At 42.9% G+C, this 144,179-nt stretch overlaps 1 protein-coding gene across 6 annotated transcripts; it reads left to right on the forward strand.

Moving 5' to 3' along the window:
* Positions 1-35,615: 35,615 nt before the first annotated feature.
* Positions 35,616-116,592, forward strand: CD47 (CD47 molecule). 6 transcript variants are annotated; one of them, XM_075542565.1, is made up of 11 exons: positions 35,619-35,847; positions 52,381-52,731; positions 79,409-79,498; positions 95,889-95,996; positions 99,229-99,321; positions 100,480-100,572; positions 105,227-105,319; positions 111,051-111,082; positions 112,781-112,805; positions 113,400-113,432; positions 115,443-116,592. In XM_075542565.1, exons 1-11 carry the CDS (start codon positions 35,799-35,801, stop codon positions 115,445-115,447), a joined length of 972 nt encoding a protein of 323 aa, XP_075398680.1. In that variant the 5' UTR covers positions 35,619-35,798; the 3' UTR covers positions 115,448-116,592. The 6 variants fall into 6 exon arrangements, with proteins under 6 accessions (XP_075398684.1, XP_075398683.1, XP_075398680.1 ...); XM_075542564.1 differs by having other exon boundaries at positions 35,621-35,847; positions 99,226-99,321; XM_075542569.1 differs by lacking the exon at positions 79,409-79,498 and having other exon boundaries at positions 35,616-35,847.
* The last annotated feature ends 27,587 nt before the right edge of the window (positions 116,593-144,179 follow it).

The raw sequence follows: 144,179 nt of genomic DNA on the forward strand, positions 1-144,179 counted from the left end.
AATAGGTAATGCAAAGTAATCATCTTTGCTTTTTCTCTAAGTGGAAAACATTAAGGGCATAATGTAATTGAATTACAAGAAAGTGCTTGGAATAGCCTCTCATATTACTTTGTGGCCAAAATGGAGAAAGAGACGAAGGTGTATTAGCTGATTGTGGAGGGGCAATCCTCCTAGCCTTCATTCTTTTGTTCACTCACTCATTCACTTAGTATCGGTCAGCTCTCTGGCGCAGTACCACGCGAGCATGAGACTCTTACAATGAACACGTCAGTGTCAACTGAGACTTCAAAAATTCCTTAAAATAGTCCTAAGACCTAAGATCTAAACCCATCAAAACCCTATGTGTTGCTTGTCAGAATGCATGTTCCTGGAAACCCATCTCACACTTACTAACTTGAAATGCCTGGAAATGGGAATTGGGAATCTGCTCTCTTCTGTGCCTTGATGTCTTACATATTTTAGTCAGTGAGTTAGATGAATTTCGGTATAAATTTTGCCTATCAAATTTATTGATGGCCATATGTTGGAAGGTGAAGATAAACCATATTAAAAACTCAAACTTGGAAAAGACCTTGACAAAGTAAAAGGGTGGAATGAAATTAGTAATAGTCCACTTTAATAGGGCTAAATGTTAAGTTTTGCATCTCAGTTCAAAGAACCAACTACTTAAATATAAGGTAGAAAAGCTCTGGACTGACAGCAGGTCATTTGAAAAAGATTTAAAGTTCACTGAGAGTCAACAATATGATATGACTTCCACAAGGCTAATACAATATTAGACTGCATAAATAGAAGCTAACTGCCTAAGACATCCAGGGGCGGGGTGAGAAGGCACCCACCATGTTCTGCATCGGCAAAACACATCTACACTATTAAGTTTAATTATACCCATTTAAAAAAAGACATGGCCAAACTGAAGTGTGTCCAAGGAAGACTAAGGTGTGAAGTGTCGTACACCTACATCCTAGGGAAAATTAAGGCAGAGGTGAAATGCCTTTTACCCAGGAACAGGAAGGCTTAGGTATGGAACGATCGCTTGCTTTATGAGTTTGAAAGACTATAGTGTTTCCGATGAACCTGGTTGAACCTAAGAAAAAGTTAACTAGGTATGGCTGTGAATCTCAGTTGAGTCAATAGCAACTTCTAGCGACCCTCTGCACCCAACACTGCCCAGTCTTGTGAGACCCTCACAGCAGTGGGGTGCCAGGATCACAGGCACTGGGTCAATCGAGCGCCTTGAATGTCTTCCTCTATTTTTGCGGATCCTCTGTTTGACCAAAGATGATGTTCTTCTCCAGGGACTGGTCTTCCCAACAACAAAGCACTCGAGACTTTGACAGCCTTGCCTCTGAGATACAAAGCCCAAGTGGTAGTGCTTAGGGGTTGGGGTGTAACCCCAAGGTCAGCAGCTTGGAATCACAGCTGCTCCAGGGGAGCGAATCGGGATTTTTCCACTCCTGCAACAAGCTTCAGAAAGCCATTGGAGCAGTTCCACCCTGTCTGATAAAGCCACGGTGAGTAAGCATCTTACTCGATCACAGTGAGTTTGGGGTTTTGTTTTTGTTTGTTTGTTTTGGTTTTACCTCCAAGAAGTGTTCTGACTGGGCCTCTTCCAAAACAGATTAGTTAGCTCTTCTGGAAGACCATACTCTGGTATATTCAATAAAAATAATTCAATGGCACAGAGTATTATTCTTACGTTTCTTTCCTCATTTCTTCCTATTTATGGAACAAGGAGTCCCAGTGGTAATGCGGTTCAGTGCTTGGCTGCTAACCAAAAGGTCAGCAGTTTGAAACCACCATTGGCTCTGTAGGAGAAAAATATGGTAGACGGTGGGGCAATTCTACTCTGTCCTGTGAGGTTGCTCTGAGTCAGAATCTTCTCAGAACTAGTGGGTATTTATGGAATTTGCTGGTCTCTTATAGTGAGTTCCAAAAGTATGTAGATAGAATCACCTATCAGAGAAGTTGTGGAGAGGATTTCAATTAAACAATGATTCAAGCAAACAAGATCCTTGCAAGGGACAAACATAACGGGGAAAGGGTGAGGTGTGCCAGGAATTAAGGAATATGTAAATATAACAAAACTTTTTTTAAAAAAAAAAAGAAAGACACATACAAAAAGATGCCTACGTTTACAGGAAATCCCTTGAAACAAGGATTCTATTGTTTGCATTTCGCTTTCATTTTACCCAAACTGTTCGTTTCACGGGAAAGCTTTTGGATCCTTGCCTGGTTATAGCAGTTGTTTGTCCTTCCAAAGAAATTAGCATGTGACATCTATGTTTGAGAGGGCTGTTTTGAAGAAAAGAGTCAAAATGTCACCGACATTTTGCCCCCGCTGTTCCCTGCAGAGAAAACCTGATCACAGTGAGCCCTGGAGCTAACAGGATCTTAACCTTTGAACTCTTGCACCCTGGGTAGTGTTTGGTTCTGTTGTGCATAAAGTTGTGATAGATTGGAACCAACTCAATGGAACCTAACAACAATTGAGGACCCTGGGGACACAGGTAGAAGCAGCCTGCCCTTAGTACAAATGGAAGTCGGACACCTTAATGTAAAGTCTGCCTCATGGGCTATGAGGTGGTTTGGTACAGAATCCATTTCAAAGGAATGAACTCAAACTCCCTGCCATTGACTCATTCTGACTCTTAGCAACCCTAAGGGACCCAGCAGAACTGCCTTGGTGGGTTTCTGAGACTGTAAATCTGTGAGGGCAGAAAGCAGCATCTTTCTCCCATGGAGCAGTGGGTGGGTTTGAACTACCAACTTCAGATAAAGTATTTGGCTGGTATGTGGGAGAGCTGCTAAAGCAGGCAGCTAGACACTTGCCTGTGTCGTGTGAAAGGCAAGCAGTGAAGCCCTGTACTGCTGAAATGATGTCCAGGTCACTCAGTGACTGGCTATGAAGCCCTTTATTGCTGAAATGATGTCCAGGTCACTCAGTGGCTAGAGCCCTTTGTGATTTTAAACTTTCTCTGTTCTTTGAAAGGCAGTCCCATCTCCAACACCAGACTCTGTGCTACCTGCTGCTGTTGCCCTTCGTCAAGGCCATTTCCATTTCCACTTAGCAAACAAATGAAAGGCATCAGTCTGCATGTGTGTCTCCAGGAGGCTGGGACATATCGCAAACAGCTTCTCACCAGCTCAGCATTTCTTCGCAGTCTCGCGTGGTTTTTATCTTTAAAACTTTGTGAGAAATTTTCATTCTCCTCGGGAAGAGATCCATAACCGATTTTCTATGAAAAATATTTTATCCGTTGATTAAAATTAGCAATGCAGGACGATGTATCCCTGTTTTTTTCTTCCATTATCTTTGCAAAATGATTGCCCAGACTGCCGAGCAATCAGCTCAGGTCTGGCAACTTCCATTTCAGAAAAAATGCCACACAATCACAAATGCCCATTGTTTGAAGGGAGGTGAGTGACCTCACTCTGAAGACCCTAATCGAATGGTTTTAGGGAGAGGTGTGTGTTTGTGTGGGTGTGGTGTGTGTGTATCCTATTCCAGAATCTCTTCTGAATCTCACTAGCCCGAACAATATTCCAGATGTTTTCAATATTTGTTCATTGATAATAAAAAAATGCTAAAGATAATATATTTTCATGATCAGGAATAATTATACTTATTTGTAGAAATGTTAATAGATCAGTGTTATAGGTTATTTCCTGTTTTGTTAAGTCAGTGTGAACTTAGACTTGAAGAATATTTATCTTTCCCATAAGCCTAACTTTAAAAAATGCGGAGAGAAACATTAGCAACGACAACCAGAAAACTAAAACTTGGTCAAGGTATAGAGTTCCTTATAAAGTAAGACTTTCCATTTCATTTTATTTAAAAATTAATTATGCTAGAAATGGAATGTTTTTATATTCTGAAGTCTTGGTGGTTATTAAATGTTATTATTTATTAAAATCCTGATAAGAATTTGATTTTTAAATTAAATATTGACTCCTGATAAATTAAATTTAAATAATTAAGCCTAATATTAATGGTGAGGGGTTTCAGGAGAGGAGAGAATCCATCATAAGACCTAATTTTTATTTAAAACATTTATACATGCATATTTGTTCAAAGCGGGTGATTTTCCAAGCTGCCTTTTTGCCTACTGCTAGAGTCTACTTGCTTTATAAACTGGTTTATGCTTCTTCTTAGGCACTATCATCCAGCTACTATTGTAAGCTGTCAAATAGACTGACGACCCTCTAATAAGCCCCTTATTGTACAGGGCTGATGTACACCACCCAGGAGTCCCCACATGGAGCCAACAGTTAATGTTTTCAGCTACTCACCATAAAGGCTGGCGAGTTTCCCAAGAGGCACCTCAGAAGAAGGTCCTGAACATAGTCGTCCCCACAGAGCAGTCACTGAAAACCCATGGGGTCATGATGAGTCTGGGCTGCCAAGAGTCAGGGTTGCCAATTCAGCTTCAAGTTGTATGGCTAGGTGGAAGATTGATGGAAGATGACTAAATCACGGGTCCTGCCTTCCCAGAGCTCTTAGCCAGGAGAGAGAGAGAGGCACTTGTAAACACATCACTGCAGTGGGGCATGATTCATGCAAAAGGAAAATAGGCCTAAGGCATTATCGAGTCAGGAGGTTCAGAAGTGTCCTTATAGATAAGGTGATCTGTGGGTACAACTTAAGGGACTAAGAAATAATTAAATCTCAGAAAGGAAGATTAGACCCAGAAGAGGCATTCGTTGTGTGTAGGGACAGGAAGCAGCATGGTGTGTTGCAGGGACAGGAAGCAGCATGGTGTGTTGCAGGGACAGCCATCAGTGTCCTTGGACTGGGTGAAGGTGAAGGGAATAAACAGTAGTATGAGTAAGAAAAGAAAGTGACTCGAGGCTAGATTAGTTAGAATTGACTCAGTGACAAGTGAGTTGGTTTGGTTTGGTGAGGATTAAGCAGATTACAAGATCTCCATATGCTTCTTCGATCATTTACAGTTTCCTTCTAGAGTTCCATGAAAATCAAATGAGTTGAAGTCATCTTAAAGTGTGGGTAAGGGTCTGCCCAAGAGCACTCATTGAAGGCCAGCTACTGATGGTGTTTGCAGAGCTTAGCCTCTAAGTACAGTAATGGGGACGCCAGGCTCATGATCTCTGGGAACCACTTTTACTGTACAACCATGCACAGGTGTATTAACTTTTGTACACCGCAGATAAAAGTCTGCTGAATATGTGTGAGAGCTTGTGTGTGTGTGTGTGTGAGAGAGAGAGAGAGAGAGAGAGAGAGAGAGAGAGAGAGAGAGAGAGAGAGAGAGAGAGAGAGAGAGGTTGATCCTTAGAAACAGAGACTTCATTCTGCCGATGACTTCTACTTTCTGACACTTGAGAACACAGATACATTAGGGCTGTCCATTTTCTTTTCCATACTAAACACCCGGGCAGGACAACCCTGGATTTTCTGCTTGGATTGTCCACACCCCTTCTTCCCTTGCTCTGAAACCCACTGGGCACAGCAGTGAAAACATAGCTGCTATACTTGAGAGATGCCTGCGACAGGGCAGATCAGACAGTCTCTAGAGACATCTTCACAGGACAGTACAATTGTATAGCTTTCTGACTTTTTGATGTGACAGACAGCTCTCAAATTCATCTATCTGAAACGACACCAAATTTTGTCCACCACCCCCACCCCTGTGCCACAAACACACACGCACACACAGGATAGGTAAAAAATTATTGACGCAAAATCATAGAAACCTTTATTAAACAAAAATACCAGCAAGTGATGTTATTGTTTCTCAATATTCAGTTCTGCAGGTGGTTTCCATCCCTCTAACCCCTCCCTGAAGAATGCAGCCATACTTCAATTCACACCACATCAAAACAGCATTTGGGCGTCCTAAAGAGATGTAAATTATATTGCTTCACAATGTTCTTTGAGTTTAGGCAATAAAAAGAACTCTCAAGGAGGCAAGCTCAAGGCTGTCGGAAGGACAAGATAAGGGTTCCCAACAAAATTCTCATAAGATGGTCCTTCCTGCGCTTGAAGAAGGATCCAGTGCATTGTTATGACAGAAAGCAATTCCCTGGTGCAACTTTTCTGACATTTTTTTAATCATCAGTGCAGTTTTCAATTTTCTTAAGACTCCTTCATCATAAGGCCCCCTAATCCCTCTGTATCATTTGAAAAACCTATCAAGATTACTCTTTGAATTCCCAAAAGGGTTGCCATAGCTGTCTGAGCTGATGTTTCATCTTGAGTTAATTGGTCCAGCAGATGCCCTTGAAAGTCACTGTTTTGATTAGACATTTTCTGGATCATTTTATTGAGGACTCTTACAACTCATATTACAATCCATATATCAATTGTATCAGGCATATTTGTACATATGCTTCCATCATTCTTTTCTAGACAATTACTTTCTATTGAGCCCTTGCTATCAGCTCCTCTTTTTTTCCCTTCCTCCCTCCCCCACCTCATGACCCCTTAATAGCTTATAAATTATTATTATTTTCATATCTCACACCACCGCTGTTTTCCATCCTCCATGGTTTCTGTTATTCTAGCCCCTGGGGTGTGTGTGTGATTGTGTGTTGATCATTATGATCGGTTCCCCCCACCCACTTCTCCCTACTCTTCTGGTATTGCTAGTCCCATTCCAGCTCCTGAGTGTGTCCTGAACACTTGTCTCTTATCTACACCTGTGTACATGCTCCGATGTAGTCCGAGGTGGGAGGCATCACTGGGGTCATGGTAGTGGGGGATGAGGAAGCTCAAGGAGCCAGAGGAATATGGTGTGTTTCATGAGTGCTTTACTGCACCCTGGTTGACCCATCCCTTCCCTTCCCTTTGACCCCTCAGTGGGGGATGTTTCATTGTCTACAGATGGGCTTTGGGTCTCTGCTCCTACCCACTTCATTCTCAACCATATGGGTTTTTTTTGTTTGTTTGTTTGTTTGTTTTGTTAAGGGTCTTCTGATGCCTGTTACCTGGTCCCAATGGCACCTCATGATCACACAGGCTGGTGTGTTTCTTCCATGTGCGCTTGTTGTTTCTCTGCTGGATGGTTGCTTGTTTCATTTCAAGCCTTTAAGACTCCAGACACTATATCTTTTAATAGCCAGGCACCATCCACCTTCTTCACCGCATTTGCTTATGCACCCATTTTGTCTTCAGTGATTGGACCAGGAGGGTTAGCATCTCAGATTGCCAATTTGTTAGAACAAAGTGTTTTTTTAAAAAAAATAATTTTATTGGGGACTCATACAATTCTTATCAAAACCCATCCATTGTGTCATACATCATCCATTGTGTCAAGCACACTTGTACATTTGTTGCCATCATCATTCTCAAAACATTTGCTTTATACTTGAGCCCTTAATATCAGCTCCCCATTTTCCACCCTCTCTCCACACTCCCCCCAACAAAGCGTTCTTGTATTGAGGGAGGGTATGAGCAGAGACCCAAAGTCCATCCACCACCTCTGTGTATTGCCATATAAATATATGCACATAGGTCAATACCTCTATTCTTATGGATTAATGTATTTACATATGGACACAGCTGTGTTTATACCTCTATCCATAGCTTTGCTTCCTAGATCATTCCTGTTTCCTTTTACCTTCCTTCTGCCCCACCATCATGCTCGCTCTACTTCTGCCTCATAATACATCCTCTTAGCTAGATTGCTGTTGTGACAGCACCCCCCAGGATCTCTACATCTTCCTCATTATTGATTTTAATTCCCTAGTTATTCCCCTGTCCACGGCATTGTTTGCCCACCGCATTCTTCCCCCACTCCTTTCCCCCCACCAAGTCCCTCTGGGACCCTTTGTCCCATTGTTTTCCCCTCAAGCTTGCTTCCCATGCCTGTCTTACAAGAGTAGGCAAGCCGCCAATGGCATAGACCAAACAAATGATAGAAAAAAATAAAAGGAAAAAAAACATACATAATTCCAGGTCTGACTGCTGACTTTTATGACTATCTCCCTTCTGGTCCTGGGGGAATTCTGGGAAATGCCTGTCCTAGCCTGAAGTCTGTTTTGGGGGGCTCTTTAGGGGTTTTGTGGCTTGGCTTTGCTCCCATTGCTGGTCTGTTATGTTCCTTTCTTGGTTTCCCCACTTCGGGGGGTTCAGACTGTACTACCTCCCTGCCATGTGCCCCCAATATTGTTCTCTGTCACAGTATGCTCCAGTAAGGGGACAGCATGTCATGAGCTGTTGTCAGCCCTACAGCCCTTTCTGTGCCTTAGCAGCTCCATACAGGGATGTCGTCCTACAGGCTTGGTGTGCCGATATGGGGTATAGACCGACCATCCCTTTCTCTTTTTCCTTCTTGGTTTCCTTCCGTGTGAGCGTGATATGCTAGCCCCTCACCCCAACCTGTAGGTCTAGTGTTGTTCTGTCTCGAGTGCTTCTAGAGAGGGGGTCGGTTTGGCTCTGGTTGGGGCAGGCCCTGTAACCCAATCTTTTCATGAATTTCTCTTCATGGTTACATTGTGCTCATGGTTTGGTGCACCATGGTGGGGTCCATATGCACCATGGTGGGGTCCGTATGCACACTCCCGATTCTGTGGAGACATAACCAATACTCTACCCCTGGGTGGGTTAGTGCCCTGCTCCATCCAAGCCATCATCTGACTCTCAGTCACTCCCCCTCTTTTCTTCCTGTCCCTTCCCCCCTTACCCCTTCATTGTGTTGGATCAACATGTACCTCCTTGGGTATGATCTTACCTTCACCAGACTGCCCGTACCTCAATGCATATAGTGTGAGATAAGTGGTTTTTCTTCTACACCTACTGTGCTGGTTATACTTACCTCAGGGGGCTCATGTTGTACTTGGCCTTTTGTGATTGGCTGACTTCACTTAGCATAATTGCCTCCAACTCTTCCCATGAAACGACGTGTTTCATGTGAGCATTAGTGCTTTTTAGTGATGCATAGTACTCCATTGTGTGTATGTGCCAGAGTTTACTAATCCACTCATCTGTTGATGGAAATTTAGGTGGTCACCAGCTCTTTGCAATTGTGAACTGTGCCCCAATAAACACTGGAGTGCCAGTGACTGGTTGTGATCTATTTCTTATCTCTTCTGGGTCATAAAGTAGATCAATTTCCATTTGCCAGATCGCTTTCCACAGAGGCTGTACACATCTACACGACCACCAGCAGTGAAGGAGAGTTCCTGTCTTGCAACATCCCCTCCAACATTTGTTGCTCTCTGATGTTCTGATTTGGGCTAACCTCAAGGGTGTTAGATGGTAGCTCATGGTTGTTTAAATATCTCTGATAGATAATGATCGGGAGCATTTTCTCATATGTTTATTGGCCATATGGGTCTCCTCCCTAGTGAAGCTTCATTTCAGTTCTTTTGCCCACTTCCTCAGGGGGTTAATTGTTTCCTCTTTTTGCAGACCGTGAGGGTATTGGAGATTTTAGTAATCAGCCCTTTGTCTGTTGTGTCATTGATAAAAATTCTCTCCCAGTCTGTGGGTTGCCTTGTTACCCTCTTGGTGAGATCTTTTGATGCACACAGGTGTATTATCTTTTGTAGATCCCACTTGTCAATTTCAGGTTCACCTGTGTGTGTACCTTTCCCTATTGCAGTTAGTCTATGTATTCCCTGAGTCAAGGTTCTTAGATTTGTCCCAATTCCTTCATTGATTGGCCTGATAGTTTAAAGTTTTACTTCTAGGACTGTGATCTACTTAAGTTTGTTCTGGTGCACGGTGTGAGGTAAACATCTTGTTTCTTTTTCTACATGTGGATTTCCATTGTTTCCAACACCACTTGTTAAATAGGGCATCCACCTTCCACTTGATGCTTGTGGGGCCCTTGTAAAAGATCAGTTGTCTATCTGCTGATGGTTTTCTGTTCTTTTCCATTGGTTTGAGTTTCTGTCGTTATGCCAGTACCATGCTGTTTTGACTACTGTGGCTGTGTAGTAGGTGTTAAAGTTGGGTAAGGTGACCCCTCCAACTTTGTCCTTCTTCTTGAGGATTTCTCTGCTAATTCTGGGATTCTTCTCTCTCCATATGAAATTGCTGATGAGTTTTCCAATTCTTTGAAGAATGTTGTTAGTATTTGAATCAGGATAGTGTTAAACTTATAAAGTGCCATCTTTCCTATGTTGAGTCTTCCAATTCACGAGCATGGGATATTCTTCCATTTGTGGAGGTTACTTTTGGTTTCCTGTAGTAGGGTCACAATATTAGGGGTGGAGGAGGAAGCATTAAAGACCTAAAGGACAGTTGTATTTTTTTTTTCAGTGCTATACTGCACCCTGACTGGCTCGACTTCTCCCCACAACCTTTCTGTAAGGGGATGTCCAATCTTCTACAGAAGGGCTTTGGGTCTCCACTCTGCACTCCCTCTCATGAGATTTTTGTTCTGGGTCTTTGATGCCTAATACCTGATCCTATAGACACCTCATAATCACACAGGCTGGTGTGCTTCTTCCATGTGGACTTCATTGCTTCTCAGCTAGATGGCTGCTTGTTTATCTTCAAGCCTTTAAGACCCCAGATGCTATATCTTTTCATAGCCAGGCACCAACAACTTTTGCACAAAATTTGCTTATGCACCCACTTTGTCTTCAGCGATTGTGTCAGGAAGGTGAGAATCATGGAATGCTAGGTTATCAGAACAAAGTGTTCTTTCATTGAGGGTGTACTTGAGTATAGGCTCGATGTCTATCTGCTACCTTAATTCTAAACCTATAAATATATGCACATTGATCTATTCCCCCATTGTCATATATAAATATCTTTACATATGTACATTTCTGTATTTAGACTTCTATAAATGCACTTTGCCTCCTAGTTCTTTCCTCTATTTCCTTTTACTTTCCTCTTGTCCCACTGTCATTTTCAGCCTTCATTTGGGTTTCAGTAATTCCTCTTGGTTACATTGCCCTTGATCAAAACCTAACAGGCATCCTATAGCCTTGCCATTGATTTTAGATCACCAATATTCCCTTGACCCTGGGCTTGTTAACACCCACTTCCTTTCCCCCACTTCCCCCTCTTCCATGTCCCCCTGGAACCCTCAGTTCCATTGTTTTCTCCTCTGGTTTGTTTATTCTGCCTAGCTTATCTAGATAGACATGCAGAGACAATAGTAAGCACACACAAATAGAGCAAAACAAAGCAATAAAACAACAACAAGCCAAAAAAAAGCCTATAAATATTTCTAGGTATGTTTGTTGACCTTTAGGAGTGTTTTCTGATAGAGCGTGATGGGGTGCCATGGCCTGGCCCAAAAATCTATTTTTAGTATTCCCTGGGGACTTCATTGCTTTGCTCCCCTTGCTGCTCTGTTGCATGCCCTTAGTGTTTCGCCCCTGTGTGGTAGGGTCAGATCGGGCACAATTCCTGCACTGTGTCTCCGGTGTTGTCTCCAGAGCACAATGAGTCAGTGAGGGACGTCATATCTTGTGGTGAGGCCAGTCCTATGGTCCTCTCTGTGCATTAGCTGCTCTGAGCAGGAATATTGTCCTCAGGGCTTGGTGGGCCAAGATGTGCTCCATTCTCTCTCCCTCCCACTTCATTTGCTCCCATGTGCTCTGATCAGACATGTCCCTCTCCCTGAGCTGGAGCTTCAGTGCTGTCCTTTGAAGTGAATTCTTCTCTGGGGAGCAGGGACTGGATTGGGCATTTTTTTAAGGAGCCCTGGTGGCCTAGTGGTTTATGCACTGGACTGCTAACTGCAAGGTCAGCATTTTGAAAATACCACCTGATTGCTCCCTGGGAGAAAGATGAAACTTTCTACTCCTGTAAAGGGTTACAGTCTTGGAAACCCACGGGCGCAGATCCATCCTGCTCTATAGGGTCACTATGATTCAACATAGACTCAATTGCCATGAGAAACTGATGCAAGTCCATTGCTGAGAAAACCTGTCAGTGGAGATCCACAGCCTGCAGAGATGTGTTTAAACATATTTTGTGTGGAATCCTAGTCACAATGCTTTTTTACTTATATGTAATATCGTGTCATGTAATGTTGCATGTGTGTGTGTGTGTGTGTTCATGTTATATTGGTGTTTTGTGTGCCTTTGAATCGATTCCAATGCACAGCGACCCTTTCTGAGAGAGCAAAGCTGCCCTACCGGGTTTCCTAGGCTGTGATCTTTATGGGGGATGATTACCACAAAGTGACCGGTGGGCTTGGACAACTGACCTTTCAGTTGGTAGCCAAGGACTTACGCATTGTGCAATTGAGGCTTCTTGTCTATTATATATGTAAGGAACAGATACCTATATATGTATGTGTAAGGAACGGATACCTATATATGTATGTGTAAGGAAGAGATACCTATATATGTATGTGTAAGGAATAGGTACCTATATATGTATGTGTAAGGAACGGATACCTATATATGTATGTGTAAGGAATAGGTACCTATATATGTATGTGTAAGGAATATGTATATTCCTTATGTGTGTCCTTTTCCTCATTTTACAGCTAAACCTTATTGTTTTCTAAAAGTTATGAGTGTATATGCTCATATTATCTATGAAATTGATTCTAAGATAGCAAAGTCATATATAAACATATATCATATACATATGTACATTATACACATGTATCATATTTTATATAGTGTTATATATGCATATATATGTAAAGAATGTTTGTATACATATAGTCATTATATGTACATGTATACATATATACACATATACTCCTTACCTGTCTACACACATATAACGTGTATATAAATTTATAAAATATACACATATAATACCTGTATATATATGACTTTGCTGTCTTGAAATAGATTTCGTAGATAATATGAGCTGTCGACACTCCTAATTTTTAAAAAGCACTATAAGTTTAACTACAATATGAGCAAAAAGGCAAGCAATATGGCATGAAACATGTCTTTCTGTACATAAATGCTTGAGCCCAACCGCATTCCCTGACCTAATGAAGTAACAGGATGTTTGCTTCGAATCACTGAGGACTGACGGATACAAATGAAGACTGATTGAAGTGTGCTGTGCGGGTAACACAAACGCCGAAGCAAAGAGACAGTCAGTGATGAGATTTTCTGAACTGGTGAACGACTCTTGGCAAAGTTCCCAAAAGAGCAAAACACAATTTCCCTTTGACTTAAAAGAGAGTTACATTTCTGGGAAATGTAGCTTTCATTAAAATTGTGTAAGACACACGTCGTGTTTATATGTGCAATGGTTTATGTCTGAGACTCATGTCATTACTCTCATTTAAACTTCCTCCTGCAGATTTAGCATCTGTGTCCCTGATCCACTCAATGCAACAGTGATTCCCAGTAATACCACCAGAAAGGCCCATAAATGTCTAAGACCCTTGCGAGAAGGCAGCGCCTCTTCTGCTAAGCACTGCTGCTCTGCCTGATATACTCTGGATCTTCCACCAGCCCTCAGTGTACACAGTCACTTTCTCCATCCCTGGAGTCCCAGGGCGATGCAAATGGTTAATGTGCTCGGAAACTAACCAACGGCTAGTGCAGGGGTCCTAAAACTGCGGCCCGCCGAGGACATGTATCCGGCCCACCAGGTGTTTTTGCCCCGTTTTGTTTTTTTACTTCAAAATAAGATATGTGCAGTGTGCATAGGAATTTGCTCATAGGTTGTTTTGTTTTTTTTTAAACCAACGATAGTCGGCCCTCCAACGGTCTGAGGGACCGTGAACTGGCCCTCTGTTTTAAGTTTGAGGACCCCTGGGCTAGGGGTTTGAATCTACCCAGAGCTTCCTCAGAAGAACAGTCTACTGATCGACTTTCAAAAATATCCACTGCTGAAAACCCAGTGAGGACCGTTCTACGCTGACACACATGCAGTTGCCCTGAGTCAGAATTAATGCGACCAAATACCATTTGGGTTTGATTTTAATTTTCTTCCTCCTGGTGCTCTTTCGGCACCTCCAAATGTAGGGCTAGCCCAGCCCTTTGTAGTAGGTTCTTTCACAGCAAGGCTGTCTCTCAATTACCTCTATAACCCCAGGCTTGTTAAATTAATGACCTTCGTGAGAAAAGAAGCAAAGGTAGGAGCATGTAGATTAGAAGTAGTGTCATCTCTGGAGGCACAGGGAGTCCAGGGCGGATGATCCCTTCAGGACCAGGGGTGTGAGTGGCGATACTGGGAGGGTAGAGGGAGAGTGGGTTGGAAAGGGGGAACCGATTACAAGAATCTACATGTGACCTCCTCCCTGGGGGATGGACAACAGAAAAGCGGGTGAAGGAAGCCATCGGACAGGGCAAAATATGACAAAATAATAATTTATAAATTATCAAGGGCTCATGAGGGAGGGGGCAGCAGGGAGGGAGGGGAAAAAAGAGGACTTGATGCTAAGGGCTTAAGTGGAGAGCAAATGCTTTGAAAATGATTAGGGCAATGAATGTACGGATGTGCTTTATACAATTGATGTATGTATATGTATGGATTGTGATAAGAGTTGTATGAGCCCCTAATAAAATGTAAAAAAAAAAGAAAATGATGAGGGCAATGAATGTACAGATGTGCTTTTCACAATTGATGTATGTATGGATTGTGATAAGAGTTGTATGAGCCCCTAATAAAACATTAAAAAAAGAAATAGTGTCATCCACAAAATGGAAAATTCCTAATACTGCTACTTTACCAGAGAGACAATAAGACCAAAATGCACACTTAGTAATCTTTCTCCCACACATCCCCTTTTTATATTCTCATGTATTTCTGCCCAGATTTCTTTCTTTTATCCAATGCATTCAGTGTCAATTCCTACAAGGAATTCATCATGCAAGAGGAACAGCTAAGTGAAATCATGGGAGGAAAAAAAATTAATCCTGACCAGGAGATTTCAGAAGAACTTTTCAGAGGATAGGCTCGGTACATAATAGTGCAAAGGTTTTATCTTGAGTTTTTAATTTTTTAAAAAATGCAATACCAAGAAATGCATGGTTAGATTCAGTGGTGACACTTTTCAAAATGTCTCCAAATTATCTTAAAGTCATCATTTCTCCCAAGGTTCGTTATTATGGGTATAACTGATAAGCCTTTTGGATGACTGGGGACCTTTCCATAGGCCAGAAGATCAGAGGCTAAATATCAACCTCTCCAAGTAGGATCACACTATCCCAGCACTCTTCTCAGCGAGCTCACTGGAAACAAATTTTGCCATGCATTCCCTCTCACACACTGAATTTGTTAGTGGTGCCCTGAGGAAATTTGTCACTAAAAAATATACTTTATCTCAAGTGATAAATTCAATCATAGGTTTTGAATAAGTTGTGCTTTTAAGAGTTTATTGTGAAAACGGTAGTAAAAGTTAAAACAGATATTTGGCGAATCTCGCGTTTACAAATGACAACAGCTGCCTGCTTCCTTGCTGTGCCTCCAGAGAGCCCCCCAGATCTTGGCGTGTTGGGGCATGTAACTGTAACACCCATCTGTGGCAGGAATTCATGCCCGCGCACATCAATGTCTGTCTTTCCATTTGTTCTGGGCTTCCGAATTTTTACTGACATTACCAAGGAAAATGGAAGTCAAATGCGAAGGAAAACACCTCCGAAGGGAATTTCTTCCCACCAGCCAGCCAATGCCGTCTTTGAAGTACAGAGGGCTTATGGTCAGGGAACGTTGTGACCTCCTGGATCCAACACAAAGGCTAGCTTTTTCTTCTTTCCCCCCTCCTTCTCTTTTTCTTCTTTCCCCCTCGTTCTCTTTCTCTGCCGCTGCCTGCAGAGCCTGCATGCTGCGCCCTCCACACTGAAGGGAGGCAGTGCCTGCCTGTCCTCCCTTCTGGGTGTGCCAATCTGCTGCCGCTGATAGCTGCTCACATTCTAAATATATTACTATCAGCTCACTCCCAACGTGGTATGCCGGTTCTCCATAGAGCAAACCACTCCCCTGGCACAGAGCCACTTTGGGGTGGTGAAGAGAATTTGGGCAGAGAGAAGGCATCTGTATCACCAGGGAGGGGAGAGGAGAGGGAGAACATGCATGCAGAAGCTAAGGGCCAAGACCGCTGCTGCCTGTGTGCCTCTGTCTCCAGAGGGGAGCGGGTCTAAAGCGCGGCCACCGTGAAGTTCAAGAAGTTGCTTTGCTGTTTCCCTGGAAAGGAGTTCCATATTCCCAGTCAGGTTGACTGAGGACCCTCCAGGAGGAGGAACCCTCAGGGAATGACGATGCCCAGAAACTTGCCTCCAGCTTGCAGAGCCTCCTTGGGCGCATCCACCGTGGATGCTACACGTCCAGGTCCCCCCCCACCCCACCCCACCCCGGCTCCTTTCAGCTGCCAGCTGCCTCCCTTCCTGGGTCAGCGGCTCGCCATCAATGGCATGCGAGGAAGATGGAGCAACGCGGCGTGGAGGGTCTCACTGCAGACCAAGATCGCAGCAGACAGATGCCCTGTGGGGAGGTGTTGATTCTTTCACAGTGGTGGAATCAGGATACTGGACGTGGCTGTTGAGTCTTGTTAGGTTTGGGTTGTTGAGTCCCTTCTGACTCCAAGTAGGGCCAACGGCTCCATCGAGTTTTCAAGGCCGTGACCTTTGGGAAGCAGATCACCAGCTGTGACTTCTGTGGTGCTGCAGGGCACGTTTGAACCCGCATCCTTTCAGCACAACTGTGTCTGCCACTAGCAAAGTAAATCTGAACCCCACGTCCGTCGAGGCCAGGACAACCCGGTAAGGCAGGGTAGAACTAACTACTTGAGGGTTTCTGAAACGGTTTACAGAGTAGAAAGTCTTTTCTTCCGCCTGCAGAGCATCTGTTGGTTTTGAACCGCTGACCCGGTGCTTGGCAACCCAATGTATCAACCACTAGTCTACCATGGCTCCCACTTGTGCCACAATGGAGTGAAAAACCAACCAACCAAGTCCTTTGGCAGTGAGTTGATCCCGACGCGGATGCGTGACCGAGGAGAGCTACAGAGGGTTATCTTCATTCTACTGTCTAAAGGAACCAATCCACTGTCAGACTTTTCGCCACCGTGCTGCTGGATAGTTCAAACCACCAACCTTAAGTAAGTAGTTGAGTGCAAACCTTTTGTCCCACAATGGGACAACATGGGACAGTAGATTTAGGGGGACATCTAATCGAATGCGTTTATCCTAAAGGCATCATTCAACTTACATGTCCCAAACATCCCTCCCAGCCCCTCAAACCTCCCTCTCAATCTACCCCATGTCATTTGATGGAGAGTCCATTTCCCCAGTCATTCAGGCTCCATATGCTAAAAGCCGTTCTGAGCCAGTCATTTATCTCTTATCCCACACCTGGCTCGACAGCAAGTCCTGTTGGCTCAAAACACAGTCAAGATCTGACCCTTCGATACGTCCACTGTTACCGCCCTGCTTGAAGCCACTTTCAGCTCGCCTCTGAAGTGCTGTGGTGGCCCGAGCCATGGCCCTTGGATGGGATCTGGCCAGCAGCCCCTTTCTGCACACAAAGTTTTATTGGCACGCTGCCTCTACTTGTCTGTGGCTGCTTTTACACCACCACAACAGAGTCAAGTACTTGCAACCAAGACCATATGGCCTACAAAATCTAAAATATTTATTACCTCTGGCTCCTTACAGACGACATTTGCTGACCTCTACAATAGCCTATTGAAATGCAAGTTGGATAATCTCTGCCCTGGTGCAAACCCACTCATTCAAAGTGAGAGCTAAAGGTCTGCAAGGCCCTGTGTGACCTGAGCCTCTCTGACTTCACCCTCTACTGTTTATTCTCTCTCTTGTGCATGCACTCTGCTCTACCTACACTGACTCTATTTCCCAACACCCTCTCCCTCTCCCGACATCCTCCTGCACCATGCTCCTCCTCAACCAAGACAAGCACGCTCCGGACCAAAGACCCAACACCTGTTGCCGCTGCCTCAGATCCTCTTCACATGGACACCTGCCTGCAGAGCTTAATGTCCCTTTATTTACACGAACACACCTTCTCAGGAACCTTCTCTGACCTCCTTATTTAAGATTGTACCCCCTCCCACTTTCTACCTTCTTTGCTGGTTTATCGTCATTTAGCACATCATATTCCCCCTTTTTATTGTGTCTTTTGTCTCATCCAAGGAAGACCCTGCTGGTGTAGTGGTTACGTGTTGGGCTGCAAGCTGCATGGTTAGTAGTTTGATACCACCAGCAGCTCCTCAGGACAAATAGTAGGCTTCCTTCTCCCATTAAAATTACAGTCTCGGCAGCCCACAGGGGGTCACTATGAGTCAGTGTGTTGTTACATAATCTGTTGTCAATTTGAGACTCAAGAGTGAAGGGGTAGAGTTTAGCCTATCAATCAGATCACAGCTTAATGACCTCATTTGGAGGTGCTAAGCAAATAAATAGCTTGTTGGAGGGGGGGGGGAAACACATGCTCACTCCCTGGGAGACATTCCTGTGGAGAAGACACATGGAGTTACCCCAGAGCCCTGGAGCTGAACGAGCCACGAAGAGACCTCTGCCAGTGCTGAGATGCTTCCACTGCCACTGGATCCACAAGGCTGTGACCCACTGGCCTGTGATCTTCCTACATTCAGCATCATTACGTGTATTTTGTGAGTCTGAAGAGGAATTTATAGATTGGTATTAGACATAGGGGCTAATATTGGACTTATGGGCTTGATCTAGACTGGGCTGGGATGTTTTCTCAATATACAATTACACTTGTATATACAGCTCTTACTTAAACATATATGAGTGTCCATGAATTTTTTTCTCTTGTCTACCCAGACTAACACAGTCAGCACTGACTCAATGGCAGTGAGTTTGGTGATTTTGGTTTGTCCTGCTCAACCTCCCCACTCTATTTATGAAGGCAGAGGTTTCTCTCCATTTTGTTTTCCAGCTATAGCCACGTGCCGAGGCACGTCCTGGGTGTGTATTCGCCGTGTTTTAATCCAGCCATCCTTGGAAATGATAGCTCAGTGAATGAGAAATAGCCCAGTGTCTCAGCAGAGTTTATCCAATCCATTTTGTACAAACAATCCTCCCTGGGAAAGAATTACTAAGAGGTGGGGGCAGGAATGTCCTGTGGACTAGCACACCCCAACCCCAGTGCCACCGAGTGGATTCTCACTTATAGCAATGCATTGGGTCTGAGTAGAGCTGCCCCATTGGATTTCCAAGGCTGGGGTGTTCAGGGTACCAAGTTATAGTTAGCAGCCGAGCTAACTAAAACCACTGAAACTCGGGGCTCCTTGTAGACCACTGGTGGTACTATATTTTCCACTTATCCTTCTCTATCTTATTGATCTGGGTCGCCAGGATCTTCATACTGTTTCTTGAGTCACTGTGAGCAGAATCAACTTGTTGGCAGTGGATTTGGTTTGGTTTATGGGTATAGCTTATGGGTATAATACTTCAGATATTAAACTTTCTCTTCCATCAATCATTATAACAACAGATTTCTCTGGCTTCTATTACCAAAAGACTCCAGCCTGTTCTCTTCCAAGCTGACAAACTCATTACAGCCCCAATATTAATGAATAATAATGTCACTCCTAGAAAATAATTTGCATTTAAACAACTTTCAGTGCCAGAATCTAAAGAAGTAAGTGATGTGGGAATTTCCAGCACCCTAGGCTTGGATCCAGGGTGGGCAGTTAGGGTGAGCTTCCTACGGAGAAATTAAATCACCCTCCTTGGGCAGCTGTCCACTCTGTCTTTGCAGAATGAGTTCACCCATCAGTATTCCCAACGGAGTGCACTTGTATACAAGCTACACCTCTGTCCCCACCCTGGGGTCCATTAAAGGCACTGAGAGCCCCGTAACTTGCATGGAAACGAGCCTGTCCCTTGTGATGTATGTATATACCCCGTGTATTATTATTGATTTCTTCCTTTAGTGTTTTTCATCCAGCTCACAGCCCCACTGGCATGAAGCCACTTCTGGGAGAGTCGAAGGACACTACACAGGCAGAGGACAGGGCTCAGCTGGAAAGACAGTGGGAAAGAGCGAGGAGGAAAGCGGTGATTGTTGGGGCACAAAGCACAACAAGCCTGTGCCACTGGCCTCCTGGCACCATACATACAACACCCCAAACACAACCAGGGCTCTGAGGGTGGCCATGAGACAAGGTTGTGGCGGGCAAGCACCTTTATTTTTCAACACCCCCCCCCAAATGAACCAAAATATAGATCAATAAATTCCCGGCTCATGAGGTTTTGTGCGATGCAAGGGAACCAGCTGGTTTCCTTAAGAAATCCAGTGTGGTCGGGTGAAAGAAAGAGAATCGCCTGCACAATTGAGGAAGAGTTGATGGGCCATCCAGCAGCCCCTCTTTCAACCCCAGCAGAAGAGTCTCTCATAAATACCCCACGGACAGGAGTGATGCTTAGATGTCCAGGAAAAAGCAGATGAGGGTGAGTCACAGGCAGTCTCGGGTCCTGTTATTGCCATACCCACACAAGTCACTTTTCTTACAAACTGGGATCCACCACCTCCTGTTACCTCGGCCCCTCTACATGTTCCACCTGGTAGAATATAAATCGATCCCTAATTGATCCAGGGGATGGCCAGGCTTCATTCCCCTCACTGCCTTGACCAAGAGGAGCCAATGTGTCACCATACGGGAGAGTCACACAATTTGCATCAAAACGAGATCCTGGAAGTGAAGAGGGATTAGGACAGATTTCAGATCCTAATTAATGCAAAATGCACCGGGTAAGGTACAGGGAAGCCACTTTCTAGGACGACTCCTTCACACACGAAGGCGCGAACATCTAACATACGGATAGTAGCTATTAGCTGATAGCACAGAGAGATTCAAGTTCGCCCCAGAAACGCCATAGAAGAAAGACAGACTTGATGATTTGCTTTCCAAACAGCAGCCACTGACAACCTATGGGACACAGTCCTGATGCTCAGGGACCACCCAGAGTTGGAGTCAACTCCACAGTAACTGTTTGGGTTTGTTCTTTTGTTTCTTTTACCCTAGTGATGATAGAACTAGATACTCAAGCCATTTCCCCCACCCCACCTCCACCAGTTTGATTGGCACATTGTTTGCATACCATACCACTGAATAGTTCAATTGTTCAATCATATCAAGGTACAATCCCCACCACATCAATCTTAGAGCATTGCCCACCCCACCCCACTCCATGGTTAAGGAGATGTCCTTTAAAATGAGTTATACAATCGCAATCGGTTCTAGTGCTCCCTCCCCCCTCCTGCTTTCTTTATTCCCTCCCAACATCCCCTTTCCTCCCTATCAGGCCATCCCTTCCGGCCATGCGACATTCCCTCTTATCCCTTGTATCCATTATGTTCATTACCCTTCCACTCCTCCGGTGCTTCACAGCTGGGAGACCCAACAGAAAACACTAAAAAGCAAATCGCACTAAGATGGCAAGGATACGATCATATAAGTGGAAGGATAAAAGGCAACAAGGACTTCTATCATAATAGAAATGGAATTCATGCTCCTCAAACATGGCGTGGTGCTTAGCTGACATGCTTGTTCTCCTAGGCCCTGCTACAGCTTCACTCGCACTTGTGATGCGCAACTGATGCAAAATGTCCCGTGTTCCCAGAGACACCGGAGCTACCAAGTGATTCTTCACTGAACTACAGCAGATCATCAGACAAGTTGGCTTATATGAAGAAGAATATGAACAATAGCAAAGAGAGAGGACAGAGAAATTAATGGTATTTTTACAAGAATGATTAACTCATAAGCCACTTGCCTTCTGAGGTCAGTCCCTGCGCTGTTGAGCTGATCAACTCGGAGCAACCCTGGAAGACAGACAGAACTCCCCACATAGGCAGACTGTCAGACTGTCTCTTCTTCCCCAGGAAAGCAGCTGATGGGTCCAAGCTGCTGACGTTTCATTTACCAATCAGCCACTGTGCCATGAAGGCTTTTTAGATTTGGGGTAGGGACCTAGAGTTTTTAACAAATTCCCATGTGCTGCTGCCGGTTCTAGTATCATACTTTGAGGGTTAGCACAGGAAGACGCTAATGTTTATATGACTTTGTTTTTTCCTCCGCCTGTGGTTGGTGGGGGAGGGGTTGCAGCAGGGGGCACCAGCAGCCAGCATATACCAGCCACAGCCCAGGTGGTTTTACCAGAATTGCAGATAAGTGGCAGTAAAGTGAAACAGAATCAGATAACCTTTGTAATCAGAATTTACAAAGCAACAATTCAAAGCTTCCTTGTTCCTTGGTGGGGCTTATTCAGTGATCAAAGGGGAGGTCATACCTAGACAACTCAGGTGAGTGTAGACAACAGAGTTTTCTCAGCACATAGTCTCTCCTGAGACTGGAAGCTAGACTTTTAGATGGACAGTTCTCCTCTCCAAGAACACCCAGACATTTTATCCTTCTTGTTTCATTTTTTCCTAGAAAGATTGCTCTTCCAATGCATACAAAAAGGAATTATTTCTAATCCATGCCTTTGTCTGTGGTGGGTTTACGGAGTACTGATGTTGTTGTTGTTAGGTGCCCTTGAGTGTCCAATGTGCCATAGAACAAAACACCTCTTGGTCCAGCACCATCCTCACAGGGTTCCCCAGAGTTGAGGTCATGGTTGCTGCCACTGTGTCAATCCATCGCCTTGAGTGCCTTCCTCTTTTTCACTGCCCCCACCCCCACCCCCAATCTGCCAAGCATGAGGTTCTTCTCAGAGACTGGTCTCTCCTGATAACAATTCAGAAGTTCAGGAGAGGAAGTCTAGCCATGCTGACCTCGAAGGAGCATTGTGGCTGCACTACCAGGACAGACCAGTTTGTTCTTTTGGCAGTCCACGGAACTTTCAATATTCTTCACAGTTAACATACATCAGCATTTCTTTAGTCTTTCTTTAAAAAAATTATTTTATTGGGGGTTCTTACAGGTCTTTCATATTCAATATCCAACTTTCATATGCAAATGGGGCCATGAAACAGACCAGGGCTCAGGTCAGGCACACCTCAGCCATCAAAGCAGCATCCTTGATTTTCCAACAGTTTGTACAAAAGATCTGTGTAACAGATTTCCTCCTATGGTGGAATGGTGCCTATGTCTTCCTTCCTTCTTCCTAGTTTAAAAAAAATACTTTTCTCCATTTATTGTAGATTACCTATTGGTCTACTTGTGAGGATTGGGGCTTTCTTAACCTTGAGTTGTAATCCATGCTGCAGGCTGCAGTCCTTGAACTTCATCAGCAAGTCCTTCATCATTTCAAGTCCTGGTCACTTATGAGAAGCAAGATTATATCTACTACATATTGAAGGTTCTTAATAAGCCTTCGTCTAGTCCTGATGCCAGACAATTCTTCTTTGTGTTCTTCTATTGTTCATATTCTTCTTCATATCAGCCAACTTGTCTGATGAGTTGCTGAGCACACAGATCGAATAAGTATAGCGAGAGACTGCAACCACGAAGCGCGCGTTTTCTGACTTTAAACGATGCACTATTCCTTGTTCTGTTCGAACAACTGCCCCTTGGTCCATACGCAGGCTCCCCAAGAGCACAATGAAGTGTTTTGAACTCCCCCTTCATAGTTTGTTGTGATCCACACAGCTGAATGCCTTTACATAGGAAATGAAACATAAGTAAACACCTGGTATTCTTTCCTCTCAGCCAACATCCACGATGTCAGTGATGTTATCTCATGTTCCACATCCTTTTCTGAATCTACCCTGAACCTCTGACAGCTCTCTGTCAATGTACTGCTGCAACCATTGTTGGATAATCTTCAGCAAAAATGTACTGGCATGTGATAGCCATGATGTTGTTCTATAATTCGAGCATCCTCTTGGGGCTCCTTTCTTTGGACTGGGTACAAATATGGATCTCTTCAAGTCAGTTGGCCAAGTAACTGTTTTCCAAATTTCTTGGCACACGTGAGTGCTTCTAGTGCTTTGTCAGCTTGCTGACACATTTCAAATGGTATGCCATCAATGCGGGAGCCTTGATTTTGGCTAATGCTTTCAGTGCTAACTCCTCAAATGACTGAATGTCAACTAGTTCTTTTAGGGACCGTGACTGTATTCTCCCCATCTTCTTTCGGTCCTTCCTGAATCACTCAATATTTTGCTCATAGAATCTTTCAATACTGCCACCAGCGGCTTGGATTTTTTCTTGCGTTCTTTCGATTTAAGATAGGCTGAGAATTTTCTTCCTTTTTGGTTTTCTAAATTGAGGCCCTTGTGCATCTCATGATAATATTTTACTTTGTCTTCTCAAGCTGCACTTTGAACTTTCCTGTTCAGCTCTTTGATTTCATCCTTTCCTCCATTTGCCTTAGCTCCGCTACCATGAAGGGCAGGTTCCACAGTCTTCTCTTTTCTTTTTAGTTTACACTTAACTTATATGTTTTCTTTTCTAATTATAATAGTTTTAGCGACATCTCTTACATAATCCAATATACCTGTTCACATACGATTCTATTGCTCAGTCCCATTGAGTGGAGTTATACAATCATCCTTTGAGCCGATCTTTCCTTTGAAAGTACATTTTGCTTTCTTTACGTATGATGCTCTTGATGTCATCCTGCAGCTCATCAGATCTTCTGTCATTAGCGTTCATGCAAACTTTTCTTGAGTTGCTCTCAAAATTTGAGTGAGGTAGGCTCAAAGTTGCATTTTAACTCTCGTGGACTTATTTTAATTTCCTTCCACTTCAACGTGAACTTACAAATGAGCCTCCTCCACAGTCAGCCCCTGGCCTTGTTTCAACTGCTGATATTGACCTTCTCCATCATCTCTTCCCACAGGTGCAGTCAATTTTATTTCTGTGTATTCTGTCTGAATAAGTTTATGTGTACAGTTGCCATTTGTGTTAAAATTATTTACTATGAACACGTCATTAATCTGGTAAGATTCAATTACACAATCATTTCATTATGCAGTCTCCAGCTTCATCTCTATCACTAAGTCCCTGTTTTCTAACTACTATTCCTTCTTTATGCTTCCAACCTTTGCATTCCAATCACCAATAATTATCAATGCATGTTGACTGCATGTTTGAACCATTTCCAACTGAAGATGTTGGTGGAATTTTTCACTTCTGCACCATTCGCTTTAGGAGTTGATGCATACATTTGAATAATGGTTGTATGGATTCGATTTTCTTTTATACACGTAGACATTTTCCTATCACAGACAGCATTGTGCTTCAAGACAGATCTTGAAGAGCCCTTCTTGATGATGAACACAAGGGAATGCCTCGTGAGGGTGTCATTCTCAGCATAGTAAGCCACATGATTTTCTGATTTAATATGCCCAAACCAGTCTGTTTCAGCTCACTAACACCTAGAATATCAATCTTTATGGGTTTCATTTTCATTTTTAACAACTTTCAATTTCCCTGAATTCATACTTTGTTCAGTCTAATTCCAATGATTATTTTAAAAAATAATTTTATTTGGGGCTCATACAGCTCTTATCACAATCCATCCACCCATCCATGGTGTCAAGCCTATTTGTACATTTGTTGCCATCATCATTCTCAAAACACCTTCTGTCTACTTGAGCCCTTGATGCTTGTGGCTGACTCATCTTCTGGCACTATCTCTGACCATGTTCTGTATCTGTTCATTTAATTTTCAGTAACTGACAATGTTTCACTACTCCCCATAGGGCTTTCAGTGGCTAGTTCCTTTGAGGTGGACAGTACTATTCCTTCTGCATAGTTTGTTCTGAGTCTGGAAGCTCTGCTGGAACCTCTTCACACTTTGAAAATACCGGTCTTTGAAATACCAGTGACCTCGCTTTCAGTATCAGAGCGACACACAATAGGTCAGTAAAATATTGCCACTGGCCCTGAGACTAATATGGTCTGGGAACCTTCGGACACGCTCTTGGTTAATACCAGCATTACAGGGTGTTTTTATGTGAGAGGAAGGAAGGAAGTGGACACTGAATATCTCTAAAGTGTTTAACTGTGGTCTTTAAATTCTGTATATGGATCCTGTCAGGGTAAGTGACACATCTATTCCTCATTCGGGTTATATTTCCTTCCGGGGGCTAGCGGAGGCTCTGCAGTGCTGTCTCCTCGCTCCAGGACTCCATCTGCAGCAGCTCCCAATCCACTCTGGAGTGGTGAGGATAGTTATGGCAGAAGGAAGTCCAGGGCAGCCAACTGCATGCAAAATCAGAGGCTTTCATGGCTGGAATGGGTTCATGGTGTCTCCCGAAAACCTAGAGGATCCAAATGCAACTTATTTGACAATACGGTCTAGGTAGCTGGGACGATTGAAGGCTCTGGAGATGTGGTTACATGAGCTATAGTGCGGACTCTGAACGAACATCGGTGTCCCTATAAAAAACAAGAGAGGACCCCATGACACACAGAGAAGTGGCCTATGGGACGCTGAAGGCAGAGACTGAAGGGATGCAACATCGAGCCAAGAAGCTCCGATGTTTGCTGAGAGGCGACGCTATCTAGGAAGAAGAAAGGATCCTTCCCTAGAGCCCTGAGGAGCAGGGTGGACCGGCGGACACCTTGATTTCCATTTCCTAGACTCTTGGACAGTGAGAGAATAAAGTGTTCTTGCTTCAAGTCTGTGATGATTTCCTACAGTGACCCTGTCTTACCCAAATTCCAGTTGGTAGGAAAGGTGATTCCCCCAAACCTACCCTATACCCTCTGTAGTCTGCTGTGAGCTGGAGAACTTAACCACCAAGAAGAGGTTCTACTTGAGACAGAGGGTGGGAGGAGAGTAGAGTCAAAAGATATACTTTGCCACCTTCCCTCCAGTCAGGATTTTAGTGGCTGTGTTCCTGGACTGAAGGCCCCATATTCTTGTGTCAGTTCCTTCATCAAACGTTTCTGAGCATCTTTACTTGAGTGTCCTATTTGCTTTCTGTTTGGGGCCCAATGGATACACACATCCTGTACTTGGGAGGAGAGCTGAACACTCTGGGGGACATAGTTGTGGCTGTGTATCTAAATTGAGAAGCAACACATAATGGAAATCACAGTAGGAAATGCAGGGAGAGTAAGCATTCTCACACCACCTCTTTGTCTTTACCATGCCCTCTCTCAGGAGCATGAGCTCTGAAGCAAGCTTCAAAGCCCACCTCCATCATGTATTAGCTGTGATAATAACCCTATGAATCTTAATTGTTGTTGTTGTTTTAATTTTTATTTACGGGTAAATTAAAAATGCTTCCCTTACTAGGTTGTTATGAGGACTACCCAGACCAGAACTACTCCCATCAAGTCAATTCCAACTCACAGTGACTCAATAGGACGGAGTACATTGCTCCTTCTGTAAATCTTCCTTCTTCAGAGCTGCTCGTGGGTTTGAACCACCGACCTTGTGGTTAGCAATTCAATGCTTAACCCACAGTGCTACCAGGACTCCTTAGGGAAATAAATCTGTAAGTAACCAAGTAGTGGTGGAGAGAATCATGACCCCTTTAAAGATATCTATGTCCTAGTCATCTGGAACCTGTGAATGTATTATTCATGATTGGTTGCCAGTCAGACCAACGTGGCCAATAGAGTTTTCTATGGGCTGGTTTTCACAAGTAGCTTGCCAGAGCTTTCATCCTAGTCTGTCCCTGACTCCACTGGAACCTGCTCGTCATCACAGCAATGATCAAGCCCCTACTGACAGATACGTGGTGACTTTCCACAAGGCTCACTGGCTGGGAGTCAAACGTAGGTCTCCAGTCCTGAAATGCCAACTCCTCTTTGTGATTAAGGTCATTGGCCTTAAGACAGGGTAATTACCTTGTATTTTCTGAGAGGGGTCCATCTAATTGCTTGCACCCTTCAAAGTAAAATATCAAAAAACAAAACAAAAAAAACCTCATTGCCATCAAGTTGATTCCCAACTCTTAGTGATCCTATAGGATAGGGTAGAACTGTCCTTGTAGGTTTCTGAGACTATACCTCTTTATGGGAGTAGAAAGCCACGTCTTTCTCCCGAGGTGCAGTTGGTGGTTTCAAACTGCTGGCCTCAAGGTTAGCAGCCCAACATGTAACCCATTATGTCATCAGTGAGAGAGGTGCCAGGACAAGGCAGAAGAGGCAGCACGAGTGGACTGATGGGACCATTGCTAGTCTTGGAAGGAGGGGACTACACGTTGATCCAAAAAGAGGCCTCCAGGAGCTAACAGCAGCCCCCAGATGGAGGCCAGCAGACAAATGTGAACCCAGACCCGCAGACACTAAAGTCTGCCACCCACTGGGATGAACCTGGCAATGAATTGTCCCCTGGGGCCTTCAGACTAAAAAGCAACCTGGCCAACACCTTGGTTTCAACTTTGTGAGCCTCAAAGCAAAGGGATAGAATCAATCTAGCCCACTAACCTACAAAACAATACTATATGGGCAATATTTTAAGCTGCTTGACCTGTGGTGGTTTATTAGGGAAGGGATAGAAAATGAATATACTTAAGAACTAGAGGAAAATTGTCTGTTTCATCGTTGCTACACTGCACCCTGACTGGCTCATCTCCTCCCCCTGACTCTTCTGTAAGGGGATGTCCAGTTGCCTTCAGATGGGCTTTGGATCCCCACTCTGTACTCCCCCACATTCACAATAAGGTTTTTTGTTCTTTGTTGCCTGATACCTGATCCCTTTGACACCTTGTGATCACCCAGGCAGGTGCACTTCTTCCATGTGGGCTTTGTTGCTTCTCAGCTAGATGGCTGTTTGTTTACCTTCAAGCCTTTAAGAACCCAGATGCTATATCTTTTGATAGCCAGGCACCATCAACTTTCTTCACCACATTTGCTTATTCATCCACTTTGTCTTCAGCGATCATGTTGGGAAGATGAGCATCATGGAATACCAGTTTAATAGAACAAAATGTTCTTGAATTGAGGGAGTACTTGAGTAGAGACCCAATGTCCATCTGCTACCTTAATATTAAACCTTTAAATATGTGCACATAGATCTATTTCCCTGTCATCATGATCCCAATGCTACCTTACAAATGCAGCTAGACCCCAGGATGTACACTGGTACAGATAGGAATTGGAAACACAGGGCATCCAGAACAAATGAACCCCTCAGGGCCAGTGGTGAGAGTGGCAATAATGGGAGGGTAGAGGGAAGGTGTGGTAGAAAGGGGAAACCGATTACTAGGATCTACATATAACCCTCTCCCTGGGGGGATGAACAACAGAAAAGTGGGGAAAGGGAGACGTCATACAGTGTAAGATATGACAAAATAATAATAATTTATAAATTATCAAGGGTTCATGAGGAGAGGGCAGAGAGGGAGGGGGAAAATGATACCAAGGGCTCAAGTAGAAGGCAAATGTTTTGAGGATGATGATGGCAACAAATGTACAAATGTGCTTCACACAATGGATGTGTGCATGGATTGTGATAAGAGCTGTATGAGCCCCCCATAAAATGATTTTAAAATAAAAAGAATGCAAAATATGTTCTAAAAGAAAAAATAATGAAAAAACGATAATGGCAACATATGAATGTGCTTGACACAATGGACGTGCGTATGAATTGTGATGAGGTGTACGAGGCCCCAGTAAAATGATAAAAAATAAAAATAAACAAAAGAAATGAAAATGAATATATTTTCTCAGTGAGGTCTTGGTACATAAGTATATACTCACACCACGTAAGTTGTCTGCTCCCAAAGAGAAGAGTTAGGCAAGATACAAAGGGGCCTTCCCAGAAGTCTGCTGTGATTTTACAAACTAACCCAAATGCTGGTGGTTAAAAAGCCCTTTCAAGGGGTCACAGTATGGACCCCCTATGGAAACAGCAGCTGCAGTGGGGAGGGTCAGGGAGGTTTGGGAATGCTGCCCTTCTCCCTGAGGAGCAGAGCACCCTGTGTGACTTCCAGAGGGAAATTTATCTCTGGCTAGGACACCCCAGATCTAAAGCTCTCAGTCCTCCCACCCTCCCACCTTGAGGCACTTTCAAGGTCGTTTTTCTTGCTGCTGTAGCCTCCCTTGTCTTCCCCGAAGGCAAATCCCTCTCTCCAGCTACACATCAATATCTTCCAGCTGCCTAACCATCCAGAGCTGGTCCTCCCCAGACAGCCCAGCTCCTCACTGCTACCCTGCTTCCTTTGGTGACTTTTTACGACGATGGCAAGTGGAAATAGCTCCCCAGGCCGGCCTGGCTCTGAGCCAAGCCTCACAGACATCAGTCCCTGCGTGCTCACTCTCCAATAAAGCATGCAGAAGAGCAGGCAGATGAAGGGCCACCCACGGTGCACAGCCACGTGCCTCTAGCTTGAACTAAAATTCCTGTCGCTCTTTCAAGGCTCCAGACCAGCCTTGGCGATTCTTTTGATCTTTTTGTACTTCCTTCTTTGGGAGCCCCATGTCGCCATAAGGGGCCTGTAATAAGTGCTAATATTTGTTGTGGCCTCGCTGTGCACCGAGCAGTGTCCTATGTAATTGTAAACGTATTCATTTATCAAAAGTCTCAAGGCAATTCTGAGAGTTCCTTTCTATTTATTATTATTCTCATCCCTGCTTTATACAGGAGCACACTAGAGCAGGAAAAGTTGAATCACTTTCTCCAAGGCAAGCAGGTAGTGAATGATTTAAGGCATTCCAATTCAAATTTAAGGTTCGAGTACCTCTGTATGCCACAGGCACAAATGGATACATTTGGTTACAAAAAAGATGGAGACTAATCCCATAATCCCACCACAGCCCCACCCCCACCCCGCCCCGCCCTTGAGGTGTCCTGGCGGCATCCTGGTTACACTAACCCCAAGGTCAGCAGTTTGCAACCACCAACTGCTCCAAGGTCAGCAGTTTGCAACCACCAGCTGCTCCATCGGAGAAAGAGGGGGAAGGGGGCGCTTTCTACTCCCTTCCTGTGTTGCTGCTGCAGACACTCACCTTGTCCGCTAGGTCGCTAGGAGATGGCGTCCACTCTATGAGAGTGAATTTGGGTTTGAGAAGCTGGAGACTGACTTCCCACAGGCCGCACCCGCTGAAAACCCTGGAAGGAAGGGTGCGCCTCTGCAACACTTGGGCTTGTCGTGTGGCTGGCGTCACTCGATGGCCACCGATGGGAAGGGTGTCATACACAAAGGGGCTTCAAAGAGTTCGTGGAGGAATGGAATGCAATGAAAAGATCATCGTTCCCCCGAGCTGGGCCCCTAGCCCCCATCTTTTTGAAGTCCCCTCCCTATACTACTCAGGAGGAGCCCTCGTGGCCTCGTGGCGCTGCACTGGCCTGCGAAGTGCAAGGTCAGCAGCATTTAAGACCACCAGGTGCTCCGCAGGACAAAGACCGGACTTTCTATTCCTGGAAAGCGATACAGTCTCGGAAAGCCACAGGACAACTCTATCCTGTCCTATAAGGTGGTTCTGGTCCGCATCTACACGATGACAGTGAGTCACATACTACTCAGTGATTCCTCTGGGCTGAGTCAACAAACCCACACTGACCCTTAGGTTTTCACTTGGAGGGGTACCAAGAGAGGAGAATATATACCGGTTCATTGACCTTTTCCCCCCTCCCTTAGCTAACAGGATAAAAGAAGGATGTGCTGTGTAGAAACAAATATATAACAGCACATTGTCTTAGCAACAGGCAGACAGGGGAGTGGGAGAGGTAAATGGATCTGCAAAACGAGGTGACTAATGGATGGTGAGGAGGAAAAGTAGGGTTGAGGAAGGCTTCTTGGAGAAGGTGACTTATTGTGACCTTGAAGAATGAGTTCGAATTCTTTGGGCTGTTAGAGGAAAATAAAAAGTGTGTGGGTGGGGGTGGGGGGTGATATATTAAACAGAGGCTTGAAGTATTGGAAACTGAAATGCTTGAAGTATTGGAAACTGAAAATGTATTAGTCCAAGCATCGAATTGTCTGCTCTTGCTAGGATGAAGGCCTGACCATAGAGCAGAAGTGAGCTAGGATCATATTAATAAAATATAAATAGGAATCTTACTCCCAAAATTACATGTTCAGAGACATCATATTAATAAAATATAAATAGGAATCTTACCCCAAAAAATACATGTTCAGAGACACTAAGTAGCAGGAGACAATATTCATGAACTATATCACCATGATGATTGATAAGCCAAAAATAGGAACTTAAGAAGCCCTGATATGTCAGATCAGATTCAGGGTTAGTTCAACAGTTCAGTTCACAGATATTCATGCTGGGTACTTTCGCAGGGACTGATGAAAAAAAGAACTTAGAAAGATAAAGCTCATGGCAGTGAGGAACGTATTTACTTATTGATTACTTACTCATCCTTTCATTGAAACCTTTAATAATCATTGGTTGAGAACCCCCTATGTATCAGACCGTGGGATCTGGACAAGACTAATATAGTTTCTTCCCTCACTGAGCGTGTAGTCTGGGAAGGAGTTCCTATTAAGCAGGAAGATAGCCATATAAATGTAATTTCAATATACTGTGATAATTTGTGTGCATTAAATATGACTGAATTACAGAAGAGAAACAAAAAAGCAAGCAAACTACCATGGCAGAAGTAATAATTAGACAGGTATATGCATCTGGCTCTGCCTAAAGTCCAGACCTAAGTACAGATAGGTACATTCAGTCCTGGGTCAATTTTAACTCAATTGACATCAGGAGATACTGTCGATCTCATTGTATGGAATACTAAAATGAGACCAGATTAAAAAGAACAAAATTTGACAGTGAGGAAACAATTATATCGATATATATTTTAAGACCATGCCACGGCAAACCTACCATTGTGGTAGGATAGAAAGATTGGGGAGACAGACGAAAGTAGATTTATTGCTCGGTCAGCAAAGGAAGGAGAGGGGACTTGCAGAATAGCCGGAATCAAACCAGGAAGGTTGTGAACATTGTACAGCCCTTCTATTCGGGCTGACTTCACGTCACGTCAGCGATCCTTTCTTGTGCATCTGCCTGAAGCTCACTTTCCTCATCTATCACAATAACAAGCACCACCCAGCTAAGCCCCGGGCCACGGAGTCATTCCTGACTCACAGTGACCCTACAGGACAGAACATGCAGGCCTCACTCGGCGTAGAAGCCCATCATGTTTACACACCATCCTGCCACCACTTCTTCCCACGGTGCATCTGGCTTGTCCCAGCAGTCAACCTAAGGTTAGGCCTTACCCACTGCACCACCAAGGCTCCTTTAGGTGAGCAGAAGAGTGCCATCAGTGACCTCCTCACGCTGCCCCCACAGCCCCTTTGCTATGAGAAAGGGGCTCAAAATGAGAAATGAGCTATGAGAAATGAGCTCAAAAGCCCCATCGAAATACATGTGAGCAGAAGTTTGACGGGAAGCATTAGAAGAAGGTGGGGAAATGCTGGAGAAAGCACTAACGGCTAGCTCAGAAGAGAAGGCAAGCAGTGGTTGGGCGGTGGCTATGGATCGCCTCTCCTAGAAGCAGCCTCTTCCTGTTTATGTCAGATGTTAAAACCCATTTCAGCTCGATTTCCCCCCAAAAGGGAGGTCACTCGTGCAACTGTCTCATTTACCTGGCTGAATTTCACAGAGCCACTGAGAAGTCCCCAGTACTCTGACTCACTGCCAGGGGGTCCTTGCGGCTCATAGGGGCCTTTTAGAACAGGGTAGAACTGCCCCTGTGAGTTTCCTTCTTGGAGTAGAAAGCCATGACTTTCTCTCCCAGGGCCTCTGGTGGTTTGGAACTGCCGACTTTGTGGATCGCAGTCAAACACATAATCACTGCGCCACCAGGGCTCCTGGGGTTGAGGCAGTTCTTCCCAATGTTCAGTTTTGTGGTTGAATCCAGTTGCAACTCAAAGCCATTTCTTACGAATGATAGAGGGAAACACCGCCAGGTCACTCTCACAGGGCTAGGCTTAGCCCCTGCTGCCGCCATTGTGTCGGTCTACCTCCTTGAGGACCTGCCTCTTCTTTTTGCGGACCATTACTTAACCACGGACGACAGCCTTTTTCAGTTTTGGGGTTTTTTTGGGGGGGGAGTTCTGATATCAGGAACATCTGGTAGCCATATTCAGTTGGCCATTGGCTCTGTGATGGCGATACACAATGCCCCCACTGCTCCAAGTCTAGTATGGGATCCTTTTGCAGCCGCCAAGGGCAGCAGTTAAAAATCGATCAGTCCCTTTGGCAGGCTCAGGGTGTCAAGGCCGCCATTTAAATCCATTACCGTCGTCCTCATTAGCCATTGTTTTAGTGAGATGTCTGCCTAACGAATGTTTTTCTTTCCTTTTTAATCACTAAAAAGAAATCAAAGCGAACCTGAACAGTGCTTGCCATAAGTCAATCAATACATTTATTAAGCTCCCCTGTTTGCTTAGTTCAATGGAAACACTGGGGTTTGCACTCTGGGATTTGAGAGGAGGTCATGCGGAAACATTCACCACAGGGAAAAGCTAGATAGTATGCAAACCTCCCACAGTGGGTCAGAGAAAAGTGACATTTGGTCCGTGGATTTTATTTCTTTTTTAAAAACATTTTATTAGGGGCTCATACAACTCTTATCACAATCCATACATATACATACATCATTTGTATAAAGCACATCTGTACATTCTTTGCCCTAATCATTTTCAAAGCATTTTCTCTCCTTTGCATCAGGTTCTCTTTTTTTTTTTCCCCTCGTGGATTTTATTTCTATGAAGACAAGAGGCGACGTCAGAGATGGCCTGAGTAGACGCCTTGGCAAAGTGGTTTCTTACGGTGGAGAGTTATTTTCCTTTTCCAGCAGGTTAGGAAAAACCACCAAGGGAGTCATCGGAATATGCATCCCATTAGAAGAGCTTTTTTGGATAAAGTAAGGTCATCATTTAGGATAAATGTTAAAGGGGTCTCAAAGGGACATTTGCTGCAGGATAAACGACGTGACGCGGGGAAGGCTATTGTCCACAATGTGGAACCCCTATTTCAGAGGCTGCTAAATGCAAACACCGCGTCCGTGGCTGCTATTTCACAGGCTACTAAATGCAAACACCGCGTCCCTGGCTGTAACGGGGCAGCCACCAAACCCAACTCCATGCCGCATTCGCAAGAGCCGTCTCAGCTAAGACATCTGTTTTGGAGCTTGTGCATGATCGCTCCTGGGGAGTACGTGCAAAAATGTTTACCGCCATGGGGGGAACTGGTCCAGCCCAGGTCAGAGCACGAAAACAAGGTGAGAAAGGGGAACGAACACCCTTGTGGTTAACCACTGAAGACCGGTGGAAGCGCAGAGGCCAGCGCGGGGCGCCCGAGAGGGGTGAGAATGGAAGCGCCCCGCAGGCCGGCCGGGCCCTCTCTTCCCCACCCCAGACTTGGCGCCCTCAGACTCCCAGGCCTCCGGGGTGCGGGGTGTGGAGACCCGCACCCACTCACCCAGAGGCGAGGGCGAGGCATCTGCAGGGAAACGGAGGTGAACGCGACGAGGTGGCTGGAGGGGGGAACGCAGCCGGAGAGGGCTCGGTCGGGGCGTGCGGGCCTAGGGGGGGTTAGGGGTTCCCCTAAAGCGAGAGAACGCGAGCTGCGAGCTGGGAAGGACAAGTGGGGGTCCGGACGGCGTGGCAGGGCTGCAATCGCGGCGGGAAGGCCCGCGAGGGGGGCCTCCATGAAGTCCCGGAGCTCTTTCGCGGGCAGGCGGGCGGGGACCCGGAGTCCGGGCGTGGCGCGCGCCGCCGCCTGGGAACGGACCAACGGCCGGGGCGGCGCGGGCGGGAGCTGGGAATGTAGCCCAGCGGCGGGATAGGCGTGGCTTCGACGTCCCCCGCGGGGCGGGGCCAATGCGCGTGCGCCACTCGCCCGGGCGGGGCGGGGCTCGGGGGCAGGCGGGGGGGGGGGGAGCGCGAGAACGCGCGTGCGCGCTGCCGGCCCGCCTAGGCGGCCGTCCTGCCAGTGACGCTCGGCGGCGGCCGGTCCTGCTGGTGTCGGCGACGGCGACGGCGACGGCGGCGGCTGTTACCGACACCTGCGGTGGCGGCGCCGGCGGCGGCGGGCCGGGCGCGACGGTCCAGGAAGCCCAGAGACTCCCCGGCGGGCGCCGAGATGTGGCCCCTGGCGGTGGCGGCGCTCCTGCTGGGCTCGGCCGGCTGCGGTGAGTGGCCCCTCGCTCCCGGCCCTGAGGCGAGCCTCTCGTCGCCCCCGCCGGCGTACGGGCTGCGCCCCGTGCTCGCGACGCCCGGAGCGGGTGGCCAGGGCGCGGGACCCTGCGCCGCGGCCGCGCCCCCGCGAGTGCAGACGCCGGGGGCCGCCGGGCCACGGGGCGCCCCCCACCCTTTGCTCGCCCCGCTCGTCCTCTTCCCCGGGGCGGAGATCGGGGCTCTTGGTGAAGCTGCGCCCGCCGAGTGTGCAGGGCTCCGAACCACGCACCTCGCGCGGAATGGGCTCCTGCAGAGCGCGGGGCGCGATCGGAGGCCGGCGGGGGCGGGGGGCGGGGGGTGCTGCTGTCTGGGGCTTCCTTCTTTCGCACCTCTCTCCCTTCTTTGTGCAGAGGCGCTTTCGGGGGTTGGGGGGGGGGGGGGAGGAAAGGGAGAGTGGGAGGGCCCGGGCCTCTCGCGTTGGAAGTGCGCATTTCGTCGAAGTCGGCAGCACCAGGCTGCTGCTGTTTGCTCTCCCACAAGAGCACCCAGCGGGGACGGAAAGGGCACCCGATTAAGTTTCGTTTCGAGCTCAGCATTTTTTCAGGAAGACCCTACCCCCCCGCCCGCCTCCCCGCTTTCAAGCTCCAGATGAGCTTCCTTTGAAACTCTTTTTTCGAGACCCCTCCGCTCCCAAGCCCCAATCAACCATTTAATACATTTCAAATTGTACGTTCAAGTTTTCCCACTCTTTTTTTTAGTGTGTGTGTGTGTGAATTGTTTTAAAACTATTCCAGATTTAAAACTATTCCAGATTTCGCCTGTGAAGAGTAGAACCCCTAGTCCAAACACGTTGGCTGCCGAGTGGGATTGGGTGGGTGTCTTTGGACAGCAAAGGCGTTTTGCTCCCTCCCCCCACCCCCCACGCCCCAAGGTTTCGGAATCCATTTCTCTTTTCCAAATGTTTCCTCCGAAGAGTAACGAAGGACTAGGGATATTCCTGGCTCCACAGTGCCTGTCACAATGCCTATGTACACATTGAGCCTTTTGGGCACGCTGAGGCTAAGGTTTAGAATGCAGATTGGCTAACCGTCGTTAATTTGGTTTTTTAAAGTGATTGTTAGCTTCAGTGTGCTTGTTCAAAAACGCTTGTGACTTTGAGTCATTTTCCAGATGCCCTGAAGCCCTTCTGTACCACTTACTCTCTCCATTTCATTTGCACCACCACCACCCCCCAGCATCCTGCGATGTTGGAGCTATGAATAATCAGGATCTCTCTTAGCTAATACATCCCTGATCTAATACATATGTAGAGTTTGCTGTCATCATCGTTAGCGTGCTTGTTGCCATCATTACAACTAAAATAATACTGCTTTCAGGTACCTGTTGTATAATCAGGAAGCTTTGATACCGAGATGATAAATTCCTAATAAAATAGCACCAACTCAAACTGTTCGCACCAAAGCTAGGCTGATAGTAGAAAGAGTGTAAATCGTAGACTGTTTTAAAAGCAGGGGTCCTATTTTCAAATATATTAGAAAGAACTGCAATGGTACTTTTGGGAATGAGAGTTCTGTTAGGCCTCTTTTAGTAATAGTTAAGATCATGTATAATTAGTTCTAATTTACATACATATTAATGTGCTTAACCCCCTCTAGAGTCATAGAATTCAGAATTTATGGTATTTTATTGTAGTTTAGTAAATATTAACTTGGGAAAACACCAGGTATTAGGCGGTTGAGTTCTGCTTATTGTTGAATATAAAAACAAGGAGTGATAGTGTTTGTTATAAATTACAATGTGTTTGTTTTGTATGTTCAGTCTGTATTGTTTCGTGTGTCTAATCTGTATCTGCAAAAGGACAGGCATAAAGAGATAATAGTTTCCGAACAGTAAGTCATAACTAAGGAATTTTAGAGACTGAATTTATAGTGTAAAATGAGTAAACCAAAAACCACCGACAAAATCCTGACAACATGAGTAAGAAGGTCAAATGTTGGTAGATTCATTTGTGCTGAAGTTGATGCTTGCTTTCAGTTTTATTTATAAAGGGATAATAATCAGGGCGTTTCCTTCTAAGCCCAAGTTGGCATTTGAAGGAAGGAAATGCCTCTTTAAGAGTACTTACTTACGGGGCTGCCCAGCAGTCTAGGAGCAGTGTGTTACAGCATCACACTCAGTGCCTACCATTGGGACCCTTGCTCACGCTGTCATCTGTGTTTTGGCAGATGTTTTTATCTTTGCCACCGAGTTGGTCATGGAGGTTTGAAGGCCAGGTTCTACAGATGAAAAATAGGTAGTTTCCCTACCCTCTTCCCAAATTGATCCTCACGATCCCAAATAATCACTTACATGCTCTTACTACTGACACTAAATTTACATTCTGTAATGTTAAATCACTTATGGCGAATTCATTTTATGAATTAATGTTCTTTTTGTGATGCTAATTTTCAGACTGCCATTTTCACCCAACTTATTTTTTCCATCATACCTTTAGACAAGATAAAATTTTCTCTTTATTTTTGTATCATAATTTAATAGCCAAATATAATGTACTTTTAGGTTATCATAAATGTGCATCCATTTGTATGCTATTCCAGATATTTCTTGCATGATAAAGAGAACAAGAAAATAGTGGAGAATCATTTTTACTAAGCTCACTGTAGTGCTAAAGGTTAAAAAAAAAAGGATGTTGAGCACCAGGAACTTTGATTCTGACATACTTAGACTAAGACAATAGAACTTGGGTTTCCCTTTTTTGTAGTTTAATGGTGTTGAAAAAGGAAATTAGAAGCTGCCCTCTCCTCTGTACATGTTGTTTCAAAATCATGGAGCCTTTGCAGAAAATTTGAAAGAATAAATGTACATATTTGAGTACACATCACATGTATCACTTAAAAGGAAAGGCGAAAGGTTTGACATGTACACCATCTGTCAGAATTGCTGTTTCCATTTCGAGAAGTGCGTGTGTCCTTCCTGTACAGTGAGCACTTCACAAGGCCCTTTGAAGCAGAGACCAACGTCAAACAACAGGCCTCTTAATAGCTTAAGGTGTAGTTCATGGAGAATTGCTGTTAAGTGCTATTGAGTCGATTCTGACTCTTAGTGACCCTCTAAGACAGGGTAGAGTCTCCCCACAGCGATCTTTACAGGTGCATATTATCAGGCCTTTTTTCTGTGGAGCAACTGGTCGATTCAAACAACTAACCTTTCTGTTAGCAGCCCAGGACTTCACCATCAGGGTTTCCTTCAGGGAGGGGGGTGGGACCAATGTGTGTGTGTGTGTGTGTGTGTGTGTGTGTGTGTGTGTGTGTAGGAGTGGAGCGTCTATGTAGGGGTGGAGTGTGTAGGGGTGGAGCCAAAGTGTGTGTGTGTGTGTAAGAGTGGAGCGTGTGTGTAGGGGTGGAGCCGTGTGTGTGTGTGTGTGTAGGAGTGGAGCGTCTGTGTAGGGGTGGAGTGTGTGTAGGGGTGGAGCCAAAGTGTGTGTGTGTGTGTGTAGGAGTGGAGCATGTGTGTAGGGGTGGAGCCAATGTGTGTGTGTGTAGGGATGGAGCGTGTGTAGGGGTGGAACCAATGTATGTGTGTGTGTGTAGAGGTGGAGCGTGTGTAGGGGTGGAGCCAATGTGTGTGTGTGTAGGGGTGGAGCCAATGTGTGTGTGTGTGTGTGTGTGTGTGTAGGGGTGGAGGCAATGTGTGTGTGTATGCGCGTGTGTGTGCATGTGTGTGTGCGTATTTGTTCCTGAATACTAATGATTATGCACTCAATTACTAAGAAAAAAGTTGAGTTTGAGCCAACCCCAAAGGTGCCTCAGAAGAAAGGCCTGGCGATGTGCATCTGAACAGTCACAGCCTGGAAAACTTTATGGAGCACCATTTCTCTCTGCAGTACTTGTACCTGACCACGCGCTGGAATCAACTCAATGGGTTCTGTTTGGTTCGGGGTGGCTTCTCTTTTTTTTGGTAGTATTTTATATATTGCAAGTACTCGATAGGGCCGTTAATCCTAGAGGTGATGCACTTTAAACTGCCTTGACCCCTGTAGTTCTAGTAAGACCTCCGACATGCTTAGTAAGGCCACTTCTAAATCCAATGCAGGTATGTATTATTTTGAGTGTAAGAGTCCTGCAGCTTCTGGAAGCCCTATATTGTCCTAGACCAGTGGTTCTTAACCTTCCTCATGCCGCGGCCCTTTAATATGGTTCCTCATGTTGTGGCGGCCCCCCAACCAGACCATTATTTTCATTGCTACTTCATCACTGTCAGTCTGCTACTGCTATGAATCGGGTGACCCCTGTGAAAGGGTCGTTCGATCCCCAAAGGGGTCGCGGCTCACAGGTTGAGAACCGCTGTCCCAGGCCTTTGTTTAGTACAGTCTCCATTAGGGCAGGTCTGATAGACACTCCTTTTGCCCCTAGTTCTAACTTGATTCCGGTAGACTGCAGTTCTTGTCAGAGGCTTGCTCTGACAATAGAAAACGGTCAGCTTCATTTCTGGTAGGCCTCTCTACGTGTGGGCGTGGCTTCATTTACTCTAGTGGGTGCTAGGGCTTCTTATACCATCCCTGTACGCTTATTCTTTGCAGTTAATCAACTCCCTACTCTGTTGATAAAGAAAAAAAAAAGTGATGTATGGTGTGAACTCCCTCTGTTCCCTTCCCACCGTTTCTAAATCTATCTGTAATAACTTAGGCAATCTTCACCTCACTCGCTTCCTCCGAGCAGTTTCAGCAGAGTGCCCATTCATCTTTCCAAGTGGAGGATGACAACCTGTATTCTATAGCTTTCGCTTTACTATCTTGGAAACTTGCCCAATCGGTTCATATATTCAGCCTTGTATGTTTCATCTGTTTCTCTTCTTTGGCTCCTTTCTCTTAGTTTGCACCCACACACATTTTGCCCCATTGTGGCACTCAGATTTTTGCCAGCTTGAATTTGTATGAGACTATCGGGGTGCAATCCAGACTACCAATGATATCGTAGTCTGATTTGGGTGGTATGGTCTTTTCTGTCAACGAGAAGGTGAGACCTCGGCCCTTTCACCTTCCTGCGACTGTGTGCCTGCTTCCAGGGGTGGCCCCTGTGGGCTTCAGGACCCTGAGAGCTGCCAGTGAGGGCACTCACATGTTTCCATTGACCTTGGATCCTTCTGCCTTTGCACCCACTTGCCACTCTTCCACTTGCCCTATTGATGTCATCATCCTGTGGCTACATGGGTGTGAAGAGGATTCCAGCTAGCATTGGATCTGTGGACTTGAATTAGACTGGGCTGGGGCACCATCTTCATATGAAATTGCTTCTTGATGGAAAGCTCCTCCTTATCCATATATGAATGTCATTAATTTTGTTTTCTCTAGATAAACCAGCCCAGTGCAGTCTGGTATCACAGGAGTGTGGTTCTAGAGAAACAAATCATGAAGATGGAAGTCGGAGGCTTGGCTGGCCTCTTCTCCATGGCAGCCAGATGGAGTTGGGTTTTCTTTCTCTTTGAATGGCCAGAGGAGGTCAGGCACGGCTGCACAATTTACTCAGCTGGTTTCTGGAAAGGGCATAGGAAGGGAAAGGTTTGATTCTCTGGAACTGTCTGGTTATTCCTCCCTGTAATGGGGCAAAGGATCATAATGGCTGTTCAGTTGAAGGTCAAGGAAGGAAGATGCCTTTAGGACTGTCTTGAAGAAAAGCCGTGCTGTGTAGTCCAAATGTCTGATAGAAGGCTCGCCTGTGGTTTGGTCATGCCAGGGGCCTAAGGCCATCTTACATAGGAATGAGGTAGTGTAGCTAAGGAAGAATTGAATGAATTTAAGTGTTTTTTAAAAGAATTGTGTTTAATATCTGGCTGTACTAGAATTATACTGATTTCTCCTACTTTCTCTATTTTAACATAATGTGATAGAAATGAATATTGGAAATTATTTTTAAACAGAGCTTGTAAGCCTCCTGGCCTTTACAATTGATTCTGTTAAATGGAGGAAATGGCTTTTTGCTTGAAAACAAGATAGAAGGCTTAACACAGCCGTTCTCACCCTGTGGAGCTCTACTCCTTTGGGGGTCGAAGGACCCTTTCACAGGGTTCGCCTAAGACCATCAGAAAACACGTATTTCTGATGGTCTTAGGAACCAAGACATCACTCCTTTATCCATCTCCTGGTGGGTCCGCCCACATTGCAGATGCGCTCACATAGGAGTACCTGTTACTCATGCTACACCATGCTTCAAGACAAAAGTTCATCTATGTGTAATTAGAAATAAATATTTCACAATATATAATTATATATATATATTTTTCTTTTTTTTATAATTATATATTTTTATCATTAATCACTGTGCTTTAATTATGTTCAGTTTGTAACAATGAAAATACACCCTGCAGATCAGATATTAACATTACAGTTCATAACAGTAGCAAAATGACAGTTATGACGTAGCAAAAAAATAGTTTTATGGTTGGGGGGGTCACCACAACATGAGGAACTATTTTAAAGGGTGGAGGCATGAGGAAGCTTGATAACCACTGGCTTAGAAAAAGTAGGCCCCACCCAGTTCCTTGCGTGCCAAACATTTGCATTTGAAAAGACACGGGAGACTAAACCTGTTGAGAGACTGAAGGAAAAAAGGAAAAGGAAGGTACCTTGGGCTTTTTGAATCTTGAGGAGGCTGTTTTCCTGTGGATACACTAGGTGGAAAAACCTATCCAGGAGAAAATGTACCCCCTTGGACTGAAAGTTACAGGGAGCCCGTGAACAGGCTGAAATGCTCTCAGGTGGCCAGCTGGACTCACTTGTTGAGTAGAAGTGGGAGAAGCCCAGCGCTGGAGAGATGGATTGGCGTGGCCACTGACACCTGTGGACCTGGCTCACGGGGACTAGAGGAGAGACCCATGCACTGGGTGATCTCAAGTTTAGAGATTTACACGGAACCTGAGCCGATGGCACGACCTAGCCCAAGGAGAATTAAGGTTGTTGGGAATACATGAAGGGACCAATGGTCTGAAGGGGTGGGGGCGGGAGTCCTGTGGCAGAAATGCCTAACTTCCCAGGGCACCCACTGACCTAGTAGTTTTGGAAAGACTAGGACTGAGTGGATGATAGGGAAGATGTTTGACCCAGGGAGCTGGTGCATATTGTTTGTTGATTTGATGTTTGGCCTGCGCTAGATTTTGCTCTAGACCGTGCTAGACGTCACTTACGGATACAGACGCAAGCTTCCCACCTGAATGAAGGTTCTTCACATCAAAGAACGTGCTAGTTTCCTTGGAGCACTAAGAAATGGGCAGTTTAGAAATTGGTTACCCAAAGTGGGAAGCGAGAAAGGTGCGAAGTGGCTGACTTACAAACTCTCATGGATGTGGTAGATATTGACAGTAGTATGATATACAGTGCATGTGTTTTAGTTGTATCCTGTTAGGTATAAACAGAATTTTATTGTTGTCTTTGGGGATTATGTATTGGTTAGAGTTGTGTAAAGGCTTCAAGCTGACAAGGGGTGGTCTGTGTAGTTGTTAGCTTTTATGTCAGTTTGTATTTGCAAGAAATTGTAGAGTTGGGAGTCCAGTTCATTAGCTCACAGCCTGATGATGCCTCCTTGTGGATGTGGCCTTTTCTGTAAGAGAGAAGGTGAGAACCACTTCCTTTCTGCCTCGTTGACTTCTTGCTTGCTCGTATTCTATGCCTGCCTCCAGGGGTGGCCCCACACTTGCTGCCCGACCGACCTTGAGAGGTGTCAACACCCCGCCATGTTTCCATGGACTTTGGTTTCATGTGACAAATGGAATCAAAGCAATATAATTTTTCCACAAAACTTTCTTAACCGGTTTTCCCCACTCCCATCCGGCGCTTACTTGACCTTCACCTGCGCGTCTCCTTTCTCAGTGCATGTTACTCACATCACCTAGGAAATTCTTCCTTTCCCTTAACATTCCTGCTCATCCTTCCAGACCCAGCTGAAACACCCCTACGAGGATCATTTTTAGATACCTGCATGTAATTTTTAAAATCTTCCCATATACAACTGACTTAATTGTATTTAAACATTTTTTTAATGCAGTTTCCCATTTCCATAATCAGGTCCATAAAAGAGAGAAGCAGTAAAAAAATTGTCTTAAGATATAGAAGAGAGAATATGTTATCTGATTATTAGATATTCATTTCTTTGAATTCGCACTTGAAAATGCTTTTAGTCGCAAGGAATGTGTTGAGTCTCACTTGCTGAATCCTGGGCTAGCTGCTGAAACTTACCGACGAAGACTTTGCCCTTGAGTTCTTACTACTCGATGAGCCCATTGTAAAGGATCCACTCACTGCCACTGAGCGGATTCTGACTCAGCGACCCTAGAGGACGGAGTAGAACTGCCCCATATGGCTTTCTGAGCTTTAATTCTTTGCAGGAGTAGAAACCCTCATCTTTCTCCTGTGGAGCAGCTAGTGGCTTAGAACTATTGACCTTGTGGTTTGTGGCTCAGTGCACAGTCCACTAGGCCAAGTATAAAATAATGTTTAGAATATTGTGTAATAAGTGCAGTGACAACAATTGGACCAGGGCATGAGAGGAGGAGCATGGACACAGTTGAGCAACGATAGGGAAGGGGAGCAGGGCTTGACACTTAGGCATGTTTCTGAAAACCATACCCACTGCCACTGATTTCAGTGTGGCTCCTAGTGGCCCTATAACACCGAGAGAACGGCTCCCTCAGTTTCCTAAGACTGTACATCGTTACGGGAGTAGCTAGCCTCCTTTTGTGCCTTTGGAGCATGTGTTACTCTGGGTTGACTAGAGAAACAAATTCATAGACGCTCATGGTATGTGTATAAGAAATATTTTTGTACTAAAGAGCAATTGTGTATGGAGAAAACATCCCAACCCAGTCCAGATCTAGTGGACAAATCTGATATTAACATGTGGGGGGAGCCTAGTCAAGAAAGGGTCTTCAATTCTGCCAGGGTCTTGGATAAGCTGAAAGCCGAATGGGAATGTGGCATCACCATTGATACTTCCCTGTGGACATTTGAGACCAGCAAGGACTATGTGACCATCATCAATGCCCCTGGACACAGACTTCATTGAAAACATGAGTACAGGAACATCAGGCTGACTGCTGTCCTCATCGATACTGCTGCTGTGGGTGAATTTGAAGCGGGTATCTCCAAGAACGGGCAGACCCGTGAGCATGCCCTTCTGGCTTACACACTGGGTGTGAAACAGCTCATTGTTGGTGTTAACAAAATGGATTCGACTGAGCCACCCTACAGCCAGAAGAGATACGAGGAAATTGTTAAGGAAGTCAGCATCTACATTAAGAAAATTGGCTATAACCCAACCCGACACAGTAGCATTTGTGCCAATTTCTGGTTGGAATGGTGACAACTTGCTGGACCCAAGTGCTAATATGTCTTGGTTCAAGGGGTGGAAGGTTACCCGTAAGGTTGGCAATGCCATGGGACTACCCTACTTGAAGCTTTGGATTGCATCCTGCCACCAACCCGCCCAACTGACAAGCCCCTGCGCCTGCCTCTCCAGGACATCTACAAGATTAGTGGTCCCTGTGGGCAGAGTGGAAACTGGGGTTCTGAAACCTGGTATGGTGGTCACCTTTTCTCCAGTCAACGTTACCACTGAAGTGCAGTCTGTTGAAATGCACCATGGAGCTTTGAGTGAAGCTCTGCCTGGGGACAATGTAGGCTTCAGTGTCAAGAAAGTGTCTGTCAAAGATGTTCGTAGTGGCAGTGTGGCTGGTGACAGCAAAAATGACTCACCAATGGAAGCAACTGGCTTCACTGCTCAGGTGGATCATCCTGAGCCATCCTGGCCTGTTCATTGTCCTTAACAGCAGGGAGCAGGGGCCCACTGCAGTCTGGCCACTGATCGCCCCCCAGGGAGAATGCCTCCAAGTGTCTGACCTCCCCTGACAATAACCTATATATCAGTCTATAAATTCCTCTTCAGACTCACATAAACACATGCAATGATGCCTAATGCAGGAAGATCACAAGCCAGTGGGTGGGAAATCTTGAGGATCCAGTGGTGGTGGAAGCATCTCAGCACTGGCATGGGTCTCCACATGGCTCCTCCAGCTCCAGGGCTTTGGCTGCATCAGCATAGCTCCATGTGGCTTGTCAACAGGAATGTCTCGCAGGGACAGTGTGTGTCCTCTTTCCAGGAGAAAAAGAAGTTCCCAGAATCCTCCTGGTGGGTGTTACCTTATGAGCTAGCTGATCAACAGGCTAAACTCCACCCCTTCACTCAAGTTGGTAGATAATGTAACTGCCACAGAGCAACTGGTGGGCTCGAACCCCCGACCTTTCCATAAGCAATCTCCTGGCTTATCCCATCCAAAACACAAATCCCAAACTCACTGCTATTGAGTTGATGCCAACTGATAATGACCCTATCGGACAGCATAGAACTGCCCCTCTGAGTCTCTGAGACTGTAATTCTTTACAGGAGTAGGAAGCTCTGACTTTGTACTCCAGAGCAGCCGGTAGTTCCAACTACTGACAGTTAGCAGCCCAACACATAACCACTACGACCAGGGCTCGTTGGCTAACCCCATAACTGCCATTTATTAAGTGTTGCTGAGTAGGCAGCAACTTGATGGCAGTGAGTTTGGAGGGATTTTTTTTTTTTTTGCTGTGCACGTTAAATGCATGGAGATAGGAAGTTTGTGTTCTAGCTCATTAAATGAGATGCAGACATCACTATAAATATTTTATAGATAAAGAAACTTAGGGAAAGAGGGTAACTCCTAAGCTTACAACAGGGAAGCACTTGAGTTGATTCTTGACCTGAGTCTGCCTCCATAATTAATGCTCTTCCCTCATGTGTCACATAACATGTAGCCTATGTAGTGGAGGTCATAGGCTTCCTTAGGCCAGAGGAACAGCATGTGCAAAGACATGGAGATGAGATTGCATTTGCATATTCGTGGTAATTGCAAGCAAGTCCTTGTGATGGGGGCTTAGTTTGGAAATGGGCGTACTGGAGGTGGGACTGGAAAGGATCTTGAAGGACCTCATTTGTATTCCAGACTAATGCATTTAGCATCTAGCATGAAAGGGGAGGACACTACTGTTAAAGTATATTAGGCAAAGGAGTGCATGTGCATTTGCAATTAGAACAGTTATTTTGGGAACGGTGGAAATACATTGGGGCCGGGATGGGGAAACATGGAAGCTGGAGACAGGGAACCACTTAAGAGAGTATGGCAGTAACTCTCAAGGAGGAAAAGATGAATATATTCATTCCTTGGATTAAGGACTGTTAAATAGGTCGCGCGTACCCAGGATTCTGTCTGGCTAAGGAGATGGAGGGATCCAGTAAGCGTTCGAGGTTCCTAGTCTGAGTGGTAGACACTAGGGAATATTTTGAGGCAATGGGGTGAAGATCTTCGAGGACGTTAAAGGAAAAGTGAGTAGAGTTTGGAGCAAGGTGAACTTAACTAGCACGTTGACATGGAAATACGTAGCAGAGGGTTGGTTTACAGCATTCCGTGATGAATAAGGAAATCAGGATCTGGTTAAAGAAAAAACAATGTGAATAGTCCAAGCCTGGGGTTATGGGAGATTCTGCAGGGCAGAGGGGGATTACAAAAACCCCAGAACCACTAACCTTTTATAGCTCTCAGGAAAGGAAAAAAATGGATGCCATGGATAAAGCAGTAAGGAAACGCAGAACCAAGTGATAGGACCAGAGCCAAAAAGGAGCTGGGACACTGGGCCCAGAACCGCAGATAAGGGAGGTCAGATCGAAAATGAACACTGTGCAGAGGATTTTCCCCTTGAAATGATGGTGACTTTGTTGAAAAGCTGTTGTGAGGAAGTAGGAGTGGAGCGGGTGGAGGTCAGAGGCCGAGGTTTAAGGGGTGAATTGGAGGTGATGAAATGCATACAGTGTTATTTGGGGCTGCCAGGGAATTTTTTTAAGCTAGTGAAGAGTCAAGGCTTTAAAACTTCTTGTTTTTAAAACAAGAGAGGTTTAAGAATAAAACCTAAAATAAAACCTAAGAATAAAAACTAAATGATGGGAAAGTTTGATAATCCACTAAGGAAAATCCCTGTGGAGCTTGATGGGTGTGGAGGCAGAAATGGAAATGCGCTCACAGGTAAAGGGGTTCCTTTCTGAACGGAGGGAAGAGAGATGTGGCTAGTTGAGGTGATTGGTATAGCTGAGGAGTTGTTCTAGGGGGAGAAAGACCCCGTATTCAAATGTATTTTGTGGAGACTCCTTTGTGAAGTTTTAGACAGCACAAACACAAGACAAAGAAGAAAAGCAATCATCCAGATAAGGGATCAGCATGAGGCCACATTACCAATGATAAAGCGTGGGGGTGGGGGTGGGCAGGAAGAAATTCGTCTCAAAATCATGGTTAGTAGAAATCATTTCATCACAGTTGCAGGTAGGATTATAGAAGCAGGGAAAGGGACCATGATTTGGGATTCATATACTATTGAAGATTAGAAAAATTTATGGGAGATTGCTTCGGAGATCCTCTGACCATTTTGATTGGGGCATGATCCAATCATGTGACCCTCGTCTTCCAGTTTCTGTCAGGAATACACGCAGGCCAGTTTCTAGGCTGGCCTAGGCAATGACCGCAGACACGGTGCCTGGCAGCAAAGCTTGTTGACTGGTCAGTGGTCAGTAAGACCTCAGTGGATGCCGAATTTGTGTGGAGACTCAAAATCGATGTAGGGCTCTCTGTCAACTGCACACAGCCTTGGAGTGCCGAATGTTGAAGCTTTAATGCAGAGTATAGGAGACTGCTGGCTTCTCACCTGTAGGACTCAGTGTGCGTTAAGAGGTAGGAGGGGCTCTTTGGAGAGGGTGGTATAAGGAACAAAGGGGAAGTGGTTTAAGCGCTGTTGAAACATGGGAAAGATTGCAGGCCTGGATTGGGCAGGGATTACTACTAATAGTCATTGCCCATTGTTCATCGGTAGCCACACAAATGCTATTAGAAATCTGTAAAACTACTCTTCTGTGCATGCATACTTCTTTGTTCATACAGGAAGGATATAGCACGTTTAAGACTTTGTGTTATAAAGGTTATCATATCCCACCCACTCCCAATCTATGACAATTGTAAGCCCCTGAAAAGTGATTCCGGGATTTTATTTGTACTGTTCTACCCCCACATTCTATCACGGTGCTATGTGGGGAATAGCTCTGAACAGACATTCATGGTTTCAGTTTCTGTGTTGGACCTGCCTTTGGGGGCTGTAGTGCACTTCTTACCCACATGTACAACCCCAGAGCTGGTGGGCTGTACAAACAGTACTTGGAATATTTTTGTCACTGGAACAAAATAATTTTCCATCCTTTGCTAATTTATCTGTAATTCTGGTATCCCTGTTGATTAACTTAATCAATGCCTATCTGACTTTCAGACTGCTTTATACATATTGTGATTACTCAGAATTTTCTTATTGATGTCAATTTTTTAAATATTTCCTGGGTTGGTTTTTTTTTGCTGTTTAATCAGAAGCCAGACAGATACTTTCATTACTTAATAGTTCTTTATAACTATTTCTAGAGGATGAAGTTATAGTAGGAGTGACATTTTTGGACCACTCTTATTTATTATTAGTGTAAGGATTATTCAAATTATGGTTATACAGGTCACTTTTACTTTGAATTTTATTGACAGCATTTATTTTACTTAAATTGGCTCAGCTATAAAATTCATTATTTCAACAAGTGATTCAGTGCAATTAGTGCTTCTTGCATTATGATGAACATTCATTCTGTAGAGATAAATTATGAAATTGTGGGGTATTTACAGGCTCCTTCTGATTTAACCTAGAACCTTATAAGAAGGAAAAGTTCAAATGGATCACTGAGTCTTCTCTTGTGCCTTTGTTATTAAAGGATAATTTTTAAAGGTAAAATCATACTTCACATAACTGTAAAATGAATACATGTCAAAGATTTTATTTCATTCCTTAATGAGTGATGAAGTAATATGGTAATACCCTTTCAAAGGAAAATTAGGAGAATAGAAACATTTATAGGCAATCAGGAATACTGAAATAAATTTCCTAATAGGGGCAAAAAGGGGATTCTCAGGGCAGTAAAAGGTAATGTTTTGAAATCAACCCTTCTACAAGCTAGATATCTGTTGCAGAACAAGATTTACTTGCATTGCTATGGACACGTCCTTTGCATTTCCTTCAGTTCTCTACAGTCTCCAGAGTCATCAAATAGTCAGGAGAGAGACCAAGAGAACCCGATAATCCTTAGAGTTTATGAAAAAAAAAAAAAGACCCAACATACTATTGAAAGAACACCCAGTGAATCTTTTTGTCAGTTTTCCGACACTTTTTGTCCTTTGTAATTCCAATACTATAGCCCCTTCCTTCTCGTCTTGTATACGATAGCTGCTCTCTCAAGGCTTCTCTCCCAGGGGAAATATTTCCTGCACAACTCTAGAATGTAGTAGGCACTATGAATCATTCACGACTCCAAGGTGTTGGAGAATGCAATTGGGAAGTCTAGATTTTGCCTAGAGCTCTCTAATATTTGTGCAGCTAGAATTTAGAGACCTGGGAGAAAAGTGTACACCGGCAAGAGTCCTTCAGGGCTCAGATGACCAAAACTGTAACAATTTGGGTAAGAGAAGATCTAGCTCCTTACTGTACACATACTGTAATTTTTAGATTTTATAGTGCCCCCATGCCCCTTTGTTGTTCACCTCACTTCTGTTAGCCGCAACTCATAACAGCCCTGTACTCAACAAAACAAAGCACTGACCCCATCCTCTCTTCATCCTCACTCCTGTGAGGGAGTCCATTTTTGGAGTCACTTCGTCAATCCATTTCTAGAGTTTTCCTCTCTTTTGTTGACCCTCCACATTAGCAAGCATGATGTCCTCCTTCAGGGATTATTTCCCCTGATAATATGAGTACATGAGACAGAGACTTGCCATCCTTTCATCGAAGGAGCATTGTTGCTGTATTTGGTGCACGATAGATTTGTTCATTTTGCTGGCAGACCATAGGAAGGAACCTTCCGGTGTTCCTATTGATCTTGAGAGATTTGGTTGGTTAGTGAACCAACCCAACCCAAGCCAACCCACTGTTGTCAAGTGTGCTCTGACTCAGTGACCCTGGAGGACAGAGTAGAACTGCTTGTTAGGGTTTCCAAGATAGTAATTCTTTACACGAACAGTCAGCCTCATTTTCTCCTGAGAAGCAACTGGTGGATTTGAACCACAGGTCTTGTAGTTAAGAGCCCAATACTTACCTCACTGAGAATAACTTGAGAACAGAAAATTGACATATCCAGGATCTGGAATCAGGCTCTCTGATCATTGGCCATTTATATTCTATCCATCCTAGCATGCAATTCATTGGGCTTTTATTGAATGTTAAGTATGCTCATTGAATGGTTTATAACATTTTATGCCCATATTTTCTTCCAGTTTATGTAAAAATGTAGCAACCCTAAGGGTGGATTATTAACAAAGTTGATGTTCTTATCTATTTTCCAGGGTAAAGTCACCCTCACATTTCATTGAAGCTGCAGAGCAATGATTTCCAAACATATAATATTCTTTCCCCCACAAAGAGCGAGCGCCAAACCACTCAAAATAAAGCTAAGAAACGAGTTGAAACCAAAAGCAGCCTCTGCTAATAGATAAGTAGCGTAAACTCCCTGCCATCAAGTCGATTCTGACTCAGAGTGACCATACAAAGGGTTTCGAAAACGGTAAATCTCGACAGGAGCAGGCAGAGTTACTGTTCTCCCTCGGACCAGCTAGTGGATTTGAACCGAAGACCTTCTGGTTAGCAGTGAAACACTTATCCAACAGTGCCACCAGGACTCCCAATAAGTAGGGAGAGATGTAACTGGGAAAGTAAATGCAGCCAGCCATCATGTACAATGTGAGAGGATGTGGAACATGGCAGCTGTCTTCTATATTGTTTAGGCATTAAAGGACCACCATTGTTAAAGCTTGGTTGTACTATTTATCTCTATACTTAGTTGGTTACCCTTTATTGCACTTGCATACAAAATGTTATTTTGCAATAGGAAGACAGTCGCAGAGGTGTTTTGTTTTGTTTACTTGTCAGTTTTCTAAGCCTGTCCCTTCTAGTGGAAAAATGTGATGTGCTTCATCTGATTTATTTTGTATATTAAACATAATACAGCTTAAGGATGGCGATGAACTTCATATTGGCTTTAGCAAGTTCTGGTTAGAGGATGTTGATAGAACTTAAGATTCAATATTTGAGTTGATTTTCTGTTTAAAATTTTACCATGGTAAGGTTAATAATTTTCTTCTGGTGTACTCAGATAATATTACTATTTCAGAGCTTCTAACTCTGGATTATTCCCCAAATGCGTGGTATTACTGAGGATGGGTAAAGAAAAGTGGAGTATTGTCTGTTTTTTGTACTTGTTGATATTAAAATGATTTGGGCTTGGGTTTGGTTTTTACTTGACCTAGCTTCTGTATTCCACATTGCTACCATTTAAGTGAACAATGGAAGCATGCGTAACCTATCTAGGATCTTAAAAACTTCTACAAGTTCAATGAAACGCTTTTCTTTTGTTTTCCAGGTTCTGCTCAAATAACATTTAACGCAACCAAATTTGTGGAAATGTCCGCTTGCAATGAAACAGTTGTCCTCCCCTGCTTCCCCAATAATTTGGAACCGAAAGGCCTTGGCGACCTGTACGTAAAGTGGAAATATAAAGCAAAAGACTTCTTCGTCTACGAGGGGAACAAAGACCAGGCTGAGATCACAAACAGCAATTTTAGTAGTGCGCAAATAGTACCAACAGACTTACTGAAAGGAATCGCCTCTTTGAAGTTGAAAAAGAGCGAAGCTGTCCTGGGGAACTATACGTGCGAAGTAACAGAATTAAGCAGAGAAGGTGAAACCATCCTGGAGCTGAGATACCGTGCCGGTAAGACTTTGATAGACACTTCCTTGCTGTCTGTTCTGTAGCAGCCTTAGCCTACAAGAAAGGGAGCGGAATGAAGCTAGGGCCCCGGTTGTTAATAATAGATGTGGATGTAATGCTTAGCAACTTTGAGATCATCTGTGGGTTTGTTTTTTTTTCTCTTCTATTTTTCATAGTAAGTCCCAATTGCTGTTTAAGTTGCATATTGTGTGATTCTCAAACTTGGACTGAGGGCTGTTCTGTTGTGGCTTTCCTCTACTCTACATTTTTCTGTGCTGCCATCAAAAGTACTTTCTTTCCCAAGATGATTATTATTTTTAAAAAATCATTTTATTGGGGGTCCGTACAGCTCTTAGCACAAACCATACATGCATCCATTGTGTTGAGCACATTTGGACATTTATTGCCCTCATCAATTTCAAAACATTTTCTTTCTACTTGAGCCCTTGGTATCAGCTTCTCATTTTTTTCCCTCCCTCTCTTACCCTCCCTCCCTCATAAACCATTGATAATTTATAAATTATGATTCCAAGATTATCATTATTATTGTTTTTAACCTTACTCTTTGCTCAAGGGTTAGGAAGTGGCAGCTCTGCTGCCTCTGGAAACAGTTGGGTAGAAGGGAAATCAGGAGACTAGACATTGGTATATTATAGAAGATTCCTTGGGATTTCTAGAGTTGCCCCTTGCTCTGGTGTTCATTTCCTGTGACCAAGATGTGATAGAGCTGGGATCCAATTTAACTTTGAACTCAGGTTTGGGGTATATAGAGTATCACAAGTTTGCTGCTGCTTCCCAAGCTGTGATGGGTGAGCTGGATAATGCAAATCAACCATGTGGGGAGGGAATGCTCTAGGATGGATGTGGTGGTGATTGTACAATTCCCCCTCGATGTGTTTGAATGACTGAACTATTCAGTTCTATGATATGTAAATTATGTGCCAATAAAACGGTTGAAAACATTTTTTAAAAGTAAATCATTTCCATCCCTTTCTATTTCTTGTTGTTTTAGCTTATTTTCTCAACCCTATACAAGTAAATCTTGAGTTTCTATTTTAGTAGGAAGCACTATTTAGAGTTATCGGACATAGTGCAGATTTGGGAGAGTAGATCATACTTTGAGAATTACTGCTTTGGGCAGGATGAGAACATTTCAGTTCGATTAACTTATTTGTCATCTATTCCCATAGCATTAAGTTACTGTTATAAAATATCTATAACCAGATTCGAAGAGAGGTCTTTGGTGTGATGCAATATTTGAACACTTCTTGGGATTGGGAATCAGGAGATCTGGGTTATGGTCCCTATTCGGCAACTTAAAATTCACCGATATGACTTAGAGAAGTTACTTCTCTAGAGTGGCTGTTACATTTTATATTTATATTAGCATTGTACAAATGATCTAGTTTCGCTGCATCCTCACTTGTATGCTGGTGGAGTAATTGTTTTGGTTCTTCAAATTTTTTCAAACTTTTTAAAATTAAAAGATTTTATTGGGGCTCTTACTAGTCTTATTACAATCCTTACATCAATTGTATCAGGCATATTTCTACATATGTCGCCATTGTTCTTATCTAGACATTTCCTTTCTATTGAGCTCTTGATATTAGCTCCTTTCCCCCCGCCCCATCACCCCTTGATAGATTATAAATTATTATTGTTTTCATATCTCACACCGATTGTTCTCTCCCTTCCCCCATGGTTTCTTTTATTTTTCGCTTTGGAGGGGGGTATGTGGTTTTGTGTTGATTATTGTGATTGGTCCTGCCTTCCTCCCTCCTCTGCCCTCCTTCCCTCTACCCTTTTCATATCGCTATGCCCATTCCTGTTCCTGGATCCCGTGTAAAATTTTTAAAATTATAAGTAGGGTGAGCACACCTACAGAGCAGAGGCTCAGTCTCCTGTTCAACAATTCATCACATTTTGTTTCATCTCATTCATTGCATCCCCTCAGAGTCTTATCACGTATTTCCTCTGCCTTTCTGACCCTTCTGAACTCTGCTGTTGAATAAAGTCTGCTCTTCTGAGTTCAAATGGTTGGCTATTCAATGGTTGCACCAATTTTTAAAATGAAAATAAAATCTTATTATGCATACCAAAAGGTTAAATAGGATTGTGATGTGGCCTTTGGAGAATTTGACATTAAAACCACTTTTTACTATGTTGTGTGCTCTTTGCAAGTAGAACCGTAAACACGGGATGGAAATTGTATAATAGATGGTTTTACTGATGGAATATAAATAGCTGTAGCCATTCTTTGTACCTGCGTTGGAGGACTAGGATTAAATATGTAGAATACTATCTGTAAGACACAGATTTATAGACCTCTGGGTGTCTGGGATACTTTTCATGGTATAATGCAGAGCACACAGGACTTGAATTTAGAAAAAAAAAATTTTTTCCTGTATTTTCAGTTTTCCAGCTTAAGAAAACTAGAAACTTTCGTGGAAAAGTTCTGTTATCTTTTTTTTTTCCTGCTACCTTTTCGTTCCATTTTCCCATGAACTTTTTGAATAAGCCCTCTGACCACAAAATAAGCAGTTGAAACTCACCTGCCACTCCTCTGGAGAAGGCTGAGGTTTTCTGTTCTCGTCGGGAATTAGCATGGACAGTTCTCGCCCGCCCTGAAGGGTGGTAGGACTTGAAATCACTCACTGACGATAGGGTATTGCTCCAAGTGAGTGCTGTTCAAAATGATGGCATTGCGGAACGCTTGTGTTTGATTTTTACCTGACAAATAACCACAAGCATGACCGCTTAAAACAGCACCCAATTTATTAGCTCGCGTTTCCTAATCTGAACGGCCTGTGTGGCATAGATGTGCAATCCACTTAGGGTCTCACAAGACCTGTCGACTGGGTGTTCCCATCTGGAGTTCAGGGTTGTCTTCCTAGTCTGTAGTTGTGACGGAATTCAGCGCTTTGTGATGACAGGAGACCCCTGTTCTTTCCTTTCTCACTTCCTGGCAGAAAATGGCTTTCAGAGGTCTCCCACCTTTTGTGCTGTGGGACCTTCCCATCTTTAAAACCAGCCAAGGAGAGTCTTTATCGAAGCTCTTGCATGTATCTTCTTCCACTCTTCAAGAGGTCGCTTCAGTAGACCAACCCACCCTGCCCCTTGCCGTCCCCTAAAGATAATCTTCCATTTTTATAGTCAGTGCATTTGGGACCTTCATTACATTAGCAAAATTCTCTTTGCCATGTGTTACACTCATGGGATTGCCAACTTGTTGAGGACCAGACCAAAAGCCGGCTCACTGCCCTCAAGTCAGCCCTGGCTCACTGAGACGCCACAGCGACAGTGAGTGGTTTCCGAGACTGTCGCGGTGTACGCCAGAAGAAAGCTTAGTCACCTTCTCGTCTTAATCCCTCAAGGTAGTGGGTTAGCAGCGTAGTGCTTTACCCATGACACCAGCAGCGTGCCTCCTATTTTAAATGAATGGGATTCGTTTTGTTCCTTCAAGAAATCCTCCAGACTCTTACCATTGCTCTTTCAACTCCATTGAAGCCGTCCATACTCCCTCCGGAGCCAGTGTGATCCTGGCCCAGCGCACTCTTTCCTTCTCAGCTCGTGCCACTGAATCCCATCAGGGCTTTCCTTAAGCTTCCTGGTACGTCACCCTCTCTTCTTTCCTGGGCTCACAAAGTCGGCTCTGATTGCTCTGCCGAGAAACCTTGTCTACTGCTGGAACTTCCAGTACTTAGAAGAGCACTTGACCTGCAGAAGGTGTCCCAGGAATGTTCAGAGACTATGTGAAAAGTAAGTAGTTAGACTGGGGTTTAATCCTCTCATGTCTCGTAATAGAGTGCTCTTGGTCTATCTGTAGGTTGTTTTGTCACGTAAGGGAGGCCCGTGGAACTGCCTTCCGGTATCTGCTCATCTTGATCAAGGGATCACTTTAAACCCCGAGGACTTACTGACTCAGTGAACTTTCAAGGTTACCCACCTGCTGATAGGAGAATCTTACTTTTTAAAAAAAATTATGACGAGGATTTTATATTTTCTTTTGTGAAACATCATCTTGTTGGTTTCATATTAATCTCTTCATAAAGGCTATTTCCTTTTAACTGGATTTTCTCTTGTTCTGGTTACAAAAGTAATACATTTTCATTGTAGATAAGGAGTATCACCCAGAAGTTAATTAAAAACCTTCAAATACTACCAAATGAAAGAGTTGCTATTTTTATTTTGACATATATTTTATTAATCTTTAGAAAATGTGAGTTTCACATCGGCATCTTATATCATCCTTAACTGTATTGTAGCCTGTTTATCCACCAAGTTTTCTATAGAGATTTTCTTAGCACTAAAGTAACTTAAACCATTTAAGTTTATGTTGCATTTAACTTAAAGATGAAGGGCCTTGGACAAGTTACTTAATGCTCTCTGCTTTAATTTCTTCAACTACAAGGTTAATGACCCTTTCGTTGATGAGTTGCTACATATAAAGAGCTTATTAACAAGTACCACGAACACTTAGTAACTAAGTATGAATCTGCCAAAGCTTACTTTACCATTTCTCTATTCTTGTACATTCAGATTTTCTCTCTCTTGTATAACTGACACATCGACTAAGATTGTTTTGAATCTCAGTTTTGACCTCCAGCTCTTTAATGACCCCCACCCCCAACTTTGAGTTATCCACAAATTTGATAAGTGCCCTTCCTTTAGAGGTTCAAGTTATTAATACTCTGCTACAGAGGGAGAGACTCAGACAGTTCATTGGAGACCATTCTCCAGACTGAGGATGATTCATTCTTTAATTAACATAATTTAATAGATTTTGCTGTCCAACAACTACATATCTTTTCTGCCATCCCACACATATTTCTCTGTTTTTGCCTATGAGAACATTATGAGGTTTCATATGACTGATACAGTCACCTTCCCCCACCCCCTCCCCATCCACAAAAAGAAAAGTCATGTTTCTTGTAACAATGTCCCTGAATGACTTGACTTTTTAAAAACAGAAGCTGGTATCAAATAATGCATAGAGCATATTTGGGTCATTACATATTGAGCAAAGTATAGCCCCAGCTGTAGAAAGTAAATTTTATTTTAATGTGGAATGATGAAGTATCTTTTTAAGTTTAGGAAGTTTACTTTTAAAGAAAAGGAAGAATTAAGAGAAAAATAGGTTGTAGTGCATTATCTAGTGGTTATCTACTTTGAAAAATAAACTTAATTTAAAATATCTTTCCTTACTGTCAATATCAAGTTATTTAATGCTATTATTTTATATTTACTTTATAAATAGGAATTTTCATCATTTTGATATAACTGTTACTTTGCACTGCTCTTCAGCTACCCTCCTATACATCACAGCATCACCTTCAGTTATTAATCCTTGATAATTTGTTAGTTTACCGTATATACTCGTGTGTAAGTCGAGTTTTTTACCACAAAAAATGTGCTGAAAAACTGGGGTTCGGCTTACACACGGGTCAGTGGTACCCCAGCGAGGTGTAACATCTTGCTGTCCCCCCACCCCCAAGGTAATGGGACAGACACCCATTATCTCACGGGTGATTGCCATTTCTCTGCTGTTCATTCAAAGCCCCGCTGACACTGCAGGGCTTTGAATGTTTTTTTACTCACATCTAACCAATCAGAGCCGTCCTTTGATGTGTATCTTTGAATAAGCCTTTTAAAGACTGTGTGCGAAGGATGTGGCACAAATGGAAATGGTCAAGCCCGACTAACAAAAGGAGGAAATCTCATGAAGCCTGACACAGAGTTAATAGCAAAGTGGGTTCGAGATGCATGGGGAGACATTGCAGAGGACATGATGCGACGTACCTTCCAGAAATGTAGTCTTAGTAATGCTGTGGATGGCAGTGAAGACTGCGCTTTGTATGAAAATGACAGCAGTGATGGTGATGACAGCGATCTCAGTGAGGACAGCGTCTATGATGACCTCACACCAGCTGAAGCTCTGCACTGGGATACGGATGATGATGAGGAATCCAGTTTTGAAGGATTTTAACTCTTTCCATTTTAGCTTGGTTGCTGATTGAGCTCGGGGAATAGCACTCTTAAGGTATCATTATTGATACCTTATTGTTTTTGTTGAACCTCTTTTCCACTTACTGTACTGGTTTACTAATGGTAAATGACTTATCCTTTTATTTATGTTTTTATTTAAAATAAATATTTAATTACATTACCCTAGTGATATCTCAATTTTTAGTAATTTTATTTTCATTTGTTTTGATTATTGAAGCTCACCAATAGCTTCTGCATTTTCCATCCTAGGCTTATACTCATGTCAATCAGTTTTTCTGGTTTCCCAGGTAATAATTAGGTACCTCGGCTTATACTCGGGGCGGCTTATACTCGAGTACATATGGTATATCTAAACTCACATGGAGAAATAGGATTGCTAAGTATCGCATAAATGGCACATATCCACATTCTTTCACTTTGCAGTTTCTGCTACCTTTCCATTCATAAATGTAGTCATCTACTAAATAACTTTTACAATTGTAAGTTAAAGATTTAAGAGCTCAGTAGTATTCTATGTTGCCCAGGATGTGGGAAAACAAGCACTCCTATACACTCCTGGTGCAAATATAAGTTGGCACAATCTTTAAGGAATGCATTTTATCATTGTCAACATTTATAAGGTGTGTTCCATAGTTGCTTATACTTCTATAGATTTAGCCTCTGGAAATACACACATTTCCAATGGCATTGATTTATTTCCACTGTTATTCATAACCAGAGTGTTGATAAAAATGGGATATGACCAAATAATTAATTGGCAATTGCTTTAGCTATGGCATTTTTTTAAAGGATGTGTATACCTGGAAAAGAACGAGGTACAGCTATATGGATCTATATGTAGGGAAAAGACCAATACATATTGAACAGAATAGCTTGAGAAGAGTAAGGTATGGAACAGTATGTAATAATCCCTTAAATTAAAAGTTTATTATTGAATAGAATAAAGCAAATACTTCATACTCATTTTTTCCCCAGAGACTAGGATTTTGAGCAATAATCGTTTTTATTACATATCATTCTCTGTTATTTCAGTTGTTACTGCAAGTTTTTGTAACCTTTCAAATTCAAAATAAAATATAAAATATTCGATGAAGTAGGGGAAAATGAATTGATTACACATGTTCAGTAGACCATCGAGCTTTATTCAATGACCTTTTGGGATTAGATGTTGTAAGAAATGGCTTGGGGGCAGCCTCTCGCTTCTTGTGGCCTCATAAACTGGGAGGAGAATTACCAGCAGCCTAAGGTTGATTCCTAAGGAAGTTGAGTTCAGACATTCTTCTACACCCCCCTCCCCCCAATCTTTCTTACCAGCTCTCACACAGCCATCCCTGCCATGGCACTCGATAACCTCTGTGCTAGGTTGGATAGTTCATTGTAGTTGTCACATAGAACTCTCAGACCGTGCTCAAAATTTGGAGTCTATTAGGGAAGTTATCAGGTTGCAGTTCAAGGTCAGAAATGCTCAGGACATATGATTCTTTGGTCAGGACAACCTCTGCTGTGTTTGTAGGCACGCCTTTTTCTGCCTCTATATGTCTTGTCCTGGCCTCTGCCCTACTTGAAAAATGTAATAGAACCCCTTAGCACAACCAATAAATGCCCAAAGGACACATCACTCTACTATAAGCATCAGCCTGCCAGAACTCAATTCCAGCCCTATGGATCGGCAAACCTAGCTCCCCAGTCAAGTGTCAGGAGGGACTATACTCCACTTTACTACTCACTGTGTGGGCTGGAAAGCCAGCGGCTCTCGGCTCTGCTGCCTACACTTCTGTGCCACTAGTTGGGTGTCACAGCTTTCTGTTCTAGGATTCAGGAAGTTCAGTGTTCAGGGACCCTCGGGTCTAAAGGGCATGCTCCACTCCTATCTCATCTTCCTACATAAGCATGAGGTCACGCCCCCTCCCCTACTTTCTGCTTCTGAGATGACTCATACCTCACAGGATGACAAAATTGGCCAAACCCCATGTTACAGTTCCAACTTTGTACTGTCACAACTAATCCTGGTCACAGGGTTAACCCTGTTAGAGCGGACCTCTGGGAAGATGGTGTCGGTGTAGAATCACCCACCTTGTGCTCTTGTGAGAACCAGATCACCCAGAGGCGAGGAAGCCAACCCTGGGAAATCAGGTGCCAGACCTAGAATCCCAATATCACAGGATTTGTTCTGATTTCCTCCTTTGATTTTCACCCACAGAAAACTCCGAGTTTACTGCAGTGCTTTAACTTTGATGAACCTGCCTGTGGGCTTTCTCTAGCCCCCCTGCCAGTACCAGAGGGATTATGTCTGCCACAACTACCACCCCCCTTTTACCCTAGCTCTGAGACCCACCAGCAAGCCCCCAAGACTGTCTCCTAAGAGTAGGTCATGATCCCCCAACCACTGGAGAGCCCCAAGAGCTACCCAAGGAGCTAGTTTCCAACGCACTCACCTTGAGCTTTCCCCCCTTCTCTAGCAGGATCAGAGGGACAGAGAATGCCAGCCACCTCCTTTACCCCGTAGTTCCACAACCACCTCAAGGAGTGACCATTGCTGAGTCATGTGGAAATCCACAATAAAAAGGCCCTGTGTTATACACACAGAGACAGAAGGACTTCACTCTCCCTAAATAACAGACAGGCTCAATAAGTGACTGGTAGACTGAATATACCCCTCAAATACCCTCAACGCAAGTACTTTAAGACACAACTTCCACCAGCCTAAATACACCCACTCCCTTCCTACTTCACAAGTAGCATCACATTTTGTACAACCTCCTTCCCCAACTCATCAAAAATAACTATATATAACAGGAAGGCTTCCTGTAATTAATACCACCATTAGAACCTACAACTGAGCACCTGTATGATATTCCTCACACCCATCCAACTAGCACTCCCTCCTCATCTCTGCACAATGGAGCATCTGCCAGCATCTATTTGATCTTCTCCTATCCTAAAGAGCCAAATCCTACCCCTACACAATCCAGCAGCCTAAGCAGGACTTACAGATCAGCCACTATGTGGTTCAAGCAACAGTCTCCAGCAGCTACCACAAAAAATAAAGGGAAGCAAATGTCAACAACTGAAGATCCCTCAAACCCAGTGGAATACACAGATAAACACGGTCTTGAATGACTAGATAGGGAGTACAAGAGAATGGTGCATAGGGCCTCCTAAGAGGTTAGAAGATCAATCCTGAAAAGATATGGGGGAAAAAATGGAGAAACCAGAAACCTCACACCAAAAGGAAATTCAGGAGTGAAGGAATGAAGAATAATTTTAAAAACAAGGTAAACTACCTGACCTATAGAGTAGAAGAAATGGGAAACCGAATCAGTGACCGTGGAGGCAACCAAGCAGAATTCAGAAAATGCGAAAAACAGAAAGGCAAAATAATCTGAAAAAAAGCCTAAGAAGGATCTGGGAAACCATGAAGTGAAATAACATTAGAATTATTGGGGTACCTGAGCAGGAAAAAAACAAATAAGACTACAGTTAAAATAGTAACGGAAATCTTGGGGAAAAAATTCTCCCAGTATCGCAAAGGAGGAGACGATAACCATTCAGGAAGCAAAGAAAACACCAAATAGATTAACCCCTTCCCCCAAAACAAAAGCAAAAAAACCACATCAAGATGTATAGTAGTCAAATTATTCAACTTCAAGGAAAAGGAGAGAATGAGAGCAGCTAAAGTAAAAAAGGCAATCACGTATAAAGGTAAAAGGATAAGAATTAAGCTCAGACCTCTCCGCAGAGAACACTCAGGAAAGAAGAAATTGGGGCAACATATCCTGAAAGTTGCAAGACAACAACCTCAATCCAAAAATTCTTTATCCAGCAAAGCTTTCCATCAAACTTAAAGGAGAAATAAAATATTTCTCAAATAAGGAAACATTTAGAGAATTTGTGAAAACAAAACCAGCTCTACAAAAAGAAAGAAAATGCTATCCAGTTCATTATGGGCAGAAAACCAGCCACAGCACCCAGACATGAGACCACCACAGGACATAACACCACCCAGTAGCCATCACACTGAAAACAGTAACCAAAACACTGCAGATTGAACAGAGAAACTAAGGTAAGAATAAACTCTCTAGACCAGAGAACTTTAAAGGAGAATTCTACCAAGTATTCTACCTTATAAATGAGGAAGAATGGGAAATATCACACACAAATAGTATGAGGTGATAACAACTGATCTACAATTAGATTTAATTACACTGAATGAAAATGGACAAACTGTGCCTACAAAAAGACAAAGAGTAGCCGATTATATTAGCAAGATTCATCCATCTGCTGTCTTCAAGACAGCAACTTAAACTCAGACAAAAACAGACTGAGAATCAAAGGTTGGCAAAAAGACTACCAAGCAAATGACTTTTTTTTTAAAAAAGCATGTGTGGTAATATTAGTCTCTGACAAAATAGACCTCAAGGTACACAATATAATGAGAGACAAGAATGGGCATAACATAAGGTTCAAGGGATCAGTAGCCCAAGAACCCATCACCATCATAAGCATCTTAGCCCAATGAAAGACCCTTAGAATTCATCAACCAATTCCTCAAAGAAATGAGAAAATAAATCACTAGACCAGCACTAAGAGTCGGTGATTTTAATGTACCCCTCTCCAAAAAAGATCAACGGGTAAGAAAGTCAATAAAGAAATAAGAACTGAACAACACAATCAACTCAACTTTACAGATATTTATAGAACTCTCCAACCATCAGCAAAAAAAAAAGCAAAAAACACCTCCAGTGCACATGGCTCATATCCTAAAATAGACCACATGCTGATGGGAAAATTCAGACTTCTAGAGATCATTGAATCCCTCGCCTCTGACCATAGTGGCATTAAGCTGGAAAGAAAATCACTTGGAGACTCAATACACTCCTCACAAAAAGATTGGATCACAGCCTAAATAAGAGGAAATTAGGAAGTTCCTAGAAACTAATGAGGATGATACAATATAATATACCCAAACCTATGGGACCCAACAAAAGAAGTTATCAGAAGTCACTTTATTGCAATAAATGCACCCATGAAAAAAAGATAAGCAAAGCATGGTCGGCACCTTAACATATCACCTCCAGCAATTAAAACAGAGTCCACAGCATAATCCTTCCAATTGCAAAAGAAAAGAAACCATGAAAATGGAAGAGCAATAAATGAACTGGAAAACAAAAGTAGTAAAAAAAAAAGAAGTTGGTTCTTTAAATTGACCTACAAAATCAACAAACCACTAGCAAACTTAGCAAAGGAAAAGAAGGAGCAGACATCAATATTAAGAATTAGGGACAAAATGAGGTCATAGCAGACCCTAGTGAAATGAAATGATTAATAATGCAGTACTGCAAAAGGCTTTATGGTAACAAATTCAGTAATTTAAAGGACATGGACTAATACCTAGAAAAGCACACTCTCCATAAATTAACACATAGGGACATTCAGAACTTGAGCAGACCCATAGCAAAAGAAGAAATAGATAAGGTCATCAAGAAACTCCCAACTAAGAAAAGCCCCAGACGAGATGACTCTACAGGAGAATTCAACCAAGTATTCAGAGAAGAGCTGAAACCAATCTTACACAGATTCTTTCAGAACACAGAAAGGTACAGCAAACTCCCAAACTCATTCTATGAGGTCAGCATAACTCTGGTACCAAAACCGGGCAAAGACCCCACAAGGATAGAGAACTACAGACCGATATTTCTCATGAATATAAATGCGAAAATTCTCAACAAAATCTTGGCCGATAGAGTGCAAAGACATAAAAAAACCAATACATTATGACCAAGTGGTATTTATACCAGGGATGCAGGGATGGTTCGGCATTCAAAACACAAAGTGATACACCATATTAACAAGAAAAGAGATAAGAACCCTACGATTATATCAATTGATGGAGAAAAAGCATTTGATAATATCCAATACCCATTCCTAATAAAAACTCTCAAGAAGATAGGATTGGAAGGAGAAATTCTCAATACAACAAAGGACATATGAAAACCCAATTGCCAATATTGCACTCAATGGATAAAAGCTGGAAACATTTCCACTGAATAAGGGAACCCCACAAGGGTGGTCCTTTTCCCCACTGTATGCAGCATTGTGCTGGAAGTTCTACCAAGTACCGTAAGACAGTGGCAAGAAATCAAGGGAATAAAATTGGGTAAAGAAGAAGCAAAACTTTTGCTATTTGCAGATGTTGTGGTTTTATATATTGAAAATTGTAAGGTGTCCGCAATTGGATTTCTAGTAACAGTAGAGGAGGTTAGTAGTGTAGCAAGTTCATGATTAACAAGCAGACATCAGTTGGATTCCTATATAGCAGTGATACCTAGGAATAAATCTAACTAAAAAAAACAAAAGACCTGTATGAGGAAAACTACATTACTACAAGAAACCAAAAGGAATTTACACAAATGGAAGTATATCCCATGTTCGTGGAGTAGAAGACTCGATCAATATTGTGAAAAAGTCAATGTTACCTAAAGCAATATACAGATCCAATGTGATCCTGATCCATATTCCAGCATCGTTCTTTAAAGAAACGAAAAAACTAATTAAGAATTTCATCTATAGAGAGAAGCAGCCCAGGAAAGGCAAAGAACTCCACAAGAGGAACAAAGTAGGTGGTCTTGCACTACCTGACCTCAAAACCTACACAGCCACAGTGGTCAAAACAGTCAGGTACTTGTATAATGATAGATACACAGACCAATGGATCAGGACAGAAAGCGCAGAAATGAAAGCATCCACGTACAGAAAACTGATTTTTGACAAAGGCGTCAAAAACATTAATTCAAAAGCAGATGCCCTCTTCAATAAGTAGTGCCGGGAAAATTGGGTATCTATTTGCAGAAGAATGAAACAAGTCCCATATCTCACCCCATGCACAAAAACAAACTCAAGGTGGATCAAAGACTTGACTGTAAAACCCTAAGCTATCAGGATCACTGACAAGACAATGGTGACAAATCTAAGTACCCTACCTGGGCTGTCAGTGATAACAAAGGAAACACACTCTGCAGCAGACAAAAGAGATGAGTGGGACCTATTAAAAATAACACTTGTATACATCAAAAGACTTCATTAAAAGAGTAAAAAGAGAGCTCCCAGAGGGGGTGGGGTGGGTGGGTGGGTGGGGACATGACAGACAAAGAACTAATTACTACAATCTACAGTATCTTACAAGTCTACAAGAACAAAACTAACAATCCCTTGAGAAGCTGGGCAAAGAACCCTAATAGACAATTCACACAGGATGACTCTCGAATGGCCAATAAACACATGAGGAAATTCTCCCACTTGGGAGATGCAAGTCAAAACAGCCATGAGATAGCACCTGAAACCCATTGTAACCCAATTATTTAAAAACCAAGAACAACAAATGCTGGAGAGGGTGTGGTGAAATTGGAATGGTTAGCCACTGCTGATGGGCTTGTGGATACATACAGCCACCGTGGAAGATGATACCTAAAACAGATGACAATTGAAATACCCTATGATCCAGCAATACAATTACTGGGCATACACCCAAAGGAAATAAGATTATGAACAGACATTTGCTCCCCCATATTCATCACAGCACAGTTCACAATAGCATGAAGTTGGAAACAGTCTAAATTCCCATCAGTAGGTGATGGATTAGATCATGAAACTGGTATGTACACACAATGGAATACTACGCATTCCTGGAAAAAAAAAAACAGTGATGAATCCATGAAACACCTCAAGACTTGGAGAGAACTGGAATATAGTATGAGTGAAATTAGTCAAGGACAAATACTGTGGAAGTCCATTGCTGTAGGAACAAGCAAAAAGGGAACACAAACTTAGCCTTGTAGGGCATCCAGTCTATTGATCCAGGGCAGGAGGGCAGATAGCTTGGTAGGGAGCCTGACTGGTGCCAATGAACCGTAGGCCATCTGCTCTAGCTAAGTATTTTGAAGGTCACTCGGCCAGAAGGCGTTTCATGTCACCTGGGATCATATTATCAAGGTCAGTCTTGGATGAGGTCCCCATGACAGATAGTCAGTCCTACCAGAGAGAGAGAGAAGGGAGACAAATGGGAAGAACAGCTCAGGAGAGAGGGAAAGGAGCAAACGCGCCTGGGGGAACACACAGGCATATCTTTTGGTAGGAAAAGGGGGAGGACTGACTTGCAGGTGTGGGGAAGAAGGACTGGAAATATTTTGGGGGGATCCATACTAGTGGTGGGGAGTGTCTTTGGTAGTGTGCACTGGATGGACCACACTGGCCCAGGCTTCTGAATGCGTCCGGGGACCTAGGCCAAGCATCACCAGAGACTGCAACAGTGAGATCCCATGTGGGAACTCCACTGGGTAAGTTGGACTGTACCTCAGACGCACCTAGGACTTTAGGACTTGGGAAATAGGAAAATCCCAAAAAACCTGAAATTGCACTGGGCGGAACAGAGCTTTCTTAGTACATGCATTTTTCCTGCTAGGTGAGCATCGAGCAACTTGCTCCGAGTTAATGCTCCCCGTGGTATTGCCTGGCAAAGTTTTCTTTGGTCACAGTGAATTTTTTCATTAAAGCAGTTTCACTTGAACCTCATTTTTTGTTTCTGTGATGGCCGGTTTAAGAGAACAGCGTACAGCTGTGAAATTGTGTTTCCTGCTCAGGGAAAATGCCGCAGAAACTGTTATGATGTTGAACACAGCTTGCAAGGACAGTGCTATGGAAAAACCGAAGTGACCAGGAGTTTTCTTGTTTCACAAGAGATGAAAGGTTGATTGATGACAAACCTCATTCTGGACGTCCGTCAACTTCCCAAACAGGTGAAAATGTTGACTCGTAGTGCATTTAGAGTTTGTCCCACCAGCTCAGACTGTTCATCAAGTTATCTTTCGAGAGGTTCTGAAAAGATAGCGTAATAGCGTGCAACAAAAAGTCCTGATTGGTGGCAAACAGCACTGGTTTTGCCACCACGACAATGCACCTGCTAATATAGCCATCTCAGTGCACTGGTTTTGGGCAAAAAATCAGCATACCTCTCTTGTCCCCCCCCCCCACCTTATTCATCTGACCTTCCCTCCATGCGGCTTCATTTTTGTTTCCACGAATGAAGAAGGACATGAAAGGACAGTGATTTGACCATGTAGAAGAGATAAAGAAAAAATGAGGGAGGTGCTCTCAGTCATCCAAACAGATGAGTCTGAAAAATGTTTCCAAGATGGAATTGCAGATTTGACAAATGCATTAAGTGCAATGGAGAGTACTTTGAAGGTGATAAAGTTGTGTGTGTATCTTTTTTTATGGGTACCCCCTCATACATGCTGTCTGAGGAAGCAGAAGAAGGCTGTACCATGATTGGTGAGCTGTTGGTAGGCAGACAAATAGGATCTTGCTACATCAGTGCTCTATATGGTGTATTAAGGTATGCATTATTCTAAAAAAGCGGTAACACGCATTCTGTTTTATATTATTTTTGTTCTAATTAGGGTGTATCTCAGAGGTGCTGTGTCATTGGGAGTTACCCTCTTATAGTTGTGATATATGATTTTCTTTTCTTTTTTTTTCCAGTAAGTGAAACCCAGGGTTGATGAACCTATAGGGAGAGCAAGTGGAACAAGGATTTTGGGGTTGGGGAGTGGGTGTAGGAGGGAGTAGGGCGGGGGTAGGGGACAATATTAAGGAGCCTAGGCGGAAAGAAGATGTTTGGAAACTGATTATGGAAGCAATGGTGCACTTCTGCTTGCCATGATTGAATGATGCAATGACCTGACATTCGTATTAAAGCCCAAGTAATAATAAATAAAATTAACAACAACAAACTATCCAGGAATGGGTTTGGGGCTTACACTAAATCCTAGCTCCAACTTAAGAACAATTAGTTCTTCTTATATCATGACCTTGCTTTCAGGAAGGGAAAATAAAAGATACGGGTGCTATAGAAAAATGTGGTGAAGAAATTAGATGGTGCCCAGTTATCAGCTAAAATGGCATCTGAGGACTTAAAGGCTTGTCTCCAAATAAGCAGCCATCTAAGTGAGATGCCATCTAAGTCCATGAAGTACAGCATCATTAGTCACCAAAGGATTGTAAAGCATATAGTCTGAAGTCAAAGGAGAGATTAATACTGGAGTCTAAAGTGTGAGAATCTCTAGTTTTCAGAAGGCTTTGGATGACCGTGGAGGCCCAAGAAGATCCATTTGTGTAACTACATTGGAAACTCCCTCTACCCACAGCTGAGGGGTGAGAGGAAAGTGGTTCCTAAACAGAGTGCGTTGGAGAGTTGAGTATGGAAGATCAAATGCATAAATGTGACTTTAACAATTAAAACTTTGCCAGCAAGATACCCCCCTAGGGTGCATGCTGGACCTGATCAAGTTTCCAAAATTTTCTGTAATTTTGGTTTGTATTTTATTTTTGTTTGCACATATTAGGGTGATCTCAGATGAGTTAGATCATTTCAGAGGCCTGCCAATGCTTGCTTCAGAGGCGACCACCTAGGTTAGCCCAGGTAGACTAGAGAAACAAATCCAGGGAGACTCAAAAGTGTATAAGAAAGAAATGTATATTCAAGAGCAGTTGAATATTGAGAAAATATCCCAGGCCCAATCAAGTCTGTAAGTCCGATATTAGCCCATTTGTCTGATACCAATCTATAAAGTCTTCTTCAGACTCAGAAAACACATGCAATGATGCAGGAAGATCACAGGCTAGTGGATGAAAAGTCTTGTGGATCCAGTGGCGTTGTAAGCATCTTAGCGCTGATGTGGGTCTTCACATGGCTTCTCTGCCTCCATAGGTCTGGCTACATCAGCATAGCTCCATGTGCTTTCTCCACAGGGATGTCTCTCTGGGTGAGCGGAGAGAGAGAGTCTCTCCCACCTCCACAGAGGAAATCCAGGAATTCCCAGAATCTCCAGGGGAAGGCCATGCCCACACAGAGGCCTCATTGGCTATGACCCAATTGACAGACTAGACTTCACCCCTTCACGCTTAATCCTCTTTTTATTTTTTTCATTTTTCAGTATACAAAACACTGAATTGATGAACCTATAAGATAGCAAGTAAAATAAGGGGTTTGGGCGGAGGGGGGGTACAGTGGTGTTGGTGTGGTAAAGGGGAGACAATGTCAAGTAGTTCATATTGAAAAGGAATGTTTGGAAACTGATGGTAGCAAATGTATAATTCTGCCAGGCACGAAAGAACTATGGAACTAGATATGTATTAATTCCCAATTAATAATAATAAATTTTAATTAATTTCATCTCATTGCAGTTTATGTTAAATGCTGAGTGAAGACTTTAATTTGAAATAGAACATGTACTAGAGACATAGAAATAAAATGGGAACAAAAGCTCCTTGGAACCAGAGAATGTGATTCTTTGAGTATTTTGCTTAAAATATCATTTTTATGTCACTCACATTTAGTTAAAAGTATTTTGTTTAAATGTCTGAACGTGTGTTGTCTGAAATAAGTCTCAAACTCTTAAAAACAATTGTGGTATAAAACCAGTAATAGAATTAATTCTATTTAAAAAATCACTTACAGCCGATTTATTTAATTAGTTAATCCTCTCTGCATTTTCTACCTTCTTTTACTCAGATCAATCAGGAAAAGGATAAAACCAATCTGCATAGTCCTACACAGTCATTTGTTGTCTGTTACAAATACTAAGGCTGCAAGAGCCATATTAGATAAATCACTGTATTACAGATGTGAAAATCTGTGTACACGTTTAGTTGTTTTTTTAGTTTTTGTTTTTTAAAGGAAGATGCTCAGTTATGCAGTTGGAAACAAAAATATTGATTCAAATAATACCTGAAGCAACCATCTCTGTGTAGCGCGCTCCAGTCACAGGAACATCAAACAACCATTTCCATTAACTAAATAAACGATCTTCTGAATATTGGAACCTTCAACAGAAAAGCTTCCTGTCTGACAAAATGCTAGACTCTGAAAAGCTAGTATGTGGCAGGGAGAAGTTATAATGCTGAGATTAATAGGAATATTTTATCAGGGTTCAACATTGTGGCCAGAACACAGGAAAAACGCAGATAATATGTTGTTATTATCTCGCACAGAATCTGTTTATAATCAGCAGGGTTAGTTTCAGAGACCCGCCAGTGTTGGCTTCGGGGAGTGTTCAGAGTGCGCCTCAAAGAACAAGGCTCCCCTGTACAAGTAAACTGGGATGCATTCGCTGCATTTCCTCAACCTCGTTAGAAAAGAAATAGCACAGGTAAAATTATGATCTCTAGGGTTTCCGAGATAAAATTAAACTTACATTTCAGCATCCAATAAGTTTTGTATGATTGTACAGATTTATTTTCGTAGTATAGGCACACATGACCCACTTAATGTCAATTTCCTTAAAGCCCAAGGATCTTCATATCACTTTAAATGTCAGTGATCGCTGTGAATCCTAGCTACTTATGAGTATGTCTTTCAGGGTAAGTTTCAAAAAAATAGCAGTCATATCTCTTTGTTTTCAACACAGTAGGATAATAGCTTCCACAACGAGGTTCCAAGTAAGTATTTACAGGGAGGATTTTTTTCTTACTTTAAAGGTATATTTCTGGCATTGTCAGACTCACTGCCAACAAGTTGATTCCAATTTTTGACGACTCTATAAACACAGGGTGTGTTAGTCTGGGTACTTTAGAGAAACAAATCCATAGAAACTAACATATAAAAGAGAGTTTTATATAAAGGTTAAGTGCACATCAAGAAAACATCCCAACCCAGTGCTACCCAAGCCCACAAGTCCAACATTAACCCATATGCCCAACACCAATCCACAAAGTCCTCCTCCACCTCATGAAACAGACACAATGATGCCGACTGCAGGAGGAATGCTGAATCAGTGAATGTGTAAGAGCTCAGCACTGGTAGGGGGCTCCACACGGCTGCTCCAGCCCCCAGGGCGGCATCGGGGTAGGTCCATGTGGCTTCTCCCTCCGGGATGTCCTTCAGGAAGTGAGCCTTGCCAGCTGAAATAGGAAACTGACTAACGCAGCTGCACCCTGGTCCCACCATCACAAAGCAAGTGACCTGAGAACTGGAAAGGCGAGGCTCATGGAGCCATTTATCCCTCCACCTTTCATTTAACCCCACGTGTTTATCAGCCAGGGTGGCACAATAAACTACCTCAAAATATAATGAATTTTCCCATGAACCTTTTGAAACTCCCTTGTATGCATTGTCATATTTCTAACACACACAACTATGTATATAGATTTATCCTCTGCAAACCATCTTATGAACATGGCTGTATTCCCATTACTATTGTTGCTGGACTGTATAATTGTATTTATCATGGTTGCCTTTTACTTTTGCATTCTTCTCGGTGTCTTCCTCTTTGCTTTGGTCATATTGTACTGTCTTCCTCCATTTTATATACTGTCTTTCTCTCCACCAAATTTAGCAGGCATCTATCTGTCAGCTGCCTAGGGATTTTCCCTTCCTTTCCCTTCCCTCCCTGTAACTATGTGGGAAGGGTTGTTCCTATGATTCTAGTGGTCCCGGACAAGCTTTGTCTCTTTGTGATTGCCTTAGGGCACTCAGCATGATGTCATCCATGTTGTGAGTTGTTTCACAGAATCTGTGTGTTCCTTAGTGTGCATGTACCTTAGTTTGTTCATCCATTCGTCTGTTGATGAACACTCATGTGGCCTCCGTATTTTTGTTAATTTGAATAATATTGCAGGTAACATGAGAATGCTTATATCACAACTCTTGTTTTTCTAGGATATGTGTGTGTACCTAGGAATGGAATTGCTGGATAATATGGTATTTCTATTTCTACCTTTTCAAGGATATTTCCATACCATTTTCCAGAGTGGCTGTGCCATTTTATATTTCCACTAGTAGTATATGAGAGTTCCTACTTCCCTATGACCTTGCCAACATTTCTAGCTTTCCAGGTTTGTTTATTTATTTATCAATCAGTGTTGCAATTGCCAGGGCTTTTATTGTGGTTTTGGTTTGCATCTTTGCAGTGGCTACTGGTTGGAAGCATTTCTTTGTGTATTTGTAGCTGCCTTAATGACTTCTTTGGGGAATGTCCTTTGTCTGCTTTTTAATTGAACTATCTTTTTATTGTTGAAGCGATGGACTTTTCTGTGAATTTTAGAAGTAGTCTCTTGTCGTGTCTGTTCGGGCACCCCAGCTCCCCATCTGTAGGCTCTTTTTACTCTGAGAGAGGTCTTGCTGTGCAAAATATGTAATTTATCTTAGGCAGCAGTTCTCAACCCGTGGGTCGTGACCCCTTTGGGGTCGAATGACCCTCTCACAGTGGTCGCTGATTCATAACAGTAGCAAAATTAAGTTATGAAGTAGCAACAAAAATAATTTTATTGGTTGGGAGGGTCACCACCACATGAGGAACTGAATTAAAGGGTTGTTGCTTTAGGAAGGTTGAGAAAAACTGTGTTAGGAGGTCCCCCTTTTATCATTTGTCTTCTGCTTGTGCATTTTTAGTTATGTTTTACAGTCTATTGATGACATTTATTAGGGCCTGTAAGTTTGTCATTCTTCTATGAGCTTAGTTTCAGGGTTTATATTTAGATGCTGATCCATCTTTTTTTCCCTATGGTTTGAGTATGGATCCTATTTCATTTTTCTGCAAATGGATAGCCGGTTTTTCAAGGCCGTTTATTACAGAATGAGGCAACGATGAGGCTTTCTACTCCTGTAAGATGTGCAGTGTCGGAAACCTCAGGGACAATTCTAATCTGTCACAGCGGGTACTGTGAGCCCAGAATCTATGCAGTGGCAATCATAAACTTATTAAGGAGACAATCGGTCCTCATTTTATAGAGTGTAGCCCTTTGTTGAAAATCATCTACCTATCGGTACATTTACTTCTGGGTTCTCAATTCTATTCCAGTGTGTTACGTATCTGTTAACCCTGTGTCAGCCTGTTTTGATAGCAGGCTATGTGAGGCCTCCTACCTTGTTCTACAGTAATTCTCAATTCTCGAGTCTCTTTTCTTTCCAAATAGAGTTAATGATTAGTTTTTCCTTCTCATTAAAGAATGTAGTTGGAACTTGGATTGGGTTTGTGTCTTCAGATCTGTGTGGGTAGTATAAACGTCTTCACCATGTATGTCTTCCTCATGCATCATTGAGCATGGTGCAGTTCTCCATTTATGTCAGGCCCTTTTGCTTTAATTTACGTGGTGGATTATGTTGACTGATTTTGTAAGGTTGAACCATCCTTAACGTTCCTGTTCTGAATCCCGCTTGGTCATATGTATTATTATTATTTTAGTGTATTGCTGAGTTTTATTGGCTAGAATTTTATTGAAAGTGTTTACATATACATGAGGGATGTTGTTGTTAGGTGCACTGCCCTGTCCTGTACAGCCTGAGCCCATTGTTGCAGCCATGGTGTCACTAACCCTCCACTGTACCAAGTGCGATGTCCTTTCCCAGCGACGGATCTCTCTTGACAGTGTACGTGTTCAAAGTATATGGAAGACAAAGTGATGCCATCGTGGTCTCTGAGGAGCACAGTGGTGGTACTTTTTCCAAGACAGATGGGTTTCCCTTTTAGCCGTCCATGGTACCTTCCCTACCCTTCTCCAGCTACGCAATTCAAATGCATCGATTCTTCATCAGTCTTCCTTGTTCAGTGTATTTTGTATTCATGAGGAATATTGGCCTATAATGTACTTGATGGTATCTTCGACTGGCTTTGGCATCAGGGTGTGCTGCCGTCACAAAGTGAGTCCAGGAATTGGTGTCATCTTCTGGACAGTTGGACTCTCCCGTGGAGCCATTTGGACCACACTTTGTTGTTGCTGGGGAGTCGTAGTAATGTGATCGAGTTCTTTCCTCTCTCGCTCTCTCCTTCTCTCTCTTTGGGTGGATCGGCTCACACTTTATTATAGTTATTTGTGTTAATTTAGGTATGTATGCAGTGTGTTTCTAGAAGTTTGTGCATTTCTTCTAGGGTTTCAGAATTGGTGTACAATTCTTCACAGTATTCTGTTATGATCTTTTTTATTTCCCTTAGTTTTCTGATATAAGGTCCCCCACCTCATTTCTTATTTGGTTTAAATACATCATCTTTTGTCATTTGGCCAGAGGTTTGTTGAGTTCATCAGTTCTTTCAAAGAACTGACTTCTAGCCTTGTTTGAATCTTCCTGTTGTTTTTTTCTATTTCAATTGTCTGCTCTCATCATTATTATTCCTTTTTTTCTACTGATTGTGTGTCACTCTTTTTAAAAAATTTATTAGAGTAGTATGTTCCAGGAATTGGTTTTGGCTCTTCTTTATAGATCTGTGCATTTCGGGCTGTAAAGTTTTCCCTGAGCACTGATTTTGCTGTGGCTTACGCATTGGCTGCGCTGCAAGGTCAGTGGCTGAAACCCACCCAGAGCTCTATGGGAACGAGGTAAGGCAGCCTGCTCCCATAAAGATGTGCGGTCTTCGAAACTCTATCTCTGTGACTTGGAATCAACCCTGCTGGGATTTGGATTTTGGATTAGAGGTTTGGGTGTGTTGCGTCTTCATTTTCATTTGGTTCTAGGAATTTTAAATTTTTGTTTTTAATTCTTCTGTGGCTGAATACTTCTTAAGTAAGGTGTTATTCAATTTCCATCTATCAGATTTCCCCCCTGTGCTTGTTTTATTGATTGCTAGTGTTAAAGCTTTTTGGTCAGAGCAGATGCCTTGTGTTATTTTCATGTTCCTGTTACTGACGCTTGGTTTGTGCCCCAGACTGGTCCTTTTCTGGAGAATGGCCCCTGTGCATTTGAGATAAACGGACTGTGCTGTTTCTGGGTGGAACTCTGATTCTGTATGTAAGATCAGGTTGCTTGATTTTGTTATTCTTCCTGCTTGTTTTGTCCATCTGTGAAAGTAGTGCGATAAAGTCTCCTACTATGATTGTAAAAGCGTCTGCTTCTGTTTTCAAGTCTGTTAGGGTTCTTTGTGTTTCGGAGCTCTGTCATTGAGTGCACTGGTAGATAGTGTTGTTTCATCGTGGTAGATAAACACTTTAATTATTGTGCAGTGCACTTCCTTGTCTCGTATAATGGATTCTTAAAGTTTATTTTATCAAAAATTAATACTGCTACTCCTGCTCCCTGACCGATACTGTTAGCTTTCTGCTGGCACCCTTTGCTTTGCAACTTGTCCCCGTGTCTGAGGCCTGTCTCTTAGAGGACGCATTGGGAGGGTCGGGCTGCTGTCACCGCGTTACGTTTTTTGTGTGCGGTGTTAAAGGTTTCTTTTCTCCTCATGATGGTCAGTGCTGAGTTCTTTTTGTATATGGATTTATGTTGTTTTTGTGCTTATGCTTTGTGATCTTATACTTTTTATTTGTGAGATTTATTATTTTTCTTTATGGTTTCCCTAAAGTATACATGAATCCTTCTAAAATAGAATAGTCTGCTATGTCATGAAATTGCTTCATCACTTCCCTTGTCAGAGTTCAGTAACTATATCTTTTATTTCCCCTTTTTGTTTTAAAATGTTGTTATTTAGAGCTTAATTCCATTGGCTCCCTGTAGTCCATTTTTTCGCTTTATTTTTGCAAAGTCGTTAAGTGGGCATCCAGGCCATGTTATCACATGTCTTTATCCCAAGTTGTTGTCTGGCATGGTTGGCTCTCTGCCAGAAGGACTCTCTTTAATATGTCTTTCATGCTGGTCTGGTTTATAGATCGCCCTTTAACTTCTGGTTTCCTGGGAATGTCTTCGTTTCACCATCACTTGAAAGACAGTGTTGTCTATATGATTTTTGATTGGCAATTCTTTTATCAATCTCAAGATTTTATATATATAATACTACTTATGGGCTCTGGTGGCCTAGTGGTTACAAGTTGGGCTGCTAACTGCTAGGTCAGTAGTTCAAAGCCACCAACTGCTCTGTGAGATAAAGAAGACACTTTCTATTCCCATATGATCACTTGTTTGTATGATCACACACAAAAAAAAAAGAGTTACAGTCTCAAAAACTTTGAAGGGCCGTTCTTCCCTGTCCTATAGGATCACTGTGGGTCAGCATTGACTCATCGGTCCTGTTTGGTTTTTTTATAGTTTCTACAAAGAAATCAGAATTCACTTTTATTGGTACCATTTTTCTTTGTGATGTTCCATTTTCTTTTTTTCTGAGTTGCTCTCAGAGTCCTTTTCTTTGTCTTTGGAAGTTTGCTAGTAAAATATGTCTGGTAGCTTTGGGGAAAGATGGGGTTTCTTCCCCTGTAAAGAATTAGAGTCTAGGCTCGCTGAGATTCGGCATTGATTCAACGGTAGTGAGTTTGGTTTGGTCTTGGTGTCCTGTATAGGTCTTTGAGTTTCTTGGATAGAGGCCTTCTTATCTTTCATGATATCAGAGACAACAAATCTTCAGTAATTATCTCTGCCCCACTCCTTAAAGTCTCCTCTTGTTCTAGAATTATAATCGCCCGTAAGTTATTCCCCTTGAAAGTGTCCCACATAACTCTTAGTTTTTCTTCTATTTTGATTGCTCCTCAAACTAATTAGCATCAAAAGATTTGCCCTTACTAACTCTTTCATTAGGTGCAGTTATACTCTGTGCTCTACTATTGAGTTCTCTATTTCTGACCTTTTTGTTCATCCAAAATTCTAGTTTTGTTTGTTTTTTGCATGGGTTCTGTATAATTTTTTTTTTGTACCTGTATTGCCTTCCTGATTTCTAGGGTTCATCTGTGGTTTTCATGACTTTGTATATCTCCCCTTAATCTCTTTGTGGATCTTACAGATGTCTTTTTCTTTACCAGGTGGCTCTTGTACCATTTCTTCCTCTAGGACAGTGGTTCTCAACCTTCCTAATGCCGCAACCCTTTAATACAGTTCCTCATGTTGTAGTGACCCCCCAACCATAACATTATTTTCGTTGCTACTTCATAACTGTCATTTTGCTACTGTTATGAATTGGGCAATCCCTGTGAAAGGGGTGTTCGTTCGATCCCCAAAGGGGTCACAACCCACAGGTTGAGAACCGTTGCTCTAGGTGGTTGTCTGCCTCTTTAATTTGCATCTTGTCCTGTTTCTTAATATGATTTTGCATTGTCTTCTGTCTCTCAAGGCATTTGGGTACTATTTTTATTTGATAATTGTGTATTTGTTTACTTTATCCCAATGTGTGTGTGTGTGTCTGTTTATTTTAGGGCTGGTGCGTAGGGTGTGTTTCACCCCTCTGTTTGATTTGGGGAGCCACAGGGCAGGGAATGTCCCACACCACTGGACGGGTTGGGATGGGCTTGGCTTACTGGTAGACAGAGTAAGCTTGTTCCGGGGTCGTGCAAGTGGAGGGAGTGTGGGCACACACGTGCCCTGCACTTCAGTGAGGGGTATGCTTGAGCAGATGTCTGGAGGCCCAGGAACACCCTCTGTTCGGGTGGCTTGGAGGAGAGGGCCCTTCTGCTATTTTCTCAGTCTGTTAGTTCTGACACCCCACCTGCCTCTTGGATCTGGTTCTTTCCTGCTCTCTGTGTGGGGCGCTGGCTCTCCCTGTGAAAGTTCTTTCTTTGGCTCTGTACCTGTCTTGCTTGCCTGGTTGCACTCCAGGTATGTCTCCACCGTTTCCCTGTCTCTGTGAAGCTGGTTTTCTTAGGCTCCTCATCTAGGCTCCCTGCTGACATTCTGACAAGATGGCCGTGCTGCCTGGGATTTACTGCGAAGGGCCAACTCGGCTCTGTGTCTCTCCTCATTCTCTCTTTCTGATCACCTCCTTTTTCTGCTTGGTGTTCAATCCAAGTAGTATCCTTTCATTTGATGTCCTGGCTTCCAAGGTTGTCAACGGTATCTGTTTTATTTGATTGGCGGACTCTTTGTGGCAGAGGGACAGAATTGGCGGTGGTGTGGGGGTCGGGGTAAGGTCTGATTGAGTCACCATCTTGATCCTCTACTTCCAGTTCTGGTGTTGAACCTTTCCCATGTATTAACTTTGATCATTGTCATAGTTGTCCGTTAGGGTGTAGATTCTACATTACACTCAGATGCTAGGTCTGTTCTGAAGGACAGGGAGGTATTAAGGTGGCGTCAGAGATGCATAACATGTTGGAGTTGGGTTTCAAGCTTAGGCAGCGTAGCCATACAGCTCTGTCCTAAGCTCTGGCTCATGCCACCTCCTTCCACTAAAGGCATGGGCTAGCGGAAATACAACAATGGTAGCGTTTTGCTTTGTTCAAACATTTGTTATGTAAATAAGCTTTATATATAATTTATAACATTCTGGGTTATACATTGGGCTTCTAATCAGCAAGTCAGCAGTTCAAACCCAGCAAATGCTCTGTGGGAGAAAGATAAGGCTTTTTGTTCCCATAAAGATTTACAGCCTTAGAACCCCTGCAGAGGGTCTCTGTGAGTCAGCATCAACTTAATGGTAGTGGGTGAGTATTTAGTCTGAGCCCATGGCTTTGCTTATTTCTATTTTCTCTCTCTTCAGTAAAGATTAGTTTATGGTCATGTGCCATCGCGTTGGTTCCAGTCGATTGCAGTCCCGTAGGAAAGAGTAGTGCTGCGTCACGGGTCTCCACGGCTGTGAGTCTTTTCAAGGGCTCCCCGCGTCTACTCTCCCGGGGAGCAGAGGCTGTGCGCCAAGTCTGATGGCTCTGTTGGTAGTTGAGTGCGGAAACCTTGTGCCACCGGGGCCCTGACGGAAGGTCATAAAGAGGTCGTAAAACGATTAGAATAAGTCCTAATTGTGATTTTTGTTTTCTTTTTCTCTAGTTTCCTGGTTTTCTCCAAAAGAAAATATTCTCATCATTATTTTCCCAATTTTGGCTATACTTCTGTCCTGGGGACAGTTTGGTATTGTGAGTAAGTATTATTATTACTTTAAAAAATTTTGTGTTGTTGTGTTGAAATGGTTGTTTCTGAGAGTCAATATAAGTAGAGTATTCACATTTAACAAAGGGTTGTATTTAATGGAATGTGATTGTAATGAATATGAATGATAATATTCTCCTTGAGGTCTATATTATCCCTATATGTTTCATATTTCCATTTTATTAAAAGTTAACAAATTCATAACCTGGTTATTTATTTGTTTGTTTTGCCTTCTAAGGATACTGGGAAAACTAATAATTCTAATAATTATAGTATTTTAAATTCATGTATTTTAATGTTTCAGATTATTTGCATATATATTATTTGACAGTTGCAACCTATATTAGTGTTTAGAAATGACTTTGTGCTTTTCAGATTAAGATTGTAATTATATCCTGTCATCACACTTTGCTATGTAATCATGTGACCATACTTTGTAGGCAAATGTTGATGCTATATCAGATTTAGCATTACTAATATAGAATTGCCACAACTGGTATATTAAGTAATCTACATTTGGGTTGCTGTTTATTCTCAACCAAATTTCCGAACCACTTTGATACAGGAAACTTAGTAAAATAATGAAGCCCTCACCTGACTGTTGTCTAAACTTTTAAAATACGAGAATTATCCCTCGTCTCCCTATAGCACATTGAAATAATCATTGAAGGCCAGTAAACACGCAAGTCAAGAATAAATAACACTGACACTTCTTATTTTGTAGCCTTTTTTGAAGACTGACAATATTGCAGTGACTTGGTCTCATATATTTCACAAATCTTACTTTGCTCGGAAGTATGTAAACTGTGTGTATTGACAGCGATGCGTGCATATGGAAAGGATATGGCTGCTTATATATTTTAAGGGTTCTTACTACGCGGCACTCTACAGAAATGCTGTTTGATTTCAAAGGTGTTCTTAACTTTTATCACAAAAGAGAAAAGGGGAAAGAATGGACTGACAGTGATAACTGTCAAGGATTTTCACAACTTGGAGTTTCACGGCAGTATCTGGACTACTTTAGGAAGTTCTCTTAGAATTTCAGTGCACCTTTTATATCAAGAAAATGAATGGTACTCTGGACCTATTCAGTCTTCACTGATGTCGGAGAAAGCCGTAGACAGGATTGGCAAACCAGACTTTCAGAGTGAAAGCACGATTTGGGTAGGGAGCAGTCTCTTTTTCAGACCATGAATTTATCTCACAGCCCTGTGATTTGTCGATTTTGGATGTTTGCTGATCATGACGCTATTGTTAGTGGCATTAATATTCCTGGAATGAACCAGGGAAGAGTAATGTGGTTTAGTTCTCTCTGTTCAATATCAGCTTTATTTTCACAAAATAAGCCTTTAAAGGGTTGTTGTTTTTTTTTCAGCTTAAAAAAAATAATGCTTTAGAACACCTCATACTCACTGTCCCTGGGTCAGTTCTGACTCGCAGTGACTATGACAGGCATAGTAGGGCTGCCCCTTTGGGTTTACAAGGCTATAAATCTTTACAGGAATGGAAAGCCTCATCTTCCTCCCAAAAGAGAGGCTGGTGGGTTTGAACTGCTGACCTTGTAGCTAGCAGCGCATCCACTAGGCCCCCTGAGCTCCTTTGAACACCTTGTCAGTGGTTCTCAACCTTCCTAATGCCGTGAACCTTGAATACAGTTCCTCCAAATCATAAAATTATTTTCAATGCTATTTTGTAACTAATTTTGCTACTTTTATGAATCGTACTGTGAATATCTGATATGCAGGATGTATTTTCATTGTTGCAAATTGAATGTACCATATATACTCGAATAGAAGCCAACCTGAGTATAAGCCAAAGTACCTAATTATTACCTGGGAAACCAGAAAAACTGATTGACTCGAGTATTAATTCTAGGGTGGAAAATGCAGAAGCTATTGGTGAGTTTCAGTAATCAAAACAAATGAAAATAAAATTACTGAAAATTGAGACATCAGTGGGGCAATGTAATTAAATATTTATTTTAAATAAAAACATAAATAAAAGGACAACAAGTCATTTACCATTAGTAAACCAGCACAGTAAGTGGAAAATAGGTTCAACAAAAACAATAAGGTATCAACAGTGATACCTTAAGAATGCTATTCCCCGAGCTCAATCAGCAACCAAGCTAAAATGGAAAGAGTTAAAATCCTTCAAAACTGGATTCCTCATCATCATCCGTATCCCAGTGCAGAGCTTCAGCTGGTGTGAGGTCATCATAGACGCTGTCCTCACTGAGATCGCCGTCATCACCGTCACTGCCGTCATTTTCATACAAAGCGCAGTCTTCACTGCCATCCATAGCATTACTAATACTACATTTCTGGAAGGCACGTCGCACCATGTCTTCTGGAATGTCTTCCCATGCATCTCAAACCCACTTTGCTATGAGCTCTATGTCAGGCTTCGTGAGATTTCCTCCTTTTGTTAGTTGGGCTTGACTAACAAAACATGACATCTATTCATGCCACATCTTTCGCACACGGTCTTCAAAAGACTTATTCAAAGATACACGTTATAGGACCGCTCTGATTGGTTAGATGTGAGTAAACAAACATTCAAAGCCCTGCTTTGAATGAACAGCGGAGGAATGGCAATCACCTGCAAGATAACGGGCGCTCGTCCTGTTACCTGCGGGGGGGGGGGGCAGCGAGATGTTACACCTCACTGGGGTACCACTGACCCATGTATAAGCCGAACCCCAGTTTTTCAGCACATTTTTTGGTGCTGAAAAACTCGGCTTATACATGAGTATATATGGGAATTAAACATAATTAAAGAATAGTGATTAATCACAAAACATATGTAATTATATATTGTAAATTATGTATGTGTTTTCCGATAGTCTTAGGCAGCTCCTGTGAAAGGGTCCTTCGGTTGAGAAACCGCTGCCTTAAGTAATACAGGAAGCTATGGAGGAAAAATAAAAATCATTTATAGTCCCACAGCCTAGAAGTTAACTATTAACTTATTTTAGTTAATTTTATGCTTCCCATTGTCTTTTTTCTAAATTGTTTTATTCTTTCTTTTTCAAAAACTGGAATTGCTTTTATACGTACGTGTACATTCTGATTTTACCTCATGTCTTCAGAAATCCTTTTATAGCTGCCCGGGCTCTGCTTTGATGGATGTGCTAGGAATTACTTACCCCTTCTTGATGGTCTGAAGGGTGTTTCTCTCTTTTCTTCCGATACTGTGAAAGCCACTCCACTAAAGATACGAAAGACTGGAAATGACAAAATTAGTGTAAGGCTCTTGATACGCACTGCCACAATGTTTTCAGCAACCCTGTAATAACCATATTGCAGAGGAGAGTTTTTGTCTTTTACCTCACAGCTCTTAGGGTATTTGATGGGGGGGGGGGATGTGCTTTAATCTTCCTCTTTGTGTTAGTGAAGTTAAGTGTTCTTTTTAATAATCATTCTGCAGTTTGTGTCTTAGGGAAGGTGCTTAAGAGCTTAAAGAAATATTTTGGTGGGGCTTCAGAAAGTTCGTAGATCCAAATTCCATTATGTTTGAATGCAGTGTCTCCCTGGGCCTTTTAAAGCACCGTGTCCATAAGGTGTGGAGGGCCGGGGAAAGGACACCCGTTTACTCGACTTGCCCAGCCTGCACTCACATGTGTCCAGTAACACGGAGGCAGTTCTTACTCGTGACCTACCCGTGCCCTTGAGTGCAGGACTGCCTTCCACGGGATTCCCCAGGCTGGGATCACAACAGAAGCCGGTCACTGAGTCTGTCTTCCCATAACCACGGGGTGAATTTGGTCTTTCTGGTTGGTAGCTGAGAGCAAACTGTTCACATCTCCCAGGAACTTTTGATGCTGAGTGTCACTGTAGTCACACATTTGTGTGCAAAGCAGCCTTCATCTGCAATGGCGTGCTCTTCCCCCAGGGAGGAACTCTGGGAGTCGGTACTGTTGTTATCATTCTCGTGGATAGGCAGTGGAGGCAAAGCCAAGTTAGGCATTTTGCTCCGTGTCACTTAGCGGGCTCACCCTATGCTTTATTAGGGAGGAGTCCTGGCTGTGTAGTCAGCCATCTGCATGGCCCGTAGTTGGAACCCACCCACAGCTCCTCAGGAGAAAGACTGGGCTTTCTGCTCCCATAAACCGCTACAGTTTCGGAAACCCACAGGGCATCGCCGTGAGTCAGCATTGACTTGATGGCAGTGAGTTTGTTGTTGAGTTAGCAGCGTGCACTACACTAGCGAGCTCTGGTGGCATCATGGGCTTTGTTCCGAAAGGTTGGCGGTTCGAAACCATCAGTGGCTCAGCAGGAGAAAGGCAGAACTTTGAACTCCAGTAAACAGTGACAGGCTCAAGAACTCAGGGGCATTTCTACCCCATCTTTAGGATTGCTACGAGTCGCATTGAGTTACACTCTACTACAAGAGCCCTGGTGGTGCAGTGGTTACCTAGTAGGCTGCAAACTGCAGGGTCAGTGGTGCTCCTCAGGAGAAAGAGGAGATTTTCTACTCCTGGAAAGGGTTCAGAGACCCGCCACAGCCTGTTGCCATGTGCCCAAATGGACGGACTGGTAGTGAGTTTGGTTTTCTTTCATACAAGGAGGTCTGTGGTGCCGCTGGGCAAGGCTTGGGCTACGAACTGCAAAGCCTGCTGGTCCACTGATGGCTCCTGGAAGAGAGATGAGGTCCCTGCCTCGGTAAAGATTTCCAGCCGTGGAGACCCAAGGAGAGTCACTCTGAGTTGGAATTGATTTGATGGCTGGCTACCTCTGCCTAGAATTTCTTTTTTTTTTTTAATCGTTTTATTAGGGGCTCATGCAACTCTTATCACAAGTCTAGAATTTCTTTGGAAATGTTTCCATAAAATGTGGACCGGCTACCTATATCTAGGTGCACAACAGAGTAGATGAGATTATTAATGATTGAGACTGGTGTAGACCTAATTTGTTTACTCAGCAAATACCTATTTACAAGATGCCTATTTATTGCTAGGCTTGAATCTAAATCCTAGCAACTTGGCTGTGAAGCCCATATTGCCCCTGGCTCTATAGCACTCAGATATAGTGGAGGAAATGTACATATACATGGTATGTCTTTGGGGTAGATATGGCTCTAAGTCTAATTTTCTGTTGGTGCACTTTATAATATAGAAGCCTCTTGTCTGTGCCATAGGAAAGTACCTATATTTAGCTATACTTTTTAAAGAATCTCGTGTGTTTCAACTTCTAAGATAGTGATAGTAGCTCAAGCCCATGGCCTACTGCTTTCCATCTTTCTAACCCCTCTTGATTGTCCTGATAACAGTTAATGACTATACTTGATGGCAAGGTGTTTTTCTCTGTGTCTCTTGTTGCTGAAGGATAACTTGGACCTTTCAGTAAAGCCAACAAGTGATGCCGTTACTTTGAGTATAAAGAATGTATTTTTTAGTTTATGTGTAGTGGCTGTTGCTCACCTGTGTCTGGCTTGTAGTAGCCCAGTGTACAACAGAATGTTGTACCTGCCGTGCCGTCCTCACAGTCGTTCTGAGGTCTGAGCCCGTGGTGGCACCTGCAGTGTGCGTTCATCTTGTTAATGAACTGATGCTGCCCCTGTTTTACCAAGTGTGAGGTCCGTTCTGGGGGTTGGTCTCTCCTGATCGCATGTTCTTTGGGGCACAGTGGGTCTGTGTACTCCTCTCCATCTTCTTTCGATGCTTCCTGCATCATTCAATACTTTGCCCAGAGAACCTTTCAGTATTCAACTGGAGGCTTGATTTTTGTTTTTTAAGGATCTTTTGGTTTAAGATTTGCTGAGCCTGTTCTTCCTTTTTGATCTTTTGCACATTTCATTATAATATTTCACCTTGTCTTTGTGAGCTGCCCTTTGAAATTTTTTGTTCAGCTCTTCCTTTCTTCTATTTGCCTTAGTTATTCTGCAGTTAAGAGCAAGTTTCAGAGTCTCTCTGGATATCCACTTGGATCTTTTCTTTATTTCCAGTTGTTCCCGTTTGTGAATCCACACAGTCGGAATGCTTTGGTATGGTGAATAAAACAAAAGTAATTACATTTCTGGTATTTTCTGCTTTCAACTAAGATTCATCTGATAACCAACAATGATATCCCTTGTTCCACGATCTCTTGAATGTGGCCTGAGCCTCTGGCAGCTCCCTTTCAGTGGACCGCTGCAACCATTGTTGGATGATGATCTTCAGCAAAATTGTACTTGCATGAGCTGTCAGTGATCTTTCTCTAAGACTTTGGTTCCTGTTCGGTCACTTTCTTTGGAATGGGTACAAATGTGAACCTCTTCTAGTCAGTTGGTCAAGTAGCTGTCCTCCAAATTTTTTGGCTTTCATGGGTAGGTGCTCCCAGTGTTCCAGTTGATGTTCCATCAATTTCTGGAATGTAGTTTTTGGCTAATGTTTTTGGTGGAGCTTAGACTTCCTCCTCCACCATTGGGTCTTGGTCACATGCTACCTCTTGCAGTGGTTGGATGCTGACTGGTTCTTTTAGGTACAGTGACTCTGTATAGTCTTTGCATCTTCTCTTCATGCTTCCTGCATCCTTGAATATTGTGTCCATAGAATCTTTCAGTATTGCACTGGAGGCTTGAATTTTTTTAAAAGGTTCTTTGAGTTTAAGATATGCTAAGTGTTTTCTTCCCTTTTGGTTTTCTAGTTCTAGGTCTTTGCATATTTTATTATAATATTTGACTGTTTTCTCGAGCTGCCCTTTGAAATTTTCTGTTCAGCTCTTTGGCTTCATCATTTCTTTCCTTTGCTTTAGCTTTTCCATGATTTTCAACAAGATTCAGAATGTCTTCTGACATCCACTTTGGTCATTGCTTTCTCTCCTGTCCCTTTTTCCCACCCTCAGGGCCCATCTTCGGCCACTGGTCTCCTACAATGTCCTGCCTCCAGTCATTAGGCCTTCAGGATCTGACAAGGTTTCAAAGCTCTGCACAAGGTTTTCAGTGGCTACTTGGTCTGAAGTCGGCAGCCAAATCCCGCACAGTCACGTGATGGGGTCTTAAAAATTTGTATGGGTAGTAAAATGTATATTGCAAAAAATTAACTAAATCAACATTTTTAAAACCTACATGCCTGTAGACTTCAGTAATACCATTGATTATGTGTAGCATTCTAAGTGATGATAACCCTATCAGTCTCCGCTTTCTGTCACCATTCACAGAATGTTAGTGACCCTGCATGCTAATATTTCCCTTTGTGCTGTACGTGCAGGCCTGGCAGCCACTAATAAAAGTTGGTCTCTACCTTTTCCTGTTTCATGGAAGACCATCCTACATTTGTTCTTTTGTGGCAGACTTACTTCACTCAGATTAATGTTTCAAGATTCATACATGTTGTAGCGCGTGTCTGGATTTTACTTCGCTTTTTGGCTGAGTAGTATTCCATTACATAGATTAACCACATTTTTTATGTTCATTTATCTGTTGAAGGACTTGTTTCCACCTTTTGGCAAATCAGAAGGACCCAAATTAGGCTATGAGGAAACTGCCTAATGATTTATAATTGAAATTTTCATAAATTACCCTTATTGGCTAAGAAGAATTAGCATGAATATTTTTATGTTGGAGAAGAACTCTCTGATGAAATTTTCCCTGGGAACATTTTTGGCTGAGGCTTTAGCCGCCTTTGCCAAATCACTCATGTTCAGCAGATGTTACTGCTCGCTGCTCGTTGGTCCTGAAGAAAGCCAACAAGCAGAACGCCCCGAGCGTCACCCAGAAACCGTCCCCGTGACTCTTGCTCTTGACCGGGTCACTTTTGCTCTAATTGAATCACTTCCACGTTTTGGTGGACGTTGCTTTGACCGTCCATTGAGTTCAAGGTTGTGTTGGTAACGCTCGTTGAACCAATTGGGATGTCATTGGTGCTGGCTCTTGTTGCTTCTCTTAATCATCTCTCTTCTTCCATTAAACACAAACCAGATTTTTCCTCACATTTTGATGTAACTATTTCTGCCCCTGTGGGCTTCAACTTCCACATTCTCTCATCCCTTAAACAAGTTATCTATTTAAAACATTATCACCATAAACTTTTTGTAACATCAGTGATTTCACCATTATTCAACTATGCTTTGCCATAAATGTGATGTTAGCTCTTATTTCTCCCCATCCTCAACCACACCTGTACTGTCTGCTTTTATTCTTTATCATGCCATTCCAGGAGGGGTGAAGTGCTGTCTCGTGTGGTGTCAGTTTGCGTTTCCGTAAAGACTACTGAGGCTGAGCGTTCTTTCTTTCGTGTGCACTTGGCTATCTTAATTTCCTTTGCTTTTAATTGGTTGTTCTTTTTGTATTAAGACTTTAAACATAAAATATTTTGGATATTAACCCTTTTGAGACAATATTCCCTTTTTTTTTTTTACTCTAGGTTGCTTTTACATTGTAGATAGTCTTTCAGTGCAGAAAAGTTTTTAATTTGATAAAATAAAAATACAGATTATCTTTTTCTCATACTTTTGGTATCGTGTCTAAAAATCCATTGTTAAATATTAGATCATGACACATTAACTCTTTTCCTTCTGAAAGTTTGATGATTTATTTTCCAACTTTAGGTCTTTGATCCATTTGAGTCCATTTTTTAAATGGTGTGAAGTATGGATGGGCCCACCTTCATTCTTTTGCCTGTGGACATCCAGTTTACCTTATTAGAGACTCTGCTTTCTGCTATCACCATTATGAAAAATCAACTGATCATAGATTCATGGGTTTTTATATGGACTCTCACTTTTATTTCACTTGTTTATATGTCTATCATTGTACCAGCATGAAGCTCTTTTGATTTTTGTAGCTCTACAGTATGATTTTAAAGCAGGAAAAGTAAGTCTTCCTGCATTGTTCTTTTCTCCCCCCCTCCAAGATGTGTACAATTGAGGCCTGTTAGCATTCTGTAAAAACTTGGAATATTTACATGTTTCCCCAGAGCTACAAAAATGGTGGTTAGCCTTTTGATGGGGACTGTTGTTGCTGCTGTTCAGTGCCATCGAATCGGTTCTGACCCACAGTGTCGCTGTGCACAACAGAACGAAATACTGCACAGTTCTGCGCCATCCACACGACTGGTCCTGTGCTCGAGCCCATTGGTGCAGCCACAGTGTCCGTCCATGTCGCTGAGGGCCTTCCCCTCCTTCACTGCCCTCTGCTTCACCTAACATGATGTCCTTCTCCGGGGACTGGGCTCAAGATGCAGTCTCGCCAGCTTTGCCTCCAAGCAGCATTCTGGCCATACTTCTTCCAAGACAGATCAGTTTGTCCTCAAAGTAGTCATGGTGCCTTCAATGTTATTCTCCAGCATCACAACTCAAATGCATCAGTTCTTCTCTATTAGATGTCCAACTTTTTTGTTCCATCTGCATATAAAAGCCTTCCTCCAATCCTGATGCTGCATTTTCTTCTTCGTATAAGCCAAAAGCTTCTCTGATTATTTGCTCAGCAATAGAAATAATAAGTACGGTGAGGCTATCACCTTGCTGCACACCTTTCCTGATTTTAAGCCATGCATTGTGATGGGGATTGATGGGACAGTTAAGATCGTAACAGTAATAAGTCTTCCAGTCCATGAACATAGGATGTCCTTCCATGTATGTGTGTATGTATTCTTTACACTTATTTTGGTAATATCATATATAATTTTCAGTAGATAAAATTTTCACCTTCCTAAATAAGTACATTCTTGGATGATGTATTATTTTAGATGCTATTAAACATGCCTCTTTACTTCTTCTCAGAGTGTTAATTGCTGGCATATTAAAATCTGAGTGTTGATCTTTATCTTGCCATTTTATCTAAATTTATTAACTCTTAATACTTCTCTTTTGGAATTTTTAGGATGTGTGTGGATTTGTGTATAAACCTGTTCCCTGCAAAAAGGGATAGTTTTACTCTTATCCCTTTTACTCCCAAAAAGGGATCGGATACATTGTATTCATTTTATGAACTTAATTAATTCTGGCTAAGGACAGTGGTAAATAGCAGTTATGATCCTTGACGTCCTTATCTTGTCCTTGATCCTAAGGGGAAAGCTCAATCTTTCTTGATTAAGTAAGATGGTAGTTTCTTTGTATCAAAACTAACCAGTATTCCAAGATGCCATCGATCTCTCTGAAGAAGTAGCGTGAAAAGACGTCCAGACTCCACGCTGGACTATAGACAATATTCTGAAAACAGAGGTCTCTTAGAGAAAAGGTTCCTAACTACTTCCACCTGTAACTTTAATTTATGAAACCCTCCTTGGCAAACAGTCCTAATAGAAGAAACAGATTTTTAATGGTATTGTATGAGGGGCTTGAAAAAGTTTGTGTAAAATTCTAATATCTTTTAGTTATATATTTCTACAAACTTTCTGAAGCTCTTTGATTTTCTTGCAAACCAGACCATTTCACAGTCCCCCACTCCGTTGACATTTAGTTTATGGCTTACTTTTTCACATCACTTTTTCAACACAAATCAATCTCTCTCTCTCTCTCTTTCTCTCTCTCTCTCTCTCTCTCTCTCTCTCTCTCTCTCTCTCTCTCTCTCTCTCTCTCTCTCTCTCTCTCTCTCTCTCCTTTAAACTTGTTCAAGTCCTTCCCTCCAGCTTCACTGGTTCCTGCAGAGCGAAGGTGCCAGCTCCATTACTGGCTCATCTCCCCAAGTCCTCTAAGATCTTCCTTTCCCTCCAAACTTTATTGCATGCAACATGTCCTCAGCTTTGCACAGAACTGAAGGAATGGAAAAATGACTAGTGCAATCTTAATATAATAACTCTGAAAAAACTACTTATGTTCCATGGCTGTAATGTTTTGTCACCCCCCCTCCCATAAACTTCTTGGTTATAAAAATAGAGAGAAATGAAAAAGATAGTAAAACTGATTTTTCATACCCTAATGTAAAACAACCATTGAGATGAAAGTATTTCACGGTTTTTAGAAACTATCAAAGGTAGTTTGAACAAGAGCCCCTTCTTTTTGCTGTCGCAGTTAGAATATAGAGCATCTTTTCTCAGACTTGGGGAAAGCTGTTGAGACCAGCTTCCAGTATTATGCCGCCTGCATTTTCAATGCAGTGAACTATCTCTGAGCTCCCTGAATGCCAAGTTTCCTGTTGGGGTCACATCCTCTGGGATGCCTTTGTCCTTTTTGCCAAACTCTCTTATCTTGTATGCTAATCATTTGCCTTCTCTAACTCATCACAAGAGTCTGGAGGGCCAGTGGTGTCAACATTGCCATGGCCAGCCTTTTTATGGCGCCTCCATTTGCTTTCTATTTGAATTTTATTTCCAGCATTGTTATTTGTATTTCCTTGCCACCAGCTTCCTTATTTGATTATCTATTACAGACTGTCACGTGGGTTTTTTTTTACTGGGAGGCAAAAGGTAGCATAAATAACTACACGCCTTGCTGCCTGGGCATGAACTGAATAGGCAGAGGCACAGTGACCAGTCCCCATTTGTCTGAAAGACAAGACACAGCTCTGCTGATCAGGAGGCACACTTGTCATTGGCACAGTGGGTTGTGGACTACAAAGAGAGCACTGACGTTTGCACTTTGTGCGATTACATTTAATGTCATTTACTACCGTGTATGCTGGTGTATAAGCCGTTTCCTAGCACGCTTTTAATGCAGTTTTTGTGGGAAAATTAGGTGCCTCGGCTGATATTCAGGCTGGCTTATACTCGAGTATATACGGTAACTTAAATTTGATCCACATTTTTGAGAAGACTGGTATTTAAACTCTAGTAGGTATAATTCATTCATCTTAGAACCATGCAAAGGGAGGGTTATCTGCCATCTATTTCACATTGGAGCCTTCTAGAAAGCTTCCTTGTTCTTTCTAGTTCTCAATTCCCTACCCAAGACTATAGGAACCCTGGGGGTGTAGTGGTTATGAGTTAGGCTGCTGACTGAGGGGTCAGCAGTTTGAAACCACCAGCAGCTCCCTGGGACAAAGATGAGGCTTTCTACTCCGGTAACGAGTACAGTCTCAGAAACTCACAGGGCAGTTCCACCATTTTGTAAGGATTTGGGCTTCTTGGGGGATGGGGGTGGGGGTGGCCAAGGGTTGTGTAATTGGGTAGGATTTCTTTCGGTGTCACTCTTGGAAAATTCAAAGGAAGAGAGTTCTCCATCACAACACTCTGTAGTTTCTGCTAAATCGTTCAGTCTAGTCTTAAGAATTATGTACATATTGAAAGCATTTAGTCTTTGAATTTCTTTCTAGATTAGAAAAATAATTCTAAAAAGAAATAAGGATCTAAACATTATGCACCAGGAAAAGCCTAGCTAGGAAGATCGAATACCATTGCAATAAATGTTGTTATACAGACTCCTTCTACAGAGTGGTTTATGTTAACTGAGTTTGCGTGCATCCTGTTCAACCGTCTTAAACTCCCAGTGCAGGCTCTCGGCTCTGTCCACACAGTGACCACATTAAGTTCTTAAAGAATGTGATTGCAGACTTCGTGGTAGGAGGAACCGAACAAAACTACAGCTCAGCCAGGTAGTTGCTATCCCCTGAGCCCTTCCCAAATCCAAACATCTCAACTTCCTGCATATGTTTCATCTAAAAGTCTAGGGAAGTCTGGAATTGAAACCAGGCGTAAAAATTAAGGACATTCTCCTTTAATCTTTCGTATTCAAATTACTGGCTGTGGGAAGGCTGGGCTCTTCATTCCTGGAGGTTACAGACCACCAATGAGGGTTCTAGTCAGTGCTCAGCGTAGCACATTATTTCATGGAAGTGAGTTGGACAGTATGTGGAACTTAGTTGTAAAATTATTTTTCTTGCCTTCTCAGGACTAAAGTAGAATTGGCCCTAGTGTTTACTTTTTTCCAACACTTAATTTTGCAAGCTTTCATTTTTAAATGAGTATATTAGAAATGTTTTACATAATAAAATTTTAAGTTCGTTTTAAGTTTTGAAATTTTATCTTCATTTAATAAGACGTCAGATGTGCTTTGCCGTCTGTCATTCCTTTCTTAGAGTTTTCAGAAAACAGCACTACAATAATAACACCGCGTGCATACCTTCCTTACTGATTTGTTTTTAATCTGATATACATGTCTCTCTCCTCACTAATCACTTAGTAAGGGACCATCTGAGTGCATGTCTTTTTGAGCATGCGCAGTAAGTTTTTCCTTGAGGAATTGAATTCGTGGATTTTATTTTTTGTTGCCATAGACTACAATCTGTATGGACCTATATTTATTTATCATATTCAGTCAGTTTGTCCCGGAATATTTACTTGATCTGTTGATTCCTAAACTGACCTATAATTTCACTACATTTATTGCATCAGTCACAACCAGAATTCTGTGTTATGTGTGCTTTTTATCGCTCAAAAGGAGACAAAACCAAAAGCAGACTCACCCAGTGCCCGCAAGTTGATTATGATTGAAAGCAACGGGATAGGCCGGGGTACAACTGCCTCTGGTGGGTTTTTGAAACTAACTCTTTACTGGAGTGAAAACTTTGTTTTTTCCCCAAAGAGCAGTTTGTGGTTTCTAACGGCTGGCCTTGCAGTTAGCACACAGGGCCACCACACCCCCACGCCATCTGGACGCCAGGAAATCTGAATAATCTATCTCTTCATAGCACTAGCTGCTTCAGGTGACTACAGGGACCTGTTCCTGCTTTTCTTTCTCGTGAGTTTGAAAGATTAAGCATGGAGGGACTTTCTTCATCTAGATTAAATCTACATCTTTTATTTATCTGGAGAATAAATGAATGAGCCAGCCTTGTTCATTGCGGAGGAAGAATTAGCTAAACTGAATTTTATATCAAAGGGAAAATCCTAGAATTCCTAACATTCTGGGGGAAAAAATGTGATATTGGTCTCTGTCAAAAAGCAGCTTGGTTTTGAGTGTTTGTTAAAAATATAAATATTGTTGTTCCTCGTATGTCTTTATTTTTCATGTTGATTTTCAGTACTTGTAGTGAGGAGAATCTTTAAACGCATACAGGTTTTTAAAACTGTGTAAATAGAATGTCTTGCAAAGTAGATAGAAAACGATAGCAGGAATTGGATAGAGTCTGCTGTTAAGAGCACAGTAGATGATCTGTGTGTCGATGCTCAGCATTCAGGGCATTACTTGGATGTATTTTCTTTGTTACACTTAACGTTCTGATAAATTTTATTTTTCAAGGACAAGGAGTGATCACCAATACAGGCCATGCCGAACCCTGGGCTCTGTGGCCTCTTTCTGTATCAGATCCATTCCTTGTCCTTCAGCCACACTGACGAAACTGACAAGTGGACGAAACAAGCTGCTCCAGTTGCTGTGGACCCTGCAGAAAAGTGGCCATTGTGAGCCAAGAAAGGGGCCAAAGGGAAGGAAGGAGCTCTTTCTAAAGGCCGAAAACATGGAGATATTCTTTTATAATTTCTAGTGTACTGAAGTAGCTCTCACTAATATACTTGTTAGAAACTGCTGCTTGATTTAAGAAAGAGTGAGGCAGACCTGGAAAGAGTAGTGAAATCAATCAAAAGCAACCGCGAAGATAACTAACATGCAGGATCCTTCTACTCAAAGCGGAAGGTAGTTTATAATAGAGCACTATCAGCAGGAATATTTATTTATGTTGGTGATGGTGGCTTTGTATTTCTCTTGTAACTCTTGTAAGCCTGAAGAAGCTGAAGCTTCTATTGTTGCAAACACTTTATTTTTGCATGAAATTCTGCTGGACTCTGAGATGAATTCTTAGTAGCTCCTTTATGAATTGAATTAAAACGGAAAGAAAGAATCTAGTGAATGTTTGATTGATCATGAGGTACATTTTAACTGCTTCTATTTTATTACCATTTGCAGAACTTTTAAGCTAGATTTAGTTAACAGTACTCATGAGATTGAAATGGAAACCATGCTATATGTCTAGATAAAATTCCCTTTTCCACCGGTTGCTATGTCTCTGGCGACCCGTGCCCTCAGTTTCATCTGAACTAGTGTCAATATCTTGGGAACAGGAAAACCGAAAACTCTGCCTTCTAGAAAGCCTGTGATCCAAGTAGTAGTGACATAAATTCTGAGGCTTGGTGGAGGTAACAAATTAAATACAAATTTAAGGAACTTTCCATATGAGATTTCTTACTCATTTCACATGAATGTGGGATTTTGTTACTCGGCTTCAGGATTGATATTCTGTTAGTGGTACCATATCTTTAAAGCGGAGCTTCAGATCGATTCATTCCGGTTCAAACCCTTGCTGAAAATGTGCATTTCCGTCACAGACATACTGAATCTGAGTCTGACACGATCCCCAGGTGATCTTTGGGTCTTGTAAAATTTCAGAGCACCTGCTCTGCCAGTGGTTCTCACAGTTGGTCTCTAATCAGGAGCATTAGCACTAGGAACACGTAAGAAATGCAAATTATCAGCCAGGGGTCAAAGCCTTGCCCTAAAGAGAATGAAATTCTGGGTGAACTTTAAGAAGTTTAGAATGAAAATCTAAAATATGAGTTGTTAAGAGATTTAAACACCTTTCAGGTGTCTATGGTATTCCTTAAACATAGATGTTTATCAAGGACATTTGGGGTTTTATGTATTGTGTTCATTATATTTTTACCTGGGTGTCATTTTAGGAGGGACATTAACCACTAGTGCTACTATCGACGGTGTTTGTGTACCTCCACAGGAGAGGCATTGTTTGATCATTGGCATGTTGAATATCCATGTGTGGATTGTAGTCAGAAGACTGGTATTCACACATGTTCCTCCCTACTGAATCAGTCTGTGTTTGGGTCAACTTGAACTACTGTCTTGGCAAAAATATAATTTTAATATTAACCAAAACCCTCAAGAATGTGAATATCAGAATAAATAATATTATTAGACTTATCGCATTATGCCTTTAGGAAAGTATGAGATACTTGATGCAAGAGTTAGGGTCAGTACCCCTAGAATATTAGATGACTTATTGTAGCTTTGTACTTAACTTTTTTTGAATTATTTTACTTGAATCCATTTATACATTTCCCCCTCGGTGATTTCACTAGAGTGTGATTTGCTCAGTATTTATTTTCTATCTTTAATTTTTCCCCCACAATGAAGATGTTTCATAAGCTGAGTAAATATACAGGGGTGCTACTAAACATTTTATAGTACCCAGCAGAGACTTAATCCAACTCCAATGTGAGTAATGCTGATAGGGAAAAAGTCCAGTGTGTAAAAGTTCACTCTGTGAAGTGGGAGGGAACCTAAAGCTTCACCTATGAGGTCAGCTTCCTTATTGCTAGTCCTCGACACTGAATCCACTGGTTTGTTAGGAGAATTCGGAGTGACCCGACTTGAGATGAATACATTGTTTCTTATAAGTTATAAAGTTCTAGTAACTTAATCAGTTTGTCTATGCATTTGACACGTTCCAGAAATGACTTTACCTCTTGATGTTGGGTTCATGTAATTCTTTCCTTTTTGCTTGTGTGCTTTTTCAGCCCTTAAGTATACATCCAATCGAACGAAAGAAAAAACCATCCTTATGTTTGTCACGGGCCTGCTCGTCACCATCGTTGTGATTGTTGGAGCCATTCTCCTGGTCCCTGGTAAGATGCCCGGTTGCCGTGAGGGCGGGTGGGGCTACGGATGAAGGAATGCCAAAGGAGGGTGCATCGTTTCCTAGAACTATTGTAACAAATCACCACAAATTGAATGACTTCAAACGGGGGCTAAAAGTCAAATCAGGGCATTCCACAGGCCTCCCTCCCTCCAAGGTTCTACAGGGGAGAGAACCCCCTTTCCCATCTCATTTGTGACCGTATCACATTGCCACCTCCTCTTGAATTATCAGCAAGGTGTTCTCTGAGTCAGACCTCCCTCTGCTTCTCTTTGATCAGGACGCTTGTCATTGGATTTAGTATCCTTCCAGATAAGCCCGGATAAGTTCTTATCAGATTATTAATAACTCTTTAGCCATATAAAGTCAGGTTCCAGAGACTATATTGTGGGGTCACGACTCAACCCACGACAGTCTGCCCTCTGACCCCCAAAGATTCATGTTTGTTCCATGTGCAAAATATGTGTACAACACACCACCATCTCTAAAAGTCTTAACACATTTATTGCATGACCTCAAAATACCATCTAAGTAGCATCAACTTAGGGTTGCACATTTCATCATCTAAATGAGTTGTGTGAAGCTCCATCCTGGGGAAAAAGAATTTCTCTTTATCTGTGGCAGTGGTTCTCAACCTCCCTAATGCCGCAGCCCTTTACTACAGGTCCTCATGTGGGGGTGACCCCCAACCATAACATTATTTTCATTGCTACTTCATCACTGTCATTTTGCTGCTGTGATGAATTGGGTGACCCGTGTGAAAGGTTCAGAACCGCTAATCTATGGCCCGTGGAACTAGAGAACAAGCCGTTTGCCTCCACAATGAAATGGGGTGAGCGGCCGGCATAGGATAGCATATCTGTTCTAACGAATCCTGGGTCCAAGCAAGTTCAGAATCCAGCAAGTCAAATTCCATTAGGGTTTAAAACCTAAGAATAGCCCCATGCGATGCGACTCAAGGCTTTACACTCTGGCCCGAGAGCTAGTCTTCCTTTTTTCTGGAAGAGTGGCGCATGGTTGCTGCTGAGTAGTTTTATTGGCCCGTTTCTTCCTGTAGAATTGTGGGGCTCTGATGCCTTCTTCCATCGTGTCCCTTCTCAGTCCCTTTGGCCCAAGCGGCCAGCATTTCTGTTGATGAAATCTTGTTAAAAACCTTGTGGCTTCTCCTGTGCATATCACAGGCACTCACGCCATTAAGCAAGAGATTGCCACAGATCTTTTCTAGAAAATCCCTCTCGTTGCCTGGCTTCTGTGGAGATGGTTGAGTCAACCCACAAGTCATCTGCCTAATTTCATCTGGACAAGGTTGCTTAGTGATACATCTTTGGTCCTCTCCCTAGAGCATGGTTTCCTAATGGCGACTATCCTAATTTTAGCCCCCTTTGCAGTCACTATAGACTGAGAGTTTCTGAAATCACTCAGGGATGTTTTCTTTTTGTATAACAAGTTTTCCTCAATTTACCTTTTTTCTCTTGTGTTTTACTATAAGCAGTAAGAACAATCTTTACCTTCAGTTTGCTTGGAAATCTTTTCAGCTAAATATCCAGGTTAATTCATTTCCAAGTTCTGCTCTCCACAACCACTGGATGACACAATGCAGGCAAAAGTCCTGCCACCATATACCATGCATTGCCTACTAATTTTTAGTAGCATGTTCTCGTGCTTTCTAAGACGTCACCAGAAATGGCTTTCGCATCCACATTTCTATCACTAGTCTGTCTATTCAAGGCAGTCTAGGTGTGCTTTGTCAACATACATCAGAATTCTACCACCTTCTACTCATCATCCAGTTCCAAAGTGCCTTCCATATTTTTGGGTGTTTGTTCCAGTAGCATTCCACATTCTGGTATCAAACTCTTGTCTATTTCCCTCATTCACAGCCTTCTAGTTAATTCTGACTCATAACCTCTTTGCATTACTGAGACTGTTAACTCTCTATGGTCGTTTAAAGCCTCATCTTTCTCCCATAGAGTGGCTAGTGGTTTTGAACTGTTGACCTTGCGATTGGCAGCCAACACATAATCGAGGGAGGCACTATCCCTTTAGGGCTCCTTGCATTATTTTTCTGCAAGTGTCGACCAATTGCCACAAACGGAGTGGCTTAGCACTTAGACATTCTCTCACACGTCTGGAGTACAGAGGTCTGAAGTCAGGGTCTCCCAGGGCATCAGTTCCTTCTTGAGGTCCGCCGTTAGTGCCGTCCTTGTCTGTGGTCACCTTGCTGCCCCTCTGCCCTCTCTGCCCCCTGTCTCTGCCTTGTGAGGACACTTATTAGATTTAGAGCCTACTCGTATAAGCCAGGATAACCTCCCTCTGACATCATGTATTTCCCATGTTCACTCTTTTGCCATGTAAACTGATATTCACAGCTCTGGAGGATTAGAACGTGGACATATATTTGGGGCCACCATTTAACTCACTAAAGAGATAGACTTAATTAGCCAAAACATGAGTGGTAATGGACATGGGAAAACGTTTTCCTAAAATAGTAATTACTATTGCGGGGAGTAAGGGGGTGGGGATAGGAGGGTGCAGTGGGGAGTAAGGGTATGCAGCTTAAGGGAAGAAAACAAAGTTGTGAGTGCAGAATAATAGACAGTAGCAAAGCCATTATTTCATGAGGAAAAAGACCATATAGATGTAATATTTAGATTTAGCTGATGGGTGTTTTGTAACTTGGGAGTGGTAGAATAGAAAGGAAGGAGACACATTCAGAAGAAATATTTGAAAAACAGCTGGTTGACTTTGGATAGATTGACTATCTCACATAAAAGGGAGAGTGAAATAGTCTCCACAATTTCTCACCTGAAATCCTACAAAGCCAGACTTGGAGCCTATAAGGTTTCAACATGTGGAAACTTCGATATTAAGACTTAAATGTCTTGATGAATGTGAATCTGGAGCTAACTACTTGTGTGGAGGCTTTGGATCATGAAAAAGCATCCATTATTATCTGACAGGAACTCCAGGGTCACAAGTAGGAGTGATTGAAATGTAAATATTCTTACCATGATTCGGTTTATATCCTTCTTCTTAAACAATGAGCATTGTTACTTGCTTTTGTTTGATGCTTTATGGGGAACTATATTTTTTAACCTTTTCTTAGTTCTTAAGAATAGTATTGAGATTATTACATTTTAAAAAGTAGTTGCTTCAGATTCTCACAAAATAGGAAGGATGTACATAGAAAAATACATTTTATGTATTTTATTTTTTAGCAGGTGAATATTCAGTAAAGAATGCTTCTGGTCTTGGTTTAATTACAATTCCGACAGTGGTATTAATATTACTTCAGTACTCTGCTTTTATGACAGGTAAGTGTTTTGTTTTAGCATGATTTTACTTAACCTTTTTTCATTTAAAAAATAGCATATTGGGTCAAAATACTTTTATGTAACTCAATAGAAGTGGATTTATTAAAAGGCTTCCTAAGCTATTCTTTGATATGTTTTCCCAGTATGAATTAGTTTAAGGTCATCAAAGATTTTCATGACACTGAATTATTTTGTAAAAAGTAATCTTGATAGGTATTTGATACCAGCCAGTAAATATTAAATTATACTACATAATCTCATTCTGACTTTTTTATATTCCTTTTTCAATTTCTTGAACTTTTTGGTAGATGTTAAGTACACCATTGTTCCTCATCTTCATTAAAAGCCTAGTTCTACATAACAGGGCTATAAATCGCAAAGTTTGTGGGAAATTTTCCATTGTCTTTCATTCTGTGTTTCCCTGAACTTTCGATTTGTCTATAGTTATTAGCACAGTGTTTTAACGAAAATTGGTATAACTATCCAAACCATGTATCAGTTTCACTGCATTGTTGGTGTACCTCACTAACATTTTTTTATCTACCGTATGTACGCGAGTATAAGCTGAGTGTTCAGCACATTTTTAATGTAGTTGTGTGTTAAAATTAGGTGCTTTGGCTGTTATTGACGTTGGCTTATACTCGAGTATATACCGTGATTACTAAAGAGGTTTTCTTTTAATTGCATGTTTAAATTACATTCTTGGGGACTCTCTCTTGCTTGCTGTTGATGAGAAAGGTGTTGGTTTGTTACAAAACCAGACATCTTCTAGACGTATGAGCTAGCCAGTAGGCCGTGTCCCTGGCATGTTGGTGTTATGGTTCACCGCCAGAACCGTGCTGGATAAAGGTGGCGAAGCCAGGTATAGGCACCACCAATGTTGTAACACATGGCACTGTGGTAAAAACAGCATCATTCTGACAGAGTTTGGGAGAAAAGCATCCACCTGGCATCCAGCTCCAGGAACTGAAAGCAGAATGGTGCTGCAGGACTGTGAATCTGAGCGCACAGCTTGCGAGAAACTTTGGATCACAGAAAAAGCACCCACTGCTATCTGAACACAGAGTGTTCTTCTCGATGACCCGAAGTACACGTAGGAGTGATTGAAATGTCAATATTCTCACCACAGTTCTGTTTATATCCTTCTTCTTCCCGCAGCTTTTGGGATGACCTTCTTTGCCATCGCCATATTGATTCTTCAGGTGCTGGGCTTTGTACTTGCTGTGGTTGGACTAAGCCTCTGTATCTCGGGTAAGGGCCACCTCTGTCTGTCACCTCAATTTGTTTTACTGGGGATTTCTTTTGGACAGAGTTGTTTGCATGTAACGTGTTCTTTTTACCACACTGAGAATAGTGCTTTTGCATTGCTTCTAGAACTGTACCTGCACATAGCTTGTGGGCTGATTTGGTTTAATTTTGTCTTTGTCTTTTTATTGTGAATCATCGGTTTTACATTCAGCAGTGGATGCGCATTTTGTTTGAGCTCGTCCCCTGCAGTCGCCTCCGTGTGCTGTTACTGCTCCCTCCTGCTAACGTTCCTTTCCTGACCTGGATGCTGCCCTTGGTTGACGTTGCCCTTTTGATCTCGATGGCTGGTTATTCTAAAGTTGGATGAGTTCACTTCCACACTGTGTGGCAGAGTGGCCCCAGTCTTAGGCACTCCACACGTCCCTATATGACTACTAAGGCTGGCTTGTTCACCTTGCACCCATGATTTTTAGTTTTACTCCGAATTTTCTCCCACTCTATCCTGGACCTTCTAATAATGTGGTCCTTTGTGGAACAGTTGAGAGTGGTGGCCAGATGCCAACAGTTTTTCTGGTCGCAGCCTCATAGGGACTGAGATCGTCATGGGCCACGGACTGTCACCCTGTTTCTGTATCAGCCTTTCCCTCTTGTTGGAGAGAGATCCAAAGTCGCACGATAGATGGCCACGTGTGACGCATTTAAGACCCCTGGTCTCTACTTGGGAAAGTAGGATTTAGTGCATTTTCTTTGTGACCTGTCATATCCTCATTGGCCTTGATGCCCTCCAAGACTATGGCCCTGATTCCCTAGGCCAAGTGACTACGGATGCCTAGAACTGTTCATAACTTTACCACCTACGTATGCGTTCTACCAGGTGAACGCTCATAACTCGCATACAGTGTTGTAGTCAAGAACACTCATAGAGGCAGCTCTAGCCTGTCCTACAGGGTTGCTATGAGTCGGCGTCCACTCAGTAAAAGTGAGTTTGGTTTTCAATGTGTTACGCGCCACCACATCCAAGAATATATTTGCAATAAAGGTACACACACACATATACAGTTATTCTCTGTCAAGCCTACATGCATTCACGGGCATACTTCCACCCCTGTTCAGCCTGTGTGTGTATCCAAGCATCTATTCATAGATGACCACCGCTCTGGGATGGTGCAGATAGCCGTTTGCCTGATGCCTTTCACATTTTCAAACCTCCCGGAGTCTCCCCTGCCTCAGCCCTTTCTAAAGCAACCTCCTTTTTATTGTATACTGCCTTCCCCTTCACCCAAGTTAATACTTAACTACCCTCTTAACAGTGAGTTCCCCTCCCTCCCTTCCCCTAGATCCCTAGCAATCAACACAGAATGATTCTTCTGGTGTGAAAACTTTTTTTATTGGCTTTTTACAATACTGGTATCATGTAACATTTGCCCGTTTGTGTTTGATGAATTTCATTCAGCATAATGTCTTGCAGGTTCATCCATGTTATGAGGTATTTCACATGCATCATTATTCTTTAACATTGCAAAATATCCCATTGCCTGTCTGTACCAAACTTTATTTTCCATTCTTCCATTGATGGGTGTTTAGGTTGTTTGCATCTTTTTGCTATTGTGAGTAGTTCTTTGATGCGCTGGGGGTGCATCCGTGTATTTATGCCATGGCTCGGAAGCCTCTGGGCTATGTCGCCAGCAGAGGGATCGCTGAGTTGTGTGGGGCTTTCATCCCTCACTCTTCGAGGAAGTGCCGTGAGGCTTCCAGTAGTAGTGACACCGGGTCCTTGTGTTGTCGTTAGCTATGTTATTTTAACTTTGCTGTTCATGTTGGAAGGAGCCCAGGTGGTGTCGTGGTTACACATGGAGCTGCTACCCTCAAGATCAGCAGTTGAAACCACCAGCTACTCCCCGGAGAGAGAGGAAGTTTTCTGCTCCTGTGAGGAGTTACCTCTCGGAAGCCCACAGGGCAGTTCTACGCTGCCTTATGGGGTTGCTATGAGTCGGCTTCGGCTCAAGGGCAGGGAGATGTGTTTTTGTCTTATTAATGCTAGAGTGAGTCAATGCCTCCTTGTTGCTTTGTTTTGCTTTTTTTTGAACAGCTATTGATCACAAGCATTATGCCATATACTTGTTGGCCACCTGAATGTTGTCTTTGGTGAAATGTCTGTGCATGTCTTCTGCCCATTTTTTAATGAGACTGTTTGCCTTCTGTAGTTGTTGAGGTGTTGAAGTGTTCTGTGAACTTTAGAGATAAATTTTGTCCAGTATGCCTCTGCCATTTTTCCACTGGCTTGTAGGTTCTTTTTATACTTCGTGGTGAAATTTTTTGATACATGAACGTGCCTCATTTAATTTTTTTCCTTCTGCTGTCTGTATATATTTCATTGCATTTGATGGTGTATTTATGTCATATATTAGGGCCTTAATCCATTATGCCATATAGTGTCCCCGTTTTTAATTGATATCAGTGTAGTTTTAAGTTTTACATTTAGATCTATACCCCATCTTGAGTTCACTTTTGTATATGGTATGAGATAAGGGTCCCGTGTCACTCTTCTGCAAATGGGTGTCTCCTTTTGCCGGCACCAGTTATTGAAGAGCTATCTCTTCTCCATTTAATGCACTTCGGTCCTTTGGCAAAGATCAGATGTCGGTAGGTGGATAAATTTATTTCTGAATTCTCAGTTCTGTTCCATTGGTCTATGTGTCTGTCATTGTACCAGTACCAGGCTGTTTTGACTACTTAGCTATGTAGTAAATTTTGAGATTGGAAATGAGAGGTGAGGCAATAATTCTTTTAAAAGAATTAATACCAAGCTTATCCCAATAAATTGGAGATTGAAAATGCCCCCCAAATCTAACTCTTTTAAGGTGATGTCTGCTCTACTTCCTGCCTTCCCCTCCCCACTCTTCCCTTGAGTATATCCCCTCATGTCCCTAGGGTCTGTGTATCGCTATAGTGTCCCACAGAACTTCAAGGAAATGTCTCACTCGGTAGGTTCAGTTCGTTCCAAGCTCTGAAAATCAGGATAGGGTTAGCCAGATGCTGGGGCCAGAGGACACACTCCACTCCTGGTTGTTGCCAGTGAAGAGATCATAATGAGCCTTCTTCTCAGTGGGCTCATTTTACATGCAGTAGAATGGCATTGCCGGGAATCCTGTTCACAGTTATTCCTAAGCAGGAATCAGTACCTTCCCCCCACCTCCTACCCACACCCACAAAGGAAAGGTTGTTTGCTGAGAGTTACCTGGGGCAGTCAAATATCACCCACATATAATAATCTGTTCTCTATCCCTGTATCTTATTTATACACACAATGACGTGGGACTTTTGGCAAGATGTTTCCAGTAGGCATTGGTCTACTGTTAATCTTAATCAGCCAAGCTTCTTCCCAACCCACTCCAGAAATATTGTTCTGTCTCCTCTCATCCGTAGCATGTAATTCCTTACATCCATTGTAAGGAATAGTAACTGAGATAACCATTACACAAAGAGCGTGGTGTGCTCACACCCTCCACTAAGGGCCAAAACTCAGTTTTATGCCATTCCTGTTTGTTAGAAGATAACGGGGCCACAGCTGTAAGCATATGAAATCCAAAATTATTATATCTCAAAAAAGGGCTTATGGCTTCCCTCAAGAAGCCTGTTTTGTTAATTTCTCTTTAATAGGGCTTTGCTTATTAGGGATCTCTCCACATAAGTTTGGTAACTCGTGGGTTTTTTTGGTGTTTTGTTTTGTTTTGTTCATCTCTTTAAAGATTGGTGTTGGAATCTAGATCAGTAAATCACTGGGTAGTATTGATATTTTTATGATGTCAAGCCTTCCTATCCATGAACGCATTTTATTTTTACATTTATGTAGTTCTCTTTGGTTTCTTGTGCTTTGTAGTTTTCTTTACATAAGTGCTTTGTTTCTGTAGTTAGATTTATTCCTAAGCATTTCATCTTTTGGATGCCTATTGTAAATGGTTTCGTTTTCCTGATTCTCTTTTCAGAACCCTTTTAGTGTAAAGGAATCCAGCTGATTATTGCATGTACATCTTGTGCCCTGCCACTTTACTAAATCTTTTGATTAGTCCCAGCGGTTTTCTTGCTGAGTCTTTGAGATTTTCTGTGTGTAGGATGCCATCATCTGCAATAGGGTGGAGTTCAGGTGTATCTGGGCTTTATGGGCAAAAATGTGCTGTGGTACAGTGAATTACACATTCAAAACCACTGGCTGCTCCAGGTGAGAAAGACGAGGCTTTCGATTCACATAAAAGTGTACAGTCTTGGAAACCCTCATGGATATTTCTGTTCTGTCCTGTGAGGTATTGATCGACCCCGTGGCAGTGAATCTGTTCAGTGTGGGGTGGTTGTTTTTGCAGGTAAACTGCTCCACTTAGATTTGTGGTAGGGCTTTTACAATAATCAGGCAAATTAAGCCAGAAACAGGAAACTTGGGCTGATGCCTTAAATTCTGTTAGGCATGTTGTGGGAGTACATGTTTTATTCAAACAAAGTCTTTTTTGCTGTTGTTTTTTAGAATAATTTGGAGTCATTTCCCTGAGTTAATGATAATGAAAGTACATAGGATTTGGGGGGTTGTTAATTAATAAAAGAATCTCCTTATAGACGTGATGTTCTCATGTGAAATTCTAATGTAAACTTTCATTTGTTTTTACAGAATGTACTCCAGTACAGGGTCCGCTTCTGATTTCAGGTTTGGGTATCATTGCTCTAGCAGAATTACTTGGCCTAGTGTATATGAAGTTTGTGGGTAAGTCAGTCTTATTTTTGTTAACCTATGCGTATTTCAAAGGTGTAACTGAAAAAAATGCTTCTGGCTGCTCCTTGCAGTTTAGGACCAAAGAAGTGTATTGATGGTTCTCAATATGAAGAACATAAAATGAAGGCAACTGTGTTTTTAAATAATCAAAACTGAGAATGATTTCAGGTCATCGAACGTTTAGATGACCAATTGGTTTTAACAGACAGTGGCGCTGTGTTGTGAAATGAATGTATTTCTTATGCTGGCTATTGGGAGCGAATGAAGGGTCCATTTGGATGATAGGGCAGCATCTTCCCCGGGCAGGTTTGAGACGATAGCTCTCTGTTGCTGCTCTCTTCCTTGCTCTCACTGACAGCCTTGGCTCCCGAGGCTTCATTTACGTGGAGAAATCCAGCTCGATGGGGGCACTTGCTTAACAAACACAAGAGCTTTATCATAATGGGAAAATGATCTTTCTCCCTGACTAAAACTTGTAAAAACAATTAAAAAAAACATAACAACCTCCATCAGATTTGTTTAACTTAAATAGCAGTGACCTTTGAAACACAACTATAAGACCTTTTTCGTTAAAACCAGTGTAATAGTAGCACTGGGATTTAAATTTTAGGTTTTTACTACTTTTAAAGTCAGTTCGTTATAAGTACGAAATTAACTTCACTGGAACTAAACTTTGTATGTAATCTGCCAATTTTCAAATGACAGGTTCTACATATAGTTTTACTGTTCATCCATACATAATGGTAGATATTTTTAATGTTGTCGTGTTGCCTAAGGATGTTCCCTATAATCTCAAGTGCACTAATCCCCTGCACCCCTGTGTATAACACAAACCAACTCTTAAATTCCTCTCAAAAGAATTTTAAAAATTTTAATTAATAGAGTAAAAAAATTACTCTTTTTGCTTTCCTTTAGGTAAACTTACTATATCCATTTCTAAGAATGTAAAACTTGAATTGTTATAGTCAGATAATTTCCATATAATTACATAATACTTTCAAAGGAAGTTTGCCTGTATTTCTAGACTTCAGTTCTTAATGAATGGCAGTTGAGTTTGTCCACTCTTCAAACTCTTTTTTTCGGTTAATACTTCTGAGACAGTTAAAATACTCAACTACAATTTGCCCCCTGTGAGTGTATGTGGTTCCCAAGTGAGAGCTGTTTCTCTGACATTTCGTTTCATGCTCTGCGAAGCCATGAACTACCAGGAAGGCTTCAAAAGCAGAGTGGTATTTTGCAGCAGTAGGGAGCGTCATGAAACTGGATGCAGCCTCTTTTGAGTTGAGGGGTCCAGACATCAGGTGTCCCGTTCTTGAAGGTCACCCCACTAGTGCCCAAGAACAGCCCCTGACCTGCAGTGTTTGTACCACTGTGATGGAGGGTAGTCTAAGGCGTCTTTGACACATAGTCGGCTCGTCTTGTTTTTCCTCATCTCCATTGGCTTCCATTTGCTTCCCAGGCTACCACCTGCCTTCCCGGTCTAGCGAGCTCACAATGGTGTGTAGTGTCGTTGCCGCCAGGCCTGGGGGGTGGGTGCTGCTGCCTCAAGTGGGGATCGGGATTCTCTCCCTTGACTTGGCTCTCCTCCCTTCTGTATCATCTACTTCTCTAAGCAGGCTGTGTACTCAATGGGATTGAAAACATTTTTGGCCGCACATCGATTGAAAGTGAAATCCTGAAAAGGATTCCCTAATTATTTTTGTTCTTAAATATAATGTACCCTATAGAAGGTAAGAATTTAGACCAATTTTATTGACATTTTGAGAATACACTAAATTAACTTTTCAAATCAACTTATCTGACGCCAGAGTTGAGAGGCACACCTTCGGTCAATTGAAGGGCAAAGGAGAAAAGGTACTGGGAAGTTGCTCTGTGAATAATTTGGTAGACTAGGAAAATTGATTTGTTTGCTTATGTAGTTTAAGTGTGTCGCTCTCAGTACATATAGACTAAGCCCCATTTAACATTAAGGTCGCCAATTTGAGCATTTGTATCAGGAAGTAAAAAGTGTGCATTTCTGGGTACTCTCTTTTAGAAGTGCCTTTTAAGTGTTGTTGTTGTTTTTTAATTAGGTGCAATAAAATCCTCAGTTAAAAAAATAAAGCCATAGCAAAAAACTGCCTTTTTCAGGATGACGTAATGTTCCGAGAGAATTATAACCTACAATTTTTCGCATCCTAATGTAAATTTGTAACCTTAATTGTTACTTTAAACAGTAGAATTATAATGCTCATTTTCTATGGCCCTTACTTATTTACTTTTAAACAGTTGGATGTTTCTTCCTCTTTATATTGGAAGAATTTTAATCTTATACAATATGGTGAGGGCCTGGGAACAATGCATGTGAAAACATATAAGTGATTAAAAGGAAAAAGCTCACTTAAATTGGGCTTACTCTATATATTACCCCACTGCCGTGGAGTTGATTCTGCTCTATGGATATGGTATTCATATCAGTTATTTATAAGGGTTAACAGTTCCATTTTTCAAAACCACTACCAGTTAATTCAGTACAAAGGCATATAATTGTGTTTTGATGCAAATCTCCTTGGTAGCAGTCAGAAATCACTCTTGCCACATTACACATACTTTAGAATGCTGTGATGTATGTAAGGAGCTCTAATTGCTTACATGCTTGACTACTGAATGCGAGGTCAGCAGTCTGAACTCAGCAGCTGCTTGTGGAAGAAGCAGCAGCTTCGTGCTCTCCGAGATTTACAGACTCCGAAACCCTGGGGAACAGCTCTGCTCTGCCCTAGAGGGTTGCTCTCAGCCAGAAGCGACTCCACGGCAGTGGGCTTTGGAGTTTGGTTTTGTTTGGGTGCTGTTATATACGTACATACTTATATACATATCTATATCTATCTCTCTCTCTCTCTCTCTCTCTCTCTCTATATATATATATATATATATATATATATATATATATATATATATATATATATATATATATATATATATATATATATATATAAAATTCAGTGCTATGTTCTGCTCCATTGTTAGGGAAAGTGAATCTGGCGCCACTAGAGTTGTTCGGAACACTCACATCCTAGCCATAAGTTTGGGATGAGATGTTTCAGGGAGAGAAGAGCAAACCAAGGACTGTGACAAATGAGCCTCGTGTGCGACACTTGATCACACACAAATGTTGCATTTTCACCCGTGGTCACCATGTTTTCACTCAACTAATGCACGCGTTACATGGTTTTAGCGACCACACCTCCCCCTCGTGTATTAGCTTCCTGTGTGCATTTTATTATTCATTGGTCAGTTTGTCCCTATGGGAAAGGATGAGCTCAGATAAATTAGTTTCTGCCCTGCTTGGTTTGTCATGTTAGTGGGACACAGCTGAGCTCTGAAGACGGGCAGTTGTTAATCCATCTTCCTAACTGGTGTCCCCGTGAATCGCTGGCCTTCAGCACTCTTTATCTTGTTTAAAATGGGGTGGCCAGATGTGATATTCCTTTGTTTGGGAACTGGGGCTTACCAACCACTCTATACGTTTGAGATAAAGAAGGAGCTCACTTGGCGATTCTTAATTTCAATTCTGATTATTAATTTATGTAAGCGTAGGACTTCAACTCTAAAATTCTCTGACCTCGTACATTACAATTAGAAATTTGGTTTCCCTAATGCTTTGTAAAGGACGCCAGCGGCCTAGTGGTTGCAGAGTGGGCTGCTAACTACCAAGTTAGCGTCCCAACTATAAAGCTGCTCTCTCCTCCTGTAAAGAGTTACGGTCTCAGAAAGCCACAGGCACAGTTCTACCTTGTCCCACAGGATTGTTGTCATTTGGAATCGACTCAGCGGCAGTGAGGATACTTTTAAAGGTTTTCTAGAATCGGAATGATTTCAGGCAGCATAGTGATTATGCATTGGGGCACCAACTGTTTTTAAAATTGCTATTTTAAAAGCAAATGCAAAAACACAAAATCCCGGTGTGGAGCAAAGTGGCCTTCTTTGGCTCCAAAGGCGCCCTGGTGATGTAGTGGTTATCCGTTGGGCTGCTAACCTCAAGGCCAGCAGGTTGAAACCACCCGCCAATCCACAGGAGAAAGACAAAGCTTTCGACTCAAGTTGCCTCCAGTAAGGAAAGTCTATTTTAAAGTCACACCTTGGCAGTAGCAGACAGAATCTTCCTGAGCAGATACGTAACTAGACCCCCCCCCACACACACACACACACAGTGGAAGAGTTTACACCTTAAGAACGAGAAGTGTCCGTTACACTCAGGTCATTGTCATTCTGTTGATCCTCAGCAGCATGGCTCAATGGAGGTCCTTTTGTCTTCTTTTATTTAGTCCCCCTGGTTTGGTGTCTTGACTTGTTGTTAGTCAGCTATTGCGTTATTTCCATGAAGTCCCTATTCCTGTCTTCTTACTCATTGCTGCCTCATCACTCTACACTTTGAACTCCTGGCCAGCTTTCTCTGGCACTTTCCCTTGCCATCACCAACATTCCAATTCCTTTCAGAGTCTTAGGAAGCCAGTCAGGTGCCAGTGTCTCTGACAGAACCATGTAGGCCGCTAAGAAGCCCGGGGAAAGCTCCCAGTGGTGCAGAGTTGCCATTTTAAGCCCACCGACTGGTCCAAGGGAGAAAGATGGCGCTAACTGCCCCTGTGAAGATTCCAGTTCTGTGGATCCAAAGGAGCGGTTCTGCACTGTCCTGCAGGGGCGCTGTGACTCAGAACAGACTTGATGACAGTGGCTTGGGTTGGGTTGGGTTTGTTGTTGATTTTTGTAGGTTTCTGGCAGCTCCTAGTTTAATTGCCTTTTAATCAGTGCCCAACCTGCAGTTTGGGCAGGTGTGAAGGGTTGGGGCTGGAGAGCGGTAGTAGCAGAGGGATCGAAAACAGTCCCCTGGGGCCTGCCTGCCTGTTGAGTTGCAGTCCAGGGTCCAGGGATGACTACTGTTCTGGCCACCAGCTCCTCGCCCTGTAAGCATTCGCTAGAATGGTGCTAGTTGACGCTTGTGTAGCCTAGAACCAAGACTGGCTGTATTTACCACTGACTTCAGCTGCTGCGCGACCTCCTTTCTTAGCTTTGTCTCTACCTAATTAGAGGAATTCCTTTAATATTTCACCCACTTTGTTCCCATTAACCAATTCTCTCCGAAGCAGTTGAGAGCACTGAGGAGGAACCGATCAGGAAGAACTTGATTGTGACTATAACCAACTACCAAGAGTAGTTTTCTAACTAATTAGGAAGGTCTAACTAGTTTCTTTAGTCTGAGATACTGGGAACTTGCAAAAGTAGACCGAATGCAGGGAGAGCAGCTTGGGCTAAGGACCGCGAGGAGAGAGTCGGAGGTGCTGGCACAAAAGCACTGGGCGCTCATGGCTCGGTTTCCCTCATTGTGACTGGGCTGGGTCGGGAGGGAGGGAGGGAGGGAGTCCATATTGGGGCTGGATTACCGGCAGTATTTTACCATCAAGAAGCCTAGCATGTAGCTTATCTGGCTGGAGAGAAGACATGCATGAATGAGGGAATGGATGTGTACGTTTCCTTCATGTGGGTGGATTATTTGCATCGTTTTTTATATCAATGTGTACAACCAAGAATGGTCTATATTTTTGAATAGTAGAAGGCAGTCAGTCTTTCAGTAAAATTACCGGCTCAAGTAGTTTTAGTGCCGCACGGTTTATTTCAAAGTAAAACCTGTTTATTGCCGTAATTGATGTCATTTATTAAATTCCTTTTATTCTTTCAATTGTATCAGCTTCCAATCAGAAGACTATACAACCTCCCAGGGTAAGTTAAATTTTTCTTAAATGAATTGGCAGAGACATTTGCTCATACAGACTGAGGGCTGGCAGTTGGGGTCACTTTGGAGCATGAGCATGGATGTCATCTCATGACCTTTGCATGAATATATCCAATTCATTTCTGAAACTTCTGCTTGATGGTTTTAGTAGCTTAGGATGGGTGGATCGTCTAGGAGCAGTGGGGTGGAAGAAATGACCCTTGAGATAGTGCTCACTTCTTCGCACACAAAGAGCAGGAAAATGTATGTGTGGGAAAACAGGCTCTTATCTCTGCAATCAGGAGGGAGCCGATTCCAGAATATTCTTCTCACCTCTGGGGCCTTCTGTGCATTTGATGTGCATACCCAGCATGACTATCGCAGGCCTAAAAGGGAGAGAGAGCAAGGACCTTATGTTCTGGATTTATTTCATTGAGAAAGTATTATCTATAAGATGTAAATATTGCTGGATCATATTCTGAATTTTGATTCGTTCCTTCCCTTACCCCCTCCATTTTTGTAAATATTTGTCTTCCCTCATACTATACTGGTAGTAACACCTATCTTAAAATATCTTAATAAACTAACTGAGAAAATTCCAAGGAAAGAAGCAAATTTAGGGAGATAGGTGAATGGGGGAGGGGTGGTTAGAAATAGAGATTTATTGTAGTCATGACCCCAAGAAGATTTTTTTAATGGAAATGAAGGTCTAGAGAGTGTACATACTCTATACTGTCCTCAGCTTCCCATGGAAGACTGACAGCACACGCATGGGCTTGCTTCCCCGGAATGCTGAACTGTGGCAGGAAGGCGAGGTTTCATCTGACCCAGATCTGAGAAGCTTCGGTATAACATACCTGAAAGGCACTGGGGGTCAGAAGGTTCCTTTTACCCCAGGGGTTCATTCAGAAAGAGGGGGTGGAGGTAGTGATTGTTAAGCCCTCTTGTTAACAGCCGGCGGTTTCTAAAGCGCTTCTGTGAGGAATAGTCAAACCTTAGGACCTTTAAATTCTAATAAAATGTCTTCCTCTGTTTGCATGGCTTGAAAATGATTGTTTTGCTCCCGTCTCCTGGTCGACCGCTGTTTACTCTGTTGTTGCTCTTTATGTTGGCATTTAACAATGTTTTCAAGATGTTAGAATTTCTTGAACTGGGCGGGGTAAGGTGGGAAATTCTGCATAGAGCAAGTAATATTAAAAGAAGTAAACAATTATTAAATTGTTAACTAGGCCTGGCAAGCTTTGCTTTAACCTTGATGTACTGCCTTATTTCATTCTCAGACAATGAAATTCTCAGCTCACTACCTACAGTCGCTCCTCAGTATCCACAGAGATTAGTTCCAGGACCCCCTGCAAATACTAACCTCCATGGATACTCAAGTCTCATCTAAAATGGCATCGCATTTTCATATAGCCTGCACTCCTCCCTCCTGCGTATATCATCTTTCGATTCCTCGTACTCCCTTAATACGCTGTGAGTGCTATGTGAGTCGCAGCGTAGCCACTTGCTGACCAGCCTTTGAGGGGTTGCTATGCCCACTTCATTGCGTCTGCCGCCCCTCCGCTGTGGGCTCGCCGCCCTCGGTGGATTGTTGGGAGACGGAGCCCGCAGATACAGGGGACCGACTGTAGTTTCAAATGCTACCAGCTAGAGATTTTAGTATAAAAAACACATGTTGATAAGTTTTATTTTTAAATATTTTCCAGAAAGCGGTAGAGGAACCCCTTAATGGTATGTGATCATTTCCAAACTTGTGTGTCCTTGACCCATCACCAACTGGGCCCCAAGGAGGTTTGAAAATGTCCCTTCTGGGTCTTGAGGAGAGTCTTATTTCTTCTCTTGCATTGGCCTCTCTTTTCCCGAGGATTCATTGGGAATTTAAGAAAGTCCTGCCTTTGTAATATTTTCCACTTCTGGGGAGAAGATACCACTCTGCCTCCTCCGTTCCGACCTGCCCCAGCCATGTAAGACTTAGACAGGGGGTGCACCGTCCTCTTTTGATGTTAAGAAGTGTGAAAGCTTTAGTCAGGAATCATTGTAATTGCTCACTAGCAAATTTCATGAAGATCCAGGGTGTCACCATGAGGTGAGACCACACGTCCCTGTTCCTTTCTTCCTAAACTTAGACCTGTATATCCGCCTGGATGTACTGTCTCCGGAAGATGCCTGTGGGTGTGACCCATTGCAGTAAAATGACAGCCTTAAACTTAGTCTGGCCTTAGAGCATTTAGCATGATATCTCTACAGATTTGTTTCTTTAGAATTGATTTCTAACTAACTGTGGAACCATACTAACTGGCTGCTTGGCTTGTTACTAATTCTTAGCCTTTAAAGAATCAAAAGGAATGATGAATGAAGGTAAGTATAAAATGCACCTACAATTTTAGACTGGCTAAAACATGGGCATTAGAAAAATATAAAATCGCTTCTTGAAAGTCTGGCCTTTTTCCCCCCTTTAACTGAAAGAGACACTGTCAAATTATAAAGGTCCAAATTTCTTGATTTATAAATTTTCAATGTTTTGTAAGAAAGTGCACAGTTAAAGATCTAACAGTTGTAGTGTCACCGAGATTCTCCGTTCATATCGCTCACAGCAGAGAGTCTATTGCCTTGTGATTACAGCTTTAAAAAGCTTTCGGAAAGGGGCATAGATAATCTGGCTCCAATCTTTATCTTTCTGACAGTGTGTCTGGTTTGTGCTGGCGTTTTCGTTGCACTCAATCCACGGGGATTTGGTATCTGTGCTCTTCTTAGCAGGAACGTGGCTCTAACTTCTTAAGAGAAAGAGACCTGTCCTTCCATCTTTTTTCTTGTCCTCCTTTCTTGCTTTCTTCCTTGCTTTTTGGGGGGGGAATATGGACTAATGCCACAGACCTTTGTTGACTATTTCAAACCCTTATGTTTATTAATAGTTAGAGATCTGGAAGTCTGAGAGACCGAGCGCTATAAGCATTCATCTTTATTTCACATGAACACACTATGGTTCTTCATTTTTGTTATACTTTAATCACTGTGTCTATGCTTTTACCTTATCAGGAATTTCCTGATATCGTGAATACGTATAGCCATCCCTTGGCCTCCCTCTGTATTTTCAATGATCGGCTAGTATTTGCCTGTCTTGAAGCCCGTGGCCTCCTTCCCCCCTCCGCAGCAAAGCAGAGCGTGAGAGCACAGGAGGCTGGCTCTGAGTCCCCTGGGTGCAACTGACGTGTGGCTAAGACCGAAATCACCCCGATCATGTGTTAGTGCGTTCATCTTACAACAGTGCGTAAGAGGCCGTGTTCCGCAAGAAACCATCACGCATGCACGCTTGTGTAGGTTTGTGTCACCGCCTTTACCACAGAAGATGAGCGTTTACTGTACAAGTCATCGCCTTCTTCCAAAAGGGAATTGCAGTTAAGAGGAATCAAGACATTAAACTAGAACTGCACTTGCGACCTGGTCTGCCCTTGTTTACATTCTGGGGTTCTCACGTGTAATTTCTTTATTGCGTATCTATTGTGGTGTCATTCTTTTGTAGTTATGTGAAGAAAATAAGCCCCCTTTCTCCCCTTCAGAAAAGCAGTACGAGAACCTTGAGCGCTTTTTCCTTTGGTAATCTCCCTTTAGACCTGACCTTTTGAACCATTCTACCTGGAAAAACTGTAAAGCACCTTTGCTTCGAGCACTTATGTGGTCGTAGCACATGCAATCTGTAATAACTTTTGGAAGTTTCCTTAATCTTGTTATTATTTAGCTGAGAGGGATTTGTTTTTGTTTTTTCCCTCTTGTTTAAATATCTCTGGTGGCTTCTCTCCACTGGCTCCTGCTGAAGGCTCATAGTTAGAGCTTGTCGGTGAGTGAGGCGCAGAGTGCCCCTGCCCTGAGGGACAGGGTTCCAGTGCCTTTGCATGTGGACCAGCCATAAGTACACCTCGCTCACGTGGAATGGTTGATAAGGACTAGCTTAAATTGTTGAATACAAAGTTGATGACATGAAATGTAGACCTCTACCTAATATACCATTTGAAAAATTATAAAATTAAATAGAATGAAGGTAATAGAATATTATTCTAGGATCAGTATCTTTTGAGCAGAAAAAAACGTCACTTGGCTTTTCCTTACTAACCCAGCAAGAGGGGATTATCAAACTTGATGCTTATTTTTATTTGGCTTTTTACTTAACTGAAACTAAAAACACAAATGATTTGCTTGGTTTCTGTCTCTGGCCTTTCAGAACTAATTTGAATAGGTTTTTGTTTGTTTGTTTGTTTGTTTTTAATTTTTAGAAACTATCTGAAATTATGCCCATTTTTTAATGTCTTAACTTATTAATGCCTAGAAAATAGATATGAATAGTGATGATGTGTTCCTTTTTCAATTTTCCAGAATAATTGAAGAGGCCTGATGGACCTGGATGTGGCGAGAACAGAGTGAAACGTGAAAGGATACACTTGTGACTAAGCCCCGTGTGGCCTTGCCTCCTCTGTGTTGGGGAGAAGAAAACAAGGCACTTTGGTCTGCTCTAAATCTGTGGGAGAAAATAAATCATTTACCTGTACATGGTTGTTACAGACAAGTTTTGCTTTTTAAAGAACTTTTTAGTTAAAAAAAATTATGATCTGTGTCGTGAGCCCAGTTGAGATCCAATTTTATTGTTGTTGCTGTGTTTATTCACCTGGAGGTAAAATCGAGAAGGCAACTTCCAAGAATGGTGCCTTGCAGCTCCCAGGTGCTCTGGACTGTCACCTGTTGACGTTGGTGCAAGGTGAGAATTCTGGAGCACCAACCTGGTGACTATCAAAGAATCTCTGAAAACAGTGGCTTCCAGTGAAATTGAGGGTCCCAGCAGCTTTGGAAAATACAATGTTAGCTGAAAGACGTGTCTGCCACTTGTGGGCCATTTGTTGGGAACATCTTGTGTGCCACCTGTGTGTTACGTGATTCCAGTGGAGATAGTGGTCCTCGTTCCTGGGGGTTGCCCTTCATACATTCCTCTTTGAGCGTACAACATAGCAGATCCTTGCCAGGTTTCGGGGATGTTGGTTGCTGGGTGTGTTTGTCTGTGATGTGAAGAGCCCTGTGACCGCTGTCTTGTCCTCCTGCTGTTGGCTCTGCTGTGCAAGACGCAGCCTCTTCTCTCTGAACACAGTCCAGTGGCACGACAGCATGAGTTGCAGAAAGGAGCCAGATTCTCAGAGCACTATGTTCACACTGTCCAGCAAAAATAGCTGTGGTTGTAACATACGCATTCCCTTCCTCCGATTCAAAGGCAAGCTCTCTGCAGTGTTTCTTCACTCCTTCTCCAACCAGAAACCAAGATTGAAGTGTGAACAACGAGTCCCCTGCATGGCAGCATAATGTGTGTCACCCACAGGCCCACCGGCCGGCCCTTGCGGAAGAGGGTGATGTGGTTACTGTTGTATCTATGTTGCATGACAAACGCTCATCACCTTCCTTCTGTCGTCCGGCCTCATGCTCCCTGCACTCTAAAGATGGAGAGGTCACACAACCCCCCGCCCCCCCACCTCCACCCCCATTTCCTACCCCGGCTAGAAGAAAATCGCCCTCTGCCAGTTGTGGTCGCCTGGAGTATTTTTAGATTATTAGCAGTCGTTCTTACCTCGTTTGTGGGTGTGTGTTCGTATGTGCGTGTGTAAGGTAGGCACATGCATCTTCTGTATGGACAAAAGCGGGGTGCCTACAGGAGAGCATATGTGAACCTCATGCTTTTCGTACAAATATTTCAAAATAAAAGACCTTTTTTGGGTAGAATTATATTCGAATATTTGATCGCTAAAAAATTTTAAAACGTTTAGGTGTTTGCCAAGCTTTTTGATTGCTCACCAATACCCTCTTGAAACACTAGGAATTCTCCCTGTCTGTGTAGTAAGACATTCCTGTTTGTAGTTGCATTAAGAGTTACTTCTTAGTCCTCTGAATGTTCCCATGTGCCTCCTTCATGCCAAATTAATCGTTATATTTCATGTTTGGGACCAACTGGTTTGTCACGGCAAACCGAAATGGAAAGACCCGATGCCTCTCAAAACCAAACAGAAACCGAACACGCTATGAAGACAGCTCCTCTTGAGAAAAAGCCAACCCCCAAATCCCTTTCTTCCCTAAGGGTGTCACTGTCCGGAGTAGTAGCACACATAGAGGGAGCCGTATTCCTTCATGGGAACCCCATGGCTCTGGCTGCTCTTTTTCCTTCTGAAAATATTTATGCTCTGCCAGTGTCGTGTGTGGCTTTGGAAATCAGCTTTGCTGAAAGGAGAGGAAAAGCAGATGGACTTGGAAAAGATCCAAATCCCTCTTCTCTATTCAGAAAAAGGTATGAAAATCTTTATAATAAAATGTTTTAAAAACTAAAGGACTTTTTAACATGCAGTAAGCTCACTTATTTGGAGTTTAGCCTTAGGAATGTGTTGTATGTGGCACCGCTTGTCTCAGAGGGCACTCACTCCCTGTCCCAAACCATGCCATCAGACGGCAGCAGGCGAGGGTGGGAAGAGGGGCTGATAGCAAGAGCTCGGAGTGTAAATGTTTAGGAAGTCACGACGGGAACATATGTGCAAATGTGCTTGACGCAATTGATGTCTGGGTTCTTCTAAGGGCTGGAAGAGCCCCCCGTAAAGTGAGATTTAAAAAAAGAGAAGAAGGTAGCAGGCAAAATGCCAGAGAAAACGATTCACCCTTCTGGTGTCAGCTTCTCTGGAACGGGCCAACGCAGCCGGAATCATCTTGCTGGGCAGTCTTTGGGCCAGTTCCTGCTTTTAAAATCAGACCTGACATGGCTCCCGATTTCCTGTCACACCAAATTAAAATGGCTAACAGTGCTTTGTGTATCGCTTTCCTCTTCCTCCCCCTTCCAGTCTGCTTTTTCACTCACTGATTCCAGTTACGTTCTGTTGACTTTGTGTTCATTTTTCTGTACTTTTTCCATTGCACATTGATTTTCTGCAACAACCTTTCCGAGGATTTTGGCCAAATCAGAATCCACTGTCCCCACCACCACCTTCAAAGCATTCAGGTCCTGCCCTCTTCCCCATTGCTCTCCAGTGCCCTCCCTGCATGAGTTCGTGGCCTCTGTCCTCTCCCTTACCTTGCCTCCTACGGACCTCCTGAATTTCTGCTTAGCTGGGTTGGTTTATCCGTTTGTCGGGCTTCTCCCAATTTTAAAATCCCTTCCGCAGCAAGAAGCTTTCTTTCATTTCCCTTTCTCTTGCAGTGCTTTGCATACGCTCACTCACTACGTAAGTTGGATGATTGGAAGTTGGCTGGATTTGGATTTCCTACAGGGTTTAACAGGGTGAGCCAGAGAGTGTTTTTGTTTTTTAGTTTTTATGGTATGGTATTGTTTTGTATTGTTTTTGACAAATTTCACAACCTTTGAAAACCTGTAAAAGTGACGATTTCTCAAGTGAAACTCCAGGGATGTTCTGAGTAAGTTCCTGATGAGGTCAGAAGTAGATCAGTGGGTCTCTCCCGTAATCAGGATGCTGCTCATTCCAGGATGCTGTTGGTAAATGACTAGCCAATTGCGGTTTCAGTTCATGAAACTTCAAAAGTGGTGAAGCTTACAGTAAGAATTAAGCTCCCCTATCACCTTATAGATTTCTTTTGTCCTAAGGTGGGCATTAACAAGTGGACCTCTGATGTGTGAATGGAAATACACTATGTGTTGGAAACTGGAGAGGTGATTGTTGGACAACCCTTAATCTTTCTCTTGTATTTCATTTGCCAGTCTGTTTAAAAACAGTTTTGTTTTGTTTTGCATCTGTCATACTTGCAAACTAACAGCCTTTGCCCACCGGGGTCCTTTGTCCAGGTACGCTCAGTGGCTAACAGATAACCCGGGGAGCTTTTCAGAGATGAGCTGTGAGCGGGAGGTTTTTCTGCCTTTGGCTTTTGGGAGCCCTTAATTATGATTGTGTAAGATCAGCTTTCCCACAATTACTGCCATTTTGGAAGGGAAAAAAAAAAAAAGCAAAACACAAAAGATCCTAATAAGCTTTGCTGTAAGGCAGCATCATTGGACTCTCAGAAGTGTTGTTAGCATGGTTGCCGAAAAAGAAAACACTTTTGTTTGGATTGAATTGAACATTATTTACAAAATGCCATTGTTGAGCATTGGATCCCACATTGTATAAATATCCATTAACCATTCTAAATAAAGAAGACTCCTGTGTTGCTGCGCACGGAGCCTCCCTGGGGGCTCTTTTGCATAGCAATTAAAGGTGTGCTGTTTGTCAGTAGCCATATTTTTTTTTGCAGTGATTTAAAGACCAAAGTTGTTTTACAGCTGTGTTGCCATTAAAAGTTTTTGTTGTTCGGTTTTTGATTTTTTTATATATATATTAAATCAATCTATCACTGTTGGAAGCTTTGAATATCTGCAAAATTTGCCAAGATACCTTTTTTTTAATTTAAACATAACTTTGTAAATATCACCCTGTATTATTATATATACTTAATAAATCATTTTAAGCTATTTTGTTGGGCTGTCTCTGTTTTTGCTACAGCAGACCACATGCACATTTCTAAGAAATTAAATTTTCTGTGTGTATTTTCAAGGCCATAGTCCAGGTAACCGTGCAAAGAGTGACGGTATCTAGTCTGTAAAGTTTTCTTCAAAGAACATTTACCCGATATTTTATTAAGTTGTTGTCAAGTTCTGATTGTGGGTAATGGACACAGTAATGTGAAGTGCTTAATTTATAAACCCTTTTTAAAAACTAAGCTTTCCACTGCCCTCAATTCTTGACTCCTCACGACCTCGTGCAGGGTTTTCAAGGCTGTCAGTCCTTGAGAGAGCAGATGTGGGTTTGGCTTGCCGACCTTCCAGCACTTCCCCAACTGGCATCAAGGCGGCACCCAACAAGAAAGCTTAATTGAGGACAGTTTAACCAAGTCCACTGTGTTCCACAATTTTTTAAATAAGTCTTTTCCATGGTAGAGTGAAGACTGAGACCACAGGAGGCCTGCATTCCGTTCCTGACCATGCTGCTAACCAGCAGAGACCTTGGGGGTCTTGATGGTGTGTAATGGGTCAGCTATTCTGAGGGGGACAGGGGAGGCTTTCTATTTCCATAAAGATTTATCATCCCAGGGCCCCTAGGCAGGTTTATAACACCTACAGGACGGAGAACAGTCGGAGGGAATTGAGCAGTGAGCCGTGGCAAGCCTGGCTCGGGTGGCCCTCATCTGTCGGATAAGTTGGCCTCTTACAAGACTGAAAGTTTTGGTCCATCACGTTAACGTGGTGACCAATTGGTTTGATGGAAAATGAGATGAAAAGGGAGAGGGTTGGATTTATTGGCCCATGTAACTAAAACATTTGGCGGTACAACTGGATTCTAGAAGCCAGCAGTATGGTCCCAAGACCCACGTGCTTTCCTCCTGATGGTTGCTTTTACTCCGCAGGTTACGGCAGGTAGTGGCTTGGCCAAACAGCCGCCCGAGCTCCCAGGCTCACCTTTCAGATTGAGGGGGACCAGAGGGAGGGAACACTGCATCCCTCTGTCGGTCAAGATGGCTTCTCCTTGGTGCTTTGCCCGGGGCCCATCTTATCCTGTACCCCCAGTCCCTGTGGCTCTCGGTCAGCTGCACCGTCACCTTGTGTCCATTCCAGAATCAAAGTGCCCAGCTCCCTCTGGAGTACACACAGGTGGGCATGGCAGGAGTTCCACCGAAGCCAACACGGGGGGCACTTACGGGACGATGAGGAAACCTTAGTGTTTCTCGCCCAGGACTCCTGGCCACGGCTGTGTTCCGTACAGGTATGCGCTCCGTGAGTCCCGCATTATACAGGCAACTGTAGATAGACCCTTTGAGTGGAAAGTAGTACTTGGCAGCAAAACACTATCTCTTTCCTGATCTCATAGGCAACTTAATTGCTGTGCATTGATGAGGACTTTTCGATCTGGGCAGGGACAACGAGTGGAGTTCCACGCGCATTCAGTGGCTTACCTGCCGCCCTGCAAACTGCTCAGGTGCGGCTGCCCTCCGCATGGTGAGAGCTCCCACCGAGGGAAGGCCACGGACGCAGCTGGATTTTCCACTTTTCTGTGGCATCTTTCCAGCTCCAGGTCTCTAGCGGATGGCCCAGAAAAGAATGGATTGTGGTCACCATCCAGGGGGGGAAGGATGTCACGAGCAGCTCAGGGATGGGGCGCAACTGGCCGGGTTTGGTGGTAGAAGTGAGGCTGAGCCCGACTTCCACCAGCCAGGCCTTCCTGCGGGTTTCATGAGAAAGTGCCCAATCAAGTCCAAAGGAGACATTACATCTCAAGTCTGTATAGTTGGGTTATATAATACCGAAAAGGGCACATAAACAAGAGATGGGCTTCACGAATAGCAGCACTACACTCTATTTATTTAAATAGGAATGATCTATTTAGGCATTTGAATGCTTTGCAGGTCGGAACGAGCAGGGGTTTTCTTTTTCCCCAATGTGCGTGGTGAGAGATGCTGGGTCGGAGTCTGATGTGGATAGGAATGTTCTGTACGTCTGAAAACTGCCATCTGATGCCAGTCTCGATGCCAGAGGAAGCAGGTTCTTTCTGCAGAATTTGCAAACAAAGCTATCGCGCTCTTGAGGGACAGCTGGTGCGTGTGATGTGAGGCGTGCTGGGTCCTCCTCGATCCTGCCTGCTCATCGACCTGCTTCCCACTAACACACTCAGTTTGTCTTCCAAATTTTTCTTTGGGGTTCCTGTGGAATTCCCCAAGGTCAAAAATAGCAACATAGAGGCTCCTTGGCTTTCCAACAACAAGTTGTCTGAACAGCTTAGAACGTGGCCTGTATCTTCTACTCATCAAGGTCCCTGGGTGCTGCACGTAGTTTGCACTGGATGACTGCAGGGTTCGTGATTCAGACCCATCTAAACGCATTCTGCCCCCTAGTCAGGCCTCCAAGGGGTTTTCACCCCGGGTGTGGTTAGTACCTTCCACCCCATTCTTGGTGATGTCAACGGGTGAGCGCACACTCATCCTATGTAACCTTCCATTGGAAATGACAGCTCAGACTTGTCGAGGACAACTGGAAAGTACTGGAACTTTGCCTCCCCTTGCTGCTGTACCTCCTCCCGGCACCGTGGGCCAGCCAACCCTGTGGTGCACACCTCCGACGCCACCCCCCACCCCAACAAGAAGAGAATGGGGAGCTCAGTCTAGGAGCATTTCTCACTGGCCAGGGAGTCGCCTCCCCCGGCTCCACAGACAATTTTAGAATCATCATCATCGTCATCATCAACCACCTCTGCAAGCCCATCATTGCATAGACGTGGGTACCTGAGGAAACGTCTCTTTAGTGCCGTGGTACCAAGTGTCCAGTTTTCATAGTTGAACTGGATGTAGATTGTTTGAAGTCATGGATTCAATAGAGCCTGTCTCCTCAACTCTTTAGCTACATGCGGGTGAATCAAAATGTATTGCTATGGCGGCGGGGGGAGTTTCAGTTTATTTCTATACCACAAACCATATTTCAGCAGGTTTCTGTGACTCTGTGGATGAAGGCAAACAAGTTTCCTCAGTAATACCTTTGTCGCAGTCTCTAGAGAACCTTCAAAATCAAACATCTCATCAAACCGGTGGTTTCCGGGGGGATAGGTTGGGCCAATTCAAAGTAAGGTCCGCTCAGAAAGTTACGGTGTCCGGGTCTTGTGATTCTTGAGGGGTAATTTTCTCAGAGGACACAGCATGATCATGGCGACTTCGTGGGAAGAAGGTTTAAGACAATGGTCATTAGATTGGTGAGCAAGGAGCCAGCAGAGTTGCAACAAGAAATTTGTCCACCCCCTGTTCATTCTTCAAAGGCTGTCTTATGGGGAATCCGCCTGCGCCTCCGCTCTCCAGCCCTGACCTTGCCCCTTCCGACTTCCTTTTGGTCCCCAAACTCCAAAGAACAGTTCAAAGGAACACGATTTGAGTCCCTCTGGGTCACCAAGACTGCTGTTGGATGCGATGTGAAATTTTAAACATGCAGAATCTTTGGGGGAAATGATGAAAACCAAAATCCACAACCATTGAGTCACCTCCAATTCAGAGCAACCCTGTAAATTCTGAGACTGTAACTTTTCATACATGCAGACAACCTCGTGGTTCTCCCATAAAGCAGCTGATGGGTTTGAACTGCCCACCTTGCAGCCTGGCAATTAACCCACAGTACACCCGGGCTCCTGGAGAGATGGATACGCTGCCTTTAGGAATGCATAGACCTAGATGGATTACATGTTGAGAAGCAACAGCTTTACTTTTTTGTTTAATAGTGCTGGTTATTTTGTGGCAATACTTTGTCACTTGAACTCATCTTCAAAAAAATCAACAAGTAGCCATTTTCCCTCACTTCAGAGAAAGTTGTCAGAGAATCGTGAAATCTTTTTAATGGCTTAAGCCAATTGAAAGGCTGTAGGGCATTGTTTGACTTGCCCCCCCAAAAGGATTTTGTGTAAAAATTTCCAGAAATAATTTTCCTTGTTCATTCTTCACAAGTGGGAAAATTAGTCAAATGAAATATCCTTGTGGTTGTGCTATCTTGAAACACATGTGGCTGAGCAGTGGGGCCGCCACGGTTCTCCGAATGGCCTCCTTGGGGCTTCCAGTTGGAAACATTCATCTTTGGGGACCGACTAGAGGAGAGTTCCAGTGCTTTGTCTCCTTCAGAAGCAACAGGGCACTCTAGAGCTCATTACAGCGCTCTGGAAAGCTCTCAGAACAGATTCTAAGGCTCTTGCCGGCGTCTCTAGGGAGGTCACTCCGTTGGCTTTCAGGTGCTAATGAGGCCAGCCTTACCTTTAGATCCCCACGTGGGCCAGGCACTTATTTATACTTCTTGCTATTCTTCCAAGGCCTTAAAGTGCCCAGCTTGGGTAGGGTCTCCTTACACAGAGAAAAGGTGCTTCAGCTCAGAGCCCTTCCCCTCCTGTTCTCACCAACAAGACCTTGTTCCGGACAACCCAGCACAGAGCTGAAGAGATTTGTTTGCTCTTAGAAAAGAAAGAACAGTTCTTTATCACACACACACACACACACACACACACAAAGCCATGTCACCACGATGATTTTCACAACATGTGGAAACCCCATTTTGCAAAACAACAAAACCTAAAGCAACATAAAATTCCTGAGTGTAAACAGCCCAAGATCGGAGATGCTAACCAAAATAGCCTGGCAGTGACACAGGTGCTGAAGAAAACAGCGTTTTTCCAGCCTACCTTTTCTGTCCTCCTGGGGCTCTTTATGCTTCAAACTGGTGATAACAAAAGGGTTGATCTCTCAAGGAAAAGAGGGAGAGAGCCACATGTGTTCTTCCAAAAACTCCAATAAAATGATTTTAAAAAAACTCAGCAAGATAATAGATTTTTTTAAAGCTGTGCTGAAGTGTAACTTAGAGGTTCAAAGGGCCTTTTATAAATGAAATCTTTGCAAGCAGTAGTAACGAAATCTAGAACCCCCTGGGGTGATGGCTTAAAGTCCTTGCCAGGGATTTAAATCTAATTATTAGCCTGAAAGTAAAGAAGAGAAAGCACCGGCCAAGTGTCAGCCTGGAAAACAATCATAGTCATGCGGCTGTTCAGCAGCCTGGTCATGAGGGCCTTCGAGGATAGTTCAGCACATTTATTGCTGCCCTTGAAGCAGGCGTCAGTGTTTGTTACCTGCAGTTTCTGTTTCCATGGAGTCCAGAAGGTGCCTTTGCTTTAGATCACCTGCTCTTTGGAGTGCTTTGGGACCAGGACTGGGTGCAAGCCCTGAGGGGAGAGGCAGCATGTGTGCCGTCAGACCACCTCCAGCCGAGCACCTCGGGATTGGCTGTGGGGTTTGCACAGTGTACCTCAGTGGCTTTGTGAAATCAAGACGACATGAAAGCATGCATGTATGGATTTAGGCCGTGTCTGGCCCTAGGAGCACTCAGTAGGTGTGCATTATTTCTTCTGATTAAACCAATCCAGGAGGACATCAAAAAAACATAATAGATTCTAGAGCTCAGCGTAGTGACGGTGGTAGCTGCCTCCAAGTCAACTCCTGCTCGTGTGGACCTCACCCACTGCAGACGGGAATGTTGCCTCTTCCGGCGTCATTCTGGCAATTGCTGACATGGTTGAGCCCATCCCTGTGTCTCCCTTGCCAATCTGTCGCACTGCAGGGGTGGGGGAGGGGTGTCTCCCTTGCCCTCACCAGCATCCCACCAAACATAGGGGATCCTCCTTCTCCAGCAATGTATCCCACCTGATGATAGGTCCAAACCCAAAGACTCAAACCATATTTTGTTATGATCTGTCAGCCTTTCATTGGCTAATTTTTGGAAGTAGATCACTAGGCCTTCCTTTTTTTTTTTTCAATAAATCATTTTATTGGGGCTTATACAACTCTTAACATAATCCATACATCAGTTGAATCCAGCATGTTTGTATATATGTTGCCCTCATTCTTTTCTAGACATTTACTTATTTTTTTTAATTAGGGGCTCATACAACTCTTATCACAATCCATATCTACATCAATTGTGTAAACCACATTTGTACATTCGTTTCCCTCATTCTCAAAACATCCGCTCTCCACCCAAGCCCCTGGCCCTAGCTCCTCATTTTTCCCCTCTCCGCCACTCCCCCCTCCTCATAAACCTTTGATAATTTATAAATTATTATTTTGTCATATCTTGCACTGTCTGACATCTCCCTTCACCCACATTTCTGTTGTCCATCCCCCAGGGAGGAGGTTATATGTAGACCCTTGTAATCGATTCCCCCTTTCCAACACACCCTCCCTCTACGTTCCCAGTATCGCCAATCACACCACTGGTCCTGAAAGAATCATTCACCCTGGATTACCTGTGTGTCCAGTTCCTATCTGTAACAATGTACATCCTCTGGTCTAGCCAGATTTGTAAGGTAGAATTGGGATCATGATAGTTGGGGAGTGAGGGGAAGCATCATCGTTACTACATGGCACCCTGACTGGCTCATCTCCTCCCCGAGACCCTTCTGTAAGGGGATGTCCAGTTGCCTACAAATGGTCTTTGGGTCTCCACTCCGCACTCCCCCGCTCACTCACAATGGTATGATGTTTTGTTCTTTGATGCCTGATACCTGATCCCTTCAACACCTCGTGATCGCCCAGGCCAGTGTGCTTCTTCCATGTGGGCTTTGTTGCTTCTCAGCAAGATGTAGGCCTTCCTTTCCACTCGGCCTGCAACTAGCCTACCATGGGTGATCCTGCTGGTATGTGAAATACCCCAGCCCTCGCTTCCAGCATCACAGCAACACTCCCGCCATCACACTGTGACAGACTGGCAGGCAGGTGGTGAGAGATGAGGGTAACATACTCCAATATGCGGTTCCCTATTTTGAGTTATGACCAAAGAAGCGAATAAGACATAGCGTGATTTGGGCGCGTAGAATGATCTAATAAAGATGGCTTCACAGCCGATGTATTCACTCCAAGTAGAATATTCCTGTCAGGACACCCTGTGGCTCCCTAGTGAAACCAGGGGACAAGAGATGGCATTAGAGAAAGGCATCAGTTAATACTATTTACCCTTCCCTAGAATGCAATGCAGAAGCTTTCACAGCATAAAGGGTTATGCATTGGGCTGTTAACTAACCACAAGGTCAGCAGTTTGAAACCACCAGCTGCTCTTTAGGAGAAAGATGAGTCACTCTAATTCCATAAAGAGTGACAGTCTCATTGTACACTGGTGCATATGGGAGCTGGAGGCACAGGGAATCCAGGGTGGATGATGCCTTCAGAACCAGTGGGTGAGGGGCGATACTGAGAGAGTAGAGGGTGAGTTGTTTGGAAAGGGGGAGCTGATTACAAGGATCTACATGTGACCTCCTCCCTGGGGGACAGACAACAGAGAAGGGGGTGAAGGGAGACGCCGGATAGGGCAAGATATGACAAAATAATAATCTATAAATTATCAAGGACTCATGAGGGAGGGGGAAGTAGGGAGGGAGTGGGGGGAAAAGGGGACCTGATGCAAAGGGCTTAAGTGTAGAGCAAATGCTTTGAAAATGATTAGGGCAAAGAATGCGCAGATGTGCTTTATACAATTGATGTATGTATATGTCTGGAATGTGATAAGAGTTGTAGGAGCCCCTAATAAAATGTTAAAAAAAAAAAAGAGTGACAGTCTCAGGCTCTCACAGAGGCAGTTCTGTAGGGTCAGTAGAGGCTGGAATCAACTCGACGGCAGTGTTTTTCAGACGATGTGAAGAAGGCGACAGGAAGAGAGCCTGTCCGCGTCAGCACGCAGCCTTCGGATTGGAACGCCTCTCCTGCCAACATCGCTCAGCTCCCTCACTTCTTTACCCTCTGTGCCAAGGACTAATTCTCAAACATCTGAACACGCGCTGACACCAGGCCCTCCATCTCACTAGATAAAGCAGGAGTTAGAATTTGGCACTATTTTTAGGCCAATAACCAAATAAGAGTAAACCCAAGTACATGGGAGTTGAGATGGATTTTGGGAATATTGAGACGGAGTAAATACCATTCCACAAATGGGATGGTCAGCTGGGGCTTTTGATGATGCTTTGGTTATACTGTAATCTGCCTGCTCTCTTCTAAAATGATTGCAGTCCTTGCTCCACTCGTCTTCCTGGGTGGCCGCAGAAAGCAAAGGAGGCAGCTGGTGCCATGCTGGGAATTGGAAGTGGCTTCTGTTTACATCTCCCTCCACCCACTCATATGTCCATGAATGTCACTCAGGCAGGAGCCAAATGCCAAGCCAGGCTAGCTCTTGTACGTCCTTGGAGCAGAGTGCAGAAGCGTCCTTGACAGCCTGCCTCCTTCAGGGAGGCATATCCGTAGTATGGTAAAGTTGTACACTCAGACATCAGAGCTTCCAACCGACACCTTGAGGAAATGAACTGAGAGCTCTGGAGACTTAGGAGCATCATTTTAGAAGACACCTAGGTCAATTGGCACAACATAGATCACAAGAATCTGTTCTACATCCTCCTTTGGTGAGTAGTGACTAGAATCTTTTTTTTCCCTTTAAATCACTTTATTAGGGGCGCATACAATTCGTATCACCATACATACTTACATCAATTGTGTCAAGCACATTTGTACATTCATTGCCCTCATCATTCTCAAAACATTTGCTCTCCACTTAAGCCCCTGGCATCAGCTCCTCATTTTCCCCTCCCTCCCTGCTCCCCACTACTTGATAATTTATAAATTATTATTTTGTCATGTCTTACTGTCTGATGTCTCCCTTCACCCACTTTTCTGTTGTCTGTCCCCCAGGGAGGAGGTTATATGTAGATCCTTGTAATTGGTTCCCCCTTTCCAATCCACCCTTCCTCCACCCTCCCAGTATCACCTCTCTCAGCACTGGTCCTAAAGGGATCATCCATCCTGGAGTCCCTTGTGTTTCCAGTTCCTCTCTGTAGCAGTGCACATCCTCTGGTCTAGCCAGATTTGTATGGAAGAATTGGGATCATGATAGTGGGGTGGAGAGGAAGCAATTAAGAACTAGAGGAAAGTTGCATGTTTCATCATTGCCACACTACACCATGACTGGTTCATCGCCTCCCCGCGACCCTTCCATAAGGGGGTGTCCAGTTGCCTACCAATGGGCTTTGGGTCTCCACCCAGCACTCCACCTCATTCACAATGATATGATTTTTTTTTGTTCTGATGATGCCTGATACTTGATCCCTTAGATACCTGTGATCGCACAGGCTGGTGTGCTTCTTCCATGTGAGCTTTGTTGATTTTGAGCTAGATGGCCACTTGTTTACCTTTAAGCCTTTAAGACCCCAGACGCTATATCTTTTGGTAGCTGGGCACCATCAGCTTTCTTTACCACGTTTGCTTATGCACCATTTGTCTTCAGTGATTGTGTCAGGAAGGTGAGCATCATGGAATGCCAGTTTAATAGAACAAAGTATTCTTGCATTGAGGGAGTACTTGAGTGGAGGCCCAATGTGCATCTGCTACCTTAGTACTAAATCTATACATATATGCACATAGATCTATTTCCCCATCCTCATATATAAATACATTTACATATGTACGTGCCTTTATTTAGACCTCTGTAAATGCCCTTTGCCTCCTAGCTCTTTCCTCTTTTTCCTTTGACTTTCCTCTTGTCCCACTATCATGCTCAGTCTTCATTTGGGTTTCAGTAATTCCTCTTGGTTACATTACCCTTGATCATGCCCTACCAGGCCTCCTACACCCTCCTCACCACCGATTTGGATCACTTGTTGTTCCCTTGTCCCTAGGTTTGTTAACACAACTACCTCTCTCCCATGACCCCCCCCCTGAACTGTCAGCCCCATTGTTTGCTCCTCCAGATTGTTCATTTAGCCTATCTTATTTAGATAGGAGATAATAGCATGCATAACATCTAGCCTATATTATTTAGATAAGAGATAATAATATGCACAAAAACAAGACAGAGCAAAACTAAGAAACAAAATAAAACAAAACAACAACAATATCAACAAGACAATGACAAAAAGAAAACAAAGCACAACAACAAGAAAGAAAAACTTGTAGTTAGTTCAAGGACTGTTTGTTGGCCTTTAGGAGTGTTTTCCAGTCAAGTCTGTTGGGGCACCACGCCCTGGCCCCAAAGTCTAATTTTGGTATTCCCTAGGGACTTTGTTGCTCTGTTCCCCTTGCTGTTCTGTTTCACACCCTTAGTGTTTTCCCTCTGTGTGTTGGGATCAGATCGGGCGCAAGTGACTAGAATCTTACAAGCTGTGAGCCATCTAATCCATCTAAGCTCTTTCACGATCTGGAGGAAGGAAGAGTGATGAGATTCAAGGCCACATTGAAACAATTATTCCAGTGTGCCAGTGGCCCATACAAACATAAATCTGTGGCCCTGAGACCAGAGGAACAGGCTGGTTCGGGAAGGGACCACCATAAAAGGTCATGGATAGACTGGGAGTAAAAAAAAGTGTAAAAACATTCAAAACAAGCCAAGTCAAGGCTTACTGGTCATATAAAGACTGGTAGAACCCCCAGGACTATGGTCTTTAGTTACCCTTCAGTTCTGGAAATGACCCCACCACCATACCTCAATAAGTCCAACACTGTTGGTCAACAAGGAGATCCGCAGCACTAGTGAGGTTTGGGCAAATCAACTATCTGAAACCCAAAGGGGAACATTTACCCAAGAACAAAATTCAAAGGTGTTAGAGCCAAATGTAAGTAGGGAACACAGGGAGAAACAGTAATAAGTGACGTCACCTGATGGACATTGTAAGAAGTGAGGGGAAACCAAAGGCGTATAAATTGTTGAATGGAAAACTGATCTGCTGGGTAGCTTTCCACGCAATGCACAATAAAAAGTAAGCAATTAAGAAATACGTTAGTGATTGCGATACTATATACTGTCCCTGGAAAAGGACTATGAGTTGTCCTCCTCTATCAGTGTTTTAGCTCCTGTCTCCCAACTCGGCCTGAGAAAGGTGGTGAATGGATATGTCCGTTCATTAAAAGATAGCTCACTATCTATGTTCGTCCGGTGTTCGGAAACATAGTAACGACAGTACAGTCTTTGCGTAGTCTCATCATTGGTCTCTAAGGGATCGAAAAGTGATGCCGAGAGCCAATCACAGCATCTTAGTTCTATCAAAGAGTGGCCATTTTTGCCCTCCTTTGGGAACCTCTCCACTGGCTGCCACCAGGCACAGGAAGATTTTACAGACATCTTTATCTTCTTGCTGCCTCCAAACCAACTTCTCGCTTCCTTTTCCCTGGGAATAAAAATACACTGTGAAATTGTATCAATGAATTATCCGTGAGAAGAATGTTCCGAAGAGTAAAAAATAGAAATAAAAGAAGGCAAATGTTTTGGGAATGATGATGGCAACAAATGTACAAATGTGCTTGACACAATGGATGGATGGATTGTGATGAGTTGTACAAGCCCCCAATAAAATGATTTAAAAAAATAGAAATAAATTCTTTCTACAGTGGAATTAACTGTGTAAGTAGAGAGATAAGCACAGCACAACTAATTGCATTGAAGTAAGGTTAACCAGACTGTTCTACTGAAATTTTTCTAAAAAATCAACAACATTAATGAAAATTAAGCAATATCTCAGTGGAACTAGTTATATAGCAAGACGCAATTATAGCTCATTTCTGACTAAGACACTTAAATCAAGGAAGTCTTACTTAAATGAGAAAAAATCAGCTCAGGGCATCTTGTCACTGGCATTTAATCAGCCCTTCTGTGTCTCATGCAGCTTTCACGACAGAGAGTGGCGAGAGTGTATTTAGGAGTCTGATTTGAACTTTTTCATCGGCTTTCACTGCATGTCTAAAGATCTTCCACGTGAGCATTAAAACCTCCTAATAGTGTCATGACTAAAAAGATTCTCCTATATCTTTAAAGCAACTCTCACCTAATAGCTATATAAAGTTGATATCATTAGCTATCGTTCTTAAATTTTTACTTTTCTAATTTAAAAAAATTGCAGAAACAACGAGCAAAGCATTTGATCGAGGCTTTAGTTTATTCCAGTTGAATTTCTGCAACGTTCTTAGCATTACAGTTTGCCTTTAAAGGTCAGGGTTTGGAGAAGAAAGATTTGGGGGTGGTCACCCCCACCTGCTTTGTCAAAAAGCCCAAATCTGACCGTTTTTAAGCTGTGTTCTCTCCACTCGCCCCATCAGCTAGAAGCTCTCTATGGGTTGAATGAGTTCCCCTAAAAAAAACCCTGGTACCTCGGAACGTGTACTTGGTTAGAAATAAGGTCTTTGAAGATGCTGTCCGTTAAGTTGACAGGAAGTCATCCTGCAGTAGGCTGAGTCCTAATCCAGTATGCTCAGTATCCTTACAAAAAGACCAGAGACACCAAGGGAAGACGCAGAGGGGAGATGGCGATGGAAGAGATTGGAGGAATGCACCTACAAGCCAAGAGGTGTGGACGAGTGAGGGATCACCAGCAACTAGGAGGGCCTTTCCACTAATGTCTTGCAAGAGAGTGGTTTGCGAATACCCAATTTCAAACTTCTGGCCTCCAGAACTGTGTGACCATAAAATCCCATTGGTTTAAACCGCCCAGTTGGTGATAACTTGTTACACTGGCAAAAGGAAAGACATTCAGAGCCTTATGGGAATCCTGCTGCTGAATTCAGTGCTGGTATGAGCCGAGGTGGTAGGTCAAGGTAGGAGGTGTAAGAGTCTCTCCCTAGAGGTGGTTGGGAGTTTGTCCTGACGATTCCAGCATTGCAGAAATGAGCTGGACCACCAGCTGGAGATGATTGCATCTTGTCCTCAGCTCCCACGGTTGGCCTGCATCACATCATTTCTTGCCTCATTTCTCCTCACTGACCGGGAACATTTCCAGGCCTAATTAAGTGGAATATCAAGGATCTCAAAATTCTTGGAAGGAAGATATGATGACATATAAATAAACATCATTCCTTTTAAAAAATTATTAATTATGCAAACCCCTTTCTTTCCATCTGTATCCCACAAGAGCTCTTTTCATTTTTCATGAATGCCTCATGATTGACTGGCTCCTGCCAGGGAAAGTTATCCGCAACCACATATTGAGAACTTATTCCACGCTGGGTATTATAAGGGCCCCACAATGTAGCCAGGATGAGACAGACAGTCTTTCACCCTAGATGGGTTATATGATTTAGTGAGGCTTTCACATTCTCGGAGCCTGGATACTGTCATTTGTTACATAGGGAACAAGCAAATAAATCACAAATTAGAAAAATAAAGTTCATTCAACAGGGCGCTTGACAAATAAATCAGGTCTGTAATAGCGCTCAGTAGAGGGTGGTAAAGCGCTCCACCAGAAGTGGGTCCCTATTCCTACCCTCCCTGATCTGTCTCCCCGTTCTCCAGGCACACTTCCATAGCAGCCTCCCAAACTTCTATTTTAGTGTTTACTCTGTAAGAAGGAAATGTTCCCTTAAGCCTGTGCATTTACAAAACCAAGAGACCAATACCCAGAGGACCGTGTGTTTTACCAGCAAGTGGGAGAAAGCATCCTTGTAGAAGTGAGGAGGATTGCTAATGTTTATTATGCAAACAGCCTGCTTCGTGCACTTACGTTATCTGTCTGAATCCGACGGGCCCATTGTATTTCATGGTCTCTTCCGTAAAGACTTTAGAGATAGAAATATGTAGATGCTTGCCGTTTTCGGCCAGCTTGTCTTGGCAGGAGTCTACTCTCCGGATCTTTGTCTTCTTAATAATCTGTAGTAAACATAACAGATGTCATTTTTACATCTTTAATTGGGAACACTAGCCAATGGTGTGTTTGTTTGGGAAACTAACCACTGACTTGTGTCTTTGAAAATAACACTGATTTCTAGTATGATTTTCACTCTCTCGGACACAGTTGGGGAAACTCAGATTCAGACGGGTGAGTAACTTGGCCAAAGGGTGGAATTCTAGAATCAGGATGTTGAAAAAAGACTGTAGGAAGGGAACATTCCTTGCTCCTCTCCCTGGAAAAGCAAGGTGTTCTTTCCCAGCCCCCAACCCTTCTCTTCCGGCAAGCTCGCATATTGCACACACACACACACACATACACACACACATATACAGACACCCCATCACATAAACTGACCAGCTTCCTCCCATGTGACATGGACCTAGCAGATGGGGCAGCGCAGGGGAAAGAGCCAGATGGTGTCTGTGTGTTGTGAACCTGCTGCCTGTGTGGACAAAGACAGACAAGGAAACTCTCCCGCCTTTCTGCCTAGGGCGGCTCACTGCTCAGTGCCCCATAGTTCCAAGCAAAGCCGAGAACGAGGAAAATGACAATCGTCATCCCGGCACTGAAAAGGAACTCAGACCATTCGGCCGGGTTAGGGCAAAGACAGAGTCACAGGATGCATGGAAGATATGTAAGCATGCTGGGAAACAGGACCTGGCATTGACAGGGTTAATATCCAGCCCAGGGGAGTCCCCAGGCAGCTTGTAGCAAGTCAAGTGCACTTAGAGTGACCGCAGAAGAGGCTCCTGTGGATCTACTTCCCCAAAGTCATCTCTTGAAAGGTCTATGGAGCACAGTTGCACCCTGACACAAGGATCAGTCAATTGACAACAACGAGTGTTTGTTTGTTGTGTGTTTGTTTAGGTACATCCCACTACATTGACTCCGGAAGGCTTGCCTGAGTCACTCACTCAACTACTCTTTGATAAGCACCTCTGCTCTGTCAGGCATCTAGACGCCAACATTTCTTTACCAACCCCGGCTAAAGTCACATGATTCACATGCCTGCCAAGTTTGAGTGAGGTCCGGAGAAAATCCCGAGAAAGCCCTACGGCATCCATGTCTCATGTCACCTTGGAAGCACCTGACTCACCCAGCTCAGGTTCACTAAACAATTGCTTTGTGAAAGGAACAGCTAACTGAAGGTGCCAAAGGTAGACAACTGAGCCCAAAGCATCCAAATAATGGCTCTCAGAGATGATGTCCAAAAGTCCAGGAAGGAAAAGTATGTTCTGGAAAACATGTATGATTATGGAAGAAATTGGACAATTATGGTTGGCATGATTGAACTATGGGATGATATGACATATGTATTGGCTCCCAAATTACAACAAATTAAAAAAAAATCATGAAGGCATGGATCCAGGAATGTGTTTGGGGCTCATACTAAATCCTAGCTCTAACTTAAGAACAATCAGTACTTACATCATGACCTTGCTACATACTCACCTTCATGAAATGATCACTGAAGATAAGGGCGCTACAGCAAAGTGTGGTGAAGAAAGCAGATGGTGCCTGGCTATCAATCAGAATAGTGTCTGAGGTTTTAAAGTCTTGTATCCCAACAACCATCCATTTAAGCACGGAGTCAAGTAAGTCCACACCGAAGAAGCACACCAGCTTGTGTGATCCAAAGAGGACAATTACAAAATTCCAACATGGCTAGGAGAAAATCTTCAGAGCAAAAATCATGAACACCCAATTTGTTGAGGGCTATGGAGGGCGGTGGGAGTCCAAAACCCATCTGCAGAGTATCTGGTTAGACTTAGCCCTGACAGGTCTATTCTAGTCACATGCAAGAGTTTCCAACAGTCTTACTATCGGGAAGAGACCATTGTAATCCTGATTAAGCTGGCTCAAACTCGATACTTGGCCAGTTGATTACCCTATAGACTCGACCTGAATATGTTCAGGGTGCAAGGATTTCTTACCTGTTCCATGACAGAAATGTCTCCCCTGGATTTTTAAATGTCATTGGGGTCTTTGTATTTTTGTCTGTATACTATTTTTTATCCTTACCACCTTAGTGCAATTTTGTTTGACATTGTTTTCTGTTGCATCTCCTAGTTGTGAAGCACAAGAGAAGTGGATGCATAATGAAAATAACTGGTACAGGGGATATAGGGAATACAAAGGTGAGGGGTGGATGATCATGGAGAGAAAGGGGATTTTGGGAGTAAATCATGAAGACGGGGGGGGCGGGAAAGGGAGCTCTAGAATGGATTGTGACAGCATGACTCATCTTAAAGGCAATTTAACCATGGAGGGGTGGTGGAGTGCTCTACAATTGATGTGGGGGTGATTGTACAATTCTCCTTGAAATGAGTGAACGATTGAACTATTGAGTTGTATTGGTAAATTATTTACCAATAGAATTATTGGAAATAATAATAATGTCCCACAAAGATAGCTCTACATCTTAACTCCCAAAGCCCGTGAATGGTGCCGTGTTTGGAAGAAGAGTCACTGGAGATACTACTGGATTAGAGATCCTGAGATGGCAAATGGTCCTCAATTATCCACGTGCGCCCTAAGTGTAATCGTGAGTGCCTTTAGAGAGGCCGAGGGAGATTAGATGGCACACAGAGGGAAGGGACTCCGAAGACATGGCAGAGAGAAATGTGGAGACACTCACCTTGAAGATGGAAACGATATGGCCACAAGCCAAAGAATGCTGGGGAAAGCTGAATGGATTCTTCCCCAAAGCCTCTGGAAAAAGCAGGTGGTCCTGAAAACATTTCTACTTTGGCTCAGTGATACTGATTTCAGACTTGCCTAGCCAACCTCCACAATCACATATGCCATTTCTCTTTCTCTATCCCTCTTCCTCTCTTGGTCACACATAGACCCCCACTAGTTCTGCTTCTCCGGTTTAACCCTGACTGATACAATGCCAACAGAGCCTGATCTGGGTTTCAGGGAAATTGCAGGAAGAATAACAACTTGAGGTTCTACAAAGTTCTGGCATGACTCTAGGGGCTTCATATGAATGATTTCACTTAAATTTCAGAATGTTCAAGCAGATTTCTTCTGAAGAAAAGGTAAGAAATACATCCAAGGTCACAAGAGTGATAGCTGAGACAACCGTGTTTCAGCCCAGTTCTTTCTGGCTTAAAACCCAGACTCTGTTCTCTTTGTTGCTGTGCCAAGAAACGATGTACCGGAGAAAGGTTTTTTTCAGTCTCAAATTGTCAAATTCACCTTGAATCCCTGGAAACAGTTTTAATCCAGTTGCAAACATAATTCGTATGAGTGTATTCCTAAAGGTAATACCCATAGTTACTTGTTTTATTTTCTCTAAATTTTGTTTATTTTCTTCTTGAGACTACACAAGGCAACCACATGCCCAACTCAACAGTTTTGAAATAAACAGTTTAGTTCAATTAATTACATGTTTCCAGGTGTGTGACCATTCTCATCCCCCCCTTTCTGAGTTATTCCTCACCCACTAACAGAAATTCACTGCCTTCTATGTTGTTATCAATTTGATCTCACCTAGATAGTTCTTTTAACAAATATGATGCTCAAGAGATACCGTGATAGTTAGTTTTTTTTGGTGCCAACATGGCACCTGTAAGAAGATATGGGTAGAGTTTGGTCTATCAGATCTTAGCTTGATGACCTTCTTTGGAGGTGTGATCTAGATACATGGCTTGCTGGAGACTAACCCTTCTCTCTCTCCCTGGTTGGACCAACGTGCTGCCTGAGTTAGCTGCCCTGCCTCAACACGTGTGCTGTGCTACCGGTGGCTGAGCCAACCCGTGGAAGGCGGTGGACTACGTTGCTGTGCTGAGGTGTTCCACACTGTGGAGTCACCCCACCTTGCCAAGTCTGCTGCCTTCAGACTGACTCTGTTGGTCTTGCCACCACTCCAGAAGCCACACATCCCGCTAGTCTCTCTGCATCATTACACCATGAGGCTTCACTGTGACCTGTTTCACCACACTGCATTACTGGTCTCTGCTACACCTCACCATGTCATCTTCTTCCTGTCTGCTTCCTTGGCAATGTGACTTGGAGGACCTTCAGTATATTAACGTTCCCACAAAAGTGAGTTGGATTGAGCTCTCTGTACTGCTGTGTGGACTAATTTGCGATTAGATTCCCTTTTTGCTATAGAAACTTTATATATATATTCAGAAGTGTCCTGGTTTTGCTTCTTTGAAGAACCCTGCCTAATACAAATATCTTTTTAATAACAATTTCAGGGCTTAATCTATTCTTTATGGCTCCGGAAAATTTCAATTCCATGAGAATTTGAATTTCTTTTCTGCATTTCCCCCATTTTGCTAAGAATACTTCTATGAAAAATTTTTAATCAAAATGTTCAGTCATGGTAGTCAGGTACCGTCTAGTTCTTTCAATCTCACAGCAAAGGAGGAAGCTATGTTTCCTGGAGACGATAACCACACATCCCATGCTCTCTTTTTATTCTTGGCTCTCTTTCTTCTTCTTTGCTCCAGGTGAATATTTAACACGTGCCATGCTTTAAGTGGCCATTTGAAAAGTTTTAAGACCTCAGGCACTAAGCCTACAACTAGGAGGTAAAACATAAACACTACACATATTATTGGGCAAATTAACTAGAAGACTCCAAGACCGTAAGTCTCCAAACCAAGAAATCAAATCTCATGATTTATTGGGTTGTACATAAACAGACTCAGCAGATACTCTATGCTTTGTTATCATTAAAAATATATGTATCACAATATTTGACTATTTAATTTTTTCAACTTATTGACAGCAATGACAATAATTGGCTAAATGATTCTACCGTTACTCAATGCATTTTTTACATCACTGTTAATCCCCCTTTTCTCCTTCCTCTCACCCCTGGTAACCCCTAACAAACTGTTGTGCTCTCTCTATATTTTCCTTTTCTTGTATGTTTGTTTGCTTTTAAATATGTGTGTGCTTATACAAAATTTGTCCTTGTAGGGATGAATTATTTCAGTACATGGAATTATAGAATGTATCAATACTTCGTTTCTCCTACTATATATACCACATTTTGTTTATCCATTACTCTGTTGATGGGTATATAGATTTGGTTATTGTGAATAGTGTGGCAATGAACACTGATGTACAAGTCTCTTTTTGAGTCTCTGCTTTCAAGTCTTTTGGGTACACACCTAGGAGTGGAAATGTTGGGTCATATGGGGTTTTGTTTTTATTTTTAGCTTTTAGAGAAACCACTACATTGTTTTTCACAAGAACTGTACCATTTTGTATTCTTGAGAGCAATAGATAAGTATTCCAATTTCCCCACATCCTTGCCAACAGATGTTTTTTGTTTGTTTTAAATACCAACCATCCTAACAAAAATGCAAATTCACTGCCATTAAGTCAAGGACACTCAAGCAATCCTGCAGGACAGGGTAGAATGGCCCCTGCAGGTTTCCCAGACTGTAAGTCTCTTCTGGAGTGGAAAGCCTCCTGTTTCTCCCCTGGAGAGACAGGTGGTTTTGAACTGCTGACCTTGCAGCTAGTAGCCCAACAAATAGTGTCTTCTAGTGGTTTCATTGGCATCTCTCTGATGGCGAATGATGTTGAGGAGGCCATTCTTCGTCAGTCCCTTTGTGAGTGCCTTCCACCTGAGAGGTTCATCTTTCAGAACCACATCGGACAATGCCCCGCGGCTGCTTGCATGGCTTTCCCTGGCCGGCGGTTTTCAAGGTCCTTCCTCCTGCTCGGGAAGCTATCATAAAACCTGTGTACTGGGGTGGATCCTGCTAATATTTGATGCTGGTGGCATAGTGGCCGATGTCATAGCCCCACACAGCATGACAACTTGATAGATGAGTGACGTTTTGAGAGATCATTTTATTGGGGGCTCTTACAACTCATAACAATCCATACATCGATTGTATCGAGCATATTGTACACATGTTTCCATCATAATTCTCTCAACAGTTACCTTCTATTTGAGCCCTTGATAATGAATGCAAAAATATCCAAATTCAGTTTTCACAGACCTTTAGTTCTAAACATTTTACAGGGAACATAGGGTCAGAGGAGACTTATTAAATAATAGCATGGTCTCCCAGCCACAAAAATCAAATTAGGAGAAACTCTACTAGACCAAAAGATGTGGTACATGCAAACTTTCAGCATCATTGTTTGCTGATGGGGAATGACGCAAAATGAGAAGAAAATGCTACGAGCATCCATTAGCAATCAGACTGAAGAATGTACAAAGTATGAGCCTACGAAAATTGGAAGTCATCACAAAGAAGATGGAACTTATAAATGTCGCTCTTAGTGAGCTAAAATGCACTGACATTGGCCATTTTCAACCAGACAATCATACGTCTACTATGCTGGGAATGAACCTTGAAGGGGAATGGCATCACATTATCGTCAAAAAGAATGTTTCCAGATCAGTTTTGAAAGACAGCACTGTCTGTGATAGGATAATAACCATCTACTTACCTGGAAGAGAAATTCATACAACTATGATTCGAATTCACCCACCAACTACCTATACCAAAAGTGAAGACATTGAAGATCTTTATAATTTCTGCAGTCATAAATTAATCAACATGCAATCCAAGTGCATTGATTATTAGTGATTATTGGACTTCAAAAATTTAAAATAAACAAGAAGGTTGGCAGCTGGAAAATGGGTGATAGAAAGAATGCCATGGATTAACTAAAATAAGTTGGTAAAAACAGGAATTTATGCATCTGAAATACTGTTTTTTCAACAACATAAATGGCAGCTACACGCATAGGTCTCACTGAATGGAATACACAGAAATCAAATGCTATCTATCTAAAGAGATGATTGAGAAGCTTAATTCCACCTGTCAGAACAAGGCCAGGAGCTAACTGTGGTGCAGACCATCAATTGCTTATATGCCGGATCAAGTTGCCAGCTGAAAAAAATGAAACATGTCCACAAGAGCCAAATTATAACTTGATTATATTTCACCAGAAATTAGATACTATCTCAAGAATAGATTTGCAGTAGGAAACACTGATGGCCCGAAAGCAGGTGAGTGGCAGGATGCCATCGGGGATTTTAGACACGTTGGAAACAGGATTATTTAAGAGATAAGAAACAAAGAAAAAACTGAAATGGATGTTAGAAGTGACTCTGAAATTTGCTTTTGGATGCAAAGTACCAAAATGAATAGAGAAAAATCATAAAAAATGACATAACAGAAGATGCTAATGGGTACTTCAAGAAGATAAAGTAGAATACCGTAATGAAATGGGCCAGGGGCTAAAGTTGGCTAATCAAGAGGAAAGAAAAACCCTTAGTATATCTCAAGCTAAATGAAATGAAGAAAAAATTCAAGCAATAGTAAGGGATTCTATAGGTGAAATTCCCATTCTTCTCAAGGCTATCGGTGGTTTGTTATGATTCACACAGTCTACTGCCTTTTGCATAGTCAATAAAACGCAAGTAATCATCTTCCTGGCATTCTCTGCTCTCAGCCAAGGTCCATCTGACATCAACTGTGCAATCCGTGCTTCATATCCTTTTCTGAATCCAGCCTGAATTTCTCATAGCTCCCTGTCAATGCACTGCTGCAATCACTGTTGATGAATCTTCAGTGGAATTTGACTTCGACATAGTGGCTCAAACATAAGGACAATTTTGAGAATGGCACAGGACTAGCGGATATTTTGTTCTGTTATATGTGGGATTGCTGTGAGTCATAACCGGCTCGATAGCACCTCACAACAAAACAACAGTGACAAAATATAGCATGGTGCAGAAAATTTCCAAAGAAGCTGAAAGAAATACAGAATCATGCTACCAAAAAGTATCGATTGACAGTCAATCATTTCAAGAGGTAGAACACGGAGCAAGGGGTATCATTGTTGTGTTCATCTGGATTGACTAGAGAAACAAATCCAGAGACACTCATATGTGTGTAAGAGAGAGTTTTATATCAAAGCGTAATTGTATATTAAGAAAACATCCCAACCCAGTCCAGTCCAGATCAAGTTCATAAGTCTGATATTACCCTATATGTCAATACTAGCCCATAAATTTTTCTTTAGACTCATGCAATGATGCTGAATCCAGGAAGATCACAGGTCAGTGGGTGGAACATTTTGTGGATCCAGTGGTTGTGGAAGCATCTCAGTACTGGCATGGGTCTCCAGTTGGTTCCTCTAGTTCCAGGACTCTGGCTGCATAATTGTAGCTCCATGTGGCTTGTCCCCAGGAAGACAAAACAGAGAGAGTGTCTCCTGCTTCCAGGGAGGAATACAGTTGGGTATGCCCAACAGAGACTTCATTGGCTATGGCCTGATTGACAGGCTAGACTCCACCTTTCTCAAGTTGACAGGAGATTATGTAACTGCCACATTTGCTGATGAGCTGAATTTTAGCTCAGAACAGAAAATACCAGAAAGATATTTGCCCTTGTTTTACTGGCTATGCAAATGCATTTGTGTGAATCATAACAAATTATAGATAACATTGAAAAGAATGGGCATTCCAGAATACTTCATCGTGCTCATGCAATATCTGAATATAGACCAGGAGGTAGTTATTCAAATAGAACAGGGGGATAACTGTACGGTTTGAAACCAGAAAGGGTGGGGTTACAATCTTTAACTGTACTTATTCAATCTGTATGTTGAGCAAATTATCCAATAAAACAGAATATAATATAAAGAATATGGCATTAGGATCGAAGGAAGTGTGATTACCAATCTGCTGAAAGAAATTCCCTGCTGAAAGAGGAGCGGACTTGAAGCATTTACTAATGAAGATCAAAGACTACATCTTCATTCTGGATTGCACTTCAACATCAAACAAAAATGTTCGCCACTTGACAAACAGAAAGTATCACAAAGTTGTCAAGGATTTCCTTGTTCTTGGATCCAAAACCAATGCCCATGGAAGCAGCAGTCTAGAAAACAAATGAACAACTATGTTGCAAAAGGCCTTTTTAAAGAGTTACAAAGCAAAGGTATCGCTTAATGGATTAAGAAACACCAGAGAGCCCTTAGACTGACCTAATACATAGAGCAAAACCTTTCAAACTGTGAAAAACCCTCATAGATACATGTTTCATGCATACATTCTGAGGTCCCACACATGTACCACATATACTCGAGTATAAGCCGACGCGAATATCAACCGAGGCGCCTAATTTTACCACAAAAGCTGCATTAAAAACAGTGCTGGAAAACTCAGCTTATACAGGAGTACATATGGTAAATGTGCATGTGATTGTGTATGTTGATACAGCTATGTGTAAAATGGAAAGTGCCGTCTCATACATGATTATTTTTGCTATGTGTGGTATCGTCGAATAGCTTCTTTTCCTATTATACTTCTCAAAATATTTTGGGTGTCACCCATTAACTCTATTTCAAAATCCACTGCTGTGCTCAGCTTGGAAATGGCACTCGGCGGTGAAGGCATCAAAGTAAAGTTCTTGGAAAATGGATGGATTCCAAACGCGCAAATGGAGGCTCTGAAGAGAGCACACGTCTGTATACTCGGACGTTTATCAGAAATTGGAGCCCGCTCATGTTTGTGACATTATGGTGCATTGCTTTTACCCCCTTAGATAATCAGACAGCCATTGGCTCTAATTTGTGATCAGTTTAATCTGGGAGGTAAATCAATACTCTACCCCAATCGGTTAGGGAGAGAGGGGCCTACAGATTTGCTGAAAGCCATCCAGGGGTCTCTCCTCTCTTATTGCTGCCTGGATGGCGCCGTGCTTCTACACAATAACCATCCATCACAGCAGTCCATTCTACTTCCCAGCTCGACAGGGCACCCTGTGCTCTCTGGGGCCTCAAAGGGGAGGAAATACCACCTCTAACACACCCACATGATGAATTCTCCCATCGCGCCATGAAAGCCCTGCTAACAGGGCATGGCTCTTTTGACTTTTTGAATGTCCAGACTATGACAGGGGAACTGGGCTGAAGAGCAATAATGCTGCTGTAACAGTCAAGTCTTATCACCTTACATTTTTCATCTCTTTCCTTACAAAGAGCTCCCAGCTCTGCAAAAGTGGGGGAGGGGGAGATAAGAAACCAGGAAAACCCACACACTATCAATAAATTCACCCTTGAGATTAAGTCACTTTCTAGGTTTTCAAAACATAAATTTTTTTTATGCTTAGATTTTAAGATATTTGGGCAGGAAGCAAATTTCCCTCTGGGTTTTATTCAGCACTTAGCACACACGTTTTCTCCTAACACACACACACACACACACACACACACACACACACACAGGAAAGTGGTTTCTATGACAGAAATAATTTCTTAGTTATTAAGAGCAGAGATCTTTTCCTTCCAGTATATGATCAACTTGAAAGTATGATGAGTTGAATAATATTTTGGGTAACTGTGAAGGAAGAAGTAACCCCATGAGTCATGAAAAACCTGAAAAGATTATTCTGATGTTTGTTTATCTTGAACTAAATTTGCTGGGAAATAAAATCACTCTGGCATTGAAAACTGCACACTCATGTTCTTTTGTATGAATTAATTACACTTAACTGTTCTGTAATGTCCTGATTAATTATTTCCTGTTCCAGTCTGTTGATTGTGCACTTTTGATATAAAACCTGCATCATGATGAGAATCTTAGTCCAATTTCTCTTCTCACTTAAAGACCCCATAGAGCTGATGTGAACAATTCAACTTCCAAGGCAGCCTGACTCTTCATCAGCACCCCAGGAGGGCTATGTGAGAGCTAGGCAGTGACAATGGAGCTGCATTTGGAGCTTGGGGCAGGGAATGGCCTCTCAGGCTGCAGGCAGCCATGGACAGGAGAGTTTTAGCTCTGCACTGTTTGCAGGAAGCATAATTCTTCTCTCTGTAAAAACACTGAGGACCTGCTGCCTACCACCAGTCTCGAGGACGTGTTCAGAGGTATCGATGCTTTAGAATGTGTAGCTGACATTGCCAGTGAGGT

Source organism: Tenrec ecaudatus, chromosome 2 (genome assembly GCF_050624435.1).
Source record: "Tenrec ecaudatus isolate mTenEca1 chromosome 2, mTenEca1.hap1, whole genome shotgun sequence".
NCBI classification, from domain to species: domain Eukaryota; kingdom Metazoa; phylum Chordata; class Mammalia; order Afrosoricida; family Tenrecidae; genus Tenrec; species Tenrec ecaudatus.

What these genes read in the sequence shown, in the direction of transcription:
- CD47 (XM_075542564.1), top strand. Translation starts at nt 35,799, where the DNA reads ATGTGGCCCCTGGCGGTGGCGGCGCTCCTGCTGGGCTCGGCCGGCTGC. An exon ending in GGAGCTGAGATACCGTGCCG is followed by an intron (nt 52,732 to 79,408) that starts GTAAGACTTTGA and finishes CTTTTTCTCTAG; the next exon opens with TTTCCTGGTTTTCTCCAAAA. An exon ending in AGACTATACAACCTCCCAGG is followed by an intron (nt 111,083 to 112,780) that starts GTAAGTTAAATT and finishes AATATTTTCCAG; the next exon opens with AAAGCGGTAGAGGAACCCCT.